At 38.9% G+C, this 120,041-nt stretch overlaps 2 protein-coding genes across 2 annotated transcripts; one reads left to right on the top strand and one right to left on the bottom strand.

The window, feature by feature from the left end:
- The first annotated feature begins 20,966 nt into the window (after positions 1-20,966).
- LIPC (lipase C, hepatic type) lies at positions 20,967-74,647 on the top strand. Its single transcript, XM_066196444.1, has 9 exons — positions 20,967-21,085; positions 58,375-58,562; positions 60,153-60,332; positions 62,760-62,877; positions 64,833-65,066; positions 66,444-66,686; positions 70,296-70,416; positions 71,113-71,331; positions 73,506-74,647. The coding sequence occupies exons 1-9, from the start codon at positions 21,004-21,006 to the stop codon at positions 73,609-73,611; spliced, it is 1,491 nt and encodes a 496-aa protein (XP_066052541.1). The 5' UTR covers positions 20,967-21,003; the 3' UTR covers positions 73,612-74,647.
- Positions 74,648-77,855: 3,208 nt separating this feature from the next.
- On the bottom strand, positions 77,856-119,174 carry ADAM10 (ADAM metallopeptidase domain 10). The gene is made up of 16 exons (XM_066196122.1): positions 118,892-119,174; positions 110,519-110,669; positions 99,191-99,309; positions 97,845-98,003; positions 90,824-90,927; positions 89,321-89,470; positions 88,092-88,184; positions 87,284-87,467; positions 85,486-85,649; positions 84,227-84,410; positions 83,218-83,368; positions 82,731-82,914; positions 81,925-82,033; positions 81,429-81,649; positions 80,603-80,729; positions 77,856-80,128 (listed from the first exon to the last, which is right to left on the bottom strand). The coding sequence occupies exons 1-16, from the start codon at positions 118,944-118,946 to the stop codon at positions 80,034-80,036; spliced, it is 2,250 nt and encodes a 749-aa protein (XP_066052219.1). The 5' UTR covers positions 118,947-119,174; the 3' UTR covers positions 77,856-80,033.
- Positions 119,175-120,041: the final 867 nt, after the last annotated feature.

The following is a 120,041-nucleotide window of genomic DNA, read 5'->3' as shown; positions in this document are numbered from 1 at the left end:
GTCCCCACACCTTTTCCCTCTTGTAAAGCTGTAGGAACTCTGCCTGGTACAAGAGGCATTAGCTGCTTTGATATCTGAGTCCTACAGCCTGTTCAAGATCAGACTGTGGTTTCTCATGGAGAAGTTACTTTTGTTCTTTCTGCTTCCCTAGTAGTCTATCTTAGACAAAGGTACATAGTTGTTATTTGTGTTTGCCTAAACAGAAGAGTGCCTGAAGGAAAGGAGCAGTCACTAACAAGCAGAAAAGGATTCGAAGAGACAGCCAAAGTCACATGGCCAACAGGCCTCATCATATTCAGTTTCACAACTCTTGTTTCTTTTATCTGTGGTTTTTCTTGAGATTTTTCTTCATATCACACACAAATGAACTTCCATCAGTTCACCTCTCCTAGAAGGGATTGTGAGAAATGGTTGCTATGACCTGCTGTTGTTTAGATCTCTTCTCTCCTGTTCTATTTTGATAGCAAGACAACAGCCTTCAATTGGATCTGCAATGTGAGCATTTTTTTGCAGCCCTTGCTCTACTATAGCCTGCTGGTTAAATTATTTCTTCAGACAGGCTTATGGCAATTTGATGACATATGAGTGCAATGAAAGGTCAAATTTTGGTTCCCAAAGTCTACAGTAATAATAACTAATTCTTACCTAGTGGTTGTAGCTATACAAGCACTTCACGAGGCAATTTCAGTATTACCATTCCTATGTGACAGGCAGCACATCAGAAGGAGCATGAGCGTGGCCAAGCCAGGAAGAGAATGCAGAGCTCTGGCTGAGTGCCCTCTCCATGCTGCATTTTAGTATTAGTTAAGGCAGCAGCTAAAGTAAAACTCTGCCCAGCAAATCACTGGTGTGGAAGTATTTAGGCCACAATTCAGCATGAGACAGCACATTGCTGCTGACTATTAGAGTTACATTTGCCTATACCACAGGCAGTGTGAGCCCTAGATCCCAGGAAAAGATGGATCTTACTTCAGCAGCACTTGGGTGCAACCCAGCCAAGAGCACAAGGCAGAAAGAGGAGGGGACTGAGAGCCAGGCAATCCTGTCTGTTTAAGAGAGGAAACCAGCCTTCAATCCTACAAAGAGCCACGACCAGGCTCCAGCAGGCTCCAGTCAGACCTTGCTCAGACACTGCCGAGGCGAGGGGGAGCACAGGATTGCCCTGGAATGGCACTGACACCGTGAACAGTCGCCTTCTGACACATTTCCTTTATGCTTCTAGACAATTCAGAGCTGTTAAAAGACTCATGTATTAGAGACAAATCTCTTCTAGAGATCAGTGAAACATATTCTAAAGCACATTCTAAAGTTAGGGGGAGTTTTAAGTTCCTTAAGTGGTGATTTGAGCGCAGGAGTCATGTCTGAAAGAAAGTGGTGCAGTGCCACTATCCCCAAAGCCTTCCCCTCTCTCTTCCAGAGATCTGATAGTGCTAATTATGCCTTTTGCTTGGAAATACTGGCTTTCATTATATAACCAACTATCTCCTGTGCACAGGTCTGAAATCACCCACTTATTTCACATAAGCCACACAACAGCAACCAGGAGACAAAAACTCAGAGAATAAAAAGGTAAGAAACTGGCACTTAGATCGTAGTGCTCTTAGAGCACAGGGACTGACAATCAGATTAAGAACTATTGTTCTAATGAAATTACAACAGACTCACATCTGCACCATGTGTTTTTAGCCCAGAACAGCAGGATTGGTTAAAACATCCTGAACCAAGTCCAAATTATGATGTGACTGCTTCACACTTCTCCAAAACCTCAAGTGTAATTCTTTTCTGCTTCCAGCACGGTTGCTGTGCTGGAACTAAGACCACACGAGGGCAGTATAGGGGGGAGTAAAATTCAGGGATGCAAATTAAACTCAGCCTGATTTTCCTGCCTCTTCATGAAATCTGGAGAGGTAGATCTGTGTCTACAGAGTGGAGTGGCCTGCAATTACCCCACAAACTACAGAGGAAAGTTTAACACTTCTGTTCAGTCTCTTCTTATCACTGCATTTTCTCCCACCTTTATTTCCTTCACCACTGCTGTGAATATTCTCTTTCCTAGGGCCGTGGGTCTGAAGCGTCTCAGAGGTTGAGATTTCAGTACACTCTGCTCTGCAAACATACAAAGATTGGGCTCCTAAGAGAGGGGAAATGTAAGAGATGTGGAAAGTCAGGCCTGCAGGTGAGCATTTTGTACTGGAGCAGAATCTCCAAAACTGTTCTTAAACACCCCTGGATTCCCTCATCTAATCCAAAACACGTATTCTCCCAGGAAAGCAAACAAGACCACTGTCCTTGACTTTTGACAAGTATAATTTTTGTATTATTTCACTAGGCTAGGAAATAAATCCTTCAGAAACTCTTAGCTAAGCCTCTTTTCCCCTCAAACCCTCTGCAGGGTTCAGTTCTCTAACTCACTGACACAGATGCTCAAGTGATTTTTTCAAGATGAAAGCAGCCAGAATTCTTAAAATCCTCTCACGCAGTTTTACTGTGAATGTGTTCTTAACACATGCAATATGTACTTATGTAAACTTGAGATTATTAAGTTTGTCTGCATTGTGCTTGACTGATCCTTTAGCTCCTCTATAATCTTAAATAATATAACTCTCCTAGGTCACAGCTGTATTATTCTGCAATTTCTTTACCTTCAGTTTTGGCTCCATATGCAATCGTGTTTTTTTGAAAATTGATATTGCAGTCCTGTGTAGTTAGACACAGTGATAAACAAGATCTTGCTCTCGTATCCTTAAGGAACATGCAATTTTTTTAATAATCCCACTCTTCTGTCCAAAGATGGATTTTTATCCATTGCATGTTCTTTCTATTGCTGTGCAATTATTACTAAGGCATAGTAACATCTTCTTTCTATTTCCACAAGCACCGCATTACATCCCTTGCATCACTCACACCAGCCACAGCTGTGACACTGCATCCTTGAAGAAAGCAAGAAAACTAATGAGGTAAAAAACCCTTTCTATCTGAAACCCAGGATTATTTCCTCCCACAAAAATCTGCTTTTCAGGGTATTCCTTCATGAAATCCTGCAAAATAAACATATCATATTCTCAGTCACAACTAAGGGTAAGATAAAAAGCCCAGTAACTGCTTCTGGGTGTCACACGAACATTTTCCTTGAACAGTGGTTTTGTATTTTACTGTGTATCTGATCAATTAAATCCCATATTAGGGCTTTGTTTTGAATCCTATTTCCTTCAAAATCCATATCAAATTACATGGACCTGTGTTCTAGTACAAGATCCAGCACATAAAAGACTATTTTGCACATTTGTTTTTTACACACCAGCTTATGGATCCTTGGTCATAGCAGGAAATCTGATCTCCTTCATACAGAATTCCTTATTCTTTCATTCAGCCACAAAGCCAGCTTCAGAGTAACTGCTCATTACAGGCAAAATACTGGTTTCTCTTAGGGAATGACAGATCAGCCTTTGATTTAAAAATGCCCATGATCTGGGCCTAAATCTTCTCTGTCTTTCTCTTCTGTCTCTGACAGTTTGCTATAATTTGAGGGAAGCCATTCTGCTGAGTTTGGGTAAATAAATGTTATGGTTGTCTCACAGAAAGTATAGCATTTAGGTCATAATAAAGGCTTGTTATTTACAGTTAAAAAAAGCCAATTCTGAGTCCTGTCCTGGATGCCTAACTACATATGTGACTGATATAGTGCATTTTGTATATTTTGGCACAAGAACGTGGTACACAATGATCTTATTTAGCAATGTTTTGAAGAACATGCCAATTTTGAAAAAACAGCCATTCAAATATGTGACAGAGCTGTGCCCTCTGTGGAAGAGGGTATAAAACTGAGAATTCTTGGCTTGAGATATAACCTATCCACTGTTTCTAAGGAGGGAATCTTCATTAACATCTATTTTCAATTTTCATTTTATAAAATAGTTTATGCCAAACTGGGACATATCATCAAGTAAGGCCAAGTTGGGTAAGCACATGTTTTTTGTATACAATGAGAAGTACACTGTGGTCTGAATTCTGTTCAGGCTGAAGTCTTTTACTAAGCTGCTTTTGTACAGAGGGGTTAGAACGAAGGCTTAGAATTAATATAAGATCTCTTCTTGTATATGACTGAGAATATTAGTGAAAAGACTAATTGGTTTGCATGAGAAGTTTAGAAATCTACTGTTATTCTTAATATCCAGGGCTGGTCCTTCAAGTCAAAAAGAACTGACTCATCCCATGACTCAAATATGGTAGTGATGGTTTCCATTATCCACCACATCAGAACAATGACATGCAGACATGTACATTTTAGTTGGGTTTTACTAGGTTTTCCAGTATAATTAACATCGGTGCACTGGACTATTTTTGCAAGGCAGGAGAAAGCTGTGGATTGTTTCTGTTTAGATTTTTTAAAATGCTGATTTTCCTAAGTGCTTTAGATGTCTATATTCTACTGAAATCTAAGTGAGAATGTGTAATTCTGCTGAAACTGTTAATGATCTACTCACTGTGTTTCCCTTTTTCTTTTAATACATTTCTGTGTTTTCTCCTAAAGTCCTGCAAATTACACACAAAGTTACAGAATCCAAAATGAGACAGTTAAAATATGTTCAGGCACAATTGTAAAGCTGTTCTGTAATTTTAAATATTTAACATCTTGTTATAACAGCAATGAATAGATACTTGGCAAGGTTGACTAAAACAGATGTTGAAAGAAGAAAACTAGTAACCATTTAACTGTGCAAAAGGGCTCAAACATGATTTGGAGCCTATGGGAAATGTGATATGAGTGGTTATTGTTGTGTCTGCCAATTAAATAAAGCGCATCAAATTATTCATAGCAAATAAAATCTGTTGCTAAACAAACCCATTTGACTCATAGCAGACTGTTCAAAGATGCTTCAGTTTCTCTAAATGCACTTTTTTCTTCATTTGAGAGAAATTAGGAGACCATCCACAATGGTCAGCAGTTGCTTTGATTGCTGATGTGCATGACAGTAACTGGTTTCTGTTCTTTTCCTTGATGAAAAATGTTGAAATTTTGGAGGGAATAGATACTTTCCTATTTGTAAAGAATACTGTACTTTCAGTACAGTTCATAAGAGAGAAAATAAAAAAAGAAAGAGCACTAATACATCCCAACAGCTCTAAGAATAAATCCTAGTAAAGTATTGAAGCATGACCACAGTAATTTCAGTTAACAGTTAATGAACTGAAGACTTCTGGTATAATTGTTTCGCTGTTAGGAAAGAATAAGCGTAGGGATTTAGAGTTCTGGTACCAGTCACACCACAACCAAGTGATAATGAATAGTCATACTCAAGTTTACCATGAACACCTGAATATAGCACACTGCACAGTGCACACCAATTATAGCACCTTTATTCCATGACTCTGACTTCTAAGACAATAAAAGTATCTTTTAGTAATAGCTTTTGTGCTGGAAATAAAGTTGTGATTTTTCCTGAATTTGAATCTGTTACCTAGTGAAAGAATCTGCTTACACTTAGGAGAATGGGAGCACAGTTCTGCTTTGTACTTGTTGAACTCACCTACAGAAAGAAAATTGCCCAGCCCTACAATATAGTCTGATTCCAGGCTATATGAAAGGATCACAGTGTTTCTACTTCACAGCACAGAGACAAAGGTTAACGAAAGCCAAGACCTTGGGGTTCAAACCTGTTCCTTGCTGCCACCATACCATTCTGTGGGTTAGAGGGCTTTCTTGCCATGTGGCTCTCCCACAACTGGAACAGTTTCCCATAAACAATTTTCAGTTAGCTGTTTGTGTTTAGACTATTCTATACTAGGGCTTTTTTAGGAACAGCTGTGCAATTGAGCATCTCCCACAAAATTGGTAGTTAAAACCACTTTAGGCAACTAATTCAGGCACTGTACAACAGTGATCACTGGAAAGCAAGGGTGATGCTGCAGCTAAACAGCACAGTAGAAGGATAAAGACTGTAAAACCTCCTGCTCATATCTAACACTGTTTCCCTCACTTTCAGACAGTGTAGACTTTTTTTTAAGTAGCTGTAACATAATTAGAACAAAATACAGAGCATTAAGAAACCATGCATAGAATGTCTGGAATATTTTATTGGACTTCTCAACAATTTAATCACTTTTACTTCTAGAAAAGAAAACAACATGCATCTTGCTAGCTGACCTTATTATCCAGAAACACATATCCAGAAAGCACTGAGACTCTGTTTTTAGTAAATCTCCACTCTCTCTTTGCTTCCCGTTTTGTTCTATAATTTTGCAATGCTTCTCAATGAAGCTGCCTTCTTCATGACAATCAGTGGCCACGAGCTTTCCAACCCATAAGCAAACACCCTCTGTCTTTCACCCAGCTACATCACTGAATGCCAGTAGTTCCCCCTGTTCAGTGAACACACTTCAGCACCTGCATGTTCTGGGCCTAAAATTATTTCTTTGATAGCATTTATATATAGAGCCTTTTAAACAAGCCAAAGATATACATGCTTTGTCCAGAGGTCATTCAATCATGGAAATGCAGCCAGCCTGGAAATGCAGCAACAGTTAATAGTGCATAGCAATATAAGAGCAGTTTAGGTCAGCAAACTATGAATGCATTTGTTCCTAATGAAGCTGCTGCTGTAATTTAGGAAAGAGGCAGAATAATGATTCAGTTTGGAGTTTGGCCAGGAGACCAAAATTAACAGCATTCAGACTTCATGCTCAGGAGTTTAAAATGGCCACAAAGAATGTGGACGTAGGTTTTAAATTTCATTTGAAAGATGGATGAGCAGGTCATTTTGCTGTCAATGGGTCTCTAATTGGTTGGCCTCAGAGCATTTTTTTGATCAATACTTTCTACTTCTTGTGTAACAAAGATTCTGCATTCATCATGTCTCAATATTTTTACATTCCATTCTTTGCAATCCCTTAGTTATAAACCCCATGGTAGGGCCAAGGTGAAGAAACTGCAGTAATTTTAGTATAGTTTGTACATTGAAAAGCCTTGATTTTTAAAACTGATAATTTTGTCTTATATCTATGAGGAAAATCAAGAACTGTCCATCTAACCATTTTAGACTAAATTAAGTTTCTTCTAGGAGTTGATTTTTCTGCTTCTTCTGCTTCCTTACCAAAACAAAGACTGGAAAGAAAAGTGCCCTTTTAAATTTTAACTTGATGACTCATTGGGAATTTGGATGCCACAGAATTACAAGTGGTTGTTCCAGGTTGTTTCTATCCCTGTCCCATGTTACACAGAGAATCTTATGATTATACAAACCCTTCACCGTGGTGCAGGGCAAGGGCTTGGCTCACCCCTCTCAGTTCATTTGCTGAAGGCCAGGCTTCTCTGATCACAGATCAGAGCAGTGAGTGCTCCAGACATGAACATGGACAAAACTAACACATGGCTATTTGCATCAGAAGAGCTGAGTGCAGAGAGACAGTTATATGGACAGCATTTCTCTTCCAGGAAGCATCTTTCACTCACTGCAAACCAGAATACGTTGCACCCACAGGAGTGCTATGCTCTTTGCTAGGGGAGCACATCAGCATCGATGCACCAGCAAAGCTGTGTGAGTGCAGCCTTAGCCAGGCCTATAATCTACCTTTGATCTTGGCAGTAACCTCCCACTGACATAATTGATAGTCTGCTTTCAGTCATGGACTTCACACAACCTAACATTTACACTCTGACCCATAATTTTATTTAGAACCTACACACACCTCTTCCTGCACAGAGAATAAAAAGCTGCACAGTACACCTTTCAGGAACACTGCGAAGATTCCACTCATCCATCCCTAAAGACAAAAGTCCTTTTCAAAGTTTTCCATCATGCTGTGCAATAGTAGTTAACATTGTCAATCTCCTATATGTGTCTTACAAAGAAGAGCAGAGAAATAACTAGGATACAATTTCGTTATTCAGGTGAAAAATGTCCTTCCTTACAGCAATCCAGTTACTGAGGAAGTACTGTGTGTTAGATCACCAAGATATATATATTTTTCATCAAACATAACAGAGCTGGAACAAACAATGTGAGACTTAACGTATCTGTGGCTTTTTACCTCAGGAGACCAGCACAAAGTGGAAGGTTTTATCAAGTTATTTTATTATAAAAGTGAGTGATACACATACTTAAAACATGCACCGAGGGAATGAGAGGCTGCAAAATATTAAAGTAACCCTGGACCACATTAGCATAGCCTTGATCTGCAAGAACAGTACTGGCAATAAACTTTAGCTTGGTACTGATCTTTTTAAACTTTACTGCAGTTTCTTGTAATATCCTTTGTTATGTCAAATTTTAACTTCAAATACAGTGAGAAAATTGCCCCATGTGTTTAAGTCTGGTCCTCATTTATACAAAAGGCACATTCTCTTTCTTCAAAGGTTGACTGAACAAAGTCCAAGAACTGTACTCAAAGGAAGCTTTTTGGTTTCAAGTTAGCAGTTGAAGTTAAAAGATGTGATGTTTATGTTGCCTTTACTAAAGAATGTTATACCACCATAATTTAGAAAGCACACCAAAACAACTCCCTAGTAGGTCTGCAATAAAAATATTAATTGGGAATACTTTTAAAGGCCATCTGATTTGTCATCACCAAGGGAGGAGGATCAGTATTCCTCCAGGTCAGCAAGAGTGCCTGCCCAGGGAAAAGAACATACTCACTTCTCAAATGTTCCATTTCCCATAGACCTGAGCTTCTGTCAGTCAAAACAGCACAAGTCTTGAAAGAAAAGGAAAATTTAAACCTATTTCCCAGAAGACACCATACTAACCACTGCAGTGTGTGCCCTTTTAATAGATTTATGGCTTAAATGTATTGTAGTAGTTCCTCTTTTGGCAGCCCACATTTTTAAGAAATTTTATTTACCTTCTTCTGGGACTGAAAGTTCTTCTCCTCATAAATCAGCCTGTTGCAGAAGACAATCATAATGGCGTTTTGCTGCTGCTTGGAAAGATGGTGACCAGAGCTCTGCAGTCCTGAGGTGCAGTCAGGGACCAGCTGTGCCTTGAGCTGCCTTCCCAGGAGGAACAAGCATTAGAGCACTGCTGCACCTATGGCATTCCAGCACAACTCTCTAGCTGCATATTGGCTTCAGTCCTCGGGACACAGGGTCAACTCTTAAAAAGTCAGGTTTTTGGGGGGTTTCCTCCTCTTCACCCACAAGTCTCAATGCACCCAATTTCCCTGGACAAAATCCCAAACCAATTTCCTTAACAGAACAGTACCAGTCCTATTCAAAGGCCTCAGTGAAAACAAGCAGCCTTGCAGGAAAGCAATTCCTCCCAGAAATTATGGTAAACACAAATATTTTACACATTAGGATACTGCCAACATTATACAATCCCAGCTATTGTCACATCTGTAGTAGCTGGGCCTTGTAGTTCATTACCAGTAGCTATTTCTATGAAGCCAAGTGTTCAATGTAACATTCCTGGCATGGCTTTGATTTAGCACTGAATGAAGAGAAAATGTTGTCTAAATCTTCATTTCAGAATTATTAACTAGATATTATCTATTGTTTGTTTTCATATTTCGTTGTATTCATTTTTATAAGCATTTAACATTAAATAATTTTTTCTTCCAAGTAATGGGATCATCTTCTGCCAAAAGCAATTCCTTTTTGCTTGCTTTTTTTGTTCATAAAATGAAATCATCACCATGTAATCCAGACTAATCACTTCCCTGACAATCTGTCAGCAAAATACAGGGATACATGGCTCAGAATATAATACAAGCAAAATATGGTATGTCAAAACCTGCCTTCCTTGGGCTGTCATAATTCCTGATGAAGACTGGCTATATGTGACACGCTCCATAGCAAGTATTAATGGCTCTCTAAGGACTACAGCTGAAGTGATTTGCCAGTGATACAGCCCAGATATCCCTTGCTATCAAATCTGAAAAATTATACGCTTTCCTTGTAATTCCAAGTAGGAACTTAATTTCATTATGCAGTTTGTTCTTCTCAGAGGGAACAGGTATTACAACACATTAAACAAAGCCTCGAGAACGGGAAAAAAGAATATCAAGAGCCTATAGCTAAAGCAAAAATAATCTGGAAAATACACCAGTTCTTTGACTTAGACCAACCTGCCTAAGTCTAAATAGAAAAAAATGGAGGGAAGGATTGGCATCGAGAGGGACCCTGACAGGCCTGAGAGGTTGTCTGCATGAACCTCACAAAGTTCCACAAGGCCAAGTGAAAGGTCCTGCACCTGGGCTGGGGCAATGCCAAGCACAAATACAGGCTGGGCAGAGAATGGAGTGAGGGCAGCTCTGGGGAGAAAGACTTGAGGGTGTTGGTGGATGAGAGGCTGGACATGAGTTGGCAGTGTGTGTTTGCAGCTCAGAAAGACAATCATATCCTGGGCTGCACCAAAAGAAGTGGGAGCAGCAGGTCAAGGGAGGGTACTCTCCCTCTCTACTCTGCTCTTGTGAGAGACCTGGAATGCTGCATCCAGCTCTGGGGCTCCCAGCAAAACAAGGACGTGGACCTGCTGGAGCAATTCCACAGGATGGTCCCAAGTATGATCAGAGGGCTGGAGCACCTCTGCTATGAGGACAGGCTGGGAGAGCCAGGCTGTTCAGCCTGGAGAAGAAGTTGTTTCAGGGGGACCTTACAGCACCTTCCGGTGCCTAAAGGGGCTCATAAAGAGCTGGAGAAGCACTCTGCAGGGACAAGGGCCTGGAGTGGTAGGACAAGGGGGAATGGCTTCAAATTGAAAGAGGGTGGATTAAACTATACATTAGGGAGAAATTCTTTGCCAAGAGGGTGGTTGGGCACTGGCACAAGTTGCCCAGAGGGGCTGTGGGTGCTCCATCCCTGGAAGTGCTCAAGGCCAGGTTGGATGGTGCTCTGGGCAGCCTGGTCTGGTGGAAGGTGTCTCTGCCCACAGCAGGGGGTGGAGGGGGTGGGACGAGATGGCCCTTAGGGGCCCTTCCAACCCAGACTGTAGTATGATTCTATGATCTATGTTTACACATTACCTTAAAGCTCCTCTTAATGAGTGATTCTTGTAAAAACTACCTGGGGAACCTCTTCTTCATTTGAAATTGATATTTTTCAGAGGAGATGAATCAGAAGACAATGAAAATCAGGAATATACAGCTCTTCTTTGAAAGCCAGCCCTTAGGTTATGCTAGTTGAAATGTTTCAGAACTGTTCTAAAAGTTGCATTATTTCTTTAAATGTACACAATTTTTGCTACTGTGAAATTTTCTGAGATTAATTCATAACAAAAATTATCATCACCCCACTGGGATCCCTAGGGACAGTTGTAAAAGCTTTTAAGCAGACTTTTTTTTTTACTAAAAAGAAGTATGGAAAACTTCTGCACCCATTTCAGAATTGACATTATAGATGACCTATAACAATATAATCTCATCCTCATTTCTTGATTTCTTATTTCTGCATCAAAAAAGGAATGGAAAATGTGATATTAAATGTACTACTCAGCCTTAAAGTTTGAGTAAATGGCTCATATGAATTTTTGCATTATCTCTGGACAAATACCATATAGAATAGACAGGCAAAAACAGTGGTAGCATTTTGAAAAATTTGTTTGCTGCCATTTGCAGACTGTCATTTCAGAGCAAATGGAAAAATCAGTTTTTATCTCTTTTGCATGAATAAAAAACTGATGTATTTAAAATGCAATAACTTTTGTAGAATCTCACATGGTAATTTCACTAATCTGGAACAAATGTACTGGAAGACACATTTTTTCAATACAACATGTGGTGGCCAGAGAACACAATAACTTTATTTTTAAAAAATAAGAGGATTAAAATGGTCCTGTAGTAAATGAAGGGGAAAAAATCCTAAATTTTCTGTTGCAAATTGCTTTCTAAATATGTTTCTGACCTAAGCTTCATCATCCTGAGCCAAGGTGCATATTTGTAGTATTTTCTGTATCAAAGGAAAATTACGGAATTTATAATAATATTGTGTATTTCTATAATGTGCCACTAACTCAAAACCTTCCACAATATATTCTGCTTTCTTATTTCATTTTTTGTAAGACTTCTCAGGGTCCATGAGGAGAAACACATACATGCAATTCAGTAACATTTTATAAATTTTGTACAAAGATGGTTTAACCAGATAAAGCAAAATTTGACCTGATAAATATATAGCATAAAGCTCTATCCAAGCTTTGCCAAAGTTTCAAATACATTTTGTTTAGTGCAACATTTTTCGATCTTTTTACTTCCTTCTCTTGTTTTCTAGAGGAGATGAAAGTCCATGAGTAACAAATTCAGACCTACCATGCATGGGTTCGTTCTTCTCAGTCACCTTTAGGAAATTGCCCTAAGCCAGTGGTGAAAGTATGAAAACACTGTTAGTGTATTGCAACAACACGAGCATTCCTAGTTACATCTTGATTTCAGAGTTATCTTCTACAGTGTACCTTACATCTGGAAAACACACTCTTGACACCTTTAAGGAGAACAGAGTGAATTCCTCAATTTCGGGGTATCGACCATAGTTGAGGTGCTTGCCTGAGGCTGATGCCAGAACCTGCATTTTTAAATGTGTGTTTCTGCACTGCCAGATTAACTAGCAGTCAGGCATGAACTGCAGAGCAGATTGGACCATCTGGGAGGGAATATGACAAGAAAGATTTCTATCCAATAGTTTGAATTCTCTGCAGGAAATTTCAGTGTAAGATGCCAAATGGAATTTGGAAAATAAAAAGAAATTACTAATAATTTTGAAGCTATAATTAGAACACAGAAAAGCAAGGAATACAAAGTAGGATATGGAGCTATTAAATCTCCATGGAAAGGCCAGCTGCCTGCCTCTGTGCTCTTCCTGTGGGCGGTGTGAGGAGAGTGCAGGCCACTGGTGGCTGCCTCGATTTCAGGCCCCAGTGTAGAGTGAAGGAACACACACAGATAACCACGCACAGGTCCATGTGCCGCAGGCAGTGTGGACTTAGCAAGGTCTGCATGCCAGGGATGAGACCCTAGCAACGGCACTGCTCTTCTCCCTAGTAGGTACATTTTAGACTCCTTACCTATTGCCCAATCACTACAAACCTAGGAGTTGACTTGAAAATTCACAGGTCTGACACCTGTGCCCTGTCCTGTGGGTTATTCAACAAATAACATGCCACATGTTAAGGTTTTGGAACACTCAACCTGGAATAAACACACATTAAAGACACTTGAGAAGTTGGTATACACCGTAAATTCTGAATGTTTTCGCAATGCATGCTATGGTCAAAGTCACTTTAATGCTTGCTTCCTTTTTCTCTTTTATCTCCCAAGCAAGTTACTCCAAGATGAGCTCTACCATAATTTTATTTGACAGGATCTGTGGCAACTCTCTGGGTTATTGACTTTGTTACTCCCTCCGTGCTCATCCAGTCCCTCAGCACTGCTTGCCTCCAACCCTTCACTCAGCTCCTCTGCAAACTAAAGGCCCTTCTCAAGCACTTCGGTGAACCACAGCTACTTAAAAGCCACAAGCACAAACTGGTCATTTGGCAAAGAGCATTATTCTTACCCAACTGACATAATCAGCCTTTCTCAATTAGCACTTATGGATGCAGCATTTGCTCAAGGGCTTGTTTGCAGTGCACTTGGCTGCAATAGGCGTGACTCCCAGATGGAGAACTTGCTTTGTCTTATCCATGCTGCTACCCAGGAAATGTTTCCACACACAAATGAAGGAATACAGCTAGCATAAAGAAAGAAAGTAGGGCTAGAGAAAACACCCTGATGGGGTTTCTTTTTAATTATATGCCTGCTTTTTTGGCCTATTCCACAATGCTAAAAATGAAGACCACAGATGGAGGGTGGGTGTTAAAGGCCCACTGAAATTTTACTAATTTGTTATAACAGGAAACATCTGTGCTAAATACAGTGTTTAGTAGCTCTTCCTCTTTCAGTTGTGGAACATCAGTATTTACAGGACACTACCAAGAAATTGTTTGAACTCATGGTCACAGTCACTTCAAACCTAATACAGACTAATTTGTTACTCTGAATCATTTCAATGACTAGAGATTTTGGAATACCAATGTATTTAATCAATTATCCTATGTTTTATCCAGACATCAAAGATTAGCAGTTCCAGAACTAACAGAGAAACAACTATTTCAATTCTTTCTAGTAGGCTACATTCATTTCTATTTTTGTGAACAAAGTCAACGATTCTTTTACCAATCTGTAACGTTTTCAGGCAGTTTTTCAGACCAGATTTTTAGAAAGGCTGAAGAAGATTTTAAATGCATGTTTATCCTAACTGATGCTTAAAGTACTTAAGGCTTCTTCATCTCTCAACTAAGCCAATTTTCTCTCTTATAATCTCCTTTAACCTTTTAGTAATGTAGGAACTGCCACAATATATCAGATCCCATCCCAGTATCTCAATTCTGCTAGGACTAGCAAGAGCTGTGTCAGGTCCTGGAGCAAACAAAACATTTAGGGTTGATAATTAACCACCTCAAACAGTCTGCTGCCCCCTCATCTACTCTGTATATATTCATCCTATTCTTCTCCTTTGGCTTTCTTGTCTGCTTGTTCTTCCCTTTTCATGAAGAGTCAATTTTAATGACAGCAGCTCCACAGAGATCCAAGTTTTGCTCCTGTGAGCATGTTAAGTTCTAAGAGACATCATCAATCAGCCTTTGAATGTTTAGTGTCTTTCAAGTTTCTTTACTTTGGCATGGTTCTTTGCCTTTTGTCTAAGTGCCCTTGTGTGTATCCTCTTCAAAAAAGTTACCTACAGGAAGCCCTGGTTGTCTTGTTCTTGCTGCCTTCTTTATTCCTAAGAGCCATCAATCAATATCTGAAACAAGTCTGCTTTCTATTTGTTGTTACAAATTCTCCCCCCTAAATACAGTAGCTCGAAAGCAAGGGAGAGAGCACTTTTGCTTTTCCTCTGTATTCATCTGTTTCAGATATGCTTCTGTTTGATGTGAGGGAGGTGAACAAGCAAGGCAGCTTCAAAAGGCATTGCTCTTGTGTTGGTTTTGCTCCAAACCATAAAGCTCAGCCCACAGGGGGGAAGGAGGCTGGGCTGGATCTTAGTCTTCCAATGAGCTTTGTTACACGTGTTTGGCTGTTTCTTACACAGACCAATGAAGGGAAATGCCCTCAGCAGGCACACTGAGGTTTCCAAAAGCACGTCTGCTCTTCACAGCTACATCTGTTGACACCCAGGTGCTGATATGGGGAAGGTTTCCTACCTGTTACAGCTCTGTGTAAAAGCTGCTTTAGCAACAAAAAATTCAATGCAAACTTTTACTGGTCATCCCTGAAATAGGACATTGACAACAGTGAATATCCAAAATAAGACATAATGCAGGGGGATAAAAAGTCTGCAGCTGTACTACCCCTTCCAGTAATGCACAATCATGCAGAAATGTAGTCCTGTCTGCTGAAGAACAGCAGAACTGTAACAGGAGGCAGGGAGTAGGCCAGCTCCTAATCTGTTTTAAGGCAGGGGTAATATGCAAACACTCAATATTCTACACATAATGGAAGAACATGGGCAGTCCAGATGTATTGCAATTTGTTCTCCCCTTTTATTTGTTTCATCAGTTCTGTGCTTTTCTGATTTGTCAGGCTTTCAGAGATACACCCCACATGAACACAGTGTGCACATGAGAATGACAGGCCCAGAAGAAACAGCATTCTTCTAAAGCAATTGAACAAGTAATGAATTGTTATGAAAAGCAGTCCATAAACTGGACAAAGTAAACAAAAAGTAAACAAAAAAATGCCTTTTTTAAAAGTTTGAAGTAGAAGCAGATGACCCTTTATGTTAATCACCAATTATGTTTATCCTTGGCAATTGTATTTAGGTTCTCTTCTTTGTTTACAGCTGTTTATAATAAGAATTACTCCGTGCAGCACATTTCAGAAATTGTTGAAAGGCACAAATATACAAAATCTGCTAAACTTGTGGGAAAACTTGAAGTTGCAAGAATGCCATTCCTAGTCCCAAATGTGCTTCCAAGGAAAGTCAGCTAATATTCTGGGTGATGAGTCATGGAAGAAGACTATCTTATCAGGGGCTACAGAGCAGGAAATACATCGTGCAGGAGAAATTCATATTTCACAACACTATGCCCATGCAAATTAGTGGTTTACTTTCATATCAGAAAACAAAGTTTGCTGATCAATTATTTAGTTTTGAATTTAATACTGAAAAGTCTGACGGCTCAATAGCTATTGCTGTAAAGGAAGCTTCAGACTCATGTGCAGCTGCTGTGTGTTTGACATAGACCATGAATCTACACACAAAAGTCCATCTAAAAATGTCTCTTCAGAGTTATTTGATATTAAAAAATCCTAGAAAAGATAAAACAGGCAGAATAAATTTTGGATTTAAAAAGTGCATTAAAAATTCAACCACATAAAAATTTTCTTACTCTATAACCTCAGATGTATTAGCATAACCATCACATGAATCTTTTTTCAGATGCTAGGGTTATTATAGGAACACAGGGCGGATCCTCAGCTGGTGAAAATCATTAGAGCTGCACAGAAGCCAATTTATGCTAGCTGAAGTTCTGACCCATAAAATCTTTTCTAAACCTGAAAGAACATCTTGTACTACAATATAACTAGTCTTCAGGTGATTGAAAAGCATCTTGACGAACAGTGTGGTTTCAGGAAAAAAAGCAGGACTGTATGCCTGACAAATTTTCTGCTCTGTGCTCCTTTCTTTGACTTGATTAGAAAGATACATTCAAGCAAAAACTTGCATTGTACAATGCATCATTAGTCACACGCTGCTTCCCAATAGTGAAACCATTAATTTTATTTTAGATGTGAATATGTGCAAGAGGTCTAACTGTCACTGGAACATTAGCCAGGAAGCAGATGGGGACTGTGATTGAGAGTCTACCTCCTGGGTATATGCTGTACAAGGAGCAGCTCAGCAGAAGAGAGAAGGTTATCAAGCCCCCTAACAGTACATGCAAACTAGATATAAACACATTGACATAAGCTACAAATTTGGGGTTGGCCACTGTCTGTTTAAGAAAAGATTCTATTTCATGTAAAATTGGCAAAGCAGTAGCCTCCATGCAATGCAAAACATGTGTTCTGTCTGTTTCAGAGAGAGCAGTTTGGAATATCTATTTCTAAATTAGGAATCCAGATCACTACAGTAGGTATGAGTGATTTCAATGTGGAAAATGAAGTAATTGCAAATGCTGGGTGTTATGGAGAAGAGAGATCATATCTACAGGGTTTTTTTTAAATGGATCTTTTAAATTTTAAGATTAACATATTTAACCATACCCATATTTAAACCTGATTTTTAAACAACTTCATTTCAGACATTTTTAAAGAATCAAGATCTTTGCAAGTACCAAATTATCTACTTTCCTTTTCCAGAGCATGAGTAATAAACATATCCAATTCTAAAGAATAAACTTTCCACTCACTCTTGCAAGTAACATCAGGACACAGTGTAGCTTGCATATTCCAGGTGTCATTTTCCTACATCAGGATCCCTTTCCAGTCCCTGGGATGTCTGTTCCCTGATTTTCTAGTACCCGTGTTGTACATTTTGTCACTGCCAGGACTGGCAGTGGTTTGTGGTTCAGGACTGCAGCAGAGCAGCCTTACAGTCCATAAGGCTCTGGCAAAACACTGGGGGTGTCTCAGGGGTATTGAGTTTCACTCAGGCACCATTCTTATGATCAAACAGTGGAATAATATGAAGACCCAGAGGACCCTCATTTTCCCAGAGGATTCTCTCTTTTCTGCATTGATTTTCACCCGGAATATTGCAGCTCCCACTCACTACACCTTATGCAGATTCAAATGTGGCTGAAAAAAAGCCATATTAGTAAGTGATGCAACACGCTGCCAGTAACTCTGACTAGCTGTTGCACAGTTGCTTCTGGTAAATACCTGGCTCCACTTTTTCTATTTTCATAATGTGCTAAAGACTCTTTCTTGTTATGCTTTTTGCATTAGGGTAACTAATTCCTAAAATAATTTAGGTTATTTATTCATAGAATATTATATATGCAATAACAATACAAATGGTAATTAATCCATCTAACAGCACATCAAGCAAAGTAGGTATCAAGTGCCCAGATAAACATGTTGAAAATGGCAAAGGTTATAATTTCAATATTTGGATTCACAGGAAAATTATTTACCAGGAGTTTCCTACCTCTAATGATCATTACATTTGCTGAAGTCCCATTCTTTTCTTTATGAGCAGATAATAAAGGTAATTGGAATTACTCATGTAAATCAAATGGAGAAGAAAAGAAAACCCAAACCCACACTCTGAAAACACATTTTGTGACAATGCTGTGGAGGCCATTGGGATCAGCTCCTTCCTCTGGAACACAATCACATCTGCTCCCTGCAGACTAATATGCCATAGCAGGCAATTTAGTGCTACATAAACTCATCCTCAACATGCACTGTGAAACCTTTCATTCAAATGCTGTACAGTTATTCCCACAACACTGCTTAGTGTTCTCATCATTATCGCTGACATTCTGTGAACACTGGAAAGACAAATAAATATCAGCAATAACTGATGCAGAATTGCCAAATGAAGTAAAACCTGCCAAAGGAAGGCAGGTTTCTCAACCTTTTTTCCCAGTTTTCCTTTTACCACTTCAAGCATCCTTCATAAAATGCTCATAATGTCATCCTGGCTTCCTACATGGGTTCCACAGGGAGAAGTAAATACAAACATGGATCCCTATAGACTTTATTTTCAGGCAATTTCTTCACAAAGATCCAACAGCCAGTTCTCTCCCTGACAGATCTACCACCTTGTTCCAGAACAATTCCTGTCTGCAGAAAGTGAAGCTTGCAATCTTTCTCCTCTAAATGCTCTCTACTTTCTTGATTACTGTGCCTAGTGTCACCATTCAACCTGTCAGTCAGATCTGCCACCTTCACATAATCTTCAGTCAACATTATTCCAAGCTCACTGCAAAGCTGTGCTAAATCACATCAGTAATTTCCACCAGTCTTACTTCACTGAAATACATTTCCTGTCCAGCATCAAAGCCTAAATTCTTGTCCAAGTTCTATCTTCTGTCTCCTTTTCTTGCTCACCAAAAATTCTGCTGTGATCAGTATTTTTCTTTTATCAAGAGTAATTTTGATCCTATCACCTCCTTTTCAGTATTTCATCTTTTTCAGTATACTTTCTCACACTCGCACACACACTAATCAATCAGTCTTGACAGTGCTTCAGATGTTAGTGTGCCAAGATCACTGCCAGCTGTGGTGACTGGTATGACCTTAGAGATTGCTTGAGGCTTTTCCAGCTGTCTGCTGTATCCTGGACTCACAGCTGCCTGGAATGAGCAAGGAAAGAAAGTGATCTGCACTTCTCTCCTGCCTTCATGCAGCATACAGCAGTATGGACTCCTCTCCGCAAAGCATGCTCTTATATGCCTGAACAATGCATCAAGCAAGATAACAGAATTTCCTTGCTGAGAATACTTTTTCTCTTTTTTTGGTCTAACATGTCAGTTCTGCTACAGCATATTGGTCATTAGAGACTTAGTCTTTAAAAAAGAGAAAACTCTTCTATCTGGGACAGTTTAAAATAGTTCTTGATTATAAAAACAACAGAAAAATGAAAGATTCCTCAGGCTGGAATGGTATGGCTATATTTCATGTATTCTAGATTTTGTAATTAATGTAAGAGGCTTCATAAAGAATCCAGGGTTCACTGAACACTCAAAATATACTTTTTTCAAGTTTATAAGCTCTGTTTCAGTCATTTAATTTGACATAGAACCAGAGTTCTTAAAAAAAGTCTCCATTTGCTACGACTAGGAAATCCATAATAAACTAAGTTTAGCAAAGAATTTACACTGTCACACGTTCTTGTGCCTGAGGGCTTCTTAATGATTTCGAATGTGAAAGTTTCCTGTGCCTATTTCTAAGGAAAATTCCACCACGGTGCAAAGTATCTAAGTGAGGTATGATACACCTATCTGGCTGATTACCCCTTAGCTCAGGTGTGCAGGTAGCCATGGAGGTTTGCAGCATTAAGCCACATAAACTGGCAATCCAGTGACTCGTGGAAATGCAGGTGGATTTGCAGCCCATGCTAAGGCCTGTGCTGCCATGGTTACATCCTAGCTGGCACTTTGTTCCTTTAAAATGAGCCAGAGCATTCTCAACACCATTGACTGGTGTGGCAAAACTGTGATGCTGCAGACTGATGCTACCACAGTAGAGGCCAGCACAGTGTCCTGCTCATGTGGGAGACTCAGCTGGGTGTGATCCCTGCTGCCTATCTAAGATAAAATTTTGTCCTCTCATGCTTGGCGATATGTACCTACTCATGTTGCATATGTACAGGCAGTACTGTAATAAAATTCTGCTCCGATTTCCAGTATAAACCATAATATTTTAGTAGAAATCTTTCCTCTGAAATGACTCCTACATTTAGTACCTACAGTTTCTTATGATTCTTTCACTGTAAGTGGAGAGAGATGTTGGTTAATTGTGTTGTATTAGTAAATGTCTTACCTGTTAAAAATCATTCACTTAATTTGAAAGGAAAGACTTTGTGATTATCCAAAATCTGGTACTGATTGAACCACTGAAATAAGAAAAGTGTTTAATATATATAAAATTTTGATGACTGCCTTGCTGGGATTTGTCTATGTTAATGAAATATTTAGATTAACCTTCAGCTCTTGCCTTATTTTGCAATGTGTTCAGACCAAGCTGTTGACCAGCTGAATCCAAGCTGGTTTCCCTGGCCTTTAGCTGTATTTTGTAGAACAAATGCCCTCAAGTCTGTGCTCAGAGTTGAGCACTGTTGAGCAAGGTAAGAGGATCCAGCTCCAAATTATTTCTGCCACAAGTGGCATAAAATAAAAATGAAGAGGCTGGAAAGAGGCAAATTCCAATTTCCCTTCCATAAAAGGAAAAACCAGAGCAGGGGACAGAAGAAATCAAGGTTAATGATTAATGGGCAAAGAATTTCTTGCAAAGCATTGCTAATTCTTTCCTTTTCCCATCTCTTGGCAGAATTTAGCAGAGCTCTCATTCAAAGAAAGAAAAATGAAAAGTTTGCAACTTCTTTCATTTTTATTGCTTTCTTTTATCATCGTCTCAGCAAATACATATGAAGGAAAGGAAAAAGGTAATATCTTATCAAATATAAATACTGATCATGAACTTTTAAAAAATGTTTATGCTATAAAAATGTAGTAGTATTGACTACTGGTTTAGTAGTATGGTCTGGTCATCAGGATGTTGGGTTTGGGTGCTATGTTCCCTAAAATACAGCATTTATACCTGTCCGTATTTCTCGGAAAATGTAGTTGTTCATAATTACCACAAATATTTCCCAGGGAGAACCCATACATGTTGAGACTACAGAATTAAGGTAATCTGACCTTAAACTAAACTTCTGATGAAGCTAATTTTAAAATTTATTAATTTGAAAATATTCACTGAATTGATAATGTTATAATCTTCTTGGGCTAGAATTATTCTGTGTGACAGATTTAGTCTCCTACTATGAATCAAAATTTCCTGCTACCTGACAGTGTTTAAGCTTTCATTTTCTGAGTTGCCTAATGCAGACTGCCTTTCATCTCAAGTGGATGAATATCCTTGAGTGAAAGAGAAACATCTGCAGCAGGTTTTGTTGAGCAGTACTGCGAAGGGTCTTTATCACTGGCATGGTTTTACAAGCATTTCCTATGCATTTGTGACACTGCATGTTATGTCAGTATCTGTGTGACTGTTGAGTAAGACAAGGCATCAAACAACTGCATTTCTTAAAACCTCTCAGATGTGATTGACAACGACAATGCCATGTTTGAACTCATTATTGATGTATACAAAGCAAGCATTAGTTTTCCTTCTTATCTAACTGCATTTCTAATACTTGAAGTCTGGAGGGGATAAACGTAGTTTTCTCCTTGGCTGGAAATAAAGCAAGATATGTACATTCACAGAAGTATGGCCCCTTACATCAGCTGTGTTTTGTATTTTTGTTAATTTATATTAACAGTTTCCTACCAAAATGCTTTAGGTGCAATAGGCATTGTGATTTCAATGTACAGGAGGCAGGACCACCTTTCTTTGATTCTGCACATTAAACTTCCCCTTGGGTTTATCTTTGGACAATATAAAAAACCTGAATTAAAACACCGTGTGAAACTTCAATTAATGCTATAACTTAGCCTGGTTTACCAGACACGGCCTGCACATCCTTCCCAGTCGCTGAACCTTAGAAAGCTATTTAGAAATGTTGACCAATTCTGTATTTTTGAGAGAACCTAAAATAAGAGCACTAACTTCACTTTGAGGCTTCTCCCATCATCTTAGCTCAGATCTATTCAGATTCCACTGTGTGGTCAAAGTTTAGTTCCCCATAGATACACAAGGCAGAGAGGAAGTCACTGTCCCCCCGTTCTTTCACAGCCACAGGTCCTGCCTTGTGCCGCTCATGTTCTCCTACCCCCACGACCTGTGGCACCATTTATAGCAAGGTCAGTCACTTCACTCTCTCCATCCCCCTTTCCCCTCATGACCTAGGACTCCTGTATCATGGACTTCACTTGTTTGCTCATTGCTTCTGCAGTTTAAAACCTTACTTGTGGGCCACAAACAACAGGTCACATGTCATATTGGCACTAGCAGATATGCCCAGCTCATAGTATGTTGAGGCAAGAGACTCATTTCAGAAGCAGAGAAAGTTTATTTCTAAAAATGCAAAAAAATCTACCGTATTTTCTTCCCACCATATTTTTCTTCCCATATAGGCTCGCCACTGCCTAACTAGACCTGCTACAGGGGTAGTTACAAGGCTAAAGACCCTGGTATTCCATTATGTTGAACTAAGACCCTCATCTCTTGTCACTTTTAAACCAGTCCAATTCCAACTGCCCATTGACATTAACATGTATTTCTGCATCTTTCACTCCCTTGGTATCATTCTCCAATCCAACCTCAGCTGCACCAACCTTGGCCACAAGAAAATGTAATTCCCAGTTCTCAAAACCTTGCTTTATTTCTGTAACCATTTGACTTGTCAGCAAAGCTCTGCTTGTTCTGTGTGTGTTGGCTGCACCTGATAACCTCGGGGAGTTTTTTCCTCATTTCACTTCTCAGTGAGGCAGATTTGTTTGCCACAATGGCAGATGCAAATGACAGTAAGGCATTACCTCACACTAAGGAAGGGAGCAGAGCTTTTAGCTCTGCATAAGAGGCCTTTCAATGCTGTCAAGTGGAGACAGCTCTCCGTGAGCATTATATCTATTTTACCTGGATGTCCTTCTACCTTGAAGCTTGCTTATTCTTGTTTTAGCTCGAACTGCAGCATAGAACAGCACAACTATCAGGAGTGCAAAGCCTCCTCAGGGATGAGTGTCTGCTACATTATTCTAGCACAAGCAATTACCTGTGAGAGAGCCATTCTCTAAAAGAACAACCACTGTGTAAAAGTCCTACTCATTCATTTGTATCCAGAAAATAAAACAACTGCTTCAGCTTTTTCCTGTATCATTGTATCCTCCTACACAGTAAAAGAAATCACATTACAAAATCAGAACCTAGAAGAATTAGGCTGCAGCAGGTAAATCAATTTAAATGAGTGTACGAAAATACTTTTGATCAAGTAATGTACAAAAATACATTTTGTAGGTTCTTATTTTATACTTAATTATGTAGAATAAGATGGAGTGCATTACCAAGCAAAGACAACACCAAATTTAAAACACAACACAGGGTTATTCTTAAAAAACCACAGAGGGTTTCTGAAATGCCATGGTTTTCTTGTACACTTATATAGCAGGGAAGAAGTTTGGCATTTTTGGCAAAGGTTCATTATCTAAAAGCAGAATCCCAGAATGAGAAATAAGCACCTAAAAATAACATCCCTGAAACTGAGCCAAGATGATTCTTTCTACAAGCATGTGAAAAATATTTCAACATAGGCTCTTATTTATTTTGATTCTTCTCCTGTAAACATAAAAGTAGGTAGGAATATTTTCCATTATTCCACTTCCTTGTGCAGAGCAGACTTATACAGCAGCTAACACGAAAATGCATGCTGTTGAGCTAGCACTTCTTACTTGACAGTCCCACAGCTGGCAGTTGAGCTGCACTTTTTTTTGCCCAAAAGAGAAGGTAGCATCTTAGCTGTCATCCAATTCCGCTGTGTTTTAAGGACTGCAGTGCTATCATCACCTTAGTATTATTATACACGGGCCACAGGAATGGAATATACCAAAATCTGAATAGCTGTTATGTTTGTATTGAAAGTTCAGATACCAGTTACACTAATGATCTATGTTATGATATTATCAGGAAAAGTTCCACAAAACTATTTGCTGCCATTTTCTGACTGGCTGTGTTTAAGATTTGCATTGCTCCCGAGAGTCTTAGTATTCTACCAAAATTTCTATGATCTAAACCAGTTATTTTTCCTTTTGTCATCTGGAAAAATCATTGAATATAATTTCAGACATAAATTTTCACTACAGGATGCAAAATATAATCATAGTTTAACTAACAGAAGGCCCTTTGCTTTTCCCATGAAAAGAGACAATAACAGGAACCCAACTGACAAAGGAACTATCCATGCACGAAAGAACTTTCAATATTTCTACTAAAGCAAGTGACTGAACATCTTAACGAGGAGCTTAAATTCACTAGTGGATTGCAATTCATGACTTGAGCATTACATTCTTCTGACTATTGCTGTCTGAAGTGGGCTTGCATGACACTAGAAAAACCTTAACATACAGAACAGTTCTTGGTAATGTGGCACCGCAATCAAACTGTTTAACTGATTGTCTTCCTTTTTCTCAAACTAGAGAAGGCTAGAACTAGTTTTAAATACAAATACAGAGTTTCAATGGAAAAGAAGTATCAATAAAAACATACTGCATCAAGCTCTGGGATCCTCAGCACAGGGAAGGTGTGGACCTGTTAGAGTGGGTCCAGACAACACGAAGATGGCCAGAGGGCTGGAGCACCTCTCCTATGAAGACAGGCTGAGAGAGTTGGGGTGGTTTAAGCCTGGAGACTCCAGGTTGTTTAGTCTCCAGGGAGACTTCATTGCAGCCTTTCAGTATCGTGAGAGGGCTTGTAAAATGGAGGAAGAGGAGCTTTTTATCTGGGCAGACAGTGGCAGGACACGGGGCAGCGGTTTCAAACTGAAAGAGGGTATTTTACATTAGAGAGTAGGAATGAATTCTTTACTCGGAGGGTGGTGAAGCACTGGAAGGTGTTGCCTAGTTGAGGATGCCTGATCCCTGGAAGAGTTCAAGACTAGGTTGGATGAGGCCCTGAGCAGCCTGACCTATGGGGGCCAACCCTGACCATGGCAGGAGGGTTGGAACTAGACAATCTTTAAGCTCCCTTCCAAGCCTAACCACTCTATGACTCATTATCAAAGAGAACATTCTTCTTTTCTTCTTATTTAGTGGTTCACTCTAGGTTTATATTACACATTTCCTTTTAGAAAACCCAGTTATGCCAAGTCCATGTGAATCTTCAGGGTTATTAATAGGGTTGCATCAACACCAGTGCAATAGTGATGATGTAAGTCCTACGACCATATGGTGCCCTTGGGTGGCCTTAGCACAGTGACCTTTTTTCCTATGTTAGATGGAGCTAAGAGTCTGTTTGCTGAAGCTGAGTTGGACTCCTTGTACAGTGGAATAGCTTGGCAGCAGGTGGATGGGCCAGCAGCCACTTCCAAGCAGCATGATTAAGATTTCCTGGCAGCATGAGCAATAACTGGCAAAAGAGGCAGAAGGGACCATCTATCTGCACATGCCAAGACTGGGTGATAAAGTTCACTGCTTTGGCCATAGGCCAAATGTGAATTATGACTCTTGCAAAAAAAACTGTTTAATGTCTATGCTCCAAGTTAAAATTACCTATTTCACATTTTGTAGGCTTTCTTCTAGAAAAATATACTGGTTTTGAAGTTATATTACTATGATAACTTTCTTGTTTGTTCCTTTCAATATTTAAAAAATTGTTACAATTGCTAATATTCTCAGAAAGCATTAACTGCACAGGATTGCACACCCTTCCACAGAACTATTATAATCAGCCAACAAAAGCTTTTGCTGGTGCTGAAATGCTTCTAAAACAAGATGGTCGCACAAACAGGAGTTGTTGGCTAAAATCACAGAAATTCTCTGGTTTGCTTGCCCAGTCCAGTAAAATCTTTTGACTCTTTTATCAATAATACTGTTTATATCTGGGCTTCTATTTGGCCTCCAGAATTCCTGGTGTTGCTCCAAGTACAACAAATAACAAAAAAGAGATGTAGAAATGCTGAATACAAGGAAAAAAGGTGATTATACACATAATGCTCTCTGGAATTAAACCAACATGTCCAATCTGAAAACCCAAATTTTATGAGACAAACCTTTGAACTTCTGCTGATTTGAAATATTTGATCTGAAAAGCATTTTCTAAATTTGTACATTGCTCACAGAGGGGGCCATTGAACCATGGAGGAGATGATGACAGAGCAGGTCCAAGGACAAAAATAAAAACATACACATATGTTTGATTTTGCCTTGTGTCTGGAGTTGACAAGCTGCCCTAAAATTCTGCTACACTGGCATGTTCTCCCGTATCTCAATGTTAACATTGTAAACTGTTAGATAGAAACACCGATGAGAGGCAGTTTTTAATTTTAAAATCTTGCCTATATTAGATCACTTGTGCTCTACTTTATGCATCTCAGGCTTGAAGTACTCTGTAGTGTAGGAGTGAAGAATTTACTCACCCTTTCAAGCACCACTCTTCTCCCTTTCAGCAGCAATGGGTGACAAGGGATATTGGAGGACATCAATTAAGGTTTAACTCCATGTTTGCCAATGTGCATTTCCAAAAGTCACTCAAACTAGAGATTCTGTCAAACTGCGGTGGCAGTTGTGTATGTGTGTTCCTTAGTTCTACTTAAATATATATATATACTATCAAAATACAATCTAATTTATTTACCAGGCAAAGCACTGTATAATTAATATACTGCCCAGGTAATTATCATGTCTGGAGACTAAAACTTGTCCAGAACTTACCTTTGACTGGAATTCTATGAGTTACAAAAATACAAATAATTAAACTATGTGGACTTTCTGACAAAAAAAGGTGTTAGAAAATTATATTCATACTGAAGAGGATAGTATTTTGGTTTGCTTTATTTCCGTTTGATTTTGTTTGGGTTTTTTTTTTTTGGTTTGGTTTGGTTTTTATTTGGGGTTTTTTTTTTGTGTTGTGGTGAAATAGTACTGCTAGTTTTCATATTTTTGTCACTAGTACTTTTCACTTAGGATGACAGTAAAAATGCCTTCAAGGTTTGCTTTTTAGTGTTTGATACTAGGAAAGGAAGGAACATGGAAGAAGCTCTGATTTTCTTTTTGTGAAGGAAATGTTTGGGCAATTTTTATTCACTGCAAAAAACATTTTGAATGGTATTATCCAGGTAATGCTTTCACCAGAGAGCTTCCAATCTTCAAAAAAATTGTTAGAAAAATTTGATTTTTTGTAAAAATGCTGGATACTATTTAAAATCCTTATCAGTATTTTCAGAAAGACATGAAAGCTACTGCATCTGTGAAACTGATTACTATTTACTGGAGCATAATGTTACTTTCAGTGCCTGAACCATGAGGAAGAAATAAAAATATGAATTAGCAGTGATCTTAGGACACGTGGAAATGACTTAAACTGTTTATTGTGCCAAAATCATCGCTGTACATCTCTATTCATTTTTCTTACTGAATTACATTATGTAAAAATGCTCCAAAACCTTCCAGAGGTATTGAATCAAGTCCTTAGTATCTACTTGAACTCCTTTTTAATGTCTCATCCTAGACTCAAGTCCCTATTAATGCTTCAATATCAGTCTTCTGTGAGTCACTAGAGCCAGCACCTTAATGACCTTTCAAATATCTGAACAATTTCCTAACTGATTCTGACTAAAATAGCTTGTCTATGACAATATATAAATTGCCACCTACACCACAGTGCTTAGCTAAACTACAAGGAAGCCTGACAGCCCTAATTGCATTTAATGAGTTTATGCAAATGAGAGTAAGCTGGATGAAGCATGACCCAGAGCAGAGGTTCACCCTCAAGAGCAAGACTTTCACAGACTATATCTGTGCAGGATTCTCCAAATCTGCTTTTCAAGTTAAGGACCAACTGCAACCAGGAGACAAATGGAGTCTTCTCTAAACACTTGAAAGTAACTCCAAGGCAGTTTTTGTATACTTTCAAGAAATAGGGCAAATGGAGGGAACTGTGACTAGGTAACAGTTAATTCCCTGCCCTGCTTTTCTGTCAGTGCAGAAATGAGAAGAGTGGACTGTTGAATTAGAGTCTAGACCTAAAAGAAAGAAAGAAGCGAATGGAGAATACTCAAATATAAAAACCACAGCTACCAGCATAAAGCATTAGTGAGTGGATCTCTGCAGCACTAGAAATTACACAGAAAGCCAGCTGGCACATCATCTGAAAATCTACTGTGGTCTCTATCCATCATGCTTACCTTCTGCTTACCCAGGAATAGAAAGTAGAGCTTGTTCTTTTAATTGGGAACAGTTTTTTTTGTAAGGAGCATCATAAATCATTGTTTTCTTAGTAGAGGACATCAAACAGTCATGAAAACTGAGGTACTAATGAGGTGTTTTATCAGAAATTCCAATAAAGCTCTGAAAAGGCTCCCACACAAAACATTTCAGTGAACAGTGTTGAAGTTACTCTTCTGGTTTTCACTGACCACTACAATGCAATTCAGTCATCTCTCCTCCCACTGGGCAGTGAGTGCCTCATTATCCCCAGGCTCCATGGCTGACTGCAGTGCTCTGCAATGGAACAGTGAGAGCAGCTGGGCCTTCGCTGCCTTCACCACAAAGACAATTCCCCCTGTTCCAGATGACCTGTACTTACTGCTCTCTGGGGCACACCCACACAGGCAGAGGAAAACCCTGAAAGCATTCCTCTAGCCAATAAGGCAATAGCATTTCAAACACAGTGAAAAACACAGAGAAAGTGTGCTAAGCATGTGATTGTGCTTACTATGCTTCAGCCTCCATTCTACACCAGGACAGCAGTGTGTCCCACAGAGCACTGTGAGGTTTCCACATGTTCCTTAGGGCACAGATACCTTCAGGATTCACTCTTCCCAAAAACTTAATGCGCCTTCCCTCTCTATCAGAACTCTACCTCCATTCCAAGAGCAATCTCCACACTGTTTCCTGGAGAGAGGAATTCAGCATGGTCCTGGTGTATGCCATTAAATAGCATTAAGTGTCTTCTCACACACTCTCTGACCACAATGTGATCTTTTACTTTAATATGTTAATTCAAAGGAACTGCAGCTTTTGTAAGAAACTTCAGCCAAGAAATGTGTCCCTCAGCACCTTCTGGCTTGGTAGTGTCAGTGTCACCCTAAAGAATGCAATGGAGATTTGGAACTAGAGCAAACTTACAGTCTTTGATCCAGCTCCCAGAGGAGACACTTGTGCTGCTTACTATTTAAGTCTCCCTATATCAGAGATCACAGGAAGTGGCAATGGGAAGGGCTGCTGAATACATTGTGTTCTGTCTGGAATTTTAGGTAACAGAAATTAGCACAACTACCACTGAGATTCTTAGAGAATAAAAATAAAAACAGGAACATGATGTACAATTCCATCCAAGAAGAATTTCTGCTCATCCCTTCTCCCAAACCCATCTATGGAATTCTAGTAAATTCATAAGATTACACCTTGGATTAGGATTTCTCCTATGATGCTTATGCCCCTCTCTATCTTTCTATTCTAGGTTATGAAGATTGTGTATATTCACTAAAAATGTTCAGCTTTACAGAACATTAGGTGCAAGTCAATTAATTCCACTGATAACAACTGCTTGGCCTTAAGATGTCTCTTGCTATTCATTTCAATAAAGTGTTACTCCCTTGAATACCATCAAAGAGCTGATATTTATGGGCCTACCAAAAATATTTAAATTATTAGTTATTGTCAATGTGTGAAGTATCAATGCTAGTTCTTAAACTGGCTTTAGAAAAAAATCACTTTGGATACTTTGAATATGATAATCCTGATGTGCAGAAGGGAACCAAATTCTCAAACATCTGCTCAGGGCCTGGGTACTCTGAGCTTAGAAGGATTTCTCACATCACAGGCATCAGAGCGGCACTTAGCACCCTGCAAAGCCAGCACTTCATCGCTCCTGATTTCCCTTTCAGACATTCTGGACCAAGTCCAGAGCAACCCAGACAAATGAATCTTGTGTCTATAACAAGTGATTGAAGGATTTTTTACAGCTGCTCTGTAATCTACTTTAAGTCACAATTCAGCTACTGGCTACCTGTGTTTCTGTTTTTCAAAGTCAACACAGCAACACAACTTAACTGTTGTACTACAGAACACTCTGGATCCCTAGAGATTCCAGATGGATGACTGTTTCAGATATCCCTTCCTTTCATTAAAATATAGTAGCTTTCCCCATGGACTTTCTATGAGCTGAAACTGCCTTGGGTATTTCCACACTGATTGCACTCTCTGGGATGGTGTGGGTAGTTGGAAAATGCAGTGAACCAATACTTTCCCTCTTGCTGTGCAGCAAGTTAGTCCCTCAATACACAACTGTGTTCCTCAGTAAGCTTAATTACTGTAATAAGGCAATCAAACATGAATATTCTTTGCTCTTTGATTTCTAGGATACTCTTCAATGATAACCAAAATGAGACTAAAGACATTCTGCACCTTTGCAACTCTGGGGAAAAGCAAGGTCTCAAAAACTTGACTTTTTGTGCTTTGTATCTCACAGTGCCCAGTGATGGCAGACATCTTAATGCAAAGGGAAGGAGTGTAGTTCATGACCCACTTGGTGACATTAACAACTTAAGCAGCCCTTCCCTCTGGCCGCTGCTCCTGGTGCTTCAGAGGGTTCCTCTGTGGCAGCACAGTCCCCTGGAGCCATACAGTGATTCTGCAATTCCTCTTGTAGCCAATCAGCTTTGAAACTGATCCAGCTGAAAAACAATCCTATTTTTTCCTGGTCATTGTACTTTTTAGCTGGATAAGCTTTCTGATCTTGTTCACTCTGCAGTTAAGAGACCAGTTGTGCTGGGGCAGTGATGGGGCTACAGGAGGTCAGGAGTGAGTGGGGGGCAGCAAGGCAGGGAGGAAGTCTACTTAGAGTTGCTTGGGCAGCACTGAAGCCAAATGTATAGTTAGGAACTAAACATTGAGTCACATTTTTAAAAGCTTTTATCCTCAATCTAAAAAGTAAATAAATCTGCTACCTTATCACTGTTTCCATCATCCAATTAATCTTCTATTAGTATCTTAAACATCCTTTCCTGTCCTCAGTTGACTGATTTTCAAAAATCACTTTAGCAAAAGAAAGGGAAGACAGAAAATCCCCTAATTTATCACTCCAGCTCATAAAGTAATTCATTTTTTATGGCTAGCATTAATAAAATTTATATTAGAAAGGTCTAGGGCAATATCCTTGAAAATACAATTGTTTTCTGCACCATCAGCAACATATTATCCAGATGAAATGAAAATTTCATACTTTGGAGCTTTTTGTGTACTTTCTCAAATTACTGCTTTCATTTTCCTCAGACCTTCCATACATATTTCAGCAGAGTAACCACAGAAAAAGTACCAGAATTAGGGAGACAAGGTTTAGCTTTGAATAACCCAATTCCTAATCTAATTCTTTCCTATTACTATTTCTAGTTTTAATAAGGGTATTTAGACTAGAAGAGAAATCCCTTTAATAAAGAACTTCTGGTGCAGGATTTTTGGGAGGTCTCTTTGCCTTTTTTGCCTCTTGATTTCCCAACACCACCCACTTCTTTTTTTATTCACACACAAGCACTCACTTGGTAATTGTGAGATCACTAAACACAGAAACATGTAGGCATGAGCGTCCCTAATCAGACCTACACAGAAACAAAATCTCTGTCCTTCAAGGACAGGGAAATTTCTGTCAGGCATTTTAAAGCCAAGGCAGGTCATTGAAGTTATTATTAGCACTAATTAGCACTCCCACAAGCTGTTGAATTCTTCACCTGCAGCCAAAGGGCACTCAATATGGTGCAGAATTTGCTCACATCTTCGAAAGAATCAGAGAACTTGCTCCTCTTTAGAAACATGAGACTGCTCTATTGCATGTGAATAGGCTTTTGAGAAAATTGTATCTGATCCATGTTCCAAATGATCTACAGATGGAAAGATATGATGAAACTGTTCCAAAACAAAGGAATTCTACAAATGTCTAAACAGACTCTTAGTCAGAAAAGGAAGACATCTGCTCTTACTTAATATAGTGGAGCTATATTTTACCTTTCTACCAGGTTACAGACAATTCATACCCCACTCAGTTACAGTGCTGTCCTTTTAAGGTAATGTTTTATGTAGGACTTTGAAGACAAGTCTACATGAAAACTGAATTTTTGCCCTTATGAGCAGCCTCCCTTGAGAATTAGAGAGATCTGAACTGAATCACTGAGCTCCAAATAAAACACTGATCCTAACTGTGACAGTGGCTGAGAAGTGATGAAAGCCCAGTGAGCCATCACTTCTGTATGTTAGGCACATTTCTAACAAAGTGCCATAACGGGGAAGCCTGGCAATAGCTCTCATTAGTCAAAAGCACTGCTTCAGAGCAGTTGCAGGATTTATTTGAGAGGGGAGAAAGAAATGTGTTAAAATCGGCTATTTTGGGTCTATGAGATAACTGCCAGTATGACCTTTAGAGAAAAATTTTCTACAAAGAGTAAGCAAAATTGTAGCAGGAGTCAAAAGAATAACATATCATGCAAAATAAAACTAGCAAATATTTCTTATAGAACTTCCTATGTGGGAACCCAGCACCTAAAGGATTCACCTCCAAAAACAAGTCACTATCCTCTATGGCAAGAAGTTGAAAACTGGAAGCCTTCAAAGACAATAGGCAAGATGTGTCTCCAACAACCATTCCTTTCAAAGTGAAAAGCAGAGAGTGAGAAACACAGAACAAACACTGCTTTAAAAAATCCACGGCCCAGCTCAGTGCAGATAGACAAGTGGCAGCTCTTCAGCAGCTGCACACGTAACCTACAAGCTGAAAACTGACAATGTCACCCAAACTGGGGGCTGCCTGTGTCACTCTGAGCTATGTTCAAGTTTGTCTGTCACAGAGGCTGCAGCCTCCCCACCAGCTCCACTTGGCAATGCACTCTCCCACATTTTCATACAGCTAAATGTCAGCTCACAGAGCTGGGAATAAGGCCCTAGGATATGCATCAGTCCCTCACATGACACGACACACCAGCTTTGTGTCTGCAATGGTCAGCCAGGCCCTTTGGTTTTTATACCATCCTTAAAGTAGCACTCAATATTTTAACAAACTCCGCAATTCGGAAGCATCAGTAACTTCAATGGTCACAATTTTAGCATGATCAGTATCATTACCTCTGCTTTCAATTAGACACCAAAATCCTCTGAGCCTCCAGCTACTATGAGAGTATTCAGAGTAATGACTGGAATCTTTCTTTTTAGCCTTCTCGTGCCATTCTTGAATAATTTTCTTTGTCACATTGCAGACAGCAATGCATTTCCTCTAAAACTAATACACAAATAGCATCAAAATTCTGGCCTGCACTCGCTCAGTGACAGTACCATTATGAAAATGAATGAAGGTCACTACGTTTTTTATTTGTGTTATCCATTCTTGAAAAGGAAGTGCCACAAACTGAGACATGACACTGACAACAGTGTCTCAGTCTTTTTTTCATAATTTTCAACAATGCACATTTGTAGCATTTTCATTATTTAGACACTTGATTTCCTGACTCCAGGGCACAGCTAACAAGGTGTATTTCTGGGAATGCATAAATGACATGATTTATTTCATTTAGTATCATGCCAGCACCTGAAGGGTGAAATAATTGCCTGGAAGTGCATTGAGTAGTTTCATTCTGCTGAACTAATTAGGATAATAGGAATTCTGGAACTAAATCTCTGGACATCTGAGTAAAATCAAGCCTTTTAAATGCTGTGACAGAAATTAGTATCAAATGTATCAGGACCACTTTCCCTCATAGAGACAAACCTCTCTACGGAAACAAGCACTACTAACTCATGAAAGGAAAAGACAATAATTTTCTAACTCATTGTGATGATTTTAACCCAGTTGGCTCATTGAAAAATCATTTATAAGGTTAGAAAGTCAAGAAAAGATTGCTGAGCACTGATAGTAAACCAGGGTCCTGGAATGCCTTGGACATCAATGTAGAGATTCTGTTTACCAAATGAAAAGGACCTAGATACATTCAAAGAATGAGGGCAGTGCTTATTTTAGGAGACATTATATATGGTTTACCAGCCCGTTCCAACAAAAAAGTTGTGCAAAATTAGAGAACGGAAAACATAAGTCTCTGTTTGTTGTTGTGACAAGAGGGATTGTGATTTTGGTATCCCAGGTGTAGAAGGCAGATGTACCACCCTGTGTACTGAAGAACTGTAAAATGAAAATAATCAAATGTACAATGCATATTTATAAGCAACCAAACTCAGCTAACTTGTGTATAAGCATTGGTGTTTTTCTCATAATTTCACCTAATAAGGATTATTCACTTTAAATCACTTTCACTGAATTGAGAGCCTTGTGTTGCTGTTGTATCTTTGAACTTTTCCCATACCTTTTTGCATATACCAGTTCAAATGTTTGAGACATTAAATATGCTTTAGTACAACAGCTGTTATCTCAGAGGAAGAATCTGACCCTATAAGAATCTGCTTTTCCACACTTTGGTGTTCACCTGACATTTCCAGGCAGCCAGTACAACTCCTGGTGAACTGGGAGGGTCAGCATAGTAAAAGCAACAGTAAAAACCAAGGGATTATAAAGTACACAGAGAACAAACAATTAAAGAACTCCAGACTTTGCTTTTCATACTTAATCTCTAATTTCAAGATATATAACCAGCTTGACTTCTTTATCACCTATGCAAAATTGAGGAAAGCAATGCTGAGGTAGCCATGTTTAAAATAATGCTTTAAAATCTCTCTCCTATATCAGGAGAATATAATCTTGACAACTCTTGGCGACATTTTCTGTTAGAAAAATTGGTTTTCTGTTTTCGTCAGCGTTGGCACATACTGTTATTTACTGTGCATCAGTTATATATGAGCCAGCACACAAAGAAATGACACCGATCATTATCCACTCATCATGGAACAAGATGATAGGCAGGATTCTAAAGGGCAAGAATTGTTTGCAGTTGGCACTATTACTAAAACCAAGTGTTTCAATCCCTTACTTTTCAAACCAAAAATAATGTTTCTCTATTAGGAATAATACAAATTGCTTAATAAATTACAACAACCTTTTCTTAACAATGTAGCTTTCCACAGTCAGGAGAAAAGCGTTCAAGAGCAGCACATAAAATTTTACATAAAAGTCTACATTCATGATTCTTAAGTGACCACTCTGGTTTTCTGGATCTGCTCAAGCACAGTGCTTTTTGGAAGTTTGCCTCATTCCATAAAAATCACATGTAATTCAAACTTTAGCGACTTCACCATTTCTATCAGGTTTGTTCCTGGAAAGGAAATAATTCCATCAGAGGAAGGAGACAAAAAGAGATTTGTTCAAGAGATTTAAATTTAGGTGTTTTTTAAAATACAGGCATTCCCCACAATCTCCAGTCGTGACCAGTAAGTCAGAAAGCAGAAAGACAATTCTTGAACATATTATTACATGAAGATGAGGCTCCTGAAGTCAAGCTATGCTCTTAACATCCCAACCAAGTTCTTAAATGATGCGATTCCCTGAGAAGTTTCTTGCTATGTGAAGCAGTCAGATAAAATATTTATGTTCTCAAATAGAACTGCAAATAAAAAATAAGTAAGGGCAGGCTGTCAGTGCTGCTTGCAATAAGGTAGCAAAATATGAATGAAAGTAATAGAAAATGGCATGCCAACAAGGGAATTCGAAAGCAATTAAAGAGATTTACTTCCTTCTTGTTTTTCACTTCTTCACTGGGTTTAAAACTGATTTTTATTAAATATCTCACTTGAGACTGAAAATAACTTCCTCAAATATGATAAGCAAGAAAAAGGCCCCAATATTCAATTAATAAAAACACACTTTCTTTCTGCTTTGGTGCACACTCCAATGCAGTATTGTGTGACCAAATATAAAAACAGAACAAAAAATTTAATATTTAATTCAAGGCCTCCCTCAGCTTCAAAGAGAGTATAAATTTAAATACTAAAAGAATATGGTATATAAGAAAGACAGCAGAAATGTGTTTTATTTTATCTATAGTTTCTTTAAAATATTTTGTATTTGCCCTACCTACTATTTCTTCTTCACTGGCAGTTATTAATCTTGCTGTAGATTATAATGACATCATTCATCACATTTAGATCATGTCACTGCAAGATGTCCTACAGCGCAATAAGAGCAGGTGTGAGCAGTGAGACATTTGCTGCTAAACACCAAGTGAGCCCACAGAGGCCTCTGTGGCAGGGGAGTGCTGGGAATCACTCTGGGCATGAGGATCTATGAGAAGCTGGAGCACATCAGCTACACTCTAAAAGCACAGGCTTTGGTGTGAATTAGGCTGTAAGGAGCCTGATCCGTGTGCCCAGATCACTCCCCAGTACAAACCAAAGCATGAGGAGAAGAAGTGCATTCCTGGCAAATTCACTCATCCTGGTGCTGAACAAAAACCTTTCATAGCTGCACCTCCCTTGTACTTCCATTTAAGCAAAATGTCTCAGTTCTCCTCTCATGACACAGACAAACTGTTTGCCCAGACACTTTCTCTTATCATCTAATTGGCTGGAGAACATAAGAATATGGCTTATCTTTCCAATTATGAGGAATTAGTAAATCATGGGTCTTGGAATGGAAATCGAAATAATGCAGTTAAATTCAGATAATAACTTTATTTCCAGATATATTTTCATTCAAAAGCAATTTTAAAAGGTCTCATTGCTAAGATGACTGGCTAACAGCCAGGCTGAGCAGGAATTCCATTTTCAAAAGCACAATGTGTCAAATTGACATAATTTTCTTCTTTTTTAAAAAGTTTTTTACAATATCTAAACAAATTTTATACTGTGGCTGAAACATACAACAAGCAGCAAGTAATTGGATACAATACAATTACACAGCACTGTGAGATTTTGTGAGAAACTATCATTAACAGAAAAAACTTTTTTTTTTTCTAACAATAATTTGTACAGCTTGTTTCCTTTTCCCTTTCCTTTGGTGGTATGTCTGGAAAAATTTTTATAATACCTCCATCTCCTTGAAGGTAAACTTTTGTTTGAGTAAACGTAGCATCAGCTCAGAAGCGGAGCTATCACAAAACTCAATGGTTTCACACTGACTCGGTCTCTTTGCTACTCCTTGTTCCCACACCAGGCACGGCTCCCATTGCAGCTTGCATTGCAAAACCCTCCTGCTCTGAACCACAAAACAGGCAACAGATTCCTGGGAGCCAGCCCCACTGATGGATGCACCTTTCTTTCCAGGGAGGCTAATTATGACTCTTCTGATTAAAAAAAAAAAAAAAAAACAAAAAAATCCCAAACTACAACACAAAGGATATGGGAGGAGATAAAAGCTAACTAATAATGAGATCCCTTGATTGCTGCTGCAGACAGCTCTGTGCCTGCTTCCTGCCACACAGGCTCTCTCCTATCATTGCCTTTCATTGTGGGGCTGGAGAATACCTGGTGCCAGAGAAAGAATGAGACAAAGTCTCCACAGTGGAGATTTCAGCTCCTTTAAAATAACTTTGAAACGTGGTCATATCCCTAAAAATCTATCTTCGATTCATTTTATAATGAGCTCAATCCTTCCCAAATCTATTTATAAATTCCTTCATCTTATGCACACTGAGTATCTTGCTAACAACATTTTATTTTTAGAAGATTCCTTTGCCTGACAATTTTGCAGACTCTACTCAACCAATCTCCAGATAAATTCAAATTAAAGACTTGGTAATTAAATACAGAGAAGTAATTCATCCTGTCATAATGGCTGTCTGAAACATCAGAAGCTGTTATAAAGAGAATGGTTTGCCTCCATAGGAAAAAAAAAACCAAAAAAAAAACCAAACAAAAAAAAACCCACAAAAAAAACACAAACCACCAGAAAAAAGAAAAAAGATATGAAGCTTGTCTGAGTTCAAGAAGCATTTGAACAATGTTCTCAGGGACATGGTGGGATTCTTGGAGGTCCTGTGCAGGGCCAGAAATTGGACTCAAGGACCCTGATGGGTCCCTTTCAACTCAGCATTTTCTGTGACACTATGAAGCTCGTCTGCCTTAATAAATCTGTTGCAAGGCAGCTTTTGGAGGAAGGCCCAGCCACCAAGGCAAATTTTAGGCATCCTCCATAAGGTTTGGTGTTTGAAGAGATGTTTATTCTCTCATTTTGCAATAACATTGACTCAGATTCCAGCTCTCTTTCTCTTCTTGGCCAAGGTATTGTTTTCTCCTCCACCACAGAGACTGTGGGCCTCAGCTAATAGTTTCTCTGCTGTGTGTCAAATTGCTCTGTGTACTAATACATTTTATGCACAATTTTTAGCAGTTGCAGTTAGATTAAAAGACAAACAGAACAATACAAATAGATTACCCTCCAAACAAACTCCCTATTTGCTGAGCAATAGTTTTACCAGGGATCCCATAAGTCACTTAAAGCTTGTCTCTGTCTCCAGACTTCATATTTCTTTTTCCACAAGATATTCTCCCTTCCTTTTCAGTACAGTCTGCACAGTCCTACTGAAAGTTAACTTTATAGTCAAGCTGGCAAAAAGTCAGCTATTGTGTCCTCTCTGAAGACTGCTTTTATCTGACAGGTCTGTGAGTCAGCAACATCATTCTTAAATACTCACTTTTAGTATCACATGCACAGCCACTACAGCCTCTTGTTCAAATTAATGATGCTCAGAGAACATGCCCTGGGCATGTCTAGTCCCAAACTAATACAGCAGCAGCAGGATTTAAACTCATAAAGGCTCTTACACATATCTCAAAGCCACACTGACTTTTAATTTCTGCCTCCAGAGAGTTATCTTTCCCAGCTGCACAGAGCAAAGCACAGCAGCATTTAAGTCACAAGGCTCTCGTAGGGGTGGGAAGAAAGGAGGCAGCCCAGGGTGGCTGCTGGAATGGAATCTGTGTTTGCACACCTACACCACATCCATGGTAAATGCAAAGTGTGCCCCATTGTCAGGGTATGCTCCCTGCACGCTGGCCAAAGTCCCTGTTTGCTGACACATCCCCACCCTGCAGAGCCAAGGACAAGATGAAGAAGGCTGACTCAACTCTAATCTGTTGCCTGGGAGGTTTAGGGCGCTCCAGTGCCAGGGAGCAGCTCTCTGCCCTGGGCTGAAATGCTGCAGGAAGCTTTGTGTGTTTTACAGCCAAACTACGTTCAACAGAACACAGCAGCTCTCTGACTGAAGGAACAAAGAAATTCATAGAGGCTGGTGGCTGCTGCTGCTCCACACTTAGCTCTAGACCATCACTGCCCTGTGGGAGGATTTTGCACCACAGACACACCTTGGAACATGTTTTGTGTCCAGAGGAATATATAGTCTTAACAGAACTATGGCAAGATTATGACTTAGTTTTTAGGTTTTATTAATAACCTATTTAAGAAAAAGAATGAGGACTCTATGAAGATTTTTATATAGCTTTCCCTATCCAACTTCCATTCCTGACCCAGCAGGGACTGCCCTGGGCACTCTTTATTACAGTGGATAATAACATGCCTTTAAAAGATGATGAACCGACTACGGACTATACTGTTTCCACCTGGACTTCAGGATAGCAGAAATATAAATGCGTGATCAGAACTCAGCTGAGAGCCTCTGACCCAATACAAGGATTGTTTCTCTCGACTTTATGTCAGGGACAAAAGAGATAAGTGAATGTGGACTAGAATTTCATCTTCTCATGGCATGTTTATAGTCCTTCTATTGACCACTTATCCTATTATAAGGAGGAATAATTTAATTCTATCTAGAATTTGAAGGGAAATATTAAATTATATTTCTTTTCTCTTCCACATATATTTCAGATAAATAACATTTTAGTATCTAAATTTGTCAGGAGAAGCTGAGCTCAGACAACTCTATTGGGAATAAATGAATTATTCTGCACATGTGAAGGAAATAGAAACCATTCTGCAAATAACTGGATAGACTCTAATAGATAAAGAACATTTAAAACTAAATTAAAAAGTCACTGATTTTTGACAGATTTATTGTTACTTCATTTCCCTCGATTCTAGTTGGAACTGCAAACATTCTGAAGCACTGTGAGAAATACTGTCCTGCCCTTGTGACCTCTCTTGTGATTTCTGGGATGCTTCCAGCATGTTCTGAAGTTCAGTCTGATATACCAGGAAATACACATAAAAATATTTTGATGTGAAAATTACAAGTCAGTTAAGTGTGGCAGCCTAGCAAAGTTCAGCTGACAAGGGTGGCTGAGGAGCTCTCAGGACAGTTTTATAAAATGAACCACTGAGACAGAGATTGTACAAACAACTGCAAACCTTTTGTGTTACCCAATTACTCTACTTGCCTGAAGAGCTCTGTCCAGACAGGACTGCAGCTACAAAACACGTGTGGAGCGGAGCCTGTCCCCAAAAATAATATAGCAGGGTAAGAGTATTAGGTTTGTTAATAAAAGCCAAAAATTCCCTACTTCCATTCCCAAAAAGCCCTTGTCCAAGATGAGGTAAATTGTAAAGCTGCTAATAAAAGACACAATAAAGCTGAGAGTCTAAAAACTATGCTGAGGACAAAATGAACATCGATTTTAAGGAATAATTCTCCCTGTATTTCAATAAATGTAAGCCCAAAGGTGGCTACAACCCAGAGCACTACCTCAGGTCTGCACAGCACCACAGAAATTAGAGTAAATGCTGCTTAAAATTCAGAACACTTAGAGTATCAGTGCCATCATTACATAGAAGCATAATTACAGCTAATTACCTTAAAGGTAACGAAAGAACCTGTGTTAAATAAAGGAAGCTCTTTCTTCTGTTAATGGAAGGTTTGGCTAATAGATTTGTCAGGTCCAGGTAGAAGAACATGTATTTATCTTTTAAAAAATAGCATGCCCTTTATGTGAATCTATAGCAGAAAAATATGGGAGTTATTAAAATCACTGGAGAAGGGTAATAGATGGTCCTAATTCAAAATGAACTGAATAGAGTGTGACTTTTGCTGCTTGCAGGGGCAGTTGTTTAGTCTAAGCAGTCTCCCATAAATCTGAACAAAACCCATGGCACTGCTGCAAAACAAAATAAATAAGAAAGGAAACAAAGAACTTCACTTTCATTTCTAACAACTGAGCCAGCCCCTACGGAAAACATGTGACATATCTCCAGCTGATAGATACAGGGCCTGAGAAGCAATAATAGACACCAGCTAACAACACAATTGCATATGGATTATCTATTTTCATTCACAAGAAAAAAACCCATAATTTCTCAATTGCTATTGAGAAATATTTACATAAAATTCATAGAAAATCAGTCATTCTACAAATCGAATAATTCAAATATTTTATCAGTCTGTTTACCATAGCTATAGCTATCAGAAACTCTATTAGGACAAAGGTGGGATTTTTTTTAATTTCCAAGCCAGAGGAAAGTTAATACCTGGAAAAAAGAAAAGGCAGCAGTAAACTTGCCAATGAGCAGATCTCATGTCTGCTGTGTCACACAGCCAAATTCACGTGCTCACTCAATACAAAAGGACTCACTGACCAAGATTTCCCTCAGTACCCTCCAAATCTATTGCCCAGTAGTTTCAATCTAGTAAGAACTACTTCTGTGACAAATTAGGTTCAAATATATCCTTTCTTCTTCTGCCAGAAATAATTTTTAAGTGTCTGATCAAGCAGTAAAAAAATTATTGCTAGCAACATTATTGCTAGCGACATTCTTTCCCTTTTTTTCTTTTAACATTTTACATTTTATTGATCTTGAACAACAGTTTTTCTTAAATTAAACATACTAGGTTAGCTTTTCAAGAGAACAAAACAACACCCATAAATGCCTGGCTAAAATTCATCCTGTGTTCACTTCTTTTCTCATTACAGAATAGAAAGAAAATAGCTATAGTTATTACAACTGAGATCCATGATGTGCATCTTTGAGAGGAAAAACTCAGGAGCAAGAGTCTGACTTGCTGCACCAGGGAATGTGGATGCACAGACCTTTGCCTCCGTGTTATCATTAATTCCCACATTGTCCCAGATATCAGTATGGATGCACATTATCCCTCTCCTTGTGGCTATACAAAGGGCACATGAACAGTGAATTGACACAGAATATTTCTGCTATCATTATTCCCTGTCAGTAAAGCCAGAATGCAGTTGTTGCACCTTTTAACTAAAAACTTTGTGTACAATTGTCCATGCTGGTTTCATTACACTTCTGAGCCTCTGACAAGCCCAAGAAAACCACTGCCCTGCTGGAATAAATGGCTTTTCCTGTAGTTTTTTTTTTTTTCTGCATTTTTCAACAGAGGTCTCCCAGGAGAACCTGAGAACTGGATGGTGAGGACTGTGGTACATGCCCCCTTGTCACAGTGCTGTGGGGCTCATTCAGCAGGATCCACTAGCCTACCAGTGACTGCAAGGGACTTTGGGGTTCATTAGTATGCTGGTGATGCTCTGCTTATTTCTTATTTTTCACCAGAAATGTCATTCTTCAGCCAAGATGCAGACATGAATGAGAACAAACTTGGCTGGAGGTGACTCTGCAGTGGACAAAGGCAGTGCTGGCAGCTGGCACTGAACCATTCACATTATTCCAGCCTAAAAAGCAGTATCCACTCTGAGATCACTTCTTGCATCATGCAGACTTTTACTGACCTGGTCAGCAGAAGTGATGATGGACTTGGTCTGGTTTGGTTTTTCAGTGTCAAGTCACGAAGACATTCAGGGAGACTGGAGAGTCTCCCGCTCTAGAATTTGCTCTGATGACAGGATGATGTCCCATGTGCAGCATTACACACAGCATCTTTCTTGGGAGAACACACGTCACTGTGCTGTATTTGGTTGCTTTGCTCTATGACAGGGAAGATTTGAATTGTCTATCCGGGCATGGGGATTTTCTCAGTCCATACAAAACAGCACAATGCAATAGGAGGTTACTAATAGGAGGTTATTTTCTAAAGCAAATACTAAACACAATGTGTTTTTTAAAATTAGGATCTGATAATGCATGTTTACTGGATATTATCTCAGCTTTAAAGGGATGGACCAGAGGGAAAAGGAAATTATGCAATGAACTGGAGAGAGTAGACATGGAAAACAAAATGTTCTGGCAGTGTATAATACATTATCACCTTCTGTGACCTAGCCACATAAACTATGACTATTATAGCTTTGTTTTATTGTAAAAACTTAGCTCTGAGAATTCTAGGTTGAACTCAAATGTAGTGCCAAATAACAAGGCTGATAAATTCACCTACTTGGTGTTCCAGGCATGACATGTAGAGGCAAATAATTCTGTTTATCTGCACTGTTTATCTTCTGACTGTACCACCAGGTTGGTCACTAGAGATTAACAAAATGATGGCTTAGAGATGAAAGCAAGCCTTGGGATAATTAGAGAGCTTTCTTTGTTTAATAAAAGTGAACAATTAGAAATTATTTCTGGGCACAGAAATTTGAAAAATGCTTTGAAAGCTGCTTGCTAGAAGATGACAATAAAATGCATGGGTTCTGTCTATTTATAGTTAATTTCTGTATGTTTATATTATAGTGAAAAGAGTAAAAATATTCTAATGTCCACAGTAGAACTGAGTAAGCATCACACCCAAACCAATATACCTGATCTCCATTTTGAAAGTGCAAGGAATGAAGAATAAATATCAGTAAGGCCGTTTTCCAGAAGTTAGCAAATGATTGCTTGTATGTGTCTCAGGCCATGAACAAATACCCTTGGTCAGCCAATGACTACTGCCCTTAGCACCCCACCCACTTTTATCATTTCCTGACAGCTTCCACTTTTATCCAACTCCTGTAGGAGATCAGTTCACATAAACATGCCAAATTTTCTTTCAAGCAATAAAAATGAGACCAGTTTAAACAGTTAAAACAGGTGATGTGAGGTAACCTAGCCGATTTTCCTCGCAGCAAATGGGCAACATTGGAGCACTGGCAACAGAACAGTAAAGGTGGTAATTTCTGGCAGGTGGGAGGTGACAAAAAGCTGGAGGTGGTAACCTCTTTGCTGGTACAGATGGATGCAGACAAGGATGCCAGTCCACTGCTGTAATATGATCTGAATACAGTCTAAAACACATTTAGGTTCTTACATACAAAGGAAACTCTGCAGCTTAATAGCTTTGTTTCTATTGTTACAAAAGGTTTTTTAGGGAAAAAAAATGTTTCTAAACTGCAAAGTGAATTTATATATAGTGAAAAAAAGAAGCCTTCTGGAAGAACCTTTAACTACTCTTTTACACAAGATTCCCTCCCATTTTGTGTCTTTAATTCTTTGCATATGAATAGCAGTTCCACTTTCTTTGCTCTACAAAATATGACAGATTCTAGATAAAACATGCCAACCAAAGTCAGAAGCATGAGCTATGGTGTTATGTGCACCACCTATGCACAATATGGTAAAGCAGCTTTTGACAATCTGAGCAGTTAAGAGAACAATGCAGAAAGGTAATCTCCATATTTGTGTACTCAGGTTTCCAGCTCCCCAGTTATTGCTGTCTGCCCCCATTCCCAGAGAACCAGAGTTCCACTACTTTGATCTGCAGTGGCACCCAGCTGTTGCTGCACTCTGTGGAGTGTCCCTGCCCAGAGAATTACAGGAACAAGCCCACAGTTCAGCCTTGTCCCTTCTTGCTGTGGGCCCTAATGCAGCTACTTGACACCCTTATATGTCACATCCATACTTTGCACAGAGGAGGGCTGGAAAAATCTGCCCCTCTGACATTGTCCTGCTGCTTTTTGTAGGTTTGCTGTGTTCAGCACGGGCAGCTGCTCACCAAGCAGCAAAACTGGCCATCAGGCTGTTCAGCTGAGCCACTGATCTCTCTTCTGGGCTTGTGCACGTGAGATGGCTGCTTCTGGATTGATAACACACTGCTCCTTTCCCCCACACTGCATTCACGAGGCTTTTTGGCTGTGCTGTGCTCTCAAGCACTACAGAGGCATGTCTCATTCGGTTTTCTCAGCCAATTCATAGAAGTTTCACATTGTTGCCCAAACACAATTGGTCTGTAACTATTTGGAGAATTTTTAACTTCTGAGGCTACATACTCTGTGCTAGGCAAATGAATATAGGGATTATAAAATCAGCTTTCCAAGTACTCTCAAAGATACCTTTTCTTATGCTAATAGAAAAATAAGAAAAGGTTTAAGTGGGCTGTGATATTTTTTACAGAACAATCTTGAGTAAATTAAAATGTAAATTTTTCTACAACCACTGCTTTTGGGTGACAAACCTTTTGCTTAAGTCTTTAGATGTACCCTGCTTCCATTTGATTTTCACATTTGGAGGTTTTGGAAGAATTTGCCTGATCAGTTCTGTGATCTCTTTTCTTATTCCTTACGCTGACTTATGCAGTTTCTGCACGAGTCTTTTTAGCTTGCTAAGCCAACAGCAAACTAACCCAGTAGAAAGAAAAATTCATTTTCACAAGCTGGCTGAGTGAACTGAATCAAATGAGAGCAAGCATCATGGCTGAACCACTCAGGTATGGGGAATTGAGTCCTCTGAGTGTTCCGTTATCACCCCCATGGATGTACAATTCCCCAGACCAGGCCTGGGCTCTGCCTTGGGACCTGGGGTTCCTCCCTCACCACCAAAATCTTCAGGAGTCTCATGTGCCCAGAGAGCAAAGTCTGACAGTGCACAGCCTGGCAAGGCTTGGTGTCACAACACCCTACGAGAGGCAGCACAGCATCCCTGCACAGCAAAGCTCAACAGGGATCCTCACCCCCTGGAAAGCTGCAGTGCCCACAGCACCCTGAGGAGCAACAGTGTCTCCTTCTGAATGCCTCCACTCAGCCATGTATGCCTGCTCCCACTGGGGTCTGGTACATCCAGTCTCACATCTTTTTTTAAAAATTACTCAAATATGTCAACTGAACACAAAAGATTATCTTAAAGATGTAAGATAACAAACTTAAAGAGTTAAGAATTTAAACTTGATTTAGAGGGACACATACCTAAAGAACCCAGAAGTGAAGTTTAGGGACAAGAAAAGGACACAAGTTAAATTCTGCTAAATTATTTTGATTCTCAGGGAACAAAAACCCGACCCCCTAATCTTGGATGGTTGGCAGTATTTGCCACAATGGGGCTCCTATCGTGAACTGACCTCTAGGTACAACTACAATGCAAATAACTCTCATTTATTAGATTTAGGGGAAATTACTCTCCTCTACTAATGTGTATGTTATATAGATTATTTATATGACTCCAGAAAGTCTTGTTAAATGAATATCTTAAAACGCAAGTAGAATATAGATAGGCTCAATCTAAAAATTAACATTTAGGAAGAACAAGGTAGCATAAACACATCCATTTCTTCTTCACATTGCTCACAGTATTTTAAACTAATTTCTTCAAAGAGAAATTTTCAGGCTTTTTTTCACCCTTGCTGTTGTGAGATCAGTTCTGAACATCTTCCCTTGCAGCATCTGGCAACTGAATTCTTGAATTTGTTTGTGTTTTCCAGACTGTCAGATTTAACATATCCATTGTTTAATGATTCCATCCTCATCTTTAAGTTTATGGAGTATTCTTCTCTTTTAATGCCAGCAACTTTGCAGTCCATATCCTTACTCCTAGAAGATGAGGCCTCTCTTAGCAAAATCGACACTCCTTTTGGAAAGGTTTAATACTTCAAAGTTATAAACACCACAAGCTTTTAGTAAAATTTAATATTGCCCATGCTTGTTGATGTTTTTCCTCTAAAGCAGATCCATTTTGCTTTGCAAAGCAAAGCAGACTTGGCCTCAGCATCCTTTCATGGTGATGCCCTCTTGGATTCCATTAAACAACTCCTAGTGACAGAACACAAGGCTGCTGCATTAAACATCCACTAGCAAATCTAATGTGTGAAAAATTTCAACAACTCATTCATAGTTCAGCTAGTTTATGATAAATTTCTCATCAACAAGACATCACAAGCAGAGATCAAAGAAACTCCAGGGAATGATTTCTCTTCTGAAATTCATAAACTTGTGAAGGTGGAAAGTCTAAAGAGAATGAGCAAGGGCAGCTGGTGAAATAAGACAGTTTGTATTTCCAGCTATGGAAACCAGTTATAAAATAAAACCTCATCCCAAGTATGAAAACAATGCAAACGTGGGGAGAAAATGTATTTTTGCTTGAACTATAGTATTTAGCATCAGGAACATGTTCACAAAAACGGTTTGACTGACTGGGAGACTGACATTTCCTGTTCACAGACCAAAACCATCACGAACAGAAGCATCCCCGGGTTGTTCTACCCCTGCAGAACCCTTTCCCTGTCTGGCTTTCAGTTCATTCTGCTGTCCACTCCCACTCAGTGCAAATTATTGGGAGACACTTTTTGGAACAGGAATTCCAAATTTCCAAATAATACTTGCAGATCATACATTGATTTTTCCCAATTGTGTGGCATTAGGTTTAGCACAATAGGTTTAGTTATGTGTGCTTTCAGACACCCTAAAAATCAAATCCATTAACAATCATACTGTTGTTCACTTTGGAACACAGTAATTTTGTTCATCAATTTCTTTGTGTTCAAAATATGGAAAGCAACTTAAATCTTCCCAGTTTGGTTCGTGACAGGCTACAACTGCTAAAAACCCCATATAAATAAAAAATAATCCAACTGAAAATGAATGTTAAAAATTTTTCTTCAATGAGACATACTGTTGCAAAATTCAAATAACCTAGGACTACAGGAATTGAAATAACAGATCTAACCAGAGATCCCCTAGAAATCTGATCAGAGAGCTATCAATACTGAATGGTCTAGAAAAAAAAATAAAATTTATCTTGAAAATTAGTGGCTGACTTATGCCTTGAAGCATTTTGAAGGTCATCCAACCTACTGCAGCTGTTCAGTTCACATTCCTTCACGTGCATTAAGAACCATACTCTGGGCCTGGAAAAAGTGCTCAGCAATGAACGGATGCAGAGCAAAGATTTAGAAATTGCATATTTTTTGTATACGGTCTCTGAATATTAAACACTTGAATCTTTTAAGACAAATGTCCAAAGTAATGTTTCATTCACATTAAATGCTGTAACAATGAGGGGAATGTCACATGCTTTATTAAGTGCATGTAAGCATCATAGTATTTATAAATAGCATCTAACAACTGTGTATATATATTTTTTAAATATACATGTCTCTATGTGTGTATGCACTTTACACAACACTATGTAAGATAATTATATAAATTACATAGCTATAATGGACAATTATGAACCAAATGATACTCTACCATAGCAGTATACTATTACATAGCACTACTTTGCTGCCCTCTAATACATATTTACTGCTTCTGGTTTCAGGAGCTTTTGTATCAGAACTCCTTAAAAACCTACAAATTTTGAAGTTTCCAGGAAACAAAACAAGCATTTTTTTCTCTGCCCATCTCAAATCTAGAATTCTGCACCCAAACCTCAAATACTGCCAGAGGCCCAGAAACTGAATTCTCCCCACCACTCCACCACTGCAGTAACAGGTTAAAATTGCAGTACTGTGTGCCCTTGCAGTGCTGCCAAGAGGCAGCTTTAATTCACTTGAAATAGAGATTTAAGGCTTTGAGTGAGACACAAATCACATGTCCAGCCATCTAATTCACTGGACCTTAGCATCATGACTTCTAAAAAGCAGTTTTTATCATTTTGTACATATTTTCCCTATGACTGGAATCATGATGTGCAAAGGTGTGTGGTGTTATGGGTACAAGGAATAAAACTCCTATTAGAAGTTTTCTATGCTGTTAATACTTTTAGTACCATTTTGCACTGTACTATGCAGATAAGTATCAAGTATTCCACAAAATGGTATCTTCTGTAATAGTTTTCACAGGACTCCTGGAAAGGCCTGCAGAGCTCAGCAACAACTTTGCCAACTTTAATAATGGCTCACCCCAAACTTACACAGACAAATCATTGTAGGACATCGTTGCAAGACCCCTTTACTAAAAGAGAATTGTACTAGAGTATTAAGCAAATGTACTTGAGAAACTCTTTGTGAGCTATGGCTCAAGTGATGGCAACTGTTATACTCTGGGCTCTGTGGCTCTGTTCATCCATACACGTAAAATTGTAACAAAATTTGCATGACAGCATTAATAAAAGTTATAAGACTAGTTCTGTACACAGAATGTACTTAAAATACAACCCCAGTAAATTCTTCTTCCTATTAAAGAGGTTAATTTTAAAACAAATTCATTCAGTATTTGATAAAAAGTCTAATTTCTAGACAGAATTGCATGGAAATAACTTTTGTAAATAGTGTGCATTGCAGAGGTTTTAGAAGAAATATCTACAGGCATCTACTGTAAAAGATTAGTTTGGAGAAATCCAGGATACACTTAAAATGATCAAAGCCTTTTAATAGCATATCAGTGAAACCATCCAACTCTTGCTTAGATGGACATACCTAGTGATTGTCAAAGCAAAAAGTTTTTATCTGCTGCAAAAACAGGATTTCCCCTCAGTTATTTTGGCTTAACTAAGGCTTTCAGACAAAAACAGTAAAACAAAACAATTCTGTATTTAAAAAAATAATTATTAAAAAAATCAAAGGACACAATGGAAAAAACCAGGAACTTATTGGAGAGGCAAGAGAAAAGGAGACAAGAAGAAAGGGAGAAGAGAGAGATTAAAGCAAAACACAGCTCCCAAGACGATATCCTTTAAAATTCTCCCAATATTTCCTCTAAGACACAGTTTTCCTGGAAGTAGAAAATTTTTAAGGGACTAGATGCCAAGTCACCACACAGACTGAGACTTTTGGATGCTTAGTCCTATTCCCTGAATGGAACAAAGGCCACTTTGGTAACCTGAGATTTAATTATACTCAACCCAGGCAGATTCCCTCACTTAACAAAACCTAAGAATCCACTTTCCCTTTCTCTCTACTTCCTTTCCACTGCAACACTCAACCATCTTCCAGGCCCTGTTGACCTCTCATTTTCCTCACTGCTTTTCTGCAAACTGAGACAGTCATTTGTCTTTCTGAATACCAGAAGGTTGCCAAGCATAAATATTCACAAGGGGTGTTTGGTGGAATAGCCACTACCAAAAATTCATAAACAAAATATTTTTATCAAAGTAAACAAACCCACAATTCACTAAGTTTGTGCAGACAATACTGATTGTACATATGACTATTGTACGCCCGTCACCCCCCAGCCTGAACTTTAAAAACTTGTTCTTGGTGCATATATTTAACTTCTCATACTATGAAATGCTGTGATCCAGAACACACGCTGAATTTCTGACACAGCAAGTTGGCACCAGAAAAGTGATTTCACTGCAGGATCACAACAAAAAAAGTAAGGCCACAGGAAGAAAATAAACTCCCACTTCCAGCATAGCTACTCTAAAATATAACTCAAAAAATGTTTTACCTATTGTAAGATGGTCTATTTTATTAAAATCAAAATTTACACTTGTCATGAGAGTATCAGCATATGGGAAGTTGTTCTAAGGGATATGCACAAAAGCGATAGAGGTTTTCTCCTGGTCCCTTGGAAATTAAACTGAGAAAAACGGTGTTCTAAATGATGATGTTATAAGCAAATATACGAACAGTTTTGAATCCTTTGATCTAGATTTCCTTTTTACCTCTTGTTCATTTCTTTCAGGGTAAAAGCTGACTTGACTTTTCAAGAGCTGAGCAGGATAATATTTTCATATCCCAGGAACATTTTCCTGCCCAAACTAGAAAAAAAGCCAAAACTTTACAGCAACAAAATTGGAAATTAAAACTTCAAATATTTCCATGTAAATCAGCCTAAATATGCTGTTGGTCAATTCTTATTTCAACATTAATTTTAATTACTTAAAATTAACAACTACTTCCAGATAATTAATAATTCTGAAGAGCAAGTATTAACACAGATAATTTGGATGTGAAAAGGAATACAAAGTTTTCAATGGACACAACTTCCAAAAGCTGTTATTTTTCACAAGTTGTTTGTTTTAAGAACCAGCCAAAATATAAGTCAAAAGTAATGCCAGGCAAGAGCTGTACATCAAACATAAGAGTGGTTGTTGTGATGAAACCCAGGCCCTCCTAGTTCAACCCTCAAGAATGGCTGCCAAAAGTAGGTGCACACTCAGCAGGGAGAGTTTGTACACACAGCAATTCCCCCAGGTCAACAGCCATTCCCAGCTCCCAGATCTCCTGACTAAGCAGAGCTGTTTATGTGCTCAGTAATCCTCACTGAATTTCTCTGAGGCACTTCCAGTTTCCAAGCAGCTTTACATAAATGCTTCATTCCCACATCAAACCCAGTGAGGAATCCCACAGATTAACTGCATGTCTCAAGGAGAATCATTTCATCATCCAGGATTTTGGTTAAAAAAATTCCCATTATGTCAGATTAAAGCATTGGTGCACTAACTTCAATTTAGGAATTCTGCATTATACAAATAGCACTTCAAGGCTCATATTTAGAAGTATTTGGCTTTAGATGGGGCAATTAAGAGGACAGTGTGTTTGACACCCCACAAACAATGTGACTTGTGTGGCTGGTGCCTCCTCCTGCATGCTCTTCAGGAGAGGAGAGTAATTTGGATGCATTTTCCTGCTGGGACAGCACCTGAGCTCTCAAGGCACACTGCTGCCTTCAATGAGCATTGGTTTCCCTGTTCCTTGCAATAACAATCTCACAAGTTTATTGGTTATTGTATTTAAACTCATGTTTTTAGTGGAGATTTAAATTATATTTACAAATTATGTCACAATGAAGGACAGAAAAGAGGAAAATTTATTGATCTCATTTAATCAGACAATCAAATAGATAGCAAGTTTTGAGAATCAGCATTCTTCCATGAAGTTTTCTCCAGATACAAAAAGACAAAAGCAGTTAACAGTTTGGAGGGTGGGTGTTATTTCTTTAGGAAACATCCTAATTTTTTAAAAAAGAGGGGGAAATATCATCTCAGTCTAAACTCCCTATTAACATTTTAACAACTTTTTAAAAAACATGATTCTGCTATTACTGAACAAAACATCAAATTATCTTTCTCTAATTCCATGCTACCAGAAATTAATTCTGAATAAAAGTAACCAGAAAGTGCTAGGAGTATGGATCTCTGCTGACAGTTCTAACAAGATAGCTGATAAACGCATCTACAAACACATTTCTACATTCCTCATCCCTCCTGCAAATGGTCCAGGTAAATATAGAACACAGACCTGGGAGATCCAGGGAGAGCAGAACAGAATAATCCTTCCTTTGTTCAATAGTGGGATGAGTTTTTACAGATTTTCTCAGACTACTGTGCTTCAAAACATGAGAGAATTGCCTGATAATAAAGATTTTGTGAAAGATCAGCAGGATTTAGACATCAGAAAATAGAGATTTGCCAGTGTCACTCATCTTTTAGTAAAGAATTCAAAATTTGTCTTCTGGTAGACATTGGATGAGTCTGATTTTCAAAGAAAACAAGGTGTCCTCTGCAGTCTAATGGTAAAGAATCACAGCCAGGCAGAATCATCCCTGAGAGGCACAGAGCTGATTTCTGACCAGGCATCTCACACACCTTCCAGTGAAGGTGCCGTTGCCTCCCTATCCAAACCTCGGTACCAGCTCCAGGGAATTTTGGATTGGCCTCTTTCCAGACACATCCTTCTCCAGTTTCAGGAGTCATTAATGCCACCCCCCATAGCACTGTCTGGATGGTTTGAAAGCCAGGACACACACAGAGAAGACATTCAGTATGGAAGATACAAAAGAGCAATTTTATGTGCTCTCCTCTTGGATCTCCCAACAGAGGGTTAAAAGTGTGTTATCAGAGGGCTAACAACCGTTAGGTAATCATCTCTACTCTCCCTCTGTGGCTGTTTGGGTACAAACTACACTCATGGTGAGTTTAACTCACCTTTAGCATGCCTGCATGCACACAGGACAAGAGAAACAAGAAATGACAGCTCAGAATACTTTTCAGATAGAGAATCTAATTATTCATCTAATACCTATTAATATCTAATCTCATCATTCATTTAAACTTGAAGAGAAAGGGAAGCTTTTTTTCAAAATGTCTTTTTCTAAACAGACCTGCTAATGTTTAATCCAATTGTCATAGCTTTTTCTTGCTTTTTTTATTCCTTCTTTGCTAAGTGATGCCTACTTTTCATTTGGCAAGGTGAGCAAGTTAAGGAGAGTGAAAACACAAAAGAACTACCTGCAGATATGAAAAAATTTAAGAACAACAGATCTTAGTTTTGAATGTTTTATCTTGCCTGGAGCAAGATATTTGTTTTATATTTAAGATATATGTTTTATATTGCTCTGGAGCAATCAAAAAATCCCCTCTCCCCATCCTGCCCCCAAAATAAAATTACATGTTTTAGAGTTCTCCCCTAAGAACTACGTGGATGGAATTATCAACCATTAGTTTATGACATTCAAAAACCTTGAAGTGACAGGAACAATAAAAATCAACTAAAAAGAAAAGCTCTACAGAAGTATTTGTCAAATTGAGAGACTTGAACACTGCCAAGATATTAGCACTTCTTCCAAGTGATTAAAAAAAATCTTGCTATTGGAAATGAGAGGATCTCTGATATATTCCACTTTCTATAGCACAAACAAAAATCATTAACACATCACTGCCTTTGCTCAATTTCACAACAGAATTCTCTGGTTCTGGGGAATTGTTGTACCGTTTGTCTCTGCAATATGTTGGATACTGGTGACACTAAAATATGATTACAATACATAAGTACTCTTGGAAACATTTCCCTGCAAGCAGGAAAAGCCACCCAGAAGATGCAGGAGGTTTATCAGGGCTCAGACAAATCCACTCATGACCACGAAGGGAGGCTGTTGCTGGGGTCAGAAGGCAGCCAGGACCTGGCAATAGCGGCATGTGTTCACATGCTGACATGTCTGATTTTTATGTGTCATTAACACACCAACATCCCAAATTTCAAACTTCTGTTCACATTTACTTAATTAATTTTTCAATTGTCCAAGGATTAGGTTAGAGCCACTGAAATATCCTCTTCAACCAAAGTTCCATGACAGGAAGAAGGATGCTGAACATTATTTTTCTTAAGCGGAAAAGCTACTTTTCTTACTTGGAAATGCCAATTTTACTCAAAATTTTTATGCTGTACTGTGAAATGAATTTAAAGTGTATGACTTAGCAAATACTAAAATTCTGCTCTTAACATTAGATAGTTCTACTATACTTCATCCTCATTACTTCACATGTTTAGGCACTTTTTGTGCTATGAAGCAGGTATTTTGTAGCTGTATTTTTATACTTAATCAACATGATACATAAATATATTTAGATTGTGCATGTCTCCCCCAGAAAAGTATAGGATATTTATCATTTCAAACCCTGGACAGCAGCTAGGCCTTTGTCTAGTTTCCACTAGAGTTTTCATGAACAAGTTTAAAGCAGTGCTACCACATCTGGAAATTTCAGAAGGGACCCCAAAATTCCATATTTAGGAACGCCTTTTATATCTTTTGGGGTGATTCAATCAAAGTCAGTCTACTGGATTAACCTGCTTAATTTGTTCAACTGGGAACCTCTCTTCATTTTACTTTTCAATAAGAAAACATGATTATCTCAGGTCAAATCTAAAAATGCTCTGGTTTCTCTGCCCAAAACTAACTCCAAAACATTTTACAAGAATCTACTATGTTGCAATGAAGTGGTGTTTACAAACCCAGCCTTCAGTCTTCACCTCACAGAAACATCGTTGATAGAAAGTAAAGGGCTGACTTTCCTTTGGGGTGCCAAGAATTCACAATAGCTTTTCTTATTGTGATTACTGTGCTGCTCAGTGGGAAGGTAATTTATGGAAGCACATAGATCAGTGTGGCCACACTGTGTTGCCTTTGCTGAAAGAATTTGTGTCAGAGTAGGATCCTCTGAGAAAAAGGAAATTAAGTCAGCAACCCGCTCACCTGGTATTTTTCCAAAGCAAAACTCTTTGGAGGCTCAGAGAGATCTCTCCATGCTTAACTGTAATTACCATGAAAAAAATCTTTAGCAGTTGAAGTGTGTTGTTTTTGCAAACTGACCTATGAAACTTCCCAGTTCCCTGTGGTCATGTCACGGAGTCACTGGTAAGGCATTTTCAGCAAGAGTCTGTTGTGGAAGCCGGGCTCTTCAGACACAATTTCCTCCTCCAAGTCATTACACAGATTAACAGATTGACGCAGTTCCTTGTTGAATAACACATCCAATCTATCGGAACTTTTAACTTTTGACAGCCAAGAAGAAGTTCAAGCAGTATTTTTAATCCCATCTCCCAGATTTACCAGCAAAACAATGCTGAGCCATTAAAGCACTGCGGCACTTTCCAGCCAGTGTCTAAAGAAAACAGCTTTTTATCAGACTTGTTTTCTGTACTATGTACAAACAGTACAGGGTGACAAAGCGCCTTTGCATTGCACGAACACTGAGAGAGCAAAAAGAAAATGAAAACAAGACATTAAACAAAGAAAGGATGTGTACAATGGAACAGGCACAAGCTACTTTTTTTTGGTTTGTTTTTCTTTTTGTGCTAAAAATAGAACACAGTGTTTATTTTTGTGTGGAGACTACTCTCCAAAGGCTGAATAAACCAGATGATAAGAATACCAACATCATTAAAGTTCTTTCTAATTTTCAGTTGTATAGATTCACCCTTTCCTGATATTACTTACTTCAGAAACTAAGTCCTTTGCAAGAGAAAAAAAAAATCCAACAGAAATTCTTTGAAGTGGACATTGTAAGAGAGAAGTGATCAGACTTAGTCCTATGACAGTTAAGTGTCCTGAAAGGAAAATGTGAGACACTGAAGCTACAGATTTAATCAACCAAACCTTCTGTAACTTGGAAGCTTTTTAAATTCCAACTCCTGTACAAGGCTGAATAAATTTCTTCAATAACGTTTCCCAGCTATGAAACATAATGAACAATAATCAGCAACAAATAGAAAACAGGGCACATCCAGAGCAGGCCAGTTTAGGAGTTTTCTTGCCAGAACTGCTACACATAGAAACAAATTAAATATGCTGTTTTATCACGTCTTATCACTACACTGAAATTAAACCTCGAATAATGTTTGTAACAGAACTGATGTGGTAAAAAACGCAGTCTGACCTAAACCAAGCGCACTTCCACACTGGGGTTCTTTGCATTGTGCATCCCTACTACTGCTGATGTTTAAACAAGGGAGTTTCATGCCACAACACCTGTTTGCAGGATAGACTCCCCTGTAAATGAATCATGAGTTCCTTGTAAACTACCAAAATCCCATCAAGACAACAACATCACAGAACCCCAGGACAGATTTGCAGGTACAATACAGAAATGAATAGTCTATGATTTTAGGTGTTTTCTAAAAACATCTACAGACATAAGAGTTTTGATGTACCAAAAAAACAAAACAAAACAAAAAACCCCAAAAAACCCCACAAAAAAAAACCCCAAAAAACCCACCACCACTAAAATTTAACTAACTCCAGTGGTGTTACAATACATATAATTTTAACTTCTCATTGAATAAAATATTTGATTTTCACCTCCAGGGATATTTCATTAGTTGTTGGGTCTAACTAAAACAAAAGGCTCCTCCCTGACCATTTCAGTGGTGCAGGTGAGCAGCTGTTGCAGATAGAATTGATGGAATTGGTAGCACCCGAACCACCAACTTCATTTGAAATGAAACTACCAGGATATTTCTCTGATGTATTCATTGCCAATTATTTACAAACTTCTTGAAAAGTGCCCACAGTATCCCCACATTTTTCTCACAGATGCACCTGGCAACAGGAGCTCTGCATACTGTTCTGGATTTACTTACTTATCTTTACTTACAACTGATATCCTCTCTTCCTACCAAAACCATCTACCTTAATGCATCTTGGATTTATATTCTCCTTTCTCACAGTCAAATGGTAGCAGTGACTTACGGTCACTTTGGACTTTTGTAATTGATTACTTCAGTCAAGTTTTTTTATCTTTGTGTCACTTCCAATTTATGAGTCCCATTTATAGAGAAATTCCTATCAACTGTATGACCCTGTACTTCATAATAGGAGATTTCTACCAGTTTGCCTTGCTGTATTTTCAAAATTGTCATCTAGCTCTTAACATTTAATAGTTTGGTTTTCTCAGTATTAGCAAGGGCATCCCATGTTTTGTCAGTCTTGTACCTTTCCTGCTGCTTCTTTAATGGAAATATTAAAACAAGATTAGCCAAAAAACTGTCCCCAAGGAACTCCATTAGTAAAATCTCTCCAATCTAAATGTTCCATCTCTAATACTACAAACTGTAACCTCTTTCTTATCTAGTTCATCACCTCTTCTACTAAACCCCATTTTTCTAGCTTAAATAACATCTATTATATGAAGTTTTTTCAGCTAAAAAAATATTCTGAAGTCTCACTAGAAAGGCCTGCATGTCACAAGGTGTTTTTTGTAAGCCTCTGCTTTATTTTACTCTATTTTTCTGCAATTGCTCTGTATTTTATATTTTCTCCTTCTAAGCTCATGATGTCATAAGACCACAGTTCACACTGCTCCCACTTTCTTACTTCACAGACATTTCTGAAAATGCTGTCATAAATGCACCAAGCTATTTTATCTAAAAACGAAATAATCAAAAATATTACAATTAAAAGAAAAATATTTCATCTTGCCTTTTCAGAGGGAAAAAAAAAAGAAGTATGACGTGGTCTAATAATTTTAAGCAGTCAACCAGGTCTCTAAGCAGTTATAACCCTGAATAAAATAGTTATTTTAGTGTAATGATGCTTGCTCAGCAATTACTAGCAAATGCACATTAGTAGAAATGCTCTGCAGAGTTAAGAGCCTCTGATGTTCCTGTCTGTGCAGGCACTCCATGGTCAAGCCATAACACCTGTACCGTGATCTTACAATCCTTATGCATTTATAAAGGCCCGTAGCAATCAGACCACTATTGCTGTGTAACTGTTATTGTTCACTTAGAGGGACTCAGAGGCACATCTAGACCATCTCAGACTTTGAAAGACATTACTTTTTTGACTCAAAATGTACAGCTTAGGCCCAGCTGGAACAAGAAATAATTAGACACAGGAAGAGTTCCAAGCCTACTCATTTACTGTTTTACAAACTGTGCTGCACTAGTAACTTCTTCAGGTTTTCAATTCCTTCCTATGATGACTGTTGTCACTAATTTCATTTCAGAGGCACTGGGATCACAGAGTGAACACACTACAACAAAGAAAGATCAGCAAAATTTAGAAACCAAATTTCGACTCTACACAGATACAGCTGAAGGCAGCTGCCAGATTTTTGTTAATCAGTTGGAGACTCTTGACAAATGCAGTTTCAATGCCTCTCTTCCTCTGGTGATGATAGTCCATGGCTGGTCGGTATGAACTCACATTTTATTTTTAATTCATATTACATCTGATTTGATATACTTTCCTTCTCATTATGCTACAGAAGCAACTTCAGAAGTAAGGCTATGATACAAAGATGATAGATTTCACTGGTAGCTATCATGGCTAGAAAAAAATATTAAGTGGATATTCCCAACAGATTCTGAAGGAACGGTCTATGAGCAATTTTTCACATGGGACTCCCATGCCAAGGATTAAATGCAGCCCTGGTTTAAAGCCAGCAGAGCTTGAACAAGTGGCTGAATTAATGTGCTATGCCCTGGAGAGCTGAATACCAGTCTCATTTCTCTGATACGTTCACAGGTATTACAGGTATTATTATTTACAGACTTCTTGAAGAGTGCCCACAATATCCCCACATCTTTCTCACAGGTGCACCTTTAAAAAGAACTTCTCCACAAGCCCCTTCAGTTGAAGGCAAAGCCTTCAACATCAATGAATTATCACTGAACAGCTTCCAGTTAAACTGTAAAAAACCAATTCACCAAAACAAACTTTCTCAAAGGCATGCCAATACTAAGAGTGACTTTTCATCAGCTTCTCAGTTGGAAAAGAAACAAAAGAAAAGGCAGGATAAGAAACTAAGTAATTTTAACAGATCCTTGAATTCTCATAGAACCAATGGAATTACATAAGGTGGCACAATGGATCTTTCTTGAACATCTGCAAATATACAGAGGAATTTTGAACACCCCATCATGCACATAACCCCCTTAACCAATAAGAGATACATTTAACTCCCTTAGTAAATAAAAGCCAAGCATCGCAAAGAAAAATTTGTTCAAACCTACATTCTCCTCAAACCATGGGCCTGAAGCTGCTGCCACTGAAGTTCATCATTCACTTTAACTTAATCTGCAGAGGTGTTGGGCTCTTAGAGGAGCATGTATGGAAACCCAGACCTGAGACTCCCAAATTCTAATACACTAGAAGAGATAAGGCTATTTTATCAATTGAGTAAATACATACAACTAGAATAGCAACTAAATCTGATAGATTAAATAATAATTCTAGTCCATCAAATCAGAAATATGCTTTGATGCAAGAAAATTGTAACCAGGTTTTCAAAGAAGAATGACTCAAAACAAGCAGCTCTCAAAATGGAATGGCTAGAGATCACAAATGCCTGCTGGTCTGCAATCCTCCAACTTCCCTTCTCTGATTTTTTTATCTTATACTTACAGGGATAGCTGCTCTTAAATAAAATCAGACATTTCCTGGGCGTTTCTGTCTTTTTCACCAGTACTACCAATTGTCTCTGGATGAGTTAAAGTATTTGGGGACATAATTTTCACTTTTAAGCATTCCTATCATAAAACATACACTATTATACCCTTATTACATTGACTTCTAATTTTTTTGGCCCACCAAAACCTAAAGATTCTCAGCACTGAAACAGGCTGAAGCCCCTAAAATCTAGTTATCAGCATTAATCCCTTCCTGTTCATACTATGGGTTTTGTTTCTTTATGTTTTTCACAACAAATATTTGGCAGAGATTGCTTTCCCATAACAATGGTTTTCTTATTGTTTGGGGTGGGTTTTTTTTCAATTCTAACAGGTGGATGGGATATTAGAAAGCTGGATTTGGAAAATGGCAGCAGCTCTGAAGTCCCAGCGTAAGGCAGTGAACGTGGTCATTGCGGACTGGCTGACGCTGGCTCACCAGCACTACCCCATCGCCGTGCGGAACACGCGCACCACAGGACACGAGATCGCGCAGTTCCTGCAGTGGCTGGAGGTCAGAACCCCCACAACAACACTTGTTGCTCTGCAAAAGATGTATTTACTTGTTCTTATACTTCCACAACCTTTCTGAAATACTATACTTTCTAATGCTTTCCTTTCAGTCACTCACATTTCTTTATTGAAGTGCATGTTTTTCTTCCATAAACTTTCATATGACTTCATAAAACCTTCATCATACAAGAGGAAAAAGCAAGTGGTCTTGCTTATGAAAATTTTTTAATATATTTTTAGAGGTGAGATAGTTTCCTGCTACTTTGACTTTTCCATTAGCATGTGTGTAGGCAGCTGACCTTGTTCCACGCGTAGAGAAGAAGCAGGCATCGTAATTTGCAAGACATTAGTACAGGAAAATGAGTTTATGTTATCTGTGCTCAACTTCTGCTTTTAATACAGGATTCAATCCCGACATTGTGTCTGACTTTTGCTGCAGTTTCCCAAAGATGAGGATAAAATAATGGCTTAGAGATTCAGAATGTAAAGGGAGACCTTTCAAGAGGACAGACATGCTTCACAAAGCAGATGACATGGAGGCAGCAGCGAGTACAGAGCCACACTAATGCAGTGACTATTTATCAAAACTCCAGCCACATGGGGAGCAGTGGCCATGGCTGGATTGAAAAGGCTGCAGCCAAGTCTGCAGAGGATCACTGCTCTCCAGCACAATTTAAGAAAAGGCAGAAAGCAAACATTAGAATGAGAATCACTCATACAAAGCAGGAACTCTAAGCAACTCTCATTGTATCAATCTCTAATATTAAGCTACTTAATTTGAAATGAAATTATACTTCTGTACCTGGCAATGAATTTTTGAATACATTATGTTAAATATGGTGAGGCCTACGGTGGAAGAGGAATGTACTGCAAGGCTGAAAGGTTTGTAGCAAATACCATTGAAAGCCTAAGCAGGAATAGCAGGGCTAGAAGCAACTGTCAGATATCACACCCAGCTGGGGACAACAGGCACAAAAGGGAAGACAGGAAAGTCAGAGTCACTATTTTTCATTGTGATATTAGAAGAAACCTTAATTCTTGGTCAAATATAGTTTAAGTTGCTGGAGCCTAAAGCAATTTTTTTGAAGTTGTTTAATTATTGAATGAATCAAATGGTGGACTTTGATCAGTTCCCAGGAGGACATACCACATTGTCAACAATAAAGACATTCTGTGATTTCTCTAGTGTCAACAAACAAATCAAGGCTTGAATAAATTACTCCTTGCTCCAGTATTGCAGGTGGTTACTCTTGTACTGTGAGGTGTTCCAGAATTTAAATATACCATAAATTTTCATGGCATTGAGTGTGTCCAAAGTTCCTCATAATTCTCAAAATGTTCCTCATATTGAGAAGCACTCCTCCAGAGTTTAACAGTTAAAACCCCTTCATTCCAACTCACACAACCATCCTCCTGCTATGCTTCTGTCTGCTTACAGGCAGATAACTATTTCAAAGATTCTCAAAGGATGTAACTAAATCTGCAGTGCCGCACAATATTTTAATAAAGAATAAACAAAAAGTAAATATTAGTGCTCTTATTCCAAGAGTTAATAGGGCATGATCAGTAACAGCCTCATAGCATCCATTTCAGCATCATCTGACAAGAAAATTGGTCAGATCTTGTGATTTCTAAGAGCTGTCTCTCTCACAAGAAGTCTGCCAAGTTTCAGCTCATCTTCAGAAGAGATTGGTATTGAGACTGCACGGCCACTCCACTGGGACAGGCAACATCCACAAAGAAATTAAAAGCAAGGTTTGCCTTTCCTGCAAGTACAAAATACCACATTTTTCTTTACAAGTCAGGAAAACTCTGAGCCTTGCAGCTCAGGTGAGATGCCTAAGATGTACATGGCATTGATTAGGTAGAAAGAAGGGCAATTCTGCGTCAATAGCTTTGTTACAAATCAGACACACATCTTTGTACAAGAAATATCAGTGCTGTATCATTTAACATGTCTGATCAATATTTTGATTCCTTTAGTTTGGCTTGTACTGGTGTCTCAGGCAAAAAAAAACAAGGCACTTTTTATAGAGGATTGTTTTACCCCGAAGTTAAAGAACAGATATCCATTTTATAATCTCAGGAAAGCCAAATGCTGCAGACAAAAGGCAGTGAACACCTCAATCGAATGACTGTTTCAACAAACAACAACAAAAATTCAACTGTGTTGATGGTGTTCCTGTGCAATAGAAGATAAGTGGCAGTGCCCAAACATGTGGCATTTTCCTGCTGCATGCAAAAGAAGCAAGGAATTAACACTCAGCCAACAGAAATGTACTGAATGATTCATCATGCACCTCATTCAACCACCATTGACATACAAATTTCTTGTGTTAGAATTCACAGTACTCTTAGCTTGTAATAGATATTTCACTGTTTACCTTTCACATTTCTTCATCTAAATCAAGTTGCCACTATCTTCCAGGAATCTGTTCAATTTTCCAGAAGCAATGTTCATCTAATTGGGTACAGCCTAGGAGCTCACGTTTCAGGATTTGCTGGAAGTTTTATCAATGGTACAAAAAAGATTGGAAGAATTACAGGTAAAAGACTTATACCTTTAAGAAAAATAACAGTCAACTGAATCAAGTTATGAAGACATTTGACATATTAATGTCATATCTACAATTAACTGTTGAATAGCCATATTCAGCACAGTTTAGAAATTTCATCTCATTGGTTAAAAAATTAGATTTAGAAGACTTAATGGAAATATTTTTGAAAATTAGGTCTCACAGCAATTCTATCTTTGATTTTTCCTACCTCAGTCCAAATTATGACATCCAGAATACACAAGCATGGGGACTAGAAATAATATACCAAAGCCTCAAACTGCATGTTGCTTAAATTTATCTCTTATCCATTCCCAGTAACACCTTAAACTAAATGTTGGCCACTAACCTTGGACCTTTGGCCACAGTCTTGACCCAAAGTCATTCAAATACTGTTCATTGTTAGTGAGTAATTTAAAAAATATATTAAGGAAATTGTCTGACTGTGCTTGAGCTTTCAATTGTGGGACCATACAGTGAATTCAAAACAGTTCTCCTGTGGCAAAAATGATAGTTCTGGATTACATTTTACAAGAAGCATATCATTAGAATATCCCTAGCAGATGCTTAAAGTAAACAAAGTTAACCCTAACACTTGACTGACTAGTGACATTCTGAACCTTCTGTAATGATTTGTAACTGTGCTAATTATGAGTGTAATGAAAATACATTTATAATATTATTGATACACTGCATACAGTACCTCATCTAATGCACAGCGACAGCTTAAAAAACCCAAACAAAATGAAAACAGAAGTGCATTTTACACAAGAGCCACATCAGCTGCATTTAGTTTATCAGAGAAAAGATTTTACTTTAATCAGACTTAGGAGTGAGGCAAATACACATGGCTGTACTTGGAAGTCACAATTCTGATCTTGGATTCATTGCCACATACCACAGTCTTACACAATCAGTTCTTGTGGCAGTGCCTGCATGCCAAGAGGCTGATTCTAAAAAAATTTGTCATGGTATTACACCACTGTATGCGCTGAAGGACTTCAGTTCCCCAGCACTGGTTGTTCAAATCTTATTAGAACATAACACCTTGAAATGGATAAGTAAAAAAACTTAAGAGCACATTATTTCCTCTAACAGCCATATGCATTCTTCAGCAAAAGTTTTTCAGATTTGTAACAATAAGCTCCAAAAATTGACAGTGATGAAACTAATTAAAGCTAATAAGAAATGTATGCCTTTGGGGGACTTCCCTACTTGTTGCCTGTGTTAGTAGCCTTGTCTGGTTATTTCTATGCAACTATATTATTCCACAGTATCAACTGAAGAATATCAAATTCAGAAGCTTGTCCTCAAAGCTGAAGGCAGCTTTAGACTAAGTACAAAGTTCTCTCCCTAAATCAATTCCCAACTAAGAAGAGCACCATGCAAAAAAGTCCAGAAAACATAAATCAGCAAGACTCCCTAAGTGGAGTATTATTTCTCTGAATACTGTAATAATCTGTCTTGAAATTTTTTTAAGGTGAATAACTATTATAAACAAAATCTAGCAGACATACAGAGCTTTTAAGAAATAAGTGGAGTTTCATAAAGTTTCAGGCCCCAAATGTGGGCTAAAAGTCAACCCTGCTGTGGGACCGGTGTCTTCCAAAGGACCTCTGAAACAACCTCTAGAGTTTGAAAGAACAAAATGACGTAAAGGTCCCTCAAGTGACAATGGAAGCAAGCACAGTTTGTCCCTGACAAACACGTCTGTCTCTGGGTCTGTGTCCTTGTGCAGGTCCCAGTTAGTGTTTGTTACAGTGCCTGTGTTTGCTTTAGGTGTAACCATGTATCCTCTGTGGAACAAACGTTATTTTTGTTTCCAGCAGAGAAAGACCTTGTAAAGCACCAGGTGCTGCCTGTTTTCAGGCAATTATCACAGACTCACAACAGCAGAGCAGTCCTGCTCCAGTATATGACAATGGGATTATTTGTATTTATTGCAGGCCTTGACCCTGCCGGTCCCATGTTTGAAGGAATGTCACCAACAGACCGTTTATCTCCAGATGATGCAAACTTCGTAGATGCAATTCATACCTTCACTAAACAGCACATGGGCCTCAGTGTTGGCATCAAGCAACCTGTGGCTCATTTTGACTTTTATCCCAATGGAGGCACCTTCCAGCCTGGCTGTCACATCCTGCATGTGTACAACCACATTGCAAAGTTTGGGATCACTGGTAAGAACCAATGGCACAGAGTGGGAGGCAGTGGGGCAGCTGTACCGAGTCTCTTTGGGAAACGAGGTAACTGTGGTCTTAAACAGCATCTAAGTATTGTTATTATCACCCATCATATGCAAGGTATTTTCTTGTTTAGAGATCAGTTATCTGATTTTTTACATGTCTTGAGTTCATTTTGGTTTTACTGACTCCAATTTGAAATTGAGCTGCCTAGCATTCCTGAAAATGAGGCCATGAGCATCCTGCTGTCAAGCACCTCTGAATAATTTAATGGTATTTGTCTCAGCAGTAGGGGAGATGAGAAAATTCATTCTAATTAAGCCAGATTTGTCTAGTGTGCTATTAATTATTTCAAATCAAATAAAATACAGGTCTGTACTACTCACCTCCTGAGTTCACCTTCTCCCACCTCCACGTCCTTCGGCGGCACAGGTGATGCTCTCTCCAGGACCTGACTGTGTGTTCCAGGCTAGCTTTTACCTACAGAAGCCCACTTCCAATGTACCTAAACATAAACGTACAGAGAAAATGAAAAAGGTCTTGATGTGCAGTGACAACCAGAAGTGTTTACTGAAACCCCCCAAAGAGCCCTGCTCACCCAGCACATGGCATTGTAGAAGTATTTCTCTACTATCATCACACAATGCCTAAATCTGGGCCTCAAATGTTAGAAGATAAATCGTGACAAATGTGAAACCAAGCATCAGCTCAAAGCCTATCAATGGAGATATAGAACAGACCATTGTGATACATCCTATTTGCAAAAAACAGTTTTTGTCATTTGATGGTACTTAAAGAACAAAAAGATACTTCTCATAATAGCAGACCTATTTAATATTTTTATTGCATTTAATAAAATTTTTGCTCCTCTTTCCCTAGTAGTAACTGCAAGAAAAATTCAATTCAACATAAGAGTCTGTCAGTCTAATAGGGACAAAATATGGTATTGCTGCTTAAGCATCCAACATCCAAGAGTGTTCAGCAATTCAGAATGAGACTGCTTTCTTTAATGTGGCATGATCTGAAAGACCTCAGGCTGTATTTTCTCTTGACAAAACCAGCCAGAACAATGAAATCAAGGTTCATATTTAGTGTCTGATACAGTCAGGCTAGAGAAGTTTAAGCAGAAAATTACTTAAGTTTATTATCATGCAAGTTCTGCCATTCTGTTTTTGAATGATCCTAAAAGTAAAATTGCTATGATGTATGATTTCTGAGGCAAAACCAAGATGCAAAGGGTAGGGGTGTGTGTGGGGGGTTGTGGGGAAACAATAACATATTTTTATAGTTTAGAGTTGGCTACAGTACTTCCCTGCAGTTGAAATGGTAAAAAGAAACAAGGACATGTAAAATTTTGGTGTTGCATTTTTTCAGGTATCACTCAAACTGTGAAATGTGCCCATGAGAGGTCAGTTCATTTGTTCATCGACTCTCTGCTGCACAAGGACAAGCAAAGCACAGCTTACTGGTGCAACGACATCAACACTTTCAACAAAGGACTGTGCCTCAGCTGTAAGAAGAACCGGTGTAACACCCTGGGCTACAACATCAGGGAGGAAAGGTTGCCCAAAAGCAGACGACTCTTTCTGAAAACAAGAGCACATATGCCCTTCAAAGGTTTGTGGGAATACATTTTACAGATTGATCACAAAGCGGAAGACTGAGCCTAAGCTTTGTGATCCTATTTATTGACTCATTAAAGCTTGTAAAAGCTGTGAGAATAATCAATTTGCTGAGATAACTGAGGATCCCAGTAGGCCATCTTGATGGCCTTTCATCAAGATCCTGGCTCTGGTATTTCTGTGGGAAAAAGCACACTGCATTCTTGCCCCAGGCCAGGGCTGGCAGATGCCCGGGGTCCTGATCTGCAGGATTTTCCTACAACTGGACTGTGCAGGTTTGTTGTAACATATGCAGGCATATAGCCAAGCCAAAAAAAGCAGCATAATTACTCTGGGAGGCCTCTAAAACATCCTGTTCTGCGTTTGCCCAAATTTTATCTGCAATTAGACTATGAAATGACATATAAATTACTACTTTTCAAGCAATGGACAGACAACAGAATAGCATGGACTTTTACAAGGCTGGGCTGTAGCACTAAAATTAAGACTGGCACTCTGGCTTTAGCTCTACTACATTACTCTATCGAGTCAGCGTGGATTTTGGGCTGTATGATCAGATAATAAAGGGGCCAGGGCACGACAGGGGGCGCAGGGCCTTCCTACCAGCCCCCATTGCATTCAGCCGCCAGAGCCCACTGCTGCTGTTGAGCAGACGTTCCCTTGCCACTGGAAAGGTTTACGTGCATTTTAAAGTGAGAGCAAGCAGGACCCTGTGGGACAGTCCTCTTCCGAGGGGCTGTCAGTGCAGGGGCCCCTGGCGCCCAGCTCTCCTCCTCACCACCTCCTTGCCCGGCTGCCATGAGCCGCGCGGGGAGCAGCGGGGCGGGCGGCCGGGCAGGGCTCGGGCACAGCCCCCACACACACGGAGGCGGCTCCCCTCGGGCTGAGGGGCTGCCCGGCCCCGGCACGGCCCCGGCACGGCCCCGGCCCCGGCACGGCCCCGGCCCCGGCACGGCCCCGGCCCCGGCACGGCCCCGGCACGGCCCCGGCCCCGGCCCCGGCACGGCCCGGCCCCGGCACGGCCCCGGCACGGCACGGCACGGCACGGCCCCGGCCCCGGCCCCGGCACGGCCCGGCCCCGGCACGGCCCCGGCACGGCCCCGGCCCCGGCACGGCCCCGGCACGGCACGGCCCGGCCCCGGCACGGCCCGGCCCCGGCACGGCCCCGGCCCCGGCCCCGGCCCCGGCACGGCCCCGGCCCCGGCACGGCCCCGGCTGTGCCGCGCCAGAGCCTCGCTCCTGCTGAGGGCTCTGCCCCCGCCTGCCCCTCGCCCCGGGCCTCGGGGCTGGGAAGCGCTTCGCACGTTGGAGCATCCCGGCACGAACACTGAAGGGATGAGGAGAAAGGCTTCAAAAGGCTGCTGGCGGTATACAACTTGTCTCCTCACAGAGAGTGCCCGGTCACCCAGCTGCATTAGTATAGATTGAAAACAAACAAACAAAGAAAAACGCAAACGAACCCCCAAACAAACCCCAACAAAAATTCAGGTACTTATAAAATAAGTTAGGAAGTCTTCCACTAGCACAGCTGTGAAATATTCAGTGATGACTCCAGAGGGATCTGCACAGCCCTGAATGACACTCAGAGCAGCTGAACCTGCTGAATTTCTTCTTAATACTGTTTAAAATGGCTCAGGAAGATACTTGGGGTAGATTTTAAAACTCCAGAGGCTGTGTCTAGTTCCTGATGTTACCTTGCTCCAGCCCAGTCAGGGTCAGGTCCTCATCAGAATCAGAGAATGACAGGCTCTGGGGACGCGTTGCCTGCTGCTCCCACACCTGGGCCCTGAGATGTGATCCCCGTGTTGTGTTCCTCTCTGGATATGGAATCAGTTTCAGTTTGGGGTAAAATATCTCTGTCCCGTTTGCTTTGATTTCAATTGAACATGTTGCATTTTTATGCTTAGAACTGGTTTTGCATAAAAAACCATCCTTGGCACATTTGTGGATAAAAGTAACCCAGACAATGATCTCCTTTCACAAAAGTTCCCAAACAAAGCAGCAACTGTGGGAAGGTGCTTACAGAGTCATCTTTGTAATACTTAAAAAAAAAAAAAAAAAGTTTGAAGATCATATGAGAAGCATAAACAGAAGAAATTTGAGAAACTGAACAATCCTCACATTACACTTTACAATTACAATTAAATTACACATTACAATTACACTTCACAACCCTCTGTGTCTTCACAAAATCTAACATTTAATTTTCAAGTTAATGACATTAGATTCTGGAGCATACATCAATCCAGTTCAAACAAAACCCCCAGTTTGTTACACAGAAGTTAACATTTATAATAAAGCTGTGATGGGACCCTGAGTTTTTGTAAGATTTTTCCTTTAAGAAAGCATCATAATCACATCAAAACCTTAGGCTGTTTCTGATCATATACTGAAAACTCAGTTTTTACATAGAGAGAAAACCAAGAGAAGGACAGATTAGTTACAAAAGTGATCTGTAAACAACCCTCTCTGCCTTTGTCCTCATCAGCTTTGCGGTCCAGAATCTGCCATTTTGTTTTCTTCTGAGGGACACATTTTCAAAAGAAAATATATTGTTCACTAACAAAGGATAACTATAAAACAACAAAAGGATACAGCTGTTCCAGTAAATACTTTCCATCATGAACACTCTGAGCTGCACCAAAAAAAAAAAACCCAACAATAACAAAAAAAACCCCTCACAAAAACAAACAAGCAAACAAACATACAAAACCCCCCTATCTGTTCATATGCAGAAAAAGATGATTCCATTAGAAGTGTGGGGAGGCACTCTCAGATGTAGTGAAGACGGAAGTGGGTAAAGGAGCTCTACTCAAAAACTAGCATGCAATACTAAATCTATCAGTTTTGTCTGGAAGACTGCTGGAAGAATGACCAGATAGAAGAGTTCTCGACATTCAAATGTAGCTGACAGTATCTGTATGCACATGCTTGAAATGTATGTTGTTGGGGTTTTCTTTTTCATAGTTTATAAAATATGAAACTGATGACTTCTTAGGCATTTTTCATGCTGACAATACTCACTTCATAGTTTTCTAAACAGCGTTGTTCTAGAAACTCCCTAGACCTTAGAGCATTAATGACATTGTTAACAGATGTGTGTTAAGCACAACGTATCATTATGGAGCCAAGGAAAGTTTGTGAGTCATCTGTTCTGCAGGGCAATTTTCCAGCTGATCAGAGAAACAGCCTGACCATGTTGCATAAGGTCTTTGATCTGTATCATACATCTCTAGTCATGCCCAGTCACAAGGATTTGCCCGGTCACTAAATAGAAGGTTTGCCAGAAATTCTGACAATTAAACTTCAGAAAAGCTGAACTATTTCCCATGAAGAATATTTTATCCCAAAAAGAAACTCAACACAACAGTGATTACCTTTTCCTCCATCCTTTAAATAAAGCAACAGGGCCTCAAGTGCTAACAGATTATGCAGCACAGCAACAACCAGAAAAAATGACGCTTTAAATTCAACAAATTAGTTTGAAAAATAAAATGAAATAACCACCAGCTTTCTGCTCTGAAAGGCAAAATTCTTTTGCCTAAGAAATCTATTGATTTTTTTGACCATGCATTTTGCCACTTTTTGCAAATTCTTCCCACAGTGTATCACTATCAGTTCAAGATCCACATCATCAATGAAATCCAAGGCAAGCCGATAGACCCAGCTTTCACCATGTCTCTGGCAGGGACTAAGGACGATGCTAAAAACCTGCATATCCCACTGTGAGTATTGTATCACATGAAATTGTGCATGTGACAAAGGATGTCAATTTGCAATATCATATCACATTGATAATCATGCTGTGAATGAAATGGTTTAGTACAGTTACGTGAACATGAACTGGAAATTGTCCTCTCTTCACTCATACTCCCTGAAATTCACAAGTTCTTACAATGATGATAAAGATTGTGCAGAAAAAAATTGTTAGAAAACAAACAGTAAATTTGGAAAACTTTCTGCGCACTTATTTTGGTCCACCCCATGGCTAAGACAGGGAGGTGTAATCAATTAAAACACAAATGAAAAAATCAGCTGTAATTAAGATAAAGAATTTTGGATATTTATCACAATGGACACTATCTGTATTAGCGAAAGCAAAGGCAAGAGTGTGGGCCAGCATTTGCTTGAGCAGGCAGAAGTTGTAACCTAGATGCTATTATGGGACACCTTTTATTTGCTGTCAGAAACCACTACTGCTTCATCAGCTGTTCAAGCTTCTGCCACTCCTGCTTCTTCCCTAGCATGTCATCATGTCTCATCACGTTTTTGCACCTGGAGGAAGAACATTTTAGAGACATTAATGTTTTTTCCTGGAGAAGGAAACAGTTCTTTTTCTGGTTTTCAGGGGAAAAAATCCTATTTTTTCACTTTAATTCATAATAATTAAGATAGCATTATTCTCACCTTGTTTTCTGTAGAGTTGAAGGTATTACTGGGAATGAAACTTACACCTTTCTCATCACTCTGGACACTGATATTGGTGACCTCATAATGATCAAGTTGAAATGGGAAGGAACTCCAGTTTGGGAAAATATCTGGGACACATTTCAAACCATAATACCATGGACAAAAGGCACTCGTCGACCAGGACTCATAGTGAAGGCAATAAGAGTGAAAGCAGGGGAAACACAGCAAAAGTAAGTGTAATGAGAGCACTCAGTGACACCACAGGTATTTGACACACAGGATACCCCAGTTCAAATACAAGCATCTAAGCCCCAGCAGTCACACCAATGAGTGTAATTACCTCACTCCATAAGGACCATAAGAAATTTCAATGAAACAAGATACATGCAAGATAAATAATGATTCCAACATTAACACAGTGAAATATTACTTTTGTAAGTAGGAATCTTACTTACATGAAATATTCATGTAAGATTCCTACTTACAAAAAATATGCGAAATCTTAATTATTTGACATTCAATACCTACTTTCTAGAGAAACTCAGCATCACCATTCTTGAAAATACTTGTTAGAAGGATCATGTGCTGTACTACACAGTCCTCTGATTATTTTTGGTGTTCTTCTTTCCCCTGTTTATTGCTTTTAAACTAGATCACCAAGTCTGAGCAGCCTTGTTCTCTACAATGGCTCACAACACATTTGTTCAATGCTCTCAACACATTTGAAACTGCCTACTCATACAGAGAAATTTCAGCCAGAAGACAGAATAAAAATCTTATAATGATTCTCACTGCTTTAATCCTTTGAGAAATTTTAACTGAGGAGTTTAATTAAGGTTAATGAGAAAAGCACGCCTTACCTTGTAACTGAGGCTCAGTCTTAGAAGGCCATTTTTCCACAGTACATTCCCTTACCACCACAACTGGTGCTGTTCCTGCAGAACAGCTTATTGGCAGAGCTGCATCTCCTTTATATTGACACAAGGAAACAAATTAGACAATTTAAAGAGACATTTCATATGAAAATCTCTGTGTGCTGGGGTCAGAAGAAAGGATCATATTCTTCTAGGTTGAATCCTCCTAAAAATGTATTTTGGAGGTGTTTTCCTAACATGGCACTTGGCACGTGCTCCTGCCATTAAAATAAAAGGAGTTTCTCTAACATCACCAAAATCGGTACTGACCTATCTGGCAAAGCAAATTAAAGCAAAGCAAACATTGCAAACTAGGGAGCTCTGTTAAGGTACAGGTTCCTGTACCTTGAGATAAAAGGTATGAAGGTGAGAAGTAATTTTCCTAACTGGGAAGCTCTTACCCAATGCAGCTGTGCCAGTAACCTGGCACAAGTCAAATACTGCTGATGTACTACTTTCCTTATCTAGGAAATGATTAAGTGAGAGGGGCACTTATACTGACAAAAAACAATGCTGGTATCTAATGCTCCTTGGAAGTTGGGTTTGTTTTTTTTTTTTTTGCTGCAAGTAGAAGCAGTTTGTGCCAAGCTTTTAGTGGACTCTGATCATGTGCTGGGTTTTGTTCTTTGCAATCTGGGCAGTGACATTCAGTTATCACTGAAATACTGCATTAATGTTTAGGGGAGGAATAAAAGATTATTAGGTGGTTCTAAAAGGAGAAACAAAGGACACTCAAGGAAAAGTATTTTCCTCAAAGAAAAAAGTTCTGCAGATTTCTGCCTTCCTCAGAAGACCACACATCGTATATTGCAGAATTAGCAATTTTGGAAATTCAATAATCAAAAAAGGTAATGAACATGAACTGTATTTTGACTTCTCTTGTGTTTTCTCAAGCATTTGAACAGCTGGCAATATTTTCTCTCTGGATATCTCTACCTCTAGATGTTCGTGGTCTTTGTACACATGATGAAAGTTCCTTTGTTAGATTATCTAATAGCAAAGACTTGAGATGTAAAAGCATAAACTTAAAAAAACAGTTAATAAACAGACCATTAAGAGCGTAAAATACCAGATTCCAACATTTCTGTGGCATATGCAGTTGCTGATGTTAGATTCCTACAGAGCTGATTTTTAGCAACCTCCCAGCTAAATACCAGTATTCCAGCAGCCCAAATAGGGCCACCGTGTGAGTTGGAACAATGGCAATGCCCCAGTGACAGTAAAGCCCAGGTGACTGTGAGGGTGTGCTGTGGAGATCGTGCACAGTGACACCAGGGAGACAGAGGCACAATGCACTCATTTCCCAGGAGCTGCCTGCTCCTCTGTACCTATGGTCTGGCAGGCAGATACAGCTCTTTCCTCACAAGCCTACAAAAACAGAAAGATACCGTCCTGTCAAACGCAGGATAAAGAACTGGCTAAAGAATGGGAGATCCTAACATTATGCTTTCTAACCAACATTATGCTCACATGCTGTCTTTTCTTTCCAGATACACATTTTGCCCCCAGAGCATTGACAATGTTCACCTTCATCCATCCCAAGTGAAGACATTTGTGAGGTGTGAAGATCGCTTCCAGAGACAAAACAGAAAATGAGCAACAACAAAAAAAGACAACTCCTCACCACAATATTCAAAATATGATACACCTAGTAAAATGTTTTAAGAATTCACAGCTGCATCAAATATCCTAGCAGTTTCAGAGGTGGTGAAAAAATACATTAAGAATATTTAGTTTTCATCATCTGACAGTAAGCTGAAATATGCTCTTTGTTCATCTAGGAGCATACTCTGAAAATGATCAGTGACCAGCTTCATCAAGGCAACTGTCAATTTTCAGCTCTTTAAAATCTGAAAAGAAATCTGCTCACCAGAAATAAAAATATTATTTGACAAAAGCATTGCTGTAAGCCTGTGAAAAACTTAATTTTGTTGGATTTAAGGGAAAAAAAGAAACTTTGTTTCCCAGTAAATACTTTCAAACATTAATAGCTATGACTATCAGTTAAAACTTTGCTAAATTATTTCCTAATGAAGGGAGAGTTAAATAGTTCATAAAAGAAAATACTGCCAAATAGATATAAAAATATAAAATGTTTGAGCTGTAATAACCACATGAAAACCCCAATAATAGTATCATCTAAAAATTCTGTAACAAACCTTGCTATTTTTGAAAATGCTTTGCTATTTAACTATTTTAATTAGAGAACTGATTTAAATTACTAGCAATTTAATTACTTGAATGATGCTTAGTATACTATACAAAATTCTAGCACAACTAAGTTCAGTTAATTTTTGCATTTAAATAATTTTTATCTGTTCAGATAAGGTCTGAGATTTTTAGATTCTAAATCTCTGTATACCAGATTTTGGCATTACTTTAAACTGCCAGAATAAATGAAAATGATTAAACCTTCAAACAGTTTCAGAGCATAAAAACAAACTTTGTAAGGTCAAACATATACAATTCCCCTGTTTCCTATGTCAGAATATAAACAACAAAAAGGAACATTATTGTCTCAGATTGTTTTTATTCTATGGTTTGTGCGTACTGAAACAGAAATCAATATATATCTATTCATTTGTCACTTTAATGCTAAGCACAAGATCATTAAAAATTAAGGTTTCTTGAACTCTGCATTTTGAATGTGATTTGTGTTAAATGTTCTCTAAGTGTTAAAAAAAATGCAAGAAAGTGCTAAGACCTGAAGCAAAGCATATTTTTTAACACCAAGATATTGCAGGGAATTTTGAATCAAAATATCCAGATGTTATCAGGAATAAAGTGGGATTTATTTAGATAGCCGGACAAATGAACAAGCTGAGCAGATCCTGCAAGCAGTGAACAGCGATCAGATGTTGAATGCAGGCATCTCTGCCAACCATTTAGAATATTAACTTTATTTACAAGCTGTTTTCAATAACTACCATCCCTTTAAACAAACAGAATACTCAGTTCAGAATCAGAAAGGCTCACAAACGACAATGGGAACTGAAGCATACCTAGATCTCAAATGAGAATTGTTGTCCATCCTGAGGTGTACATTCCAGAAGCTGTTCCAATATTTAAAATGGCTCCTAGGAGCATCATCTTGATCAGATAAATATTTATCTATTTAAATACAAAATCCATGCAAAAGAATCCCTAGTTCCTCACTGAAAACAAAGATTTCTGCTTCGAAAGATTTTGTTCAATAAAGCTAAATGGTTTTTTAAACACAGAAGTATGTCCACCTTCTGTGTCAAAAATTACAATTTAAGTGATTAATTTCATGTTTCAGGCTGCTATCCCAAATATTTAAATTTTTCAACATAATTATTTTATGAGAGCTCTGTAGTATGTGCTGTGTTTGTGTAAGAACCAATTGCTTAAGTACAATAGCTGAGTCAAATCAGGAGCATTCACGGAAGGAAATTTCAGCCGAAGTATCTGAGAGTTAGGCAAGCACCAAGGCCCTTTGGTTTGTTGATTTTTTACATTTGCAGTAGCTGTATTCCACTGGAGAGACTCAATTACTAGAGACCCAGTGACAGCATTTTTAGGGGCATGAAGTTACAATGGACCATGTCCTGCAGAATGACAGGCAGAAACAAATGACAATGTGGCCATTTTAGTTTTCCAAAGCACAATGGAAAACGAGAGTAAACAGAAAGAGAAGTATGTGTGGCTAACTCAAATTAGGCATCTCTCTAGATTGTTCCTAGAATTGAATTGTTGCTTCTGCAAAAAGCTGAAGATCTGCAACTTAACCCTGGAAAAGAAGTTTCTTTTTTTATGATATACTTGTCTGTTTAGAGAATGATTTAATACTGTCACTGAAATTGCGTTTACATCAGTTATCACCAACTTTCTAAGCTATAAATTTTGTCACCTTCCTGAACAAAATCCTACCCCTACTCCTCAAGAAAAGCTTTTTTCAGATGTTGAAGGATGACAGAGCAAGAGGCAAAGGCTATAATGAATTGGGCTGTACTCCTCCAGTACAGAAACTACACTCTTAGAAATATTTCAGACACCAAAACTGGCATTTCTTGCAAATGACTATCACTTACTCGGTAAGAAGGCCAATAAAGGGATCTATACTTCAGGAGACACAGGCATTACTTCAGGAAAAGCAGGTGGAAGAAGGGTCAGAGGTGTCTACATTGTGCTCAAACTCTCAAGAAATGGGGATAACTGCAGCTTGATGACTTCTACTGGCCTTTTGTGAAAAAACATTCTCCAGTTCTCAGCTAAGAGAAGTTGGTATATCCTCAGCTAAGACAATTTGAAAGGTTTTAAAAAGTCAAGAGGAAAATTAAAAGAACATTCAGTACTTGAACTCTTGTGGCTATGAAAGTACTTCTTCTGATGCCGTTTTTCACAAATCATATACCCAAACAAATTCTGTCCCTGTTTTGACACCCATTACACTAATTTCTGATATACAAGTGGAATAAAGCCCAATCTGTAATATATTCAGTCTCACCATGCCTGAACATAAACCTGAAGTCATGCCTACAATTTCAAGTGCCTATAGTGGCGCCTTACTCTGTGCTCATTGAATTTCTCCCGTCTTACTCCATTCAGCTGATTTGAGACCCTGGAAGCCACCAGGTGCTCACTGCTGTCAGAGCAGGCACAGTTCAGAGTGACAGGATGGCTGCTGTCCTTTTCACCACCTCTCTGTAATAGTGAGCCTCCAATAGTCAGAAATAAAAACCTCTTCCTTCCTTTTTGTGTTTTCCCTGAAAGAAATATCGGAACACTAATTAAAACCCAAATTACATCAATGGTATGGTATAAAGTTTCATTGCTTAAGAGGACTTTGATGCCCTTGTCATGCTCACACCATTCTGACTATGCTGTATATGCTTCTACATGAGGAAAATGTATATATTTAATAACTAAAACATTAAAAAATGCAAGATGAATAAATTAATAGGTACAAATAAGATTATGCCAAATATTAGCTAGAAAAATTATGTATTGATTTGTTTCGTTTATGTTTTAAAATATACTTGAAACTTGTATTTAAGCTGCTTAGGCATTATTCCGCCCCTCTGGTCTTTGCTCCAACACAGAGATTTGAACACAGCCACCACCACCTCTATGAGGATTTGCAGAAGGGCTCTGCTCCAAGGGATTTTCTTTTAATGCCCTTTGCACAGACAGTGCTATTTAGCTACAGGGAGAAGCACTTCTATAAAAAGTCCTGGGGGTGGTGGTGGGGGGAGCATTGTGAGGAAGGAACTCTGAGTATGCTTTGATAACATCAAAGTCCACCCTGCTCACTTCAGGAAACAGATGCCCAAGCAGGCCACTCTCAACAAACAGCCCTAAGAATGGAAGACTCACTGGCAGGACCTGGCTTTTAAAAGCAATCTTATCACTTAAATCAACTGTGCAACACACATGAAAACCCGGACACCCAGCTTAGCAGTTTTAAAACGCCTTGCAAAAAGCACATTTGCTCCTTCTGTCAGTCTCAACCATCAATCGTGTATTCAGAGTATTGCATATTAATTCCAACATTCCTCTCCAAATATATTTCCAAAGGTAACCACCAGCTGATGCCAGGCTTGAACATCCCAGAGGCAACTAGTTTTCATTTGGAAGGTAAGAAAAGTTTTATTCCTGTGATCATGTAAGTAATTTAAAATTAATTTCATGGCTTTCCCTAAACAGGTTACACAAACACATTTATTCTTATACATGATGTTAAAAGTGAGAGGGGCACTTTGGCAGAGATAGTACAACTACATTTTGGCGTGACGGTAAAAGCCAAAAATCAAGCAAAGAGGAATCTGTGTATTCCTCTTTGCTTTCAGGGCTCAACAAGTAACTGGATCTTCAGAAGATGATTTCATCAAGTCTATTTATTAATGCATTTCAAGTTTCAAAAAACCTTACATATCTTTGCACAATACTTTATTTTTTGCATTTTTTAGTAAAAATTTCCAAAGTGAACAAAAAAGAGACTGTATAAAACACAGTGGACATGAAATCGACAGTAGTATTTCTGTTTCATTGTCTTGAACTTCCTTTCGGCTTTACCACATCTTGACTTGCAGTGGAGAGTTCAGTGCACATTTCTGTTTTCAAAAAACATTTAACTTAGACTCAAAATAAAATAGGGCAGCATTTGTCTGCCAAAATCCTACCACAGGATAACATTACAGGCAAAAAATTTACATGTTCCAAAGTCTACCACACTCAAGAAGTTACTAAGAACTCTTGCTGAATAAAAGTCACCATTTTAGAAATGCAAACCCACTTCCAATCTTTGCACAGTCTTAAAACAAATGTATTTAAAATGACTTAAAAGCAACTACATACACTTCTAACTAGTTAAGATCATTTAGAATTATTTATATAGTCTATTGGACTTGGGGTTTCATGTACAAAATTTGTCTCTAAACCATGTACAAAAGCTGTATTTTGAAAAAGTTACCACATACTGTACAAGTTTACAAGGAAGAGATCCCATTATATTCTGTAACATTTTTGGCCTTGCTGGCTTGCGTCACATTATGAGAATGATTGTGTAAACCTTATACTCTTAAAAAACAAAACAAAACCAAAAAAAAACAAACAAAGGAAGCCTGTCCAACCCTTAGTAAATTTTCTCCTAAGCAAAGCCAGGAAAATTATAGCCATTTGCATCTCTAATTAGCTCGGTGCTTTTGGAAAACAAGCAATAAATACATCACAAGCTTAAACATTTTGTAATGCCCCCTTTCATCTCCTGCATAGCAGTAAGCACCTTAAGACATCTTTTATTTAATCTTCAAAAATGCCAATTATTTACATTCGTAATAAAAACTCTGGAATGGGACATTGTGCTGTCGAACTTCACTACTGGTAGAAATGTGGGAAGATTGGTAGTCCTACCTACAGTTTTAACTCTGCCTCGGTAGCCAGGCAAATCACTCTACTTTAGTGGTTATCAATCAACAGTATCATGCTGAAAAGTTATCCAAACACCTGATAAATTAAAAAAGAAAATCAAAACCTACAGCTTTTCTTTCTTTCCACATCCCTTAGAACATGAACTCAATTACCAAACTGTAAGAATATCTGAATAGCCCAAATAAAGTGGTTGCAATTTTTAAAACAAGTTGAATAACAGGCAGAATTTTCTAATAAAGCATGGAAATATTTGATCTAACTATTCATTATTTCACTGAATAATCAGACAAATTAAGAATATTTACGCTGAGCTACAAGGAAGACACTTACAATAAAACATTTTTGAAACATTCTGACATTTGCAAAGTTTGCAGAACACCTGTTAAATGTCTCTAAGACCATCCAGGCTTGTATGCTGTGTCTTAGCAGCTGTTGGATAAAGATGAAATGAGTGCTTGAAACAACTTTGATAACGATAAAAAAAGTGTGATTGGATTCAAAATTGCTGTGTAAAGCATCACAGGACCCTTGACCACTACACACCATCATCCTCTGTTATCCTGAGTATGTCAATTAAACAGTAATTTCTTCATTAATAGCGGAAAAGTTTTATAATACAAAGAAACATCCATATTGCAATTCTCTTGTTTACAATTGCACACAAGTACGGGTGTACGTTAGAAATACATGTCTGCATATAACAATGTATATACATTGACAGGTAATGTCTCCAATGCTGAGGTGGTCTAGCTTCCTAGCCTTGTCTGGCAGTTGAAAAATATATCTTTTTCTCAATTCTTGAGTAAAAGTTTTACTACAGCCATATTTGCCTGCAAGTGAAGAAAATGCAGCAATGAAGAGCACAGAAGGGGGAAAGAATCATGATATGCTAGAACTTTGTGCCACTAAATTAAAAATATTCAAGAAAAACACTTTTCTTCTTTTTGAGCTGGAAGATTCTCTCATTAAAAATTAATCACTTCCACTTGTTTCGAGGGCATATCATGCTTTTTTTTTTTCCTCTTCAATTTTTGAGAGTTAGACTGGGGACAATGACTTATTAGGTTTTCTTTGGAGTGAGTTTTCCCATTGTAGGCACTAGGAAGAACCAAGGCAAAAAGCTGCAGTCAGCGTCTCATATGTCCCATCTGATAACTCTCTCGGGGCCTTTGCCGCTGTGGGGGCTGAGTGGTTTGTGGTGGTCTCCTCCTTTTTAAAGTGCCTGTTTCAAAGAAAAGTAGCCATTATTAAAATTAATTTTAAAAACTCAAATTATTTCCAGAAGAGTTGCCCTGGCCATGCAAATGAAGTACAACTATTTTTCTGGAAGGCTTTGGATTCAGATCTGCAAAGTTTTAACTAAATGATTAAGTGCACGGAGGACGTACAGAACAGGTTCAGTATCTCAACAGTACTTCCCCTAAACAGGCCAATTCTTACAAAATGCAGCATGAAATAGGAAATAAAACAACTCCGATGCTGGAAAAAGTCTTCAAAGCTTTCTTTTGATATGAATGTTATGTTAGAGGAAAATAAGACAATAATTAGATTTTCATGAATTGTTTCACTGGCATCAATTCCATTTGTAGTTTCACAGTGCCAGACTAAGAACTGTAGGTTGAAACACCTGAAATTTCTCTTTAGAACAAAACAACTGAAGAGAAAACATTTCTCTACAATTAGCTGGAGTACTCACCTGGAAGTGGTTTATGAGGAGGCAACTTTGGATTACTGCTTGGAGTATGAACACTGCATATCTTAATGAAGCCAGCCATTAACATGATCAACGCAATTCCCATAAGCAACACTGCCCACCAATAAGCCTAAAAAACAAAACCACAACAACAAAAAGGTTGTGTGTGGGCTGGCACACATGCACAGGAGATAGAGGACACTGAATATGGCTTTTCACTGCGTTTCAGAAGTCATCAAAAAGCTTTCTGAAATGTGTCCAAGAACATGTGACCTAACATTTGAAAGAAATGTCCCCGAAGTTCTTCCACAGAAAAGCCCCAATACTAGCATCAGAAGGGTACTTCACAGAAGATACATTCCAGCAGAGCTGTATAAGCCTAAAACAATCAACAGCTTGCACAAAATTGCCTATGCAGCTCTCCAAGGGTGTTTGACACTAGCTCTTCTTCCAGTATATTATTATTATTAAAGTGTCATCTAGCACAATAAAAATGATGAATGATAAAGATCAAAATACTTTGTTCCTTAAAAGAAGTCAGAGCATTCAAATAAGAAGTCAAAATATGAAAAAACAGTAAATTAAGAATGTGAATGAGTAGAGGTATTAACAGATCCTATTTATTTGAATTTATTTATTTGTTTCCATTCTCTTCAATCTAGCAAACCTGTTTGTTGCACACAGGGTGCTTACAGAAAATCTAGGAAAACAAGGGCTAATTATACTTTGAAGAATGCTGAAGCACTCTGCATATCAACACTTATCAACTGTGAATTTTGATTACCAAGAACATATCATGTCAGAACTCGTAATATAAAAAAACACTTACCACAATCCATTCAGCAATATTTTCATATAGTTCCGGATTAAAAATTGCTTTCTTTAATCTAGCTAGAGGGCCATCAGCATCTACTAGCCGACACCTCATAAACACATCACAGTAGCCTTTGAAATCATTACAGGGAGATCCAGGTTGCAAAGTGATGGTTTCAAGATGAAAGTATTCCTGCCATCGGCTCGAGCCTGTGCTTGCACAAGTAGCTGGGTCCACTGAAAAGTGAAGATGAATTAATCAAACCATTGTCGTATTAAAACATCCGTGCATGAATACCACCCTAGTGTTTAATTGTTCAAAATGCTTTTCTATTAATCTGTAAAAATGCAGAATATATTGTCTATTTCCCACACAGTACAATGCAATGTCTGTCCGAAACCACGTTTGAACAAACTGCTCTCAAAGCTAACAAAAACTCAAGTACAAACACCATGAGCAGGTTCCTCAGACCCCTCCTGTTATTTACACTTATGATTCAGATAAATCTTACTTTTTCTCATGCAGCAGACATGGCACAGTTCTCTATCATCCTTGCCATCTGAACTAGCACATGTACACTCCTCCAAGCCGTGCTTCTCACAGATAGAGCCAGCACATTGCTGTGGGAGACAAAAAAACACAGCAACACAAAAATCAATTCCACTTTTAAACACTCTGACATTAGGAAAGATATTAAAAATTAGTATCCGAAAGCATCATCATAGGTCTAAAGATGCTCATCAATAAAAGCAACTGCTTCAATTTTTTTCCAAAGTTTATAAACAAAAAATTATTACAGTTTTTTAGTGTCAATAGTTTGGCATATTTTCTAGTTTTTTAAAAGGTGATTTACCCTACTTTATTTTTTAACACAGTATCTTCTTTTATAATCTGAATCATTCTAATTCCATATGCTTGCACATCAGTGCTGTATGTTCACGTTTGGAGAAACTGTGTGTTGACAATAAACTAAATTCATTCTCTACTGGCAGTATATCCAGTTTTCTAAAGCAACAGAATTATTGACCAAGACTGAAGTGAAAAGGTAGCACTAGAAAATAAAACACTTCCATAATGTTGATTTTTACAAAGAACTTTAAATGCAACTTTCTCAGACAGTTCAGGTACCTTGGGATTTGTTATCTACTTCTTGATCCTTGGTGTACTTCCACTGTTATTTTGACACCAATAAATCAAACATCTATACAGAAAGAGACTGAGCTTCCTGTGCAGTAAGCACAGAAATCATATCAATTCACAATACAGTGCCCTGCAATAAACAACATTAGCAGTTACGTAAGACTGTAAAAACCATACCCCCTTTATGCAAACTTGGGTGTTCCTGTTGCACACTGTGAAGTTTTCTTTGGGTTCAGATATTGGGCAGAGAGCACTGACACCATTACACATCCCTTCCTTAGCACAGTCAGAGTCATTCCGACACTTATCTGTCCTCGATTTGAAATCACACTGGGCAGTGCAACACGGGCCTTGGCTGGGGCTGGAAACAAACACAAATTGTGGATGCCAAGAAAAAGCACGAACCATTCCAAACTATTCACCCTGAAACCCACTCACGCACTCAACAAATTTCTGATTTATGCTAATCCAAATGTGACTTGAAAATAGTTTTTACCATGGCATAATTATGCTTGCGTACTTTTCACTCATTGTATAAAGCATTTTAAACAAAATCAGTACTTTCATAAAAATGCAGGTAAGCAGATTCAGATTCTGAAATCCCCATTAAAGTTCCCACTAAATGCCCAAAATTAAATTGTAGTGTAACACACGGGAACAATACCTGCAGTTTTTGCCTGGCCTTAACTTGCACTTTTTATCTTCTGGTTGGTTTGCATCATAACAGCAGTCATCCTTACACTGGTCACTGTATCCACAATCACACTGTTCTCCTTGTTCAACCAGTCCATTACCACAGATGGGCTGCCCAGACTCTGAAAAATGCCAGTATATTTATGTACAAAGAATATGCAAATACTTATAAACCTTAACAAGCATCCAGCTAATCACAACTGAAAGAGCCTGGTCAAGGTGGACTTCAGACTAGGGCTCAAGTCAACTTGCAGTACTGCTTGACACCCAGCTTAGTCATTCCCACAATTCATAGAATTTTAAGCCTCTGAGTAAAAGGTTTTGGCTGCTAAGAGGGGGAGTGTAAGAAAAAGCTTTCTGCTCAGTCTCCCAGGGAGCTGCATCCTTTCCTGCACCCCTTTAACAGTCAGAGGGCCTTGAGGCACATGCTGATAGTACTGGGGTGAACCAAAACCCAAACCTACTGAGTAGATGTGCAAACCCATGAGAGCACGAGCTCACACATCAGACTCCAGGAAGAAAGAATTTTGCATGAATTTTTCTCATGTCTAAATAGGATTCCCTGCAGTTTAGTATGTGCTCCTCACCTCTAGTCCTTTCACAATGAGCATGACTGAACCCAGTCTGACCCTATTTGTTTACTCCCTCCCACCAGGCATTTACAAAGACAGAGAAGAGCCTCCCCCAGCCTGCTCTGCTCCACACTGAACAGGCTCTCTTGGACTCTCCAATTATGTCAGATGCTCCAGTCTCTTAGCAATCCTTGTGGCCCTTGGCTGGACTCGCTCCAGTATGTCCTGCTGTTTCTGTGCTGGCCAGCCCAGAACCTGACACAGGACTGGAGATCTCAAGTTCAATTCTTTACTTGCAGAACCTTTCGGTAAATTTTAACAATTAAGATAAATAAATTTAAAAAAAAATTAATTAAGCATTACAGTAACAGCTTAACTATTCTGCTTTCAAGAGGATTAAATACATACCAACAAAACAATTATTTCTCTTTTTCTCAAGAACTTGGCTGATGTTTCGAATGCTACAGATAGAGAACTTATTGTTGTTAAGTTTGTCCCCAGATGTAGCTCTTGCATACATGATATAATTGCCATTTTCCTTCTGTCCCAAGTTCTTGGACTCTCCAGGAGTGCACTCCATTCCAGAATCATGCTGCAAAACAAATATTTTACAACTAACTCAATCATGGCAGGTGCAGAAGTAACCTGTATTTGGTAGCCTTAACACAGAATTAAAAAAAAAAACAAACCAAAAACCAAAACCACCATATTACTCTCAGGTTGTTTGCAATACAAAAACTGTAAGTAAACCCAAGGTTTGATTTTGGGTACTCTCTGTTCTGTTGCTGTTTTGTTTCCCCCAAGACAACAGTAGCAAGTATCTAATTTCTTAAGTTTCATCTTATTAGTATTCTTGGTAATTTACCCCCAAGTGCATGTCCCAGGATGAATATTGACTTGGAAAAGCAGCCATCTCCTAAAAAGAGTAGCTTTATGATCACAGAAGGATAATCACCATTCTGTGGAATAAAAGCAGGAGGAGTTCATAGAAGCCACAATCCATTCTTCTTGTTTGCTCTGAGGGAGGTACAAAGAGAACTTCAAAACAGAGCAGGAGTCTCAGCCAGTGACTACATGTAAAATATCCAGCATGAGGAATGAAATGCATTACACACTGGCAAAACAAAAAGCCTCATGCTTTCAAGCTTGCCACAAACAAGTTGCATCCCTAAATGTCTGAAACAGTTCTGCTCAAAAACATTGGTATCCTAATTCCCTCCACTATTTCCATATATAAACTTGTAAGCATAAAACATCTAACATTCAGCATGTGAGACACTTGCTGAATCAAGCGTCACCTTAACCAATTTTGCAGTGCTTCTTCCTCCTCTCCAGGATGAAGTACAACACATTTAACAAGATGCATGTGACCCTACTCTTCATAAAGACAGGGAAGTATTTAGGGAACGATACTAAAGTACCTTTGTAAGGGATTGAACTAATATAAAGAAACAATTCGCAAAATGCACAAAAATTGCACCAGTGTTGTCAAATGCTCATAAAAGGGCTCAGCTGCCATCCATTTTGTTTGTTTACAATGAATGTGCACATATGCTCACGGAGTCAGGATTCTGCTTTCCTTGTTTGTAGGAAGTAAAACCTCCATTTGTAAATCGCACCCTGTGAAATGGCTGAGAGTGAGTTAACAGATCGCCAGTAATACTTACAGGGGAACCAAAGTTATGCCCAACCTCGTGTGCAAAAGTAATGTGAGAAACCTTGGGGGGCACATGAGAGCCATAGTTCTGGACAGTGATGATTCCAGTGTTCAGAGACTTCTTCTTACCATCTGAATACAATTTACTTTTTTCACATATTCCACCAGAGCTCCCTGCATTCAGACAAAAGTACAACAGTCACACATTCAGGAAAAAAGAGTTGTGTTACCTGTCTACTGACATCCAGAGCAACAGTTTGCCTCTGCAGGTTTACAGACTAAGAGTTCTCTGTAATTAATATCAACACAATCTTGAAAGCAGATTCGATTTATTCACACAAATGCTCTCAACACTGATTGGACACATTCACACATGAAGTTAGCTGGTTTAGAATAGTTTTTGAGAGCTATTTTGGGCATTCACTGCATGGATGAGCCCTTATTCCATCATACCTGTAGTACAAGACTAGCAGGGTGCAATGTGCAACAGAAGTGGCCTCAGCCTACACCTTATCTGGATTTCACCCAGTAAAAAATACACAGTAAATTCAGAGATCTTCTCTCACAGCAAGAGCTTTTATATAAAATGCCTAATGTTACCTACTTATCATTGTCAGAAAAAGTACAAACTAAAGCTGAAAATGTTTTTGATGTGTTGGTTAATGAGACCCATGTTTAGAAGGCTGGCAGTCAGGTGCATCCCACTTCCTGTTTGGAAAATTCCCCAAATTTTGACTTTAATTTCACCAATTTTTTCCGTAACTTGAATTTCTACTGAAGCATTATTAATGTTCTAAAATTCAGCTATTCTACTGCTAATGTAAATGGTGTCTAAAAACCACTCTAAAGAAGCCTTTCTTTCTCAAGTAAAATTTTGATTTAGTGACATATCCCATTTGATTTTTGTCAGTATGTGTGTTAAGGACGAGAATCTCAGTGATCATAGTTTTTCTCAATTAAATTCAGTTTTGAAAGCAGTGTTTATGGACTGCACATTCCAATTAATCCTGTGCTTGCTCAGTGTATACACTAGAATGGTCATCACAGACCCAATTTCTCTTTTCTGTTCACCATCTGGGCATTACTTTTCCTGTGATTCTTCCAGTCACTAAGGTTAGTCCACACAGGTGGACATGACACATCAACTGCAGTCATGGGTCTATTGATCTCTTACCCCTTATGAACAGTTTCACGTTTCTTCCACCATTACTCAATTCCGTTAAAGCTCTCAATAATGTTCTCATTAAGGTATCCTGTCTCTTGCGAAGTCTCACTAATTGAGATTTTTTTTTACATGAAAGGACATACTTTATACCCAAAATACACAACTAGACTGAAACTAATGAGGATCAGTTCAAGAAGAGTCATGTAGTAATTATTCTGTTATCTCCCAGAACAAGAGCTCACTGATTAAAAAAAAAATTCTTTCAATACTACCTAGAAAACCTAAAAGTTCAGCTGTGTTGTTCTCACAGCTGAAAGCTCTGTTTATATAGAGCAGAAATACTTGTTTCATCTGTCATTTTAGTGGTTGCTCACACCTACCACAAATAAAAAGCAATCCAAGTAGTATCACCTTTTTATAACAAAAGAAATATGTTTTTCTTCATTATTCATATCCTGCTCATCAGAAATACAGAAAGATGAACTGAAGTGGCACAACATACTAAAAATATAATTAAACCATACCCAACCAAAACTGTGCAAAGCTAGGAGATTTGCTGCAAGTTTAAAAGATGGTTTCTACCTTTCTTCTAGTGCCTACCTACAGTACTTTATCTCAGCACTGAAGGCTTGTCTAGAATTACCTGAAGGGGCTCCAACCCAAGCCAGACCAAGGACTCCATCATCAAAATCACGGTCTGTAAACACATAGGCCAAGCAATAATCATCATGATTCTGTTCTGAGTTCAGTTCCAGAAACTTCTCCACACCAATGTTAGGAAATCTAAAGGGATTGGAAGAGTCCTTCTCATCTACAGTTGTGTTAATCTAAAAGTAAATTGAAACAAACTGTAAGACAGGATTCATTTCCACTTGCACATGCCAGCTAAGAAGTTCACTGTTGTCAGTACCTTCTTATGTTACGTAGTTAAAAGATGTTGTTTAAAATTTAAAAGCCTTAATTGTAAATTACCACCTCAGTATTTGGAAAACAAACCACTACAATAAATGAAGAATTGCATTTATGTAGTAAATCCCCATTCTCTTATTTCCTTCTATTTCTTTTCTCTCGGTACCCAAATATCTGTATTTATCCTCCTAAATCATCACTTTTACAAGGAAGTCCCAACCTGGATAGCCATTCTCTATTTTACTATTAAGGTAATTGGAGAATAGCAATCATCTCTTCACCACACAACAACTGTGCTGAAACAAAGTTGATTCCTTTAGAAAAACTGACCACAGCGTAATGACAGAAATAGAGGTCTTTTGACAATAATCACTAAAACCAAACTAAATAAATGGTTTAGGGCATCATTTACTGCAGAGACACTCGTGCTAAAGACTGTTATAAAACAGTAAATGGGTACAAGTGAACAGGAATGGGACGTTTGAAGAACACAGCCTCCAAGCAGCATCAGTGAAGCTGAAAGCATTTCCAGCACAACTTACTCTGATTCGTTTCACCATGAAGCTGATGTTACGGATCCCTGAAAAATCTGTTGACTGGTAAATGGTGTCAATTGCTTTAACATGGCTGGAAATCTGTCAAAAACAAAAGTATCTACAGTTCAGAGATCTGTGCACTGCACTATGGCTTATCTTAAACAGCAATAGCTGCAAGGCCCACAATATATGATATTGTGAAGTAGGAACTCCTAACAGGCCTTTTGAATCAAATGATGGCACATAATGGAAATAAATCACTACCAGTACCTGCACCACCACCATGCCAGATACCACCAAAGGAATTTGCCATTTGATTTTTTTTTTAAACACATAATTCTATCAACTTTCAGACAGCTGTTTGTGCTACTCCTTTATTCACCGCTTTGGTAAGACACCACTGTAGTGGAAATCATATTCAAAGCATTGCATTTCTTTCTTGGAGAAAAAAAATTACTTGTTAAGAATTATTCCTCCACTGCTGGTAGAAGACGTGAAAAAAACTAATCATTTATCTTTTCTAGCATGCAGAAATGCTAATTCGCCAAAAAGCTGATTTTGAAGATGACTTCCGGGCTTTGAAAAAGGCTACTTGAATTGCCTGTGTATAGTGTGATAAATAGTAAAATTCAGATCTGCAAGTGGCAGTGAAACTTCAGACTTCAGGAGAAGTATGCTAACATGCTAGCTACACTTTTAGCAAATTATCAGCAAAACCACTACATCATATTGACCCTTTTCCCAGTTAATAGTATATTGACAAATGAAAAGCACCTGCTTTTAGCTGCCACTTTTTTAACCATCCACTATATAAGATACTACAGGAATAGATCTCAGCATCATTAGCTCACAGTGTTTTGAGCTAGAATTTCAAAGGGAAGCCTATGCAAGTGGTAAAACAGAGGCTTTGCAGGCTGACAAACAGGAACTCTTCAGAAAATACTATTTTTTGAATAAGAACTGAGAACAGTCAGAGTGCAAGTCCTGCTCAGAGGTGCTAAGCACATCACAGCTGCTATTAAAGGAGGCACAACTGCCCAGGACTTTTGTCACAGAAACAGCATCCTTTTAGCAAAATAAAAAATGCTGTTTCAATTATGTCAAGACCACTTTAACAAATGAAACAAGATGTTATAAAGTAAATAAGCAAAAATACACACAGATAAGTTACATGAAATTTATCAGGACTACCTGAAGTCAAAGCAGGTAATTTAAAACAAGGGGACTGGAAATACCTGTGCAATCACAGCTTCTCTGGTTCCATAATGCTTGTAGAATAAATGATCAGTCTGGATATACAGCTGACACGTGTTTTTTTCAGCCTGAGTGGCACGCTTTTTTCTCAAAAGCTGGGGATCATCCTTCTTAGGCTCTTCAACAGGCTTCTACATATGCACAGAAAAAAAATACATTAATTTTGCAGTTCCACACTAGATTACCTAAAAATAACAATGGTTCTAAACATACTCCACTAATACAGACAGATTTTCATTCTTTTTCTTTAACTTACAAGGTTTGATGAATCTTCAATTAAGTACATTACGCTCAGTTTTCAAATAATTTGAATGTAATCTTAGCAAAAGCTCTCTCTGCACTTCATTTTAGATTACAAAAGCCAGTCAATGTTACATAGATTTTTTTTTTTTTCATTCATGTGATCTTCGGAATATTTCCTTTTTTTTTTAACCTTTTCTAAGATAAACAAATAGTTGGTAGGTCAGGAAAAAAAATCAGCACTGGTGGGACTTAACTGCACCTTCCGAAAACCAAATAGGCTCAAATTGTAATTCCCTTACTCAGCTATCTCAGCAAAGAGAAATGTTCAAGCACTTCAGCATGGGACAAATGGGGCACTGAACAAGAAGTTAAAGGAGCACTGGTTATTCAGAGTGGTATCTGGCAGCACACTGGCCTTACAGTACTCACTGGTTGATGGCCCTCTCTCTCCATAAAGTTTCACAAGCAAATTTTGGGAAAGCGTGGTATTGTTACCAATGCTGAAAAGCGCATTAATGTTGACAATTCCTAGAGTCACAACATAAATAAACTAAGTTGCTGATGCTATTTAACAAGCCATATTGCATAGTTTCCTGGATATATATTTAGCTGACACCACAAAATTATGCCAAGACTTGGAACAGCTCAGAACACAGCTAAGTTTAAAACTCAGTAACTTGCTGGTGGAAAAAAAAAAAAAAATTGTGATGTGTGGTGCAAAGTTGAATGCACACCCTCTGTGGGACTCCACCCAGGCACAGAAGTTCCTTCCACAGGACACTTACCTCTCACAGCACCCAATCTGTAACCCCCACAAGCCTACAGGGTTGTTAGGAAGACCCTCCCACCAATACCACTTAATTTTCCACAGAAAACACTCAGATATCCCAAGTGTGTTATACTAACATAACTTGAAAATCTAGAAGTTATTACTCTGTAATACTTGGAGATCAGGGGATCTTGAAACTCTTCCTTCTCAATTGTAATCTAAAATTCTAACTGTTGAAAAATTTGAGATCATGTAGGATTCATTAAGACTGTAAGTAGCACACCTGGGCTACAGAAGCAATGAGAAAAAGAATTTAGAAAAAGTGTGTTAAAGAGAAACCTCCAGCAATAATTTAAGTATCTCACATTGTGGAGGGATGATAGCTCACCAAAAGTAAAAGAGACAACATACAAGAAATAGGAAGTTAGCACACTAAGTACTAATCAGCATAATCCATTAGCCTTTGCTGTACCTCTGTTGTTGGTTCTTCTATACCAGTCATCTGGTACTTCTGCATTCTTTCAAATACTGAATGATCTGCACAACCTCCTTGTGGTCCATATTTATGTGGGTATTCTAAAAAGAGGAAGGCCAGGTTGAGTTTTCAAATTTCAAGTACAAGTCCAAAATATGGCTGCATCAGTGCAACTTATTCAGCTGGTGTCCAATACTGTGCATGTGGTTTGAGGGAAGCATTAGAAGATTCAAGATCTATGCAGCTTTTTTTCATTAAACATTTCTACTAAGACATTCTTAGTTTTACAAACAGAACAAAACTGACATTTGCTTCTTGACATTATTTTCTCAGGCAGCACAAGAAAATAGGATGAGCAGTGCCTAACATAAGAACAAGAGCTTTTATTTACACATCTGCACCCACTTGCTACAACTAAAAGCAGCCTTCAAAAAATGACAATGGAAATCACAACAGAAAGTTATTGGATATCAGGTATACTAAAGACTGCTTGGGTAAGAACAAGGGTTTTTATGCTACTTGGTAAACAAACTAAGACACCTTGCTAACGTTCTTAGAGGATTTTATTATTTTGTTCATCTTCCACTGTTTTATAAGTTTTCACATTATGCTACTTAACTATCAATACATAAGAAGGGAAATGCTAATGGATAGAACCATGGTTTAGTTAACCACTACATGTTAGTTAAACATGCTGGAGATCCAAACTAGTGAGAATATCCCACAATCACCTGTTTAACAAGGGCAACTCTGGGAATAGCTGCCAGTGCAGACCTCATTGCACAAGGGATTTGCTTCAGGCACACGTGCTTAGCTTTTACTCTCAGTACCTATTGCAGATTTGTAAGCTGTATTTGCAGGAGCTTCCTCTGGAGATGAGAAACACTCAGTACTTTTCCCTTTGATTTCTTTGTAGATTCAACCCCATCTTAAATTGGTGCCAAAGTAAGAAATAATGGAATACAGATTATGATAGCCAGAGATTTGAACACTTAACAAGTCTGTCTCTGTGGGGCAAACCACAGTTTTAGCACCTTCTCAACAGAGTGCGACTTTTGTCAGAAATGGACAGACTTTACCAAGGTTTGTTGTGTTTTGGGAGTTGTTGGTTGGTTCATTTGTCTTTTTATTTTTGCATGGTGAGGGAGTGTTTCTTTTCTGAAGAGTGGAAATCCAAATTCACAGAGTAAACAGAACAGACAGGTAAGAGTAGAATTGTAAAGCCTAGGCAGCAAGGACCTGATGCTCACATTATATGCATTTCAGGTGATTTTGGACTAGCTAGTCTGGGCCCTGGAGTCAAGGCTTGGCAGGAGCTGGAGCACAGCAGATGTGCTCCCTTGGAGTATGGGCTCTGCTATGGTTCCATCTGACAGCTGCCTTTAATTATCTTTGACTCTTACGCCTGTTTCTTACAGTCATACTGCTGAACTATTTTAATATACAGCTTACCTTGTAAGTTTATTTCATAACTTCCTACGTATTGGTTTCCCTCATTTCAATTTCTGCCACCACACAAATACCATTTTTGAACTGCTGTCTCATCACATTCCTCCCAGCACAGTGCCAGAAGAATGGAGAGAAAAAGAAAAAAATATGCTCTTACTGCAAGTCACCTCACCCAATCTGCTCCAGCATGGTAGTGAAACACTGACTTGGCTACAGCCAATATTAAACAAAAAGCACCACTCTGCTGGAGTCACCTTCTACTTTTTGGGATCCTGTTTCGTAGCATTCCAATAGATAGGAGTTACGAGCAAAGGATTGTAGGAATGATCTTTCCCTTCTCCTTTTTTCCTCCCACTATAGTATAAAAAATTCGACTGCATTTCATCCAATCCAAGTTTTCATTACCCATGACCTGACTTCACATCACTGACTGTTTCTCTGCAACAAGAGCAGGTTACCCAGGGGCAGGAGCAATGGCCCACTCTGCCTTTCCCCCCCACACTGCCCCTGCAGAAAACCACAGAACCCTGACACCAACTCCTGCAGGAGCCCCACTCTGAAGCATTACTACAACTGACAGAACAGTACTGGAAATAAATGCTCTCAGTGTACTACACAAAATAATCTGTCTTTTCTCCCTATCTTGTTTCCCAAAGATGTTAGGAAAACCCTTAACACGTTTTTTACACTGATTGCTTGCAATTCAAATATTTCTCACTTCAAAAGTAATAATCTAGTAAAAAACACTTTAAAGCCATGACAGTTAAAATTACAAAAAAATGAACACAAAACAGTCTGCAACAGCAATTGCCAAGGTTTTGCATGTGCTGGAAACGACAAATCTCCCAGAGACAGATTTGAAACCACCCTGCTAATCACAGGAGACAGGTAAAACAGGGTAGTTCACTTTGGAACCATTTCTAACTTACAAGGAAAGTTGCATATGAAGTTTTTATTTGCTGAATACTGAGCTGCCCCCAAACCACCAAGGCACCATTCCCTCATCATCTTCTGAGACTTCCTACTTCCATCATCCCCTGCAGCAGTTCCATTTTTAGGTATCTGAAGCTAAGCAAGAACTACATGGTGCTAGATGACTTGGCCAGTTTTGACCCACAAGACAGAAGTCTCATCCATGCTCTTGTGAAGCTTTTCAATGCTCTGAGATGTGTCAGATTTCTGTGCAGCCTTCTGCCAGCTCTTGGGGATCAAGAGCTTCTTAGCCTATCCCTACCACAACCCTGAGAAGTGAAAAGGAAAAAACCTGCTTTCACCATGAAATGATTGCTTACAGTGAATGCAGAGTTGAGGAGAAAACAGAAGACTATTTTCCAACAGAGCTACAGTAGAAGACGTTAATAACAGGTTCAATCTTCTAAACAGAAAAAATCATTAGGCAAAAAACCCCCAACTTTTTCTTTTCCATTACTGTCCATTCTCAGGTTTTGTACATCCAGCCAGAATGTTAAAAAAAATAAAGAGCAGAATAAACTAATAATACATCTAAAAAGCACCCGCAAAATCTTGTTATTTCAGACCTTCTGACTACAATGTCTTATTCTAACTAGATGGCAGATGATTTTTAATGATATATATATAACTCCAGATGCTCAAAGTAAGATTTTTTTTCCCTTTTAAGATGTACTACTACCTTCCACAAAGACATTCCCGAACATTTGGGTTTTCTTCTTCTGATTATCAGTAAATAGTATGATCTTTTAAGCATTTAGGTTAACTTAATAATTACTCGATTTCGGCATCTTGGGCAAGGATGACATCAAACTTCCATTACAAATGATGAAAACTCAATTCTTTAACAGCCATAGAGACTTACCCAATACTAGCAAAAGCAATAATGTCAGAATAAAACTGAAATGTAAGCAGATACAAAAAAAAAAAAAAAGTCCTTATTACAGATCTAATTTGCTGCACTCTGTGATGCTGTGCTCCCATGACAACTGTCATCACAATGTGATGAAACAGAAACCAGGTTCTCATTAATAACACAGCTTGCAATGGTCAGTCTCTTCAGCAGAGAGGGCTTTGCAAAATTACAAACCACTTCACTTTCTGTCCTTAGTTGTATGGCCCTTCCAAGACCATAAAGACAATTAAGTGACCATGTTAATTTTCCAGAAGGTCTGAACAGGATTTTCCTGTATACTGTTGATCTGAAGAAATACTGATTTTGTATTTTACAGTATGAACTCAGGGATACACTTGAAGCAAAAATTATTTGAATAAAGTAAATATATCCTCATCCTTAAAGAAACGTTTCCTAAATATCTTCATGTAAACAGCAATTTGCATCTTTCTAACCCTAAATTATAAAACAGTTTGATCAAGACTGGTTTAAAATCATTCAACTTGTGTTTCAAGTCATGAATAGAAGGCTGCCTTCCACTGGTCACCAGATCCACTGTAACAGACAAAAGCTGCCTTATAAAGTTGACAATATAATCCCCATTTACAAAACAACTTTTGTTTAACTACTGAAAAAGAACTCATTGAGATGCTAATCATATGTTGCATTGTGGTTTCTGAAAAGCACTAAAAAGCATATTGTTTCAAAAGGCTGAAACATGGGTGACCAAAAAACATCCAAATTAAAGCAAAGATGACTTTTTACCTCAGTCTCTCCCGAGTTAGAAATGTGATCATTTCTCACTTTTGGCCTACATAAGATAGTAGTGGTTCAACTCCATTTCATGAGAGCCAGCTTTAGATTAGAGCAGTAACAACATATTAACAACAAATCTACTAAAAAGATTAGCTTTTTGGAGTTGTTGCGGGTTTTTTGGAGCTGCAGTTCAATGCAAAAATAGGCCTCATGAAAGACAAAAATAATTTAGCTTCAAAAGCGCCCTTCAGAAAGAGACAGGAGCAGTTGTATACTCCACATAGCTCAGACAACAGAAGTCCTAGAGGCAGCTATGGTCCCAGTGACTGAAGTGCCACTATACAATCAGAACACAGGCACCTCAGACTGCACTGGCAGCAGCCAACAGGACTGATGTGTTTTTAAATAGTGCTGCTTAGACTTTGCTCCAGGATGAGCTATTTTCAACCCTGCTGAGCAAGCAGCTATGTTCACTCACTTGGCCATTTGGAAGCCATACTGTACTGCAGCTTTAATGTGCCTCACTGGAATAGATTTAGACCACTCCCTCTGATAATCTCATTTTGTTTCTGACTGATGGGTTTGATGCACTAGATTCAAGAGGAAAAAAACATGTAAGCCAACATACCAATACCTGAATAATTAAGAACACCCCAACATACCCTGCTCCCATTCATTTTATAAGACATTAGTAAGAACCAATTTCAACATTACTTTTTCCAGTTCCCAAAGTGATCCATTTACTCTTCCAACAGAGATCCCTCCTACAAAACAGCAATAGTAACTTTCAAAAAATCAATTTATCTCCTTCTTTAAGGCACAGTTCTATTTCTGTCAGTATTCAATAACAAGTGAAGAGTATTTTTAGTCACTCACTATTTACAGCATAAGGAACTGGGACATGAGAATCTTCTTACTTGTCTCAACCTTTGAAAACTGGGCACATCACTGCCCTATGTCTCTTACTTTCCTCCTCTCCTTTAACAACAACGTTAGTTAAATAAAACCCTTTATGAAGTGAATAGTGATAGTGACTTATTTACACAAAGTCCTACATAAGTGGAAGTCCAACATTCCCACTATCCCACAGTGAACTGAACTGTCCAGTGAGACCTGTAAGATGCAACACAAAACTTAAAAGTATGTGTGAATTATTCACAGGAACGTTATGAAAGATGTATCTCACAGTTCCACACCAGACTTCTGGAATTTTATTACTTTTCCCCCACTACTCTCCTGCTAGAACAGCAAAGCCAGTAATACTCCAACTGCAGCTAACAGGGGAAACTGCCTTCTCCCTTTTGAACTGACTTCCCCTCTGCTTCCCCCCAGCAATGCCCTGCAGAGATGAAAATGAAGCTCATGCTGCAGCTTCTCTTTAAGAATCAAGAATATGGAATGCTATCCCATAAAATTATTCTCAAATATGGGTCTTGTAAGCACCAGGAAAATATACACTTAGTCAGAAAACAAATACTGTTCACAAATCCAGTAAATGCTTTCGTTCACAAGCCCTTTAAAATTATGGAAATTCTATTTGCTTTTGGGTTAGTAATCATATTTACAGAATGAGATAACAGGAAGGACAAACATATTTGCTAGCTCATAGTAATTTTAATATACTCAGAGACAGCACATACTGCCACTGAAAGTAAAATACATAAAACCCACCCAAATTTGTTGAGTTTTTAGTGGAGAAAGATGACTTCACTGCATTCACACAAGAGAAGTAATCAAGGAGAGCAATATGCAATAACCCTGTTTTTTTCACTGGCTTACAGGCACCGAGAAAATTATAATATACAAAGCCAAATCACAGTCAGAAATTTTCCTCATCTAACTTCCTATTCTTTGACACTCCTTTTCACAATGCAGTCTCATTATTACATACTTTGAAAATGATTTATACATATATCATTATCAGAGTGGTTCAAGTAATTTCTAGTGATCTAATCCAAGCCTCCTCATCCAATTCCAAATGAGATTTCAAACTCAAGTCTTCTCAGGTTTGCACAGTGGCCTGATAGGACATGTTTTTAAATGAAGGTACGGTTTAAATTGATTTTTAAGCAAAACTGACATCCTGAAGTTAGATGGAAAGACATTTTGCTGGCTTCAATAACTGAAAGTTAGTCTTGACATCTACCTTTGCTGCTAACATCTACCTTTGAGACCTCCTTGATCCTTGAAGGATTCAAACTTGGAATCACAACTTTACTGCAGTATTTCTGAGGTTCAGCACAACTTAAGCATCAAACAAAACTGATTTGTATTACATCTGAAGACTCATCACACATAAATAGGCATGTAAAGTGCAGAAGAACTTGTGGTGCATCAATTCTGAAGAGGTAGAAGTATTTCATGAAATTTTTTCATGCTTCTGAGCATTTGCAACTGAAGCTAGATTTCTGGGTCTAAGCTTGTCAAATTTAAGTACTATTCTCTGTACACTTCCATCAGTCATTGTGTAAAATGGGACATACTGGGTGCCACCACCTCTTCTTAAGAGCTCTCTGAAGGCACATGTGAGAGCCACATGCAGGGGAAGCTTTTATTTCACACAAACGTCACCCTCACGGGATATAGGTAATCATTTAGTGACTCGAACTTTTGTTACCTTTTATTTTCCAGATCACAGAGAAGAGCAATCAGAATAGATTGTTTTAAGAATGTATTTTTCAAAGAAACATGTATCCATTGGGTAGGAAATGTACTGCTTGCACACTTAAGCCTGACTGCTCAGGATTTCTTAAAATGGCAGAATAAAGACTGACTTTGGTTTGCCATAAATCTCTCTCACACCATAACTGTATATGAATCACTTGAGGACAGCACAATTCACAGTGTCATACATAAGCCAAAGTCTCACTTGATGCTTACAAATGGCATATAGGTTTTGACATTTAATAAAAAAATATTTCATCTGTAGCACAAAATGGAAGTACTCACTGATATCATCTTCATGATAAATGACAGAGTGGAATGGAAGGTTTCTGTCCTTTATGTATCTCTCTGCTGGCTCAATATAAAAGGTCCCACTGTGAGTTTGGATGAATCCTTCAAATTTTCCATCAATAACAGACCCATGAGTAAAACTTCCCTGCTCACCTGTTAAGGGACAAAGTGTATTAGTCTTTTTATACCCTTCAAAAATTCTTCTTAAAGCTAAGATTATCCATCAGTAAGACAGCTACAGCAAAATCACAGTCAGTAAGTTCAGCAGCTTCTCAATCAGGTGCATAAATTAAATACTTAAAAAGCATATAATGGGAATTCAACTCTGTATTTTAAAGCTAGTACATACACAGCATGTAATTCTATAGTCAAATCCTGTCCTTACACATCCGTTCCTACAATTAGAAATAGTAAATAATAAAATCAGAGCACATACAGAACTTTGAAAGCTTTCAAACAAAGACTTCCTTATATTCAAGACATCCATTTTTTTTCTTCAAGCACAATGCTCTTAAAACTGTAGCTAGGTTTAAACCTGGCACAGAGGGAATTCGTATTTGTAACAGTCACAGCCAGGAAAAGTACAACTGCCAAAGTTTAATCACTGACTGCTACAACATGAGCATCCCAACAGCCTTCCCCATGTACAGGATGAAAGATTACTCTGTTAAAAGAATGTTTATATACCCCTCCATTGAGGAAAGTTCAGAATCACACTATCAAAAAGCCTTCTGACCTACTCCAAATAACAGTAAATTGGTCTGCCTTGATACATATGAAGCCCTGTGTTTATGACTTTTCAAAGTGGAAAATGCTCACTTAATACTGCAGACTATGGCTTAGAGAGACCTTCAGGAAAACCAAACAAACACTATAAAGAGGGGCAGAGCAAATCTTAATCAATTTCTTCTTTCCATCTGCTTTTAATTCTGTAATTCTTCTTTAATTTTTAATCAACTTTATCTTTTGTATTTAATAAAAATATACTACCCTTAATGATGGTCACTCTATATTCCTTTTATTCCTTTCAAGTAAAAATAGCACCTTATTTCTTTTTTCTTCAATGCATACAACTTTTCTCTTTTTTTAGTGCATCAGACTTCTATGAAGAGTATGGTTATAAACAGAGTTGAAATTCAAGTTTTATGGCTATGAAAATTATTAGATAAAATACTCATTTAAGTGTGACCCATATATAAAAGCAGATGAGAGTTTAAATGCATTAGATGCATTATTAAAGTTTAGAAATAAACTAATCTTAGAGATATTAATTTTCTCCACGTACTATTAGAAAGTTTAAAATTGCTGGACTTTCATCCATTTTAAAGTGCTATACTTACCATAAATGTGTCCAGTGTAAATATGGGAGGTATCATAATCAATTACTTGGTTTGATATTTCTACTTTAAAGTCATCACTAAAAAGAGATGTATCTCTCTTCATTCGAAGGTTGAATTGCCTAAAATGAATAAAATAAAATAGTATATTGGCTTTGAGCTCCAGCTACAAGAGCACTAAATAAAGTACTTCAAAATGACATTTTTGTGCAAACAATTTGCAGACCTTTTAAAATGTATCTGTAGGAAATGTTTTTACTGTACAAGAATTAGACCAGAGCATAGAAGGATTTTATAAAGCAAGATTCTTTAGGTGGTTTTGATATAAGTAGCTGAATTTACAAGATTTAAGCCAGAAAACACATTATACTTAAACACATAATTCTAAAATGCTGACTTGGACTATACACTTGTTCCCAGTCCTTCAGAAGACACTCAAGTAGCTCAGGGAAAATGCAACTCTTTTACTTCACAGCACTTTGAGGTAGAACAGATAAAAACAGCTTTTACTTATTTTGCTTTCATTGATGACACTTAAGATTCAAATAACGTAAATGAAATGTAGGTGAGTTAATCAGTGTTTCAACTGAAACTCCAAGATAAGATGGGCAACAACAGCTAATAAAAATACTCAAACTGGTAGAGTTACATGAACAACTATGTAAACAGCTCTATTCATTAAATGATTGGGTTCAGTTGCAGCACTACGTACTTTAATGCAAATCCTATTGCCAGTCTTTGTATGAAACAGCTTGCTTGTATGACAACAGGAGTTTCATTCAAGCAAGCAACATAACTGAAGTGTTTTAAAATACCTGACATTACATGAATCCATGCCTGTGACAACCATTAGCTTGCTTCAGAATTTCATTTGGTATTCTCTTAAATTTTGTATAAACATTGGTGCAAATACAGATCATGAAGTTGTTGAAACTTCAGCCATTCCAATTTTAGTCTTGACTTTCTTCACATATTTTTCTTTCTCCACACAGTGATGAAATTGAAGGAATATTATAGTTTTGTCAACAATTTGTTACACAAAAAGTAGCCCTGATAAGTCGAGTCCATCCGGGTTAGAGTCTTTATCTAAAAGCTGTGACCAGCAGAGCTGACTTTCACAGTGAAAGTTAGTATCCAAGTATGCTACAACAAAATAACCCAGGTAATTAAGAGCCATAGCTTAAAGCTGATTAAATCTAGTTACTTTTTACTAATGAGCTGAAGCATACACAAAGTGTATCTTCAATCTCCACCTGCACATTAAATATGACATCATAGTTAGAAGTATTTTGAAACATTAAGATGTGCATTAAGATGCAAACTTCAAGATCAAAAAAAAAAGCCATGCCCACACTTAAAACCTGGGAAGGGCTGTAGTGACTCATGTTGACTACCCAGTAATGCAAACAGCATTTCACAATCAAACTATATTTATTGTTACTGCCACAGTGTTAATAAAGCTTCAAAGCAAGTACTCTCCTCTGGCAATGTGTCACAGGTATCTACTACAAGGATATGAAACTCTGAGATGTGGCTGGGAGATGGGGAAGGGTATATTTCAGCAATTCCCAGAGACTCAGGATTTGTGCCAAGCCCAGCAGCGCTCCAACCACACTTCCAGCACAGATGTATTTTATGAGGAAGATCCTCCTGTTACAAAGGAACAGTTCACTGTGCACCCAGATACTGGCACCGAGACAAGAAATAAGAATAATTGTTCTTCAAGTTCGCCTTTTTACTACCTCTGCCACAACAGTCCTTTGGTAACCCAGAGGCTCATGAGAAAGAGGAAATAACATGACCCAGCAACCCAGAGACACAGGGTAGGACTGAATGCTACAAGATTACCCAACGAATTTTTCGAGGGTGGGGTGATGGGCAGTGTGGAGCCTTGAAGCCATTTCATGTGGCTCTCCTGGGCAGAAGTTAAAAATGAACAGGTAGAAAGAAATTAAGACCAACACTGCTGAGCATATGATAAACTTCATTTAAGTACTTGAAAAGTTACATTCACGTTGGATGTAATACACTGCTCAGGGTGTCACACAGATTTGAGCTCCATTTTAGTTTGAGCTTTCCCTGTGACTGAGTTGTCCTGCTCAAGGATGGATCAGACTCTCAGTGCATTTGAACCAAAGTTAAATGGCAAGAGATTCTGGGCCCATTAGAATCTCTCCTCCCTTTAGTATTTGATAGAAGACTTCTTACCTTTCCTCATGAAAGAAAGTTCTTGGGGAAAAAACCCTCAATCTATATAGCACTTTTCTTTCAGAAGTGTATACACCATTTCTCTAAAATTATATTTTTCTGGTTCTATTCACGTACGTTTCAAATAAAACTGAGGAGAAGTTGTCTCTAACATTCAACTGCATCGGCAATTTTGTATGGCTTTGAAGTACACAGTGCAAGAGAATGCGGGACTTCTGATGTATGAACTCCCATCTATACCAGTAGAGTGGGGGAAAAACCCACAACCTGATCTCAGCTGAAAGCTGGTGATTTACCAAGCTTAGCTTAGGGTAACCCTGAGAGCAGCACAGATGGAGCCCCAGGCCTGATCTGCGAAGCCACCCAGGGTATCCTCAGCTGCTGCTCTCACGCTCACAAACCAGCAGGACAATCGTGGTGCAGTCACGGGCTGCCCTTGGTGGCCATCCACCCACGCCTTAGGGCCAGCCTTGAGGTCTGCCTTCACATCCAACCCTCCAGGACTCCCTTCTAGGGGGAAGGAGGGGCTCAGTGGACTTTAATGACGCTGGGAATGGTTGTTCCTTCTGTGGGATGCCTTCCATCAACATTACCTGTATGTCACTTCAAAATGTTAGAAGTTATATGCAGCAAATTGAAAGTTTCACCAGTTTAAAATCTAGGAAGCCTTAACTTATTCTCCTTTAATTTGCACCCTCTCCTTGCTTTCCACATTGCGACATAATAAACACTGCAGATTCTAACCCATGTTGCCAATTATCTATCCAATAATAAAACTAGCTCTATTTCTAGATTAGAGAACTATTTCAAATACAAAAAAAACCCAAAAACTCAGATGTGCTTCACACTAACAGTTCTCTATTTTATTTTTTAACTTAGTTAAACTATTAGATAACCTGATCCTCTGTCAGCTATTTTTAAACAGGTCTTTTCTTAGTAATTCAAACATGCTTGATGAGAACAGGATTACCTGTCTGGACTGTTCACCTTCCTAATAACGAAAAATTGACAAATATTCCTTTACTTCTCTCCACCAAAGGCGGGAAGAGACAACTTGGGACTGTGGGAAGGAAAGGGGCTGGGGAGGGTGAAGGAGTAAACAAGCATCTATTCATCTCTACTTCCAATAATTAACAACTTTAGCACATCACCAAACTTCAAACATAAATTCTAGCCTGGCTTAAATCCAGTAACTTCAGGACTCTTCTGAGGACAGGAGACTCCAGGGAAGTCAAACCAATCTGTCTTTACCATTACTGAATATGGTTTCCTAACTAGCCACAATGGAAGAAACAAGAAGCTTCAAATAAGCCTGTTGGAAACTACAATTTCTACAGCAAGCACCAAGTTCTCAGTGCAAACTAAGCTATTCCTTAGCCTAGCTACACACCAGGGAGAAGATTAACTACTCCCAGAAAAATGCCTCTTTTATTTACACGTTTTACCTCACAGAAGACACTTCCCAGCAGTAGTGATCTCTAGAACAGAATTAAATCAATTAAGACCAAGTTTTCACCTTGTTTATTTGTTACTGCTTCTGTCTTCCACAGATCTGAGAACTGATACGGTAAAGAGAACACTACTTAGTTACTAAATGGTTGCCCATTTGGTTGTAGACAGAATTTTGGTAAAACTTTTATATCTATACAGACACATAAAATTGCCCAATCTGCTTTGATAATAAACTACATCTTATATATGAATGGCAGTACCTGAAAGGCTATAAAGAAGTAGATTTTTATTTCTCTTCAGCTTACCTCAGGGAGACTATGTCCAATTTGCAAGTAAAACAGCAATTCAGTCATAATTAAAAATTATAGTTGAGAGCACCACACTTAGTTAAGACCCAGTACTTTCCCATGGGCTCAAGTCACGTTGATCCTGTGCTCTAATCAGAGCACGTACTTGAAAGAATAAAAAAAGTAAGCCATGTTTATATACTGACATTTGGCAAAGGGTATATAAAGGCTTACATGCAAGAGTTAATGCCGAATCTATTATTCCATTTCTTTTTAGTCTGAGTTACTTTCTAAGATCAGTGATTTCACCACAATGCAATGTGCAATATATTGAGTCACTGGTACCAAGTCTGCAGACTTTCACAAAACTGGCAGCAAAAGCTGTTATCTGGCATACAAGAAGGGCACTTGGTACTTTCCCTTTTCTGCCTTTCCTCAGCCAAATTGCTCTAACTGGTGACAGGCTCACAGAATCATTAAGTGACCAGAGGGGATTGTGGAGAGAAGGGAAAGGGAAAAAAGGAGATGGAGTTACTCCACAGCTGAAAGAAGTGGCTGGGGAAAGGAAACTGAAGGGGACGAGTTGGCAGCAGTATGTAATTTGACTTCAGTACAAGGAGAGTCCATTTTCAGGTTCACAGTCTTTTCTTCCCAGTAGGAACCAGAAAAATCCTCACACCGTGGCTCCATCAGCCTCTTCACAAAACAGCATCTAGAAAACACTGTTCTGCTTGAGCTGCAAGTCTTTTACCCTTACTTTTCCTACCTAAGAGCTCAAAGACTCTCTTAAAAAATGGAAAGGCGGGTCTTTAAATGGATGGGGATAATAACTTGAGCTTTCTAACTGCTTCCATGGGGCATCCCACAAGACTGTCAGACTCATTCCAGCTCTGAACTATAGTAAACAGAAGGCAGCTTAGTAACCTAATACTGGATTTATACTACCCACAACTCTACAGAACCATGACACTTAAAGATGTTTTTTTTCATTGTTTTAACTTGCTATTAAACCCACACAACATAATTTATCACTTAACTGATAATTCCCACGGTCCTGCTACTTACACTACAGAAAACTTACCTTTGAAGCAGCACATGATAGGGTCTCCAGGTTTATCACTCTTTCTCTGATCCACTTAGATGCACATAGAATCATCCCCTAGTAAGTATTTATGTAAATCCCAACCTCAACAGTATTTCAACACTCAGCCATCCCAGCTAGAATTCTTACAACTGATGTTTGTTTTTCATTAACACCTCTAGGATAAGGCTTGTGGTTATTCAGATGTCTTTCCTGACCTTCAGAAGTCAGACTTGCTAAACTTGGTATTCTAGAACACCACAACGAGGATGCAGCCTTCATTCCAAAGCATTTGCCACTGATTACTCTTGATATACATTGCTGCAAACACAAGGCAGCTCAGATAACAGAAACCATCCAAGTAGGATTACAAGAAGCTGCATGTTGGCTAATTTACCCTCTAAGAAAATATCGCTGTCCTGAAGAGGACAGTGTACAGATTTTAAAGGCAGAACAGCCTTTACCCAAGGTTGACTTTTATTTTTCCCTTTGAGTAAAGCTTCCCTGGGAAGTTCAGTACAGAGTCGACTACCTGGTTTCCTGTTAAGTGAAAATAACCTTGCCATTTGTATTTACTTAAGTTGACTATTTATATGCAATGCCATATTTTAACAAAAACAAGATATCAAAAATCAGAAAACAGGTAAAGGCATATTAGAATAAAAGCACAAGCAAAGTTACTACATTAATTCAAACTATGAAAGTAGCTAGGAAAGAAGCTTTCTTAGTTAAACAAGAAAAGACACAAGATAAATCCACTAGCTGAACATATGAGCATAGGTACATTCATTTAAATATACTGCTTTCCACTTTAAGAACATGACTTTCTCAGAGCATGGCTATGTCTACTGCAGTTTACTGGCCAGGGAGTAGGGCTGTAAACCATTAATACCAATTTCAGCAGTACAGTGGAAATGCTGCACCTTGGCTGGGCTGTCCCACCAGTCCAACACCATCGCACGAGGTATCTCCCAGACAAACCCAAGTCCAACATCAAATGCCTTCTTCTCCTGAGGGCCACACATAATCCAGCTCATTGTATTTAAATTCATAAAATGCAAGACATTTAACCCACAGATTCAGCCTCTAGAATTTTTTAGCTTCATTTCTGTTAAAAGATGTCTAAGAACTTAGGACCCTGCTTCCCAATTCTCTGCAAGATAAAACTGCTTCACCTACAAGCATCAGCATAGGGTGGATTTTGTTTTGAGGGGTTTTTTTGACAAAACAGGTGTAGGGAGTGACAGCTAATTCCCAGGTGTCTTGTTTGACAAGTTATCTGTCAAGGTATGTGACTTAAAAGGTACAATAGATAGGTAATGATTGAAGAATTGCCACAGAGCAGTGAACAATACTAAAAAGACTACAGTAAGGACCAAAGACATCGATTTTTTTTTTCCTTTTCAAATTCGGGACAGCCTAAAATGAGTTGCAGTAAGTGAATCTTGCAAAAAATTCACTTAGTAAAATTCATGAAAATGATTCTCCTAAGTCTCACAAAGCCAACCAGTAGGTTCCATTTGATGACCACTAAAACAGCCTATTTAAGAAGTTGAGCTGTTAAGGGGTGTGTTTAAGTGCACATGGAACTGAAAGAGACACAACATATATTTTCAGATTAGTCCAGTAATACTGAAGCTGCCTTTTGTTCTGACAGGCTCACAGAACATAGAAGACAGACCCATTTCATGAATTGAGCACTGTGCTGTAGGCACAATATAAAAAGTACTTAAATTAAAAGCCATAAAAAGAACATCTAGCGTAACAAAACCCCTAAGTTGACAATATAAAGTCCTCTTCAATGCAAGAGTAACTAGCTCAGTTACTTGAGCCCATCTCAGCATGCTCAGAACGCCACTTTTAAAATTCAGCTTATCAAGTATTATTTCTCTGCAGGTATCCTCCTTTGTTTTCATAATCTACTCAAATATGGCCAACAATTATCTTGTTTAAACACATTTACCAGCTCTGAATAATGAGGGCAATATGAAGGATTACAGATTACCACAGAATCAAGAATTTAGAAAAAACCACCCTCAGACTTAATTAAGAACTGAAATTTTGTGGTCAACAGTTTTCCTATAATGACCATGTACAGACCATACATTCCTACAAACATGTCTGAACAACTTACAGTATTTCTCAAGAAATAAAAATTTACGTAAAATCTACAGAAAAATGTATCTAAACTGTAAAATGTCTGCAAGAAATTAACAATGTGGCTTTAATTTGATAATAAGCAGGTGTTATCATGTGTACAAGTACCACTTGAAAATTCAACTGTTCACTCAAGTTGTGTGGGCACCTTTCCCAAGCAAGAGTCATCAACTAATCTAGGAGTAGTGAAAGTGGGTGTGGATGGACAATTAACAGGATCAAGCAAAGAATTAGAAAGCCTAAGTTACTAGTAATGAATTAAATAAAAAGTTGACTGAAAATAGAGTTAAAACATATACAGACATACTTTTTCATGTTTTGCTTTCTGGGGGGGCTGTGGGGTGGGTTCAAAAACTGTTTTATATTTACCAAGTTCCTGGTATTAACTCTGTGCACTCATTAACTTTGTGTGAACCCTGCCTGGACTCAAAGGGCACCTTAAATTAACTCACACTTGAACAATCAATATGAAATGGCTCTGATACACAATCAGGATCATTTCAAACCTTCATATTCCTACCAAGTTGAAGCATTATAGAAATAAACACATTCTGCACCACTGGGGAAGCAATAATGCCAATTAATCTAATACACGGTTTATTATTAAAAAAGAATTAATAAGGATTTGTAGCTTAGTTTCAGCAATTTTAATTGTCCTACTAAGTTACTATTTCAGCATTGAATAGTGTGACTGGTTCAGTCTAGTTCATTGCATTTACCATAACAAGGTGTATTTTATATTACCAAACAACAAAGATTTTGAAAGATTTCTATTCTGAGCAGTATATTGTGTGGCATCCAACTTTCAGATGAAAGTTAAGCAGACAAGGTTTCTCAGTGATTCATTTGTGGAATTACTGAGCCTGGTGTAGAAAAAAGGTAGCTTTGGGTTTAATTCCATCATTTCAGTATCTATTTCACTATTAAACTATTAGCCCATAGTAAAATGGTCCCTTTAACTTAGTATAAATATGCAACATTTAAATTGTGTTTTTACTTTTTCCTTTTTCAACAGAAGGCTACTATGAGATACAGTTCTTAAATCCAAACAGCCGACTGAAAAGAACAGATGCTACTTCCACAATCCTAAAACACAGATAGCTGCCAGCCGTTTTCTGGACAATGAAACTGTAAGTTTGATGAATGCTTATCTGGGATATGTCAGCACTGCCACAGAAAAGGCTGCTACTGCCTCCTCCCTCTCAGCACTGCTCCTGCTTAGTCCTGCACTCTTTCTTCTTACAGCAAATTTGCCTCTACACTGAACAGAAGAACCAATTAACCTCACTGAAAAATAAGGAGGCAAATCACTTTCCCATCTTGACTGGCCACGTGAGCAGCAGGTGCTTCCTCTGGCACACACCGAAAGATTAAGTTTAGAAGTTCCAACTGGTCACAGAGATACAGCCTGGGAACCACTGGCCTAGCTTCACTTGCTGCTGCCAGCAGAGAACGACAGTAGATATTAGGACAGCTTTTCCATTGTTTCCTGGCTACAGAATGCAGCCATTTCATCAGAATCCAAATCAAAATACAAGACTGTCATTTCAGTCCTCACAAGTAGAAGCTGTTTACTGTAATTACTATGTTAAGGGGATGCAAGTTGGACAGCTGGGTGCCAATAAACCACTACACCTGGCCAAACCCTAACAAACCATTTGGTAAAAGGCCATTCAAGAATGATCAGTTTTAAGTTTTCAGAATCTCAACTCTCATGCTGACTGAACGCCTTTAAGTTTCACCATCTGTATTTAAATGCCACTGCACTTTAAACTGTATCTAAATAGTTCCAAGTGTTTTGCAAAAGCTTTATTTCCTACCTTCACACAAAGTAACTTGAATACTTGATAGAAAGGTTTCACTTTTGTCCTTCTCGGTGATGACATAAATCACTTAGTTATTCACAATAAACCAGCTGCAACTACAAAAAGCCAATCCTATTTATACAGCTTCTCAAAGTGCTACACACCTTCAAAGCAAATAAACAGGACTCCATGAAGCCAAACCCAATTCACTTGATCCTTCCTTCAGATTTAAGGCAAAATGAAAATATTTTGTAAGAACACATCCAAATCGATTAACAGGAACTTTGAACTAAACTTACATCCTGTCAACTACCCTCTCTTTGGCAGGAAGCATTAGATGTGCCACAGGAAACTACCAAAATCCTGAATTATGGACTGGTTTGACCTCCCAGTCAGTTTCCAGTCAGTCTCCTCCATTTATGATGGATTTGTGCCTCAGACCATAGGGATTTAGGATCAATTCCACATATGAACACCAACATTTTTCTTCATGACTAACAGTAGCTGTTATCAAAATACTTATAAACCTGATTGACTAAAGTCTGGTCTTCCTCTGTGAAGGGAGAGGAAATCTTTTTAGACTTCATTATCCTAGGTGCAACTACCATTTTTACAGGATAAGGATTTTCAACCCATCCTCACACCACAAGGAGAACTCAGAGACTAAGCCAGCAACTCTCTTACAGAAGATTATTATGGGATCTTTACCAATGACAAGATGAACCTGCTCAAGTAGCCTGACACGTGGCCTGCCCCCAGAAAGAATGGTCTCATCCTTCTTCTATTACTCCTTCAAGTCACGCTGATTTTTTTACCAAATTAGTTTTAGACAGATTAGTTCCCAGATGCTATTCCTTGCATGGCTTTAACACTAGCAGCGCTAGCACAGGGATGATGCTGGGAATGCGGTTAGGCCTGTTTCTCTCTGCAGCAGTGCACACTTCAGTGAGCCCAAATTATCCTCCAGCCTGCAGCTTAGAAGTGGCAGCATTAGACTCTAACTTAACTTCACTGTCTCGCAACCTTGCTGGAGATTTAAAAGTAGAGAGGTTTACACTGTGAGGAACCTCTGGTGCATTCTACTCTGCAGTCTTGTTTATTAGAAGAATTTAACAGGGAAAACTAGAGACTCCCAGTGAAGTTACAGAGACAGCAGCACTATGACTCCTCTTTAAACAATAAAATTCCTCGGACTAAAAATCACACTTGAAAACATGGTTTTAAGGACAGGACTTCAAATTCAGGATTTGGGTTGTAGTTCTAAGGCATTTAGAAATAAAACCCCAACACTGACCTTCTGGGAGCATGCACTGCAATTCAGTCATTACATCATAAACCTCCAGGAACAACATTTTATTCCCTGAAGAAATGACAAGCTGGCACAAAACCAAAACATTTACTCATAAAACAGTATCTCAAACAGATTCAGGAGACCCGGGTTTACCTTTTTTTTTTTTTTTGTTTAACTTCTTTTGTCTCTACATATGACTAACAGTTATTTATCAAGTTCTAAATACTTAAATTGTAACTGAAATATTAAGAAAAACAAACGCATGCATGACACATTCCTGAAATACATTAAGAGAGTGGTGCTGCAAAGGAGAGAGCATAGAAACTAAGATACAGACACAAATATTTTAACTTTCTTTCTGTTTCTCCTGGGTTATACAAAAAGCAGGCAATTCTAAATTGCAATGAGACCTTCCTAAGTGAAAACCTATAAATCATACTTCAGTTGGTCACACTGAATTTCTAACTTTTGTACTGGATCTTACATGTCGAATGCAAGGCAAAGCATGTCTTGAAACAGTAATCATCTTTCCCAATATCAAATAATTTCTTAATTTTCACAATAGCACAAAAAATCAGATAACACCAGTACACACAAAAGAGAACATTTTTTGGCCTATTTTGCAGCTTCAAATGCAATTTAAAATGTTACTTTTTCTCAAATCTCCTGAGGCACTTTGGGACAATTCTTAGAAAAAAGAAAACAAAAAACTACAAAGAAAAAAAAAATCAAACAAACCTATATGGAACACAAAATTACATTATAAACTCAGAATCAACTACCATTCTGTTCTGAGTATGATCCCATTAGTTAAGCTTTAAAGTGTATTAATAGTTACCATCAGATGTTTAAAGAAGTGCTTGTAAGTAACAATTTCATCCCTACACTAGACATGAGAGAAAATACTTCATGGAAACTGTAAACAGTGCAATGTAGCATATTCTAGCTGATGTTATTCTGGTGGTTGTATTTCATCCTTTACATCTCACTACAGTTAAAACACATATGAATAAAATATTTAAAGCAAACACTTTTTAAAATATCACTAACCTTCCATGAGCATGAAAATCTAGGCGCAAGAACTGCTCTTCATGTGACACTGCTCTTTTGGCACGCTGGTGTTTTTGGTGTAACAAATCCACATCGTAGGACAGTCCTTCATAGTGTCTAATGTACTTATTTAGAGGATTTCCATACTGGCCTGAAAAACAGAGATAAGTAAGGTTATAACCATGCTACCAGGCATGGCAGACCTGTGGTGCAAAGCAGTTGGTAACAAGGATCCAAATTCCACATTAGATCCATTTTAACTTTAACATTTTAACCCTAACTTTATTTTTTTTCTCCTTTGTACACGTCGGATTCATTCCACTCCATCCCACAGACAGGACACACTATCTGCAGCAACAAGTGCGTCAGATGGACCTTGGAAAGCATATTCCCCTTGAATTTCCATCAAAACAAGTATAGGTCATTTACTCCAAAACTACCCCACAATGCAAACTACATCACTGTCAACTGGAATGCTTGAGGGATGTGTCAGAAAGGCACTCCTGATTCAAAATAAGAAGTGCAACAGCTCAATATCTTTCTTCAGGTTCCCTGAAATAGCGCTTCCAACTGCACTCTGCAGTCATGACACCACAAAATCTGCTCGGAATGTTTTGTATTCTACATGTGAAATGTCCAGGGAAATTAAGAGCAAATCATGCCACCTAGCAACACATTTTGTATCACACGGAATGTTCTACCACATGGAAAAGTTTTATTAAAATGTATCTCCAGAGACGTAGGTTCAGTTCAGTCTACTTTGCGCAATTCCTTCTAGGGTAATATTTATGACTCGTGTTAATATGTGTTCATGGCAGAAAATGGTGAAGATTTTGACCCTTCTATCATGATGGAGGAAGAGACACCAACCACCAAAAAGACCCCAAAATACAACTTGTGGAGAAAACCAGAAGAACTCTGAATTAGGCATGAAGAAAAATTAGTATCTCATAATCAATTTAACTTCAAGCCAACCTAAATGTGAGTTCTCAGGGACTACATGTGGTATTTTTCTTCAGATATCTAAAAAGATGACCAAGTAAACTGAAATACTTTCAGATGCATTGCTTGCATTTAGCAGCCGTGTGCCTAAGATGATATTGCTGTATCTGTTTAAAATTCAATTAATGCTACACTGCAGAGAAATCACGTTCAAATTTCCTCACAGTACTGTAGGCTTCAGCAAATGTTGACTCTTCATTGGTAACTGCAAATACAGTCCAATAATAAAACTTCATTCTCATTTCCTCTCATCCTTAGTCTCAAAATACATGTCCATTCTCACTCAGCTTTCCAGAAAGGAAAGCCTCTTAGGCATCTTAAAATGTTTAAAATGTGTGGTTCAAGGAAGTCTACATTAATTCTAATCCCACTAAGATACAGGACCATTACAAAGCTTCAGTAACTAGCAGGAGTTTTGAGGATGCAAGATTTTGTCTGTGTCAGTTGTTTCTCTCACCACTTCCAACATAATCCCTCCAAAATGAACCATAACAACTCCTATAACCCAAGAACTTCTATAAAACCAGGCAGACTGACCTGAGACCATGCACAATACACGTGTCTGACTACAGATACATGCTTTCCAATTCCAGGTGTATGACCCAGAAGAGTCAACATTACAGGAAGCAAGCTTCAAAATTAACTGATATAGGCTAAAACTTGAAATTTTTAATTGTTAAATGAGCCTGAATCTAGAATAAAGTATTAACTCGCTTTAAGAACTTGATCAAAACTAGAGAGTAAATATACTGCAGAATGTGTAAACTTCTGTGCTTCAGAATCATCTTTAAATATTCTATGGCAGGAAGCTTTTAATAATGCACTCCTTAAATTGTTACAGACCATTTTTCTTAGTATTGCAAGATATGCTTTGAACAGCTTCAGGCACCCAGAAAAAAAGTCTTGAAGTGTGACAACTTACTGAAGACCCAATAACACTTGGAACTCGATCCAGGTCTCATGACCACGTGAAAAGATGAGAGACAGCATTTAACTGAGTCACAAAGAATAGTGTTTAAGTGCTAACTACTGTGACAAGACAGCAAAAGACCACTGACATTAGAAGTTTTATAACTGTTCTCTCTGCTAAGGAAAAGCAGAGAGGGTTTTAAGCAAAGATCTTTCTTCTTAACAAAAAAAATTAATACACTTGGTATGATCAAATAGGGAAACAACACTTTCTTCTCCCCTTCTCCAAAACTTAAAGAACTCCTTATGTTTTAAGTACTCTCATAGCAAACACTTAACACAAACACTCCTGCTGCTCTCTCCTTGTTTAAGCAGAGCAGCTGCATACCACCTAGAGCACTATGGCTTCTCCTAAAAGGGACTTAATGCTTCAAAATGAACAGTTTCACTTCCAGAAGCCTCTATAACATCAACATTACTACAGCGTTCAAAGTCTGCACTCTGATCACACTCTCCCTCTAATCAAACCAGGTACCTATCAAAAGGGATTATCTTCTCCACAAAGGTATCTTAATAAGTAGCTCAACCTTGGTAACACAAGAATCTATAGAGGATTCTGAGGCAAAAGTTCATTAAACTGGAAAGAAAACTTCACTGAGGTACATGGGGCAGGTAGAACTGCTGGCTCCAGTTTCTGTAATTAGAAGGCTGCATCAAAAAGGAAGAAGTCTATCACAGAATCCGCAAGTGGCACACCCCAAGAAATCATTATGCTAGCACACACCAGACCCCAACCTCTGTTACAAACTACTTATTTTCTGTAAATGAGTAATGAAAAACTAGGGGGCTGGGTTTTTTGAACAAATATTGTACGACAAAGATCTTTTCAATTAAGGAAGCCCAAAGTAAGAAACACCGAACCATGAACACCTAAATAGAGCAGTTTATGGGAACTGCTCTACAAATTCCATGTGTCATGTTGCCATCAACAAAACAAAGACAGCGTGATGCCTTTCCAGGCAATCTGGTGGAGTAAAACAACATCACACTTCACCTAAACACTAAGCTAGGAGACAGAAACCTTTCAGGATACAGATATCAGAGAGTGACAAGGGGATGGCTTTTGAACTTGACAGTATAGTCTTCTAAAGACTTGCTAAACTAGATGTGGCATTTCCTATGACAAATTCCCTGCAGGAATGAAGCTTTACTTTCATGGGCTTACTTTAAACAGAAACAGACAAAGCATTTAGGCAAATGTCTTGGTGTGCCAGTCCCTGTGAAAGATGTTTTGTGTATGCAGATATACAACTCTTCAGGATCCCCAGAGAGCTGTGAATTATCTACTGCTGCTGTTGTTGTGAACAAACAAATCCCACTGGACAGGTACGGAGTCTGAGGCATGTACTCTCACCTTCCAACCAGCCTTATGCAAAGGCTAAATTGGATCATCCATGCGACTTTAGCTGTAAGCTTCCTGGCACAAGGCGAGCGAACACATGTAACAGTTTGGTGGTATGCGCCAAATGATTCCCTGGTTGGTTACTTCCCCAGAGAAAACCATGAAGAGCTTCTCCCCCCAGACAAACCCTGCCCAGTCTGCAGGAGAGAAGAGGAACCCGCAGCAGATGAAATGAGCAGGGGAACACTTCACCACCTGGATATACACAAGTGCACGGGATCAGATGGGATGCACCCGGGAGTGCCGAGGGGGCCGCTGATCCCCGTTTCAAGGCTTCCTTCGCCCTTCTGAGAGTTCCTGACAAATGTCATCCCCATCTTCAAGGGGGAGCGCCTGGAGAATTACAGGTTGGTCAAACAAATCTCAGTGTCTGTGAAGATTCTGGAGGAAATTGTTATGGAAGCTACCTCCATCCACAAAAAAAAATGACTAGTAATAAACAGTACTGAAAGTTTACCCATGTAAATATAAATATCTATTAATTTTATACACATCATTGTAAAAGAGAATAACACTTAACTTCCTGCAAGAGGATAAATCAAGCGTGCACTGTTCTAAAAGATGAAGTCTGCACTAAACCACTCAGATTAAGACTTGCATGATAAATGCAGATAGTTCAAGCACAACTCAAGTTTGTTAGTGGGGTGGAAAAAAGCACAGAATACAACTTGACAGAGTATCAGAAATTGTTCAGAAGCCAAGCTAACTCACTAGACAAGTCTTATTACTGCAAGCACCATCACTAATTTGCAGATTTAAAATGCCAGCATGTGATAAACATCTTGTAGAGAATTATTATTATAATTTTAATTAAGATAATCAAAGCAACATTTGCTTCAAGTTGTTTTCAACACAGAGTTTATCTATCATACGAAAAAGCTCCCTTTACACGGGACACTGAAGAATGTTCACTGCATTCAGATTTGGCAAGCCAGAAATTCTACCATATACCTCCGGACTTGGACTTCTCTGAAGAATTTATTCAGGCTGTTGTTTCAAAACTGCCAGCAGAAGGGCAGGCCCCGCTCTCCCTTTTACATCTATTCTGTTTCCGTTCTTCCCTTGCACTGGCACTAGGTTCAGCTGAAAAAATATTCTCTCTCTTCTGGTCAAGTGAGTTTTTGGTGAAAGAAAAACATGCAATCAAGAAGTCAAGTCAGGATCATTTCCCTTCACTGAGGCCTCAATTCAGGGCACGGTCAGACAGTATGGCAACACCAGTGCAAGCAGATGTCTGCTTTTTATTGACCCTCTTCCTCTCCACCCTGTGAAAGTCCCAGTTCTTCTTCCCCATCAGGCCTGGGTTTGCTCAATAAAGCAACTCCGGTTACGCATCTGGCAGGAACTGATCAATTTTTTTTCTTTGGACTGACTTCTCATGCCAGGAGGAGAGGTGGGAGTGCAGGGCCAGGGCAGGACCACCAGACAGCGGTAACTCAGTACACTGGCTTTGCCATACTGCAAAAACGAACCTTTGGATCTTTTAAAAGTATAAACAAACTGCAGTCTGAGGCTTTTGGGCAACAATATTTCAATGCAACCACCTAAACACCTGATTTTGTTTATTTTTAATTACCATAGGCATTTCTGAAGCAACCATCTGACAGCTGTCTTGACTAGACACTGAATCAAGCATCATGTTTTTATTTTAAACTCCAAATAAATGCTGGAGGCTGAGCGCTGCCATATTTATGAAGGCTACTGCTCTTCTCAATTTATAGTAAGAACACAACTAAATCACTCAGATGCTGATAGCTCATAAATGCCTTCCCACAACTCCCCCATGTGTCCAGAAAAAAAGCAGAATTTCTCCCATGCTCACTGGGAAACAGGCAGCTCAATATGCAGCAGCACAAGACACTAAGATACAACTTGGAAGCCCTAGCAAAAAACCAGCACGTTGTACCAGTGACAACAAACCATTTATCATAGATTTGCAATGATACTCAGCATTTGATCAACCTTGCCAAAGCATGGTCAGTCTTGTTTAATCCAAGCTTGTCAGAGGCCTCAACAGTTCTCCTTTGTGTTTGCTATTGTCTTTCCCTTTTTTTTTTAATGACCCTTGGGTAGAAGAAGAGGTTAAATTAGTTATTTCCATTCCTCTACGAACATCATTATGTATGGATAATTAAGTACTGATTAATATACCTGCATGCATCTTCATCACGTGCAACAAAGCATGCTACAAAAAGCTGCCAATAATATTACCCAACTTAAGTACCACTTCACACACATCAAAATTCATGATAGCAGCAGTGAGTGAATAAATCCCTTAAGCCAAGCAGTTCCAGGGGTGTTGGGGAAAACACTGAGATTCACTTTTATAAGAAAGAATTCTTAAAAGTCAAGGTACATATACCTTATCTGAAGCAGACACCATACACCAGAAGCTAAATTCTACCTTTCCCTAATTACTAATAGAAAGAGAACAAAATAAATGATGTGGCTTTTCCTTCTTGTACTATTTAAAAAGTATTCAAACTGACCTGCTGGACCACTGGTTTTATGAAGGTAATAGTTATGCAGTGGAAGCAAAGAAAGAAGAAGAGAACACCAGAAGTGATCTAATACCAGAACCTGATCAAGGATGTTTCTGGGGCTACTTGGACAAACTTCTGATAACGTGTCTGCTTTAACCACACAGACATAACCTACCAAAACGTATGGAGCAGCCCCAGACAGACACTGCAGTACATTTCACCAGTGCAGCAGCACTACTGACTGCTTTCGATTGCATTCCCCTCACGTAATTTTAAGAATAATATAAACTACAAGAGAATTTTTTTTAAACAAAACAAAGAGATTTCACAAAACTTTCTCAAATAAACCATCCAAATTAATGCTACACCATTTCTTAAAAGTTGATTTTATGATTCATACTCAGCTGTGAGCAAATGTTACAGTCGGTTCTGATAATCTATACTTTTACATCGAAAGACTATTACAATAGAGTATGTAGAGTGCCTGCACAGTACACAGGCACAAAGACTTGTTCAATTCTGAAAGGGTTCAAACTCAGGTATCCCGTAAAAATACTCCAATCTTAGACCCAACATACAAACCCCTAATTATTTTTAAAGTGCAGATTAATAAAATTTCCAAAATCATTACTATTTAATACCAATATGGCTTAAAACCAGACAACTTTACAGATAAATGTAACTCAGCTTCAAGATCTGTGTAAAATTAATGAGGACAGATGCACTGCACATAAACAAAACGTAAATTGTTGGGTTCTTTTCAGTTCTTTCCAGTTTGTACTACTCTCACAGTAACTTCTTTAAGAATCATGAACTTGTCCATTCCACAGATACTAATGCCTGCCTAGAAGGAAAAATATGGAAATGAAAACCCCTATTTTTCAATAAATAAAAACATTTACAGTATATAAGAAACTCTAGAAATGAGAACACAGGTGAAACAGACCTTCCTAAACTTAAAAGGCTATTTTTAATTTAACATACAACTTTGGCAAATCTTTCAAAATTACATTCAGACTTTTACCATAAACGTTCTACTGGATATTTTAGAGATGTGTATTGGCATTATCACTACATTTCTATACAGCATTATCAACCTTTTTTTAAAGATTTACCTGCACTGCTACACACCAAACACATGCACTTCTGCCACCTGCTAGTGAGGTGTGCTTCTTAGCGCCCAGAAATTTTGAAGGTGCCCATTCTCCTCTCAAAGAAAAAAATTAACAGGAATTTCTGAAATACATTTAATGAACTTCCTTCTATACATCCAGAGGAATGCACTTTACATGTTTACTACGATTTTTAAGGCACAACTGCCTGCCTGGAACTAAACAGTGAAAATAACCCTCACAACTGGTTAATGAACTATTTTGAGTTAGCTCTGTGCCAGCACCATTTACTTCAGAAAACAAAGAGGCCTTGAAAGCATGCCAACCATTAAGTCTGAAATATCTCGATAGCTACAAGAATTTATGAAGAAAACCCTAAATTCTTTTGTGTTTCCCCACTCCTAATCATATAAATAACGGGATGGCTTCTGACCATGCAAACCACCCTGCTTTTTATCTCACAAGTACAACCTGCTGAAGTTTCCCATAGTTTGATGTTACTTTTTGAGAATGTGTGAAAGACCAGCATTTAGCGCTAGCTTCTTTGTTAATAAACCTACGTACTGATGCACACAGAGGCAGAGCCCAGATAAATCGGAGAGGTGCCAAATGAAATAGAGGAAATAAATCTTTATCAGCTGTTCCACCCACAGTTCTCCAGAAACACCCTCCCAAGTCCACCCTTCCCGAAACCCTTTTTCTGTACGAAGTCGAAACTGTTTTCCCTGCCACGACTTGATCAATTAAACACTACCGAGTGGAGAAACTGCCCTGTTCCTACTGCCGAGGAAGAACTCCTAACGGGAGCCAACACAGTTCCACGTCCCCGCAAGCACCAGCGAGTTTCGGCCCGGCCTGAGAGAGGGGAGACCCTCGTGGAAGTCACAGTCACACTTCGGGGAGAACCTGAGCTCGTCTTTTATTTCCTTAAGCGGAACTTTTCTCCTGCCCGTCCTTCCTGGTTTCGGGCAGAGGGAAGCGGCCGCGAGGGCGAGGGAAGGGAGCCGGGAAGCGGCCACCAGGACCGGGCGGGAAGTCCCGAGGGACGGAAGCGGAGCCGGGAGGGGAAAACAAACACAGCCGAGCGCGGAGAGCAGGACCCGAGGGGGAAGAAGAGCGGAGAGCAGCGGACCCGCTCCTCGGCGGGGAAAGTCCCGGGGAGGGGCGGGGGCGCCAGGCCGGCCCCGGGCGGTGGGGGAGCGGCCCGGGCGGGTTGAAGCGGCGGGCGGAACGGGGAGCCCGGCCGGCGGCCCAGCCGCGGCCCTGGCGCCGGGGCGCCCCGGAGAGCGGGGCCCGCCGCCCCCGGCCCCGAGCGCCGGAGACGGGAGAGAGAGAGAAAGAAAGAGGGAGGGAGGAAGGGAGACGGCCCCAAACCAGGGCCCCGCGAGGCCGGGCGGCTCCTCACCTCCAGCGCCCGCCGCGCAGGAGCACAGCAGGATTATCGTCCCCGCCAGATCCATCTCCGCCGGGCGCAGGCCCCGCCGCCGCCGCCGCCTACCCACGGCACATCCGCCCCAGACCGGCGCCGGGCGGGATGGGGAGGGGCGAGCCGGGCGCCTCCCTCCGCTTTGTCCCCCGCCGCTCCGGAGGACTGTTCCCGCCCACGGAACGGCCGCGGCTCGGCCGGGATCGGCGGCTCTCCCGGCAGCGCTGCCCCCTCTCCCTCCGCTCCGCGCGCCGCCGCTCCCTCCGCCCGCGCGCGCGCCAGACGCCGCCGGGGGGGCGGGGCCGCGGGACACGCCCAGAGCGCGCGGAACGCCCCGTCCCGCCCCACGCGCAAGGGGCGGGGGCCCGGCGGAGAGGGGCGGAGTCTCGTGGGTACGCCCATGGGCGGGGCTCGCCCCGGGGGCGGGGCCTCTCCGTCGCTTCCGGCGCGCCCCGGGACGGAGCGGCGGACCCTTCAGCGCAACGAAGTACGGGCACACGGCTCGGGTCCTTTGTCCCGGGGTCGCATACGTGGCTTTTCCTTGCAGAAAAATAATTGACTTTCAGAGTTTTACTCTAGTTTGCTTCATCCCCTTACCAGATACACATTTTTTCCTTGCACAAACTAATTTACTTAGTTTCAGAGTTTTATTTTAGGTCACGGACTTCTCCCGATGCTCTACATGTTGAGAAGTATTGCAGTGTCCCCACTGAACAGGGACTTACCATTCTGAGACTGTCTTGACCAACCTCCACAATTCAAGGGTACGGGAAAATCCTCCCGTGGAAATACAAACGTGAGAGCAAAATGTTTCCTCTCGTTTGTCCTTATGCTAATTCTTCCATCAACTGTGCCATCTCAAAGATTTTTTTTTTTTTTGGTGCCAAGTTTCTCAGTTTACTGTAAGCTCTTTATATTTGTGCTTTTCCATTCCTATTGCCACGTCAGAATAAAAAACAACTTCCCTCTGAACATTGATATAGGTGAGAAAAAGTGTTATGGAAGTGCACATAGAACGTAAAATTACTCTGAATGTACCTCAGGTAGGGCTGCAGAAGTTGATGCAAATGTTTACAGAGTTTAAATTAGCTGCTGAGAATAAAATGAGAACATAAATCCTTATCATCCC

The sequence above is a fragment of the Chamaea fasciata genome, unplaced genomic scaffold (genome assembly GCF_029207755.1).
Source record: "Chamaea fasciata isolate MVZ Bird 193981 ecotype frontalis unplaced genomic scaffold, bChaFas1.0.hap1 SCAF_14, whole genome shotgun sequence".
Classification (NCBI taxonomy): Eukaryota; Metazoa; Chordata; class Aves; order Passeriformes; family Sylviidae; genus Chamaea; species Chamaea fasciata.
Note: the sequence above shows the minus strand (reverse complement) of the source record. Positions and strands in the feature narration are given on the sequence as shown.

Excerpts from the sequence above, each read along its gene's own strand:
- LIPC (XM_066196444.1), top strand. The coding sequence starts at position 21,004 with ATGAAAAGTTTGCAACTTCTTTCATTTTTATTGCTTTCTTTTATCATC. Across the intron at positions 65,067-66,443 it reads TGCAAAGTTTGGGATCACTG|GTATCACTCAAACTGTGAAA; the intron begins GTAAGAACCAAT and ends GCATTTTTTCAG. Across the intron at positions 70,417-71,112 it reads AAAAACCTGCATATCCCACT|AGTTGAAGGTATTACTGGGA; the intron begins GTGAGTATTGTA and ends TGTTTTCTGTAG.
- ADAM10 (XM_066196122.1), bottom strand. The coding sequence starts at position 118,946 with ATGGATCTGGCGGGGACGATAATCCTGCTGTGCTCCTGCGCGGCGGGC. Across the intron at positions 90,928-97,844 it reads TTATCATGAAGATGATATCA|AATACCCACATAAATATGGA; the intron begins GTGAGTACTTCC and ends TCCTCTTTTTAG. Across the intron at positions 88,185-89,320 it reads GAGAAGCTGTGATTGCACAG|ATTTCCAGCCATGTTAAAGC; the intron begins GTATTTCCAGTC and ends TGTTTTTGACAG.